General features: G+C 46.3%; 2 protein-coding genes across 5 annotated transcripts; one reads left to right on the forward strand and one right to left on the reverse strand.

Moving 5' to 3' along the window:
• Nucleotides 1–31,584: 31,584 nt before the first annotated feature.
• Nucleotides 31,585–62,288, reverse strand: G3BP2 (G3BP stress granule assembly factor 2). 3 transcript variants are annotated; one of them, XM_059826745.1, is made up of 12 exons: nucleotides 62,221–62,288; nucleotides 53,348–53,466; nucleotides 48,392–48,473; nucleotides 47,172–47,345; nucleotides 46,178–46,268; nucleotides 45,119–45,221; nucleotides 43,460–43,640; nucleotides 42,382–42,480; nucleotides 37,843–37,945; nucleotides 35,624–35,752; nucleotides 35,315–35,433; nucleotides 31,585–32,105 (listed from the first exon to the last, which is right to left on the reverse strand). In XM_059826745.1, exons 2-12 carry the CDS (start codon nucleotides 53,440–53,442, stop codon nucleotides 31,971–31,973), a joined length of 1,311 nt encoding a protein of 436 aa, XP_059682728.1. In that variant the 5' UTR covers nucleotides 53,443–53,466; nucleotides 62,221–62,288; the 3' UTR covers nucleotides 31,585–31,970. The 3 variants fall into 3 exon arrangements, with proteins under 3 accessions (XP_059682728.1, XP_059682726.1, XP_059682727.1); XM_059826743.1 differs by lacking the exon at nucleotides 31,585–32,105 and adding an exon at nucleotides 34,222–34,546; XM_059826744.1 differs by lacking the exons at nucleotides 31,585–32,105; nucleotides 42,382–42,480 and adding an exon at nucleotides 34,222–34,546.
• A 3,406-nt stretch (nucleotides 62,289–65,694) lies between these two features.
• On the forward strand, nucleotides 65,695–102,631 carry USO1 (USO1 vesicle transport factor). Of its 2 annotated transcripts, XM_059826764.1 has the most exons (26): nucleotides 65,695–65,760; nucleotides 66,397–66,483; nucleotides 66,604–66,668; nucleotides 72,952–73,031; nucleotides 75,292–75,303; nucleotides 78,887–78,987; nucleotides 80,998–81,100; nucleotides 81,256–81,311; nucleotides 81,957–82,077; nucleotides 83,854–84,032; nucleotides 84,815–84,955; nucleotides 85,783–85,871; nucleotides 86,623–86,777; nucleotides 87,029–87,240; nucleotides 88,093–88,113; nucleotides 92,254–92,364; nucleotides 93,033–93,151; nucleotides 93,539–93,720; nucleotides 94,701–94,822; nucleotides 95,844–95,982; nucleotides 96,840–97,003; nucleotides 97,604–97,693; nucleotides 98,481–98,567; nucleotides 100,200–100,298; nucleotides 100,761–100,976; nucleotides 102,180–102,631. In XM_059826764.1, the coding sequence occupies exons 1-26, from the start codon at nucleotides 65,695–65,697 to the stop codon at nucleotides 102,255–102,257; spliced, it is 2,895 nt and encodes a 964-aa protein (XP_059682747.1). In that variant the 3' UTR covers nucleotides 102,258–102,631. The 2 variants fall into 2 exon arrangements, with proteins under 2 accessions (XP_059682747.1, XP_059682748.1); XM_059826765.1 differs by lacking the exons at nucleotides 75,292–75,303; nucleotides 88,093–88,113.
• Nucleotides 102,632–142,749: the final 40,118 nt, after the last annotated feature.

The raw sequence follows: 142,749 nt of genomic DNA on the forward strand, positions 1-142,749 counted from the left end.
TGCAGCACACCTATAACTGGTCGCCCCAGTTTCTCTCATTCCAGAAGCTCTTGGTTCTTAGCACAAAAATACTTTCTTTCATCCCTTCATACCAGCTTGTCGGATGTCCCATGTGCTATTTTATACAGGTTACAAAGTCTTTGACAGGGTGCTTGGGCTAAAGCACAGGCAGCTGTAGCCAAAATTAAAAAATTCCTCCCCAGAGCTGGGGCTCCATCCCATAGGTAGCCACTGCTCTTGATCCATACAGTCAGTCAGAGCAGCAGACTCACTTTGTAACTATAACATAATCTTCCCTTCTAAGGTCTCGATATGCTTTCTGGACAGGACATAGCTAAACAAAGTAATCTGCACAACCTGAGATGGCAGAGCTGGTGTCAGTCTCCCGGTTGCACAGATTAGCATGTTATGGTGTGTAAACTTTAGTATTCTAAAAGCAAAGTCACCCAGTTAAGAACAATGCCTTAAGCAAGGGTGAAAGACGTTTAATGCTTTCTGAACGCAAAGTCTCTCTGTGCACCTGCACCCAAGAGACACAACCACCTGCTAGTCCCAACGAGTCCTCTTCATAACAATACATTTCCCTTATTGAATCAAATATCTGGAAAAATGGCTTGGCAGTGAAATTATAAAATCTACTGGAGGCTACTGAAAAATTTTATTTTCATTCTTTGAAACCACTTTGATACTCAACCGTGCAGAGAATTCAGTGTTTGAGAGGGTTATTTTTTTGGGTGACAGAGGGGAAGCTGCAATTCTTTTCGCACACTGAGCACATTGACACTAGAGGTGCAAAAAGCAAGAGCCATTTCCAGACAGGGAAGGGAAAGGAGGGGGCAGAGCAAAGCGTGGAAACGGACCACGTAGGCAAAACAGGAAGCTCCGGCCGAAGAGGAAATGCTTCAGTGCTGTCTTAAAAACATTTTTCTATGAAACTCCAGGCAGCTGGAGAGAGGTAAAAGAAAACCAGCTTTCTGCTGATTCAGCGACCTAAAGCTCACCTTCTGCAGCATACAGGCTGTTGCGCCTTTCCCCGAAGAGAGGGCTGCTGTACAAGCAGCTGGAGCGAGGAACCAGCCTCCTGACAACAAGCTCTGAGCACATGCGCTTTCATTTCATGTGCGCAGTCTGCATGTGTCATTTCAGGTGGTTTCCAGATGGGGCACGGTCATAATCCTTCAGTGGCATATGCTCTTCCACGTATTTGGAGGCAGCTTGTCCAATGATGAGATCGGCTACATCATGCAGCATCACTTCCAGTCTCTGTCTGGCTGTCAGGATACTACACAAGGGGATGCTGTACAGCAGCATCCTCGAAAGCCTCAGCTGACACTTCACTAGCAGATTGGTTTCCCCAGGACACTCAGAAAGAGTCTTCTGGCGTAAAGGTGCTAAGATAAAAGGGATTAGTTGGATCACAATGAACCAGGGTGGAGGTTCCCATTTAGAAATAAAGTAACGGTCATTTGCCTTACCTTATTTTAGTGCATGTTTAAGTAGAGAGGAAGCAGACTCCTTTTTAAGGGTTGGGGACTGAAAGTGTGAGCAATAAGGAAAGGTTAGAAGTGGCAAGTGTCTAGAGATACGAGCAATCCTTGTACATCAGGTTGTGATGTCATTTGAGATAAGTCATAGATATCACTAACGCCTTGGCATGGTTGCAGCCACACAGCTCCTTCCTTCTGTGAATTAAAATCATTACAGACATTTAGCCTTTCAGACACAGCTTTTCTCCAAGCATTCATGGGTACTTCCCATGAACGAACGACAGGATGAGAATCAATGAGCACTGTTCTTCCTAACTCAGACATCTTGAGACATAATTGAAACTTCATGGGCCTCAGTTGCAACTGTCCATTTAGTTTGTTAAATGCCAGGGGATCTCTTGTGCAAAAGCAAGTCAGCTTCTTAAAGCCAATTTAGATAATCCCATGATCCCTGGAACAACAAACAGGCAGAATTTCCAAGTACAAAGATGGCCCTGTAGTCAGCATCTCTGAAATTGAAAGGCTCTTTGTTTCATGCAGTCAGCATCATCTCCAAGTTTTCTCAGAAGCTAATGTAAAGAGGACCTCACTCCACCCTCCATTTTGTAGAGGGTAAACCTTTTTCACCTAATGTGCAGGGCTCCTCTAACACAGAGGGTAGTTGTCGTAAGACACACACAAACCCAAACCCAAACCCACACGCACGTACGCATGCACGGCCTACCCAGCCTGCTTTTGTTGCTGTGGGGGTTCAGCAAAGTCCGTTACCCATTTTGCTGAGTAGTCTTTTTTTTTTCCTACTAATGGTGAAAGGCAGTTTTCAGTTCGCCATCAATGGTGATCTCAAACTGATGGGCCAGCGAAACATTGCATAAATGACAAAAGAGTTTGCTTTCCTTGGCAGCACGCCCAATTCTGTCATATTAATGGTCTGCCAACAGCTATTGTCCTTGACAAGTGACTCTACACCAGCAGAACAGGATCCACTGCAAAAAATTCTACGCATGTGCTACATTGCTAGCATCTTCTGAGCCTTTAGGAAGGCTAAAATGTCTGCCAATGCTGGAAAATTCACTTACCCTAGAAAAGAGAGCTATTTTACAACACTCCGGGGCAGTGATTTGGCATTGGAAGAAAGAAACACTGTCCAGGAGAAATTAGCCACAAAATGGCACAAAATGCAACCAAGAAGAGACGTAGGTGGACTCCACAGAGCCAAGCAAGACACAATAAATTGGTGGACAAGGCTGTGTTCCACTTGTGCTCCCTGCATTTTTTTGTTCGCTTGTTTCCACGTAAAAATCGGTTTTGGAGAAGAGGAAGCAATATATACAGATCCAGGGACTTGTCTCCTCCTTTAGAGCAATTAAGCACGCAGCCAAGTGACTGCATGCACGTCTTTACTTGTGTCTCTGTCTTGGAAGAGAACACAGAGATAATGAGGCAAGGGTATTCACGCTGTGCAAGGTTGGGCACTCCAGTTAGCAGACCAGTTAGTACCCAGCTGGCTTCTTTAGAGGCTGGCTTAGGGCAGGAGGTAAAAAGCACTTTGGGGACCACTAAAACACTGTGTTTTGCTAACACTGAAATATCCTGTCCAGGTTCTACATTGTTAATACCCTCTCATTTGTGATGAAACAAAGTGCAGAAGCGTTCCCAAATAGGAGATCGAAACATTTTCTTTCAGTGAAGAGCAAAAACTTCTTCCTCCCATCGCAGAAACCCTCACGCAGAAAGTTTTCATTCCATATAGCTGCGTTTTCCAATGAATAAAATGTTTTGTTGCAAAGTTGTCAGTCCGCCTGAGCAAAGCAGGGCACTATCAAACTGCTTAAATACTGACAGTAGGAATTTTCCTTTTAAAAAAAGGAAACAAAAGAACATTATATGAGTCATGAAGAACTTCCCCCATGTAAAAACAGAGCTGAAGGGGGATTTCTGGGAGCCAGGGAGACCAGAAAGTACAGAACTGTCATGTTGATCCATCCACTGGCGCCGGTACAGGTCACTTAACCTTCGGATAAGTATTAGCTTCTCTAGAGGGACTGCATCTCGACAAGACCTTGAGGAAGTCTGAAAGGACTGTTTTTCACCAAATAACAGAATTACCTGAGTGTGCCCAAGTTGTGGTTAAAGGAGACGACTTTGCACAGCGAGAGCCACCTTGGTTACGGCTGCTGCTTGTCAAGCTGCTGTAAACTGCTGAACCAAAAAGAGAACTGCCCCGAGCCGGCTCAGTGCCCCAGTGCACAACACCCCACTCTGCCTCGGGGAGGCCCTGCGGGAGGTTTCTTGAGCTCCCTGGAAGGTTTTCCTGTGCTCAAGGAGACATTCATGTTCCCTACTAGTAAGTCAGAATGTGTTAAACTTGAGCTCATGATGTGTGTTATAGGCAGATGAACCTAGGAGTTAAAAAGACACCCATCCATGCTATGACAGATGCTTCTGAGGGGAGAGATCTCATAGCGTGAAAAGTCAACTGGTTTAAATCTTCATTCATTCACCTTTCAGCTAGACAAACTTTCTGGCGCTTTGTCTCATCTACAGAGGAAATCTCACCCCCCATCACTTCTGCTCTGCTTTTAAGATAGCAGAGGAAAGGACACATGTTCCTTTCAAAGCACCTGTAAATCTTGGAACAGAACGTTGTGCATCTGTTTTATTTAATTGTTGATGTTGTTATCCCATTCTTGCTTTGGGATATTAGGCAAACCTTTCTCTGATGAAAGAGCAAAAACACCCTTTGCATATCTGAAGCAAGAAGATAAAAGAGAAGCTCCGTAAATGGTTTTGCTCTGTTTTTGTGACGGAATCTGTGCGCCAGAAGAGGACGTACATGAACGAGATCTGAGTTTTATGGAAACACGTTGCACTTGCAGACTTTAAACAGAAATCCATAGTCGCTGTGCTCTGACACTTGCAGCTTTTGCTAGCCTTTACATAGACCTTTTCTCTTTTCATGCTTACACAAGGTTGTGCTTCCTCTCGCACCCCAGGGAGTGTGAGTTTTGAATAGAGTCACTTATTTTCAGAAATCGAGAAAGTGTTACCATTTTTGTAGCTGAGAGTCACCTATGCATGAACAAAGCTTTAAAGACACAATTTTCAAAGGTGGCTGGGGATTTGACTACTCAATTAAACCAAGAGACATTGAATGTCCCAATCCTCTGAGATGCTTTGGAAAAATCTCTCGGTAAACGTAGCAGCTTAATGAAGATCTAAAGATACATAAAGGCATTTTAATCCTTTTTTCTGAAAAATCAAGGGTTACTTCTACACACTGGAAATTTGACAGGCATTAAAGAACATCAGTAATTCCCAGAGAGGCAAATCTTATTCCATTCTTCTGGACTACAATGCAGTTAGTAGCCCTGATGTTTCTCTTCTGAAGTATGTCTAAATTATACGCCTAGGGCAGCGTACCTGCTCCATTTTGGGGCTGCCTTTCCACAGGCAACATAGAGAATGGCACATCAGCAGCCTGCAGCAGACTGGATCACGGTAACTGCAGATACAGGAGGTATTCATACAGGTCAGGTGGCTTGGTTCAAGCTCACACCTCTGTATTTCCATTCCTATAAGTAAGCAGAAGACAACAACTGCCAGGAAAGCTGTGGGAGCGCTGAGGGCACCAGCTGGCCCTAGTTGCCCCGACCAGCTACACCTGCTGCCTCACCACACACCCTCTGCCCATTGGCCCAGCAGCCTTATTTAGGCTCGGGCTCAAGGAGGTGTTTCTTTTTTGTGCTATGCTGTTTCTTTGTTTTGTTTTTTTAGTCTGTGTCTTGCTGCTTTGAATGTATTTCAGGCTTGTCTTGTTGTTGGGGGGTGGTCTCTTAAAGTTTAGGTTGTGGCTGGCTGTGGTTGCCTTCATTAGACCTGTTGTGCCTGCTTTAAGCAGTGTGAGACTGTGCCCATGTTGCTGAGGGCACAGCCCTGCCTGCTGACGATGGGCCAGAGATCCTGCCTTGCTTTCTTTGAAGTAACTTGCTTTTGCTGCTCCTTCGTATAGGCATGCTAAGCTTCAACCTGTGTGTAACAATAAAAGAGCTTCAATAAAATGTCTGAGAACCAGATACCTGCTTGCTATGAAGTGTATGGTACCACTGTACTTAAAAACATATCCTAAGCCTAAGTGCAGCTGTAAGTGAGGATTTGATTGCTCTGTAAATTCTGATCACTTCTTGTTGGCTGGTATATCCGACAGGAGTTTATAATCACTTTAGAGAGCTTTGCTATTCCATTACTGTTAATATGTTGAAAGCTTTTTAATTTACAGTGTTGTTTGGTGCAATAACTTTTTTTTCCAGTTAATCCCTTGGTTTATTTCATTTTAGAGCTGTATACGTGAGCTTGGTGAGTCATCTGGTTGAGAAACGTGGTGAGAATTGGAGAAATGAGATGTGCTGATGGGTTGTTCTTGATATGCTATATTTTCCTTAGCAGGAGGTATAAAAAACAGATGGCTTACTGAAAGAAAATTTGTGAAAGATGACTGGTATCATCTATGTAAAGGATGTCTATGATACTTAAAAGAAATTATTTGCACAAATTCTGAAGCTCACACAATAGTTAAGGATTGTAAAACATATCAGACTGGTAACTCCTTGATGTTTTTCTAGGCAGAACCTGTGAAGTGGTTTGGCTTAAGTGATAACTCAATCCAGATGTTGGCCTACAAGGAGCAAAAGTATTTACTAGGCAGAATAATTCTCTGGTTTTCTTGGTGATAAATTCAACAGGTCCCTATCTTGTGAGAAAGGAATGCACTACTCTGAACAGTAGCAACTTTGCAGGAAGCTCTACATCTTATCAAATGGCTTGCTTAAACAAGTTGCTGACACCCACCCAATAATGACATCAAGCTTTGTTTTTGCCAAGTACTCATGGTGTGGGAAAGGGGGAATTGGGACTCATTTTACCTTGTAGACTAAGTTTCCTGCAGTCTGGTGTAATCACTAAACAGGATGCAAGTTGGGGTGATTTACTATGAAAGGTCATGCAGGCTGTCAGCAGTCAAGTGCTTAAGGTGGGGGGGGAGCTTTGGGATTTATCTACTTGGAGAGTATCAAATCTAATTGTTAAGGAAAACTCCTTTCTCAGGGAAGTTTGCTAGCTAGCATGATTTTGCACCTGTAAGCTCCCTACAGAAGTTTGCTTTTGCTCTAGGTCATTCCCTGGGTGCACTTGGCTGATGTTTACACAGTTGTCAAATGCTGTACCACTTACTAAGGCAAATCAGGAATGGAACTGGGAGCTGTATCCTGTTGCTCTGATAATTCAAGTAACTCCTTCCTTGACATTGATTTGCAACTGGTTGGAGGTGGAGTATGCTGTAGAAAGTGTGTTGCTGGAAAAACACTGCTAAACCTGTTAATGAACATGTTGGGGGGGATAGCAGATAAAAAAGCAGAAGTTGAAGATGTTTAAAGTAGTTGGAAACTTGCTGTAGAGTCTTTGTTAAGTGATCTCTTGTTTTCTGTGCACCTTACTGCAAAGCTCCCCTTCCTGGCTCTTTTCTGAGCATAATTATGTTGTCTTAGGTTCTGCAAGTTGAAGTTAGTTGACAATACTGATAGCCAAAGCTGTTGCCGCATCAGGGAGTGCATGTAGGGAGAAATTCAGATCATGCTCAACTGAAGTCATATTTCTGTTCAAGTAGAACCCTTAAGTTGGAGCAGGAAAATGCAGACAGAGAGTGTTAACTTCTCTTCCCCACCTGATGTCTAGAGACTTTAGCCAAATTGTAGTCAGTTGTTTCTTGTAATCTGTTCCCTGCATGGAAGGAGTTCTGTCAAGGTGGAAGCCAGATGCATGAAGAGAAACCTGTCACTGATTTTTCAAGTGGTTTATTTTGTTTAATTAAATCTTGTGCTGAGTTAAATATAGCAGCACTTGGTACAAGGGAAGGTAATTGTTTTACAAAGCTTTTCTATAGGGAACTTAATGGAGACGGCTTTTGTTAAGAAACACCTGCAATGATTCCGTGATTTAATTCAAGGACCCCTATGCTGAGCGAGGCACATCCTAAAACAGGAGGGTGTGGATTAAGCCTTGCACCTTCAAGAATGGTTATGAACATGTCTTGTCTCTAATGCAATTTTCTGGGACGAAAACAGTTAAGTATTTCAAAATGGCTACAGCAACCAGCAAGTCTTTCCATGTTCCTGCTGAGAATACTTTCTTGAATGTGAGGGGCTTCCAGGCTGTTTGCCTGCAGGTGGGCCTGCCCACATCAGCACTGCCTGGTACTCCCATGTGTCTGAAAGTAGATGAGACATATGGCTGGGTAGTGCCTTGCTGTACTTCCCTACTATGTTCAAGAGGTGCTTACAGGAGCTGGCAGCAGTACTCTGTGGACGTGGCAGGGGTGTGCTTTGCAGCGGTCTCTGTGCAATGCTGGGCTGAGTAACCCGGCTCTGCTGCCAAACCGTGGAAACCAGGGAAAACTGTACTACTGAAGTGGAGCTGGGGAGATGTCTGGCTGCCCTCAGGGCCAGGCAGGCTTCACGAGAGCTCTGCAGCTGGTGTAGCTACTGAGTGAGGGTACAGAACAGCCCAGAGTGACTTGCTGCACACTGGCAACTCAGCAGCATAGTCAGTGCTGGCAAAGCATGTTACTGGGTACAGACTTGTGCGGAGCAATGCAATGCCTTCTACAGGTCACCATGGACTAGCTGGAGAGGCAGAAAAGCACTCCCTGGCTTCCTGACCAAGTTACCTGGGGCAACAAACTGTTCTTCCAAATAAGGGTTAAGGAAATGGCAAAGGCAGAGGTGAGCTGGACTGCTGTGGGTTTGGTTCCTCCTGTTACAGAAATTAGTTTAGTAGTCGACCTAGTTCTCATTTTAAAATTAAGTTTTGCTTGAGATCACAGAAGTTCCTTCAGCAGTCTTTTGTCGAGATAATGGCAAGATTACCTTCTCCTGCCCTGGTTTCTAACTAACTGCTTTGTTTTTATGACAGTTCAGGAGTCACAACAGTGCTGATCCCTTTACTTATCTGCAGTGTGACATGCATGAGCTCTGTAACTGGCTTGCTATGATCAAGGATGAGCACATGTTCTTGGTAGCAGCTCTCTTAGGAGAGAAACTGGACCCTGGATCTAGGAGTATTGTGGAGCTTGCTGTTTCTCCCAGTTTGATGTATTGTCTTATGTTCCATTTCCAGCATGTTTCTTCTAGTGAGGTGACACCACCTGCTGCCGGCCTGCAAAGCTGCCTCTTTCTCTCCCTGGCCGCTACAGCCACCTGCCACGAGTCCATGATGGTAGTGCACTAAAGCTCAGGCAGGGAGATTCAGACATGGCATCATAGATGTAGTTTTCTCTTCAGCGTGTTCCCACATCTTCGTGGCAAGGTTGCATTCAGGGTATAGACTTAAATAGATGTGCAGGATGCCTTCATGAAATCCTGACTGGATTTGGCAACTGGGAGATGACAAAGCAAGTACTCATCGTGTCTGCTCCTGCTCTAGTATATTGTAGAAGGTCGTAAGAACCTCAGCAAACAGGAGATGATGCTGTCTCCAAACTTTCCTGTAGAGATATAAAATAATGCCAAGGCAGGGAGACAGTGCGAAGGTGTGGAAGCCTTCCTGACTTCTCATTACAGCTGTGGTAGTGGGAAAAAGACGGGCTTGACTTTTCCCACCCCAGTAACAGGTATTTCCCCTCTGTGATAGCCTGTTAGATTTAAGGGGTTTCTAGAGCAGGCTATTGAAAACCAGCTCCTTTACAGCCTTCATCCTTAACTGCCCAAGATAATGATCAGATTAGCAGCAACTGAAATGACAGAGACATAAGATCAGGAACAGATGTTCGTGTGTTAAAAACAAACAGACAACAAAGAGGCTCCCAGAAAGGATTATCATTTCTGGAGAATTTCTGTGAGCAGAAATACCTGAGCTGAAGTGGAAGTGACCATGCAGAAACTGCAGCCATGAGAAGACTGGTCTTGCAACTTGGCCCACATTTGAGAAACAAAAAAACACGGGCATCATCAGTTAATTGCTGAGAAGCTGCTCTGTGTTGCAGGGGCAGAATTGTGGTCTGTTTTTACTTAATCTTTACTCCATATTCTTTGATTTATGCTGGCCAGAGTAACACATTGCCGTGTGCTTGCCAGTTCGTTGTCCCTTCTACCTTCAGTTTCAAAACTGCAGCCAAAATCTCTTTGCAAGGGTCACCATCTCTTTTTGCTATGCTAATAGAAATTGGGACAATCCTGAAACTTGTCTTCACACCTTCTAACTGCTTCCTCCAGGACTGATGAAATGTGTGACTGGTGCTTACCAGCACGAAGGTGATATCAAACAGAATGTCATACTCAAATTTCAGTGGATTTACTGGAAAAGAATCCAGGGTTTAGGCAGTTAGCTGACAAAACACTGCTAGAAAGTTGGGATTGGAGGAAGTTTTGCTGTTTCCACTGCTCCAAAGTTACATGACATTTCCTTAATGCTGCACAGCTGCTGAAGGGCTGTTGGTACTTTCAAACATGCTTTTACTTTGCAGGCAGGCACAGTCTTTGTATTTGGCAGAGTCGGCCTCTGACAATTTTTAAGCACAGTTTACCTAGAGCACACCATGTGGCAAGACCACTATCAGGAACTGCCTGAAGAAACATGCTAAAATAAGCATCTGTTTGTTCTGATGCTTAATGAGAAAGCAGTTAGGGTGTTGCAATTTTACACTTATTAAACATTTAAGAGCTTTGCAAAGTAAATGACAGTAAACAGGAGAAATGTAATATATTGTGTTCATCTAGAGTTTCCTTTCAGTTACCTCCTCTACGGGTTGTCAGCTGTGGGGCCATGTAGACCTCAGAAGTGTGAGACTGCCCGAGACAAAAAACAAGCTGAACCACAAGATAGTAACGCTTGTGGGGAAATTCTGTCTGGTAGAGGAAAAACAGCTGTTTGTCTGCAAATCAGTCTCTGCTATTGTTAGCCTGTGTTCAGCCGTTTCTCGGTTTTTGGACCTAAATGCTGATGTGTGGAGATAGAGGTTTTGGGTTCTCCTTTAAAAATCAACTGGTAAGTTCTTGGTTTTGGGAGGTGGGGGTTGAGTAGAAGATGATTATGATTATTTCAGTGGAATTCACAACTCAACAATGAAAAATGGTGCTCTAAAGAAATAAAACTGGTCAGACTCTCCTATTGGAAGTTGTCTTTTTTTTTGCCTGTTTTTCTAAAGGACTACTTGTTTTAGAAAGCTTGCCGGAGTTAATTGCTTGTTAGAAATGGAAGGTTGGTGGCCTCTGTTACAATTTGACTGGCAGTGGTTTAAACAGACCCTATCAAAACAAAGCGGTGCTTTAATTGTATCTGATGCTTTTAAGTTTAAATGAAGGCTTTGTTTCCCAAGTTCATTAAGATATCCAACTGCGGTTTCTTTTCTAAGGAATTCAGGTCCAGGGATATTTTAGATTACCTTGAAAAGGTCCTCATTTAAACTACAGATACGAAAACAAGTATGTGCAGAAGGGTTTGCCCTAGGTCACCTGAATTTAGCTTCTGTATTGTAGCAGAGCCAACTTCCTTAAGAAACCTGAGGTTACGATGCAGAGTTCCACTGGAGAATATAGGTAGGTAACATAAAAGCTGTGTATAGGTATAGATAACTATATATGTAGACTTTCCGAGTAAACCCTGGTGGGACAGTACAGCAGATGGACTAAATGCAATGATGCCAAACTCTTGAAGGGGGAAGGGGACTTGGAAGATCTCAAAGGGTACTTCATCAGTCTCTGAAGTGGGTCTGCAGCATCTGTGCATACTTGACGTTCCTCAAGAACTGAATCACTCTGTCACTGATTACACCAGTCAGTGAGCCAAGACTAGAAACCTGCACCATCCTGCACAGTTAACATCTAATGCGAACACGAAAAGGAGCGAGGCGTAAGACACAGCAAAGAATTGCCATGGTCACCTGTCAAAAGTTGTTTTGGAGTGACTAACTGTGAGAGCTCCCTGCCCTTGCTGTTTCTTGAATGCTTTACATTAGCACCACTTGAGAGAATGCAGGGAGTGAGTTAGCTGTAACCATGACAGTCAGCAATAGCCCTTGAGTCCTTCTGAAGGGAAGAGTTTTATCCAGCGAAGGTTTGTAATTACAGGCATCTTTTGGACAGAGAGCATGTTTTGAGCAGGATGTTCCACGAGCCGTGGTGGTGCAAAGCACAAATGCAGTCATCTAGCAAGGGGTTTGCTCAGTATCTGGTGGGTATGCGGTATTTACGTTGACACTGTTGTGTTAGAACTGTGCTGTGATCCAGGCTGTGTTTGAGAGAACAGGGGAAAACAACATTGGCTGCAGGATTTAAGATCAGGCATCCTGTCTTTTCTCAGTGAAGGTGGAGAAGAGACTTACTTAGTTCTGTGGGGACATAATGATTCTGAATTCAGGACTACTCAGCTAGGGCAAACTGTGCTTTAGAGCAATTGTTTCAGTTTGCAGTCTGATTAAAGGCTTCCTTAAACAAATTGATGCGGTGTAGTCCATATTCAAAAGTAATGTTAGAAATTTGAAGGACTTAATACAAAGGGTTTTGAAATCTTCAAAAGCTAAGACAGTGACGGCAGAACAGTGTTACTGCCTTGATCAGCTCATCTCTAAATTCAACATGTTGCAAGATGGTCTTCAGAAATAATCATTTCAATAAAAATCTCCCAAAGCAGGCTCAATCAAGTTGCGCTCTTCATTCCAGGTTGAGGTTTGCTCAGAAATAGAACTGTGGTGAGTGTACTCTCATCTGTAAACTTGCTTCTCATCAGCATTGTAGAGAATCTTTCAAAGGGAAAAGAAGGAACAAGAACGTTGTCGCTGCTTTGTACCCTCTGTTCCCCTGATCCAAAGTTAGATCTGGTCTACCACAAACCAGCCTCCAAATTCTCTCTCTTCGGAAGGCTAGCAGAAGAATCCCCTGTATGGAGATTTCTATAGCTGTGCATGGTTACTGCTTTTTTTGGTAGTTGAATTTCAAGCTTTGCATTTTTTTCATCCTGGTATGAGTCATTATAAAATGCAGAATTCAATTTGGGGTTCAATGAGATCTAAACTATTGTGAAGAACAAGATTAACAGATTTATATTTTTTTGTATCATGAGGATAATTTTCCCATTCCATGACTGTGAACATAGGGTAAATACTGGTATAAAAGATACAATTTTACATGTGAGGCAAATATTTTAATTAATTCCAGTAGAGCAAGTAGAAACTGTGGTTTTGGTACTAATACAGCACTTGTTGAGGAATGGGAATGGCTATGAATGCCCCGCTCCACACGTTTCTGTGGGAAAGCCTTCAGGCTCCCTCGTACCTCTCCAGATCTGGACTTAAGAGAAGTCCTGCCAACAAAGCTAAGGGAAGCGATTGCAGCATCTTGTGGGAACTGGCAATGCGGTCCCACAAAGCTGCCTCACAATTAGATGTTGAGAAGGTCCTAAGATGCATCCCACTGATGACCCATCTTAGCGTCAAGTCCCCAAATCCAAATTTCGTTTTTCATATGCGAATAGCATCACTGCATTGTTTTGCTAAGGGAAGGTGCAGTGTAAGGACAGCTTTCCTCTCAGGTGTTTAAAAATGTTAATTTGCGCTACTCAGTTTTTAGACTTGCAAAAGTACATGAGTACATGCAAGTACATAGGTAGCGTTACCCGCGGAGTAAAAGTACTGCCGCATTTATTTTGAGAAAGCAATAATGTGAGTTTATAGTTCATTTTTTCTAGCATTTATTTGACTGTCTTATAGCAATAAGAAAAAAAATCCTCTGGTTCTATACTCTTGCTATATTCTGAAGCTGCTCAAATGTAAAATTTTTTCACGTAAGGCCTGTTTCCAAAGATAAGTCTTTGTATCTCACGGCAGAGGTTCTTCCTGCCCAGGCACTGTTTCATTTAAACTGTACTTGTGTGTCTTCCTTTGCGAGGTATTCGTACACTTTTAGGCTCTCACCTCTTCCGCCACGCAGTGTGGATAACAGAAGTGCTTAAAATGAGTAAAACAGCCCCTAAAAAAACAGGTGTTTCTTTTACAGGTAGAAGCAGTACCTTTAGCCAGCATTTCACACACACAAACACGAAGAAGATTAATGAGCATGGAGGCTGGGTACAAGCATGTAAGGCTGGATGTCCCCGGCTCCCCTGACTTCAAATTTCTGCCTGGTTATAGGAAAGGTTTTTTTTATTTTTGTGGGAACTGAGGCAAAAACAAATCACCAAAACAACCTCAATGAACACAGCAAAGTTAACCATTTCCCAAACCACTTTACGCACCCTTGGGCCTTTCTGATTGAAGTATGGTGACGTAGTGGTTCTTATAATGGGCTTTTGTAAGAAAATACTTGTATTATCACATGCATGAGCAGGGGTGGTGCAAAACTATCTCCCTGGGGGCCAGGAGGTATTTGATTTTTACATGCTTTGGATTTTTTTTTTAAATCCTCATCCTGTTGTAAATATGGGAAAATGTCATTCACTTCTCTTTTTTAAGGTTTGTCTCAGACTACTATTTTCTGTTTTAGACTGAAGAAAAACTATTTTGGTTTGGTCCTGACGTAGAGGGAAAAGATCACTGTAGAAGATTGGCATTGTGAAAACTGAAATAAACCTTCTTGAGTCTTATTTTACCTAAAAGACGACTCTGTGTGTAGCCGGCGTACAAAATTTCAAAGAACTAAAAGAGCCCGATTGATGGTAACGGAGAATGGTTTCATCCTAGCTGTAACGTAACTGATCTCCCCACAGGTCGGTGATCTGCAGGGCGGAGTGAATGGTTATCTGAAAGCAAGCACGGTTGGGTGCAGGGCGTAAACAGGAAAAGCAATTTGATAGAGCAGTGGTTAGTGAATACAGTTTGGGGACATGTGGCTCTAACGCTGATTACCAAGGTTATAAGAAAAAAGTTTCTACACCGTGGAGTCAAGTTCAAACACTTCTTATATAGAGAGGGATGTAGAGTGAGACGCTTTGCTAGACAGGTGATTATCAATGGAAAGATTTGTGGCAAAAAGGGTGTGAGCCGATACGGGTAGCACCAGGATCAACTACAGAAACAAGTGTGGCATCTCCTTTTGGCTGTATCTGAGTTTTGGGCAGCCTGTGCTGGTTGTCACAGGCTGGATGTGTTGAAGTAATAGTGAGCAGCTATAGGTCCAGACGGCCTCGGTGGGAACCACAGCGGCTCTTCGCTCTCCGAGCACCCCATCCTGCCAGTATCCATTTGTGCCTGACAGGGATGCCAGGGAGAAGGGCTGGCGGAGGGGTGGCGTGAGCAGAAAGGTGCATCTGCGTGCCCTGCCCGCGCTGCGAGTGTCTCCTGCAGCACCCCCGTCCCCGGCAGGGCCGTGGGGACGCTGGTGCCAGGGCTCTGTTGGAGCGCTGGGCACTGAGCCCTTAGCTTTTTCCACGAGGTCTGTCCTCCTTGCTGCTTTTCTGGATGATCAAATGCCACTGTTGCTGCTGGTTATAGGTACAGATTTAAAGAGAAGAAAAGTCAGCATTTATCTGGAGTCAGATTCGAAGGTGCTTGAAAGCTAAAGCCACAAGTTTCCGTGTCTGTGTTTGGCACGTCAAGAGCACGGCTTGGCAGAGAGTCACGCTATAGTATTACTGCATAAGCACCACTTCTGCTCGCCCTCCACGGCGTGTTTAACAAAAGCTAACGTACTCCTTTTAGGAACACGCTGATAGGTGCTCCCGAGGAAGCTGATACATATAAGTTACTGCCTCAGGTCAAAAATACTATGCAGAGTAATTACCTCAACAAAAGGTATCAGTAAGAAATACATCCTTAGAAATAATAATTGTGATGCCAAGATTTCATTATTTTAAATATTCTCTGTCTTTCCCTCCGGAGTTCTCCTAGGTATGTAGGCCAGCCAGGACGCTGCACTGAGTGTGTTTAACGGTAGCATAAGGGTAATTGAAAGTCACTGTTCCCTCCTACATTATTCAGTATAGCAACATACCGAAATTGAGCTTGTAACATATATAGTGACAGCATAATTTTTATATCACATTAACAAGCTTTGACACTAATGCTAATTATTCGTTAGCGGAAACATGAGAAGTAGGCTGGTTTGATATGCATCTAGCACTGAAAGGCTTCTAGGATATGCAGCGAGACTTTTATTACTGTTTCACAGATTTGGATATCTAAATGCTCCCAGAGGAGGTGCAGGCAGCAGCACAGCCTTTCCCTTCTTTGTCTAAACTGTGGTCCTGGTACCGAGACCATTTCTTTGCATAAAGGCAGAGACATTTAATTTTAACGCCAGTTTTATTCGAGGTCTCCCTCTGCAGACATTGCAAAGGTTGTGAAGAATTTGGAGGGGGGGAGGTTGTTGCTATCTGATGAGGGACAACCTGACCTTAACCAACAAAACTTAACATCACAGAGATGAGTGGCAAGAAAACTTGTTTTCATGCCAGGAAAGCCCAACCAGGAATGGGCGAATTTGCACAGTTCGGGGGAAGAGGAGGTGAGAGTGCCCAGAAAGGAGGACTTGCGGCCCCCGGGGCCGGTTCCCCGGCCCGTTATTTCACCCGGGGCCGAGCCTTTCACGGGAGCCGGCGCTTTGCCGGGCGCGGTGCTTGCTCGGGCGATTCCCGCAGGATTTCAGGGCGGCGCGGCCGCCGGTGCGGGTGGGAAGGGGAAGGCAGTTGGGGCAGGTGGACGCTAGAGGGGGTACCGAGCCTGTCTGTCTGTCCGCCTGTCTGTCCGGGAGCTGCAGCCCGAGCAGACAAGCGGTCCCTCTGTCCCTCCTGCCCTGGGCCCCCCGTTTCTTCTGTGCCTGCAGCACCCCCTTCCCCGTAGAGCTCAGGTGTTTGCCCAGCGGACCTGAGGAGTAGCCCAGCGGGTGTAGGCAGAAGGAAGGGAGCATCTCTCTGTCCCATACGCTGGGAAAGGACTGCACTTCTCTCCGGGGCTTTGCTGTAAAGCAATGTTAGTGAGCGATCGGGACCAAAACCGGACACTTACTGACAGCTATACTTGGGGAAAAGAAGAGAAATCCATATGTATCATCTCATTTTCTCCTGCTAGCATTCAGACAATTGAAAGAGAAAACCAGAGAGATGCCCAGGGGTGGGGAAGCAAATCCCAGACAAGGGCATGAGCTCGGTCTGTCAGGAACGTCGACTTCGTTGCTCAATTTAACAACCCAGCAAATACGTGTTCTCCCATTTCTGTGCTCCTGTCCACTCCGCTCCTCTGCATGGATTTGGTCCCGGGGGAACTGGAAGAAGCAATGAAAGACGCTCCTGGAAAGCACATTCCCAGGAGTTTTTCGCACCGCCGCTGCCCTGCTGGGGCACTGTACAGCCACTGGCAGAGCACCTGCCTGCTTCTAGCTTTGGTGCTGCACAGCCACTTCATTCAAAGAGCCCTTTGCTGGTCCCGCAGAAGTGCAGCGGGGACAGGTAGAAAGCAGAGCAAATGGCGAGAACTTGAACTTGCCCTTCAGGCGAGCGTAACTTTGGCCCCAACGAGACTTTGGTCTGCGTGCCAAATGAGGAGATCAGCATTGCTTCTTTTTCTCGTCCCCTCTGCTCTGCAGGGCAATGAAATGTGTTGATGCGGAAGTACTTGAGATCATTCCTGCTTCAGCTCCAAATGCTTCCCAGGGCTGTGAAGCTGAGATAGCAAGTTTTCAGAAATACTCAAATGGCAAAGAGAAGTCTCAAGGAGCTCAAAGCACATCTACCACAAACCCAATTAGCCCGGGTCCGCTAGTGCTAAACGTGCAGCATTTGAGTTCCTTGAGCCGGTCAAATATCCCTTCCCCAGCCCTCTGTTCCTCGTCCTGCCCCAGCACCAGCGTGGGTGCAGCTGTGGGGTGACGCCTCTGGGGAAATAGAGTCCGCACAGAGCTAGATCGGCAAAGGGGAACAAGCTGGGTCCTTTGTAAGACAAGTCAGCTCCCTGATCCAGTTCTCTGGGAGGACACACAAATGCTTTTGTTGCTCATGCTGGCTAGGAACAAGCGAGGAGGCAGGGAGAAAGAGAAAGCAGGCTTGGCTGTCTCGGCGAGTGCTGACTTACAGCATTTGCTGCACAGCAGCTGAAGTTCTCTTGCTCACACACCGGCACCAGTATGTTTCCAACCTCACGGTCGAGATAAGAGGCAGTGAGGCTGTGGGGCAAATGCAGAGAGAGAAAGGCAGCCCAGCTTGTGGTGCTTGGCCCTCACTTTCTTCAGCTGCTTTCCCCTTGAAAGCATGGCTGTGGGAACAACAGCTGACCGGCTGCACCATTGACAGAAGTACTCGGCAGTGTGGGGGTAAAGGAGCCTGATAAGTGAGATCCCCAGGCATCTGTACGGACCCGTGCTGCAGGGTGTCTTTGGGCTGCTTGTGGGTTACACAACAGCAAATTTCTGCTCCTGCCCGCCGAGCTCTTGCACGCAAGGGGAAAGTGTTTTACCAGGAGGACAGTCAGTCACTGGAATGGGTTGTCTAGGGAGGTTGTGGCGTCCCCATCCTTGGAAGTTTTCAAAACCTGACCACACACATTCCTGAGCGACCCAGTCTGATCCCATAGTGACCCTGGTCTGAGCAGGAGGTTGGACTAGAGACCTCCCACTGCCTCTTCGGACCTGAATTATCCTACGATCCTGTGGCAGTTCTGGCTTCTTATGGTACCTGAGACCTGTTTGTTACATGGTCTGCAGAAAACCTCCTCTGGACAGCAGGCAGTGCCTGAATGACCGTGCATTGGCATCAGAGATCCCCAAAGCTGCCATGTGCCCCAGATGTCCCTGATCCTCAGCGTGTGCCTTGGCCCTGAAATGCTGCCGGGGTCTGTCCGCGCCATGCAGCTCCACGGGGCTGCGAGAGACGGGTGTCAGCTGCCAGGCCCTGGCAGCTCCCTCCCAGCCTGGAGTTTCTGATGCTCAGGGAGCTTTCCTCAGCCTCTGAAGCAGTGCTAGCTTTCTGCTAGCACCTTTTTCTTTCCCTGGTGTTTCCGACAGGCCCTTGTTTTGTGAACTTCCCACAGTGGAAGTTCATCCACTGAGATCCATGAGAGAAATGGGAAACAGAGCGAACAATTTAGAGCTGTTCCTCTGCTTTGGGCTCTCACACAACATTGCAGATGAGTTAGATGGTGGCTTGTGGTAATGGGTGTCAGGGAAAGCTTCAAGCTTGGCAGTAGCAGGGCCAGAGATTTTAGGGGCCTCCTGTCTCACAGGAAATCTCTGTGACTGGGTGCAAGACAGTACCTTGGCAAGACAATAAAATCACCCCGGTTTCAGGTCACCGTGTCCAATTTCATATCCAAGTTTTTTCACATCAACAGCAGCTTCGTGTCATCAAGTTCATAATGTCCCTAAGCACCACATCCACCAGCCCGAGCTTCTCCACAGCTGCAGCTGTCAGCAGAAGGGCAGATTTTGACTTTGTATTGCCCAGTGGCGAGCGATGAGGCGGCTGATGTGTCAGCCGGTGACAAGGCACAGCCCTCATTACCCTAATTGGGCCGGTGGCAGGGATGTGGCAGGTTCTTGCTACCGTGGCCCTGCTTCCAGCTGGGGTCTGGGGCTGAGCCGGGGAGACACATCCAGATCTCACAGCTACACAGAATAACAAAAGCCCTGTACGTACAGCTGGACATTAAAGTAGTTGCACCCTCCAGGACTAACTGGCTGCCCCACTAATCATGTGCCTGAGTTTCCTCTCTTTTTTGAAGAGCCAGAATTGTGAGATGGTCTCTCCTGTTCCAGGTTTCTCTCCGGACTGTGGAGATGCAAAAGCATCCCCCCAGCACAGGCCACACTGACTTCATTTCTGCAGCGCTGGATGGGATGCTGTCCGTCAGACCCATGTGCACTCAGGCAGCTGGCGAGTGGCTGGTGACCGTCCTGGAGCAATGCAGGGGGACAAGTAGTCACGCAGGTAAGACAGACACTTTTTCCCTTTGGCTCTGAGCCTCCCATCTCAGCTGTTGCAGTGCACCGCGGGCAGTTGGTGTGGGCTAAAGAAGTGCACGTGCTGCGGACAGCCAAGGGCTTTGTCCGATCCGAGTGCAGGCGGCCACGTTCCGGACTTCTTCTCAGCCTGGTGCCGCTAACAGTCCCAGGGTAAACCCAGCTCGTTTCCATGACTGAGGCAGTTACAGCTGAGACAGCCAAACTTCCCAGTTCCTCCCCGTTTCTCGGGTGGGTGCTCAGCCCTTCTTGCCCCTGGGCCCTAAGGGCGACAGCACCACCTTCTGCAACAAGAAGCAGGGGGGGCTGCAATGAGTTGTTGGCACCCCAAATCCTTTCTAAGGAGGAATATGATGTTGGCGCCGGGGGTTTCGTCCTCCTCGCTCCTGGTGCTGCTGAGTTTTTTTATGCATTTTCTAACACAATCTCCTTATTTGCTCCGTCTTTGTTGGTCCCCGGTTCCATGAACTTCCCGAGTTTTACTCTATATTTGGTGCATGTTACGACATTATATACCTGCTCTTGGTTCTCCTTGTCTTCCCTGAGCCTGGCTGTTCCCAGCGATCCTGTGTCCCCTGGGCTGCATGGCTGTCACCCACAGTGAAAAGAGAGACCAACCGGTGCCTGTGTCACTGTCTGGGGTCCAGCCCTGCCAGGAGAAGCTGAGTGCTCCCATGGGACAGTGACCCCGTCGTTTGGCTGTCCCGATCCCAGACAGAGTTCTGAGCTTTGAAGGCTCAGGGGAAGGTCCTCACTTGTGGGAGGAGGGTGGGCGTGGGGGAAAGGAGGAGGCTGGAGGAAAAAGAAGTGTCCCCAGAGAGCTGGGTTTGTCTGGAAGGGAGGGCGAGTACCTTGCGTGGGGCATCAGACTGGTGCAGCTGAGGGAGTGGGAAAGGCGGGTGTGCTCTCTGTGTGCACAAGAGAGTCACTGCAAACTGCTGGGTGACGTTTAGGGCTGCATCTTGAGAAATTGTCAGGGGACCTGACATTGCTCATCATCTGCACGGTCATGTCTGGGCTCTGTAGGAGGACAGGGAAAGGAAGAACAGAACAGCTCTTTTTGTCTTTTTCAGTCAAGTGCCAGAAATCCTCAGCGCTATTTATGTCCAGTTGCTGATCGTGCAGCACGACGCTCCTCTGACACTTCCTCGTGGGCACGGTAGCTGTGCTCGTCCTCGCTCACCCTGTGGCCATCATCAATAGCCTCCTGCAGATGTGGCTGCTCCTGGCCCTGCTCTCTGGTGGGTGAGGCAGAGCTGGCGAAGATGCTGGTCCTTCTTCTCTGGGGACAGAAAGTCTGAGCCCAGCTCCTGACAGCCCCTTTGGGGCAGGGAGAGCGCTTGGCTGTGTCGAGAGCATCGCAGGTACCAGGGCCCACGGGCTGACCCGTGAACTTCTGCTCCCTTGCAGTGACATGATGGAGCCATGGAGGATCCTGGGAAGGAAACGCTTCATCCTAAAGGTTTTAACAGAAAACTTAAAGAACTCAGGCAAGGACAGACCTGGGACCAACTCCGCTGTTCTGAGGCCACTCTGCAGCTGCTCAGTGCATTTCTGGCATATAGAATTCTGCAGCTCCTTGTCTCTCCTTCTGACCAACTCTTCATCCTGAGGGAGTCTCGGGCACATTGCGAATGCCCGTGAAGCCCCTGGGGTGCGGTGTCAGCCCTGCGCAGTGCTGGCGGTGGGGAAGCTGAGGCTGTTTCTGGCTCCCAGCCTGTGGGACTGTTGCGGAAGGCCGAATGGCAGATAGCAAAAGCCCCACAGGCAGGTGTGGGCTGGTGGGAAAAGGCCTTGGTTTCACTGGCAGTTTCTATTGAATGTCTCCACAGATCACCCGTGCTGCCTTGGAAATAGCATCCGTGCAGCGGAGCCTGGAGGCTGTCACTCTTTGAGTGGCTTTCCGTCCTCCTGAAGCCTGTCAGTGCCACGCTGGGAAGGGAGATGCCTTTTTCCCCACTCAGGGAAGGCTATTCCTCAAGGGACACGTGAGCGACGGGCATCCCTGCAGGTGGGGCAAGTGGGATGGGCACTTGGGCTGGGCTTCACTGCCCAGGACAAGGTTCATGTTTGCTCATGGCACTGAGGCAGCACTTCAGCCTCCTCATCTCCTGGGGGACAGATTGCTCCGGTTGGTTTTATTTCCTTTTTTTTCCACGGAGAAGCTTTGATCTTCGGGGAGGAAGGTGTTGCCCAGCTGGGGTCTTGCCTTCCACGCCTCCTCGCTGCAGTGCCCTGCCTTCCCCTCCCTCCTGGTGCCCACTGTGCCGGGCTGTCCTGCCTGTGAGGCTGGGGGAACCGGTGCAGCCCGGGGCGCTGGGAAGGGGGCATTTCCCTGGGGCCAAAACCTGACTTGTTTGCTTGGTCTGTGCCTGCCCGGGGAGATGTGATTTTTCCTCTAGCCTTTGTTGATTTTGGTTTAGGTTTGTCTGATTGTATTGCTTGTTCTGTTAGTGCTTGCTTGATGATTGCTTTGGTTTCTGTTGGAGTTTCTGCAGTGCAGGTCTCTAGGGGATCCCCATTTCAGGACTTAAGGGGCTGAGGACCGTCCCTGTGTCCCCAGACGTGCCGTGGTCAAGCTCCCTCACTCCTGGGCTGTGATGGGGAGCCTTTGCCTGGGTAATTCGTGGCCTCACATGGTGTGAGTGCCAGCCCTGCTCATGCGTGGCGCAGGTGTGGACACCTGCAGTGGTGGTCTGACCACCGTGTGGTGGTTCCTGCCCCGGCAGCCTATGTCCAGCTCAGGGGGACACCTTGGCTTTCTCCAAGGCTTGTGCCCTGCTGATGCTCCACTCCGCAGGGAGGAGAGAAGCCCAGTGATGATGTCCCTCACCGCTCTTATCACAGTGTTACCGGGAAGAGCCTGTAGCTCTGCAGCCCTTGAGCTTCTGGCACTGAGGCTGGGTTTGGTGGTGTGGCCAGTGAGCGTGGGGCTTGAAGACAAGTGGGAAGGGCAGTTTTTCTCGTAGCTCTGCAGAGGTCAGGGCTGGGATGTGTCATTTCAGAGGGACCTGGCTTCTCCCTGGGTGAGATTAAGCACGAGGGAGTGAACACCCCCCAAGCAGCTGTGCTTTCTCAGCTCTGCCCAAGATGCACCGTCCTCTAAATACTTAATTAGCGACTTGTTGCGCTTTGTTTTTTTTCCCCCAGGGTTTTCACTGGGACGTTGGTGGAGGTGCTGTGCACACACATCGGCGGGCAGCGGCTGTGGCTCCTGAGGCCGCAGGAGCCGGGGCTGCCCCGGGGACCCCCAGGCTCCCCGCAGGGCGCTGTCTCCGGGACAGGTAAGCGCCCGAGGAGGCGTCTCCCGGCCCGGGGGGGCGGCTGCGGCCCGGGGGGGCGGCGGGACCCTTCCCTTTGGGCGGGGAGGGTCTCCCGAGCTGCCGAACGGGGTCTGCATGGGCGCAGGTGGATCGCCGGGGCCCTGGGCTGGCTGTGCCCAGCCGCTTTTGGGGTCCCCGGGAGGAGAGCGGCGGGAGCGCAGCCCCCACCTTTCCCGGCAGCAGGACCCGGCGGCGGGGGGGGGGCTTCCAGGCGGCGGGGCTGGGCCGGTACCGGGGCGGGGTCAGGGCTGGGCCGGTACCGGGGCGGGGCGGGGTCAGGGTGGTGCCGGTACCGGGGCGGGGTCAGGGCTGGGCCGGTACCGGGGCGGGGCGGGGTCAGGGCGGTGCCGGTACCGGGGCGGGGTCAGGGCTGGGCCGGTACCGGGGCGGGGCGGGGTCAGGGCGGTGCCGGTACCGGGGCGGGGTCAGGGCTGGGCCGGTACCGGGGCGGGGTCAGGGCGGTGCCGGTACCGGGGCGGGGTCAGGGCTGGGCCGGTACCGGGGCGGGGTCAGGGCGGTGCCGGTACCGGGGCGGGGCGGTGCCGGGGCGGGGGCGCCTGCGCGGCGCCATAAGAACAGCGGCGGCGGTGGCGGCCGCTCCTTTTTCCGTGCTCCGCTCCGCGCGGGGCCGGGAGGCGGCGGCGGCGGCGGGAGCTGCGTTGGAGCAGGTGAGGGGCCGCGGAACCGGGCGCGCTACCGGGCCGGGCCGTGGGAATCCTCGTCCCGGGGCCTCCGCGGGCGCGTCCGGGCTCTGCTCTCCCCGGGCCGGTGGGGACTGGAGCGGCCCCGCGGCAGCCGGGGAGTTCCGGGGGGAGCGGGGCAGCCCCGTCCCACCGCGGCCGCTCGCCGCTGGGGCCGGGCCGGGCAGCGGCGGCACCGGGGCTTCCTGCGGCTCCGGCCGAGTCCCGGTGCCCGCACGGGCGGGGAAGGGCGGCGGCTGCTGCCGCCGGGGCTCCAGCCGGAGGGGTCGGGGTCCCCTTCCCCGGGGCGCGGTGCAGCTTCCCCTGCGCGGCCGGGCTGCGCTGCCCGCGGGCCTTGGGGCTGCGCTGCCGGTGGCGGTGGTGGAATAAAGCCGAATAAAGCCATTCCCTACGTGTGCTGGTGCTGCCCCACAGAGACACGGGGCTGGACCCTCCCCGCGGGGAGGGTGCCCCCACCCCAGTTCCCAAGCACTCCCCAAAACCGCATTTGGGGCCCCCCGGGCTGTGAGTGGGCTACACTCCCCCCGGCCTTTCACATCACACATGGGGTCAGAAAACAGAATTTCTGTGCTAGATTTCAAGCCCCAAAACAGAGCTTAAATGCTGTGTTTTGGGGGCTTGGAAACATGCGGAGTGGGTTGGGTTTGGAGCTCAGAAAGGCACTGGTGGGCTTTTTCAGCAGTTGAAAAGGAAGACTAAGTCTTGCATTTTCATCTTCTGAAAACAGATTATAAGTAAGTGCTGTGTTTTTGGGCCTTGAAAACCAAGCTCTGGGGGCTGCTTTTAGGTCTCAAAAGCCAAGGCGGAACCCTCTGCTTCTGAAGCTCAGTAAAAGACTACTTATGTCCTGTGTTTTCAGAAAAAAAAATGCTAAGTCCTTCGTTTTTCAGGTTGAAAAACAGAGGGTAAGTGCTGTGTTTTTTGGGACTCAAAAGCAGAGGGTGAGCACTGCTTCTCTGAAGCTCAGAAAAAGACTAAGTCATGCGTTTTCAGTGCTTGAAAATGCAGGCTGTGTCCTGTGGTTCTGAGACTCAGGAAAAAAAACCCACCACGTTTAAGTGCTGTGTTTTTGGGACTTGGAAACAGAGGCTCAGTCAGCTGTTTTCAGCCCCCAAAACAGAGGCCAGTGGTGGGGGGAACTTTGGGCTGGTGGGAGGTGGGAGGGCGTTGGGCTGCGGGTGGGAGGGAGGGGGGTGGGCAGGTTGCGTGGACCCCCACCGGAGGTGGGGTCCGGTCGCGTTGGTCCCCGAAGCTCGGGAGGCCGGCATGCACCAGGCCGAATTAAACGTCTGAGATAGTTTCTGGCGCGAAAGGCACTTTTCACCCCATTTTTCAGTGTCCAACTGTTTATTCGAGACATGTACAACCACCAGAATAGTGATTAAGTCCATATTTGGACAATGTACAATGATGACAGGTCATATTCATATACAAGTTATGACAGTGATTGATTTACGACCTGGCCAAAAGCCCACATTGCTGCAATTAGCTGGAGCTTTAATTGGCTTGTAACAAGAAGCAGCATCACTTCCCCAGTTGGAACATCCGTCAGCCAGAGCTGTATGAAGCAGGCGCATCTCATAGCCAGAGCTGAAACGAACTGGAGCATCCATCAGCAGGAGCATCTCATAGCTGGAGCTTCTACAAGCTGGACCTGAAATTACCTGGGGCTTCAAATACCCGGAGCAGTAACACGCTGGAGAGCCCGTCAGCAGGAGCTGAAAGAAGCAGGAACACCTCTTAACCAAAGCATGCTAGAGCGTCGTTAGCTAGAGTTATAACAAGCCGTGGCGTCCATCAGCCAGGGCTGCACTCCCAGCACAGCTGAACAGGAGAGCGTCTGCTCTCCGTAACCTCTATTAGGGAGAGCTGAGCTTACCTGCAGCTGTACCAGGAAGGAGCACCTATAAGCAGGAACATCTTGTGGCTGGAGCTGTAACAAGCCAGGGTGTCCATCAGCTGGATCCATACTCTGAGGCAAACGCAGGCAGGGCTGTCCCTAACAAGGAGTTCTGAGCAGCAGGGAGCCCAGCCTCTTCCATTGGGGATTAAATCCATGCCAAGTGCCTCTCTCTGCTTGGAGGGTCTCTCCCAGTCCTGTTCCCAAGGGCAGAAGGGAGGTGTGGGTCCCCCCAGATCTCCTGGGGCGCGCAGGCACAGGCAACGCAGCATCAGTATCTCCTCTGTACCTGCAAAAGGGAAGCAAAACCAGCTGGTGAGAGCTCCTGGGGTGCACAGCTCAGCCCCCCATAACCTGCGGGAGAAGCCTGTCACCCTCTCGGCAAGGGCAACCCTTCCCTCCCACTTGCCCCTTGCTTTTGGTAGAGGCTGCCTGATACCACACACGGGTGATGGGGAGGGGAGGGAGAAACGACAATGGCAGAGCTCGGGCCTCAGCCCAAAAAACCACACTCCTGTCCAGAAAAGCAGGCGAGAATGCATACTTTGCTGAAACCCCTCTGCTCAGTGAGGAGCATTTCAGGCACAAAACGACACCGAGCAATGCTGGGGCCGAGGACGGGCTGTTCCCATCCAGCGCCCAGCCTGCCACAGGACTCGCCCCTCCCGGCCACCACCCTGACCCTGCCCAGGAGCGGGACTGGGGGAGCCACAGGCTGCGCTTCGCATCCTGCTAAACGCCATTGCCAAGCCCAGGGCTAAACATCAACTAAAGCTGAACCAACCAAAGTGCTTAACATCAAATACAGTTGAGCCAAGCGCAATGCTAAACATCAAATGAAGCTGAACCAAGCCAAGGGGGTTTCAGGAGGAGCCCAGAACAACTAGAAGCCCCGCGGGGGAACAGGACAGGGCTGTCCTCAGCCCAGTGAGAGCCACACCAGCACCAGTGCTTGCTGGGTGCAGGCTGGGTGGTTGCTGATGGCACGGGGAGAAGCAGCTCTGAGGCAGCTCCAGCACTGGAGCTCCCCTCAGCTCCCCCCACAGCAACCGGTGCCAGAACTGTGGGGCATGGCCCCGCCGCAGCCAGGGCCCCTGTCCGGGAGCACTGCTAGTGCAGCCCCGAACTGCCCCACAGCAGGGCACACAACGCAACCAGAAGCCACAAGCAAAAACATTTTCCTCCAAGCAACAGCCAGGGGCAATGGAGGTGCGAGGCACAGCCACAGCCCCGACCCCACTGCAGCCCCTGGAGTGGTGCCAAACTGTCCCGCAACAAGACCAGCACCAGAAGCCACAAGCATGGCACAGCTTCCTCAGCTCACGTGCGTTTGGGGTCTTCCTGAGCCTACCAGATGCCCCTGGAACACGGCACGGCCAACTGCCCGCCCGCTTCAGAGCACTCACCAGACATTTCCTCCCGTGTCAGCATCCCGCGGCGCTGCCGTGTCGGGGCCGCGTTCCTCGCTCAGGCTCATCCTCCCGTGTCAGCATCCCCCGGCGCTGCCGTGTCGGGGCCGCGTTCCTCGCCCTGGCCCAGGTTCAGCCCTTCTGCCGCTGGGCTGCTCCCCCTGCACGGAGAAAACCCTCCTGAGGCAGCGGCTGCAGTGTCGCAGCCGGGAGGACTCGGCTCGTTCGAGAAGGAGCTCCCAGCCCACACCACAGCCAAGCCAAGAAGCGCCATGCCTCTCGGCCTGCCCTGTGCCCGGGGGAGCCCGGTGCGAACCCCCCCCCCGAGTCACTGCGGGAGCGGGAGGCGCCCCGCTGGGACGTCCCGCTCTGCTCCCCCCGACATCCCCAAGCTCGGCTGCGCAGAGCCGGCAGCTGGGACTGCCGTGCTCCTCCCGCCTTAGCTCCCCGCGGGCAGCCAGACCCGTTAGTGAATACAAACGCTGCTTCTAAGAGGTTTAAGGACCGAAGCGGAACGCCGTCGGTCACCGCCCGCTCCCCTGCGCCGGCAGCGGGGGCCCGGTCCGCCCCCGAGGCCCCCGGGGGCTGCGGGTTCCCGGGCAAGCAAGAAAGCCCAGCGCTCCTCAGGGGCTCCCGGGGGCAGGCGGGGCCCGGGGCCAGAGCAGAGGCTTCGCCTCCTCTTCCTCCCCCTCCCTGGCTGCAGGCCGCTGCAGGCCCCCGCCGGCTCCCCTCGGCCCCCACCAGCCCCTTCCCCGCCTGACCGGCGCTTCCGCGGCTCTCCCGCTGCTCCCGCGGCGGCTCTGCCTCCATCGGCTGAGCCCGGGCGGCAGCTGCGCTGTGCGGAGCGGGGCCGAGCGCAGAGCACCTCCCCGCCGGGCGGCTCAGCGCCCGGATGCTCCTTCGGAGACGGTGACCGTCGGGAGGCCCCTCCGCCGGCTTCCGCCATCCCGCAGGCGCGGCTGCGGCGGGGGGAGCCGCCTCCTCACGGCACCGCGGGCTGGCGGCCCTCCGCCCGGGGCCGCTCACCGGCGGGGGCCCAGCGGAGAGGAGCCGGCGGGGAAGGGACGGTCGGGTACCGGCAGGCCCCGCCCCGGGCCGCCGCCGGGCCCCTTCCTCTGACGGGCGACGGCTGTTTACCCCCGGGCGGGAGCCGCCGGCCGAGATACCCCGGGCCCGGGGAGCGCTGGAACTCGCCGCTGGGCCCCGCTGCCGGAGGGCCCCGTCCCTCCCTCCCCCGCGGGTGCCCGTCGGCCTCTGGGCATGCGCGGTGTCGTCCGGCCGAGGGAAAAAGGCCTCGCTGTGCTCCTGCACGGCCACCGCTGCCGGCCCCGGCCCGGCGGTTCCCCGGCCCGGCGGTTCCCCGGCCTCACCGCCGTCAGCGCTGCCCCTACGGGTGCCGCCCCGCCCGCCCGAGGAACGGCCGCCGGATGCCCCCCGCGCACGGCCCCGCCCCGCCCCGCCCCGCCCCGCCCCGCCCCGCCGAGGCTCCCGCTGCCGCGCGCTGCGGGCGCCGCTTCGAGGGTAGCGCGCCCTGGCGGCCGCTGTGCACCGCCGCGGCACCGCAGCGCTCCCTGGCGGTTGATCTCGGCATTGGGACTGACGCGCGCACGCCTCCCCCCCCCCCCCCCCCCCGCCGCGACGGCGCCCCCTAGCGGAGGTAACACGGCGTAAGGCGCCCCTTGCGCGGCGGCGCCCCCTGCTGGCCCCGGGCGGCGCTGCAGTGTTCCGTACCCGCCGGCCGCGCCCTCGGCCCGCCCTCGCACGGCGCAGCGCCCCGGGCCCGGACCCCCGCTCCGCCCGCCGGTGGCTCAGGGTGCAGCTCCCGCCGCGCGTCTGAGGGCAGAGGTACGCCGGCCTGGGCCGAGGCCTCCGTTACCGGCCCGCGTTTTACTTATTTCTGCTGCCGCAGGAGCAACTCGCGGATCGAGCGCTGCCGCAGCACCGAGCGGCTGAGCCCGCCGTGCACACCGCCTCCCGCCTCCCCCCCGCTTCCCACCGCGCTCTCTTTCTTCCCCCAACGCAGAAAACTCCGCTTTTTGCTCCCTCTCTCGGGCCGTGCTCTGGAGCAGGGCTGTCCCCAGCAAGGAGTTCTGAGCTGGGAGCCCGGCCTCTTCCCTGGGGGATTCAGTCCGTGCCCAGTGCCTCCCTCTGACACGTCAGGGAAAAACCAACCGCTCCTTCCTTCTCCGGGAAACGGCAGCAGCTCGGCTGCACCTGCCGCGAGGGAAAAGCCGCACACCGCAGCCTGGTGCCGCCGTACCGCTCCCGCCCCGGCGCTGCTCCGGGACAGGCTCCGGCTGAGCTGTCGCGCTCTGCGCAGGGCCTTCCGAGACAGTCTCCTCTCCCTTCCCTTTGCGGAGGAACGGAGCTGAGCCAGAGAGGGCTCGTGGTGCTGATCATCCAAATCCTCACCTACCCCTCACCCCGCATGGACGCCCACACCCCCCTCACCTCCCTCGTGCGCGCTCCCGGCAGAGCACACCCGGGCGGTACCTGCTGCCGGCAGGTCACGGCGGCCACAACTGCTCCTCCACGTTTGGGTGCTTGGTCCATCAGGACCAACACGGTGACAACACGGGGCCCGGAGCAGCGTCTCAGAGGCGGCACTTCGGGACCCGCTGGCTGGGAGCGCTGCAGGGCCCAACAGGGCTGTTAAGGTCTCCACAGGGGCACGAAACCCACCAGGACTTGATGCCTTCTTTTACCGACGCTGGGTTTAATTCCCGTACCTTACCTCTCAGGGGACTCAAGGATGTCAAGGTTACGGAAAGGTCTGCAATTAAAAGTGCATTGAAATGAGGCAGCCTGAAGAGCGTCGTGTCAGCATCTACAAAAGCTGTTCTCAACTTTAATTCATACACATGCAGAAAAAACCCTCACACACACACACACACACACGCTTCTCAGCAGGAACAGCCAGTGCCGCAGAGACAGTGTCAGAAGCACCACTGCTGAGATGTCTCATTCCAGCTCAAGCCCAGGAGACACCAGTCAGAACACGAGTGAAAGGTACACTGATGTCCCAAGCTGTTTTTCTTCCCCTTGCAAGAAGCCAAACTTCAACCGCGGACACCAAGAGGAGCGTTCCCAAGGATTATCAGGCAGCCTGCTACCTTCTTCCATCGTGTCCAACAAATCCACTTTTCCAAGCTGTATTTCTCCACAAGAAACGCAACCCCCCAGCAATCGCTGTGACTGCAAAGGCCTTTCTAAAATCACGCCCACAAAAATTTATGATGGCACCTTAGCGCGGGCTGTGCCTGCACACGGTTACCGCCACGGGAACAGGGGAGGCCACCGCAGCACTGAGCGTGTGACACCCTCCAGCTGCCCCCTGGCATTTCCTCACGTTTTTATCTCCACTCAAAGCCCCCAGCTATCGCTATGGTATGCATACCGCCTGACTTGTACCCTGCTCCATTTCAACCACATAAAGAGAAAGAAAAATGCACAAGCTGATCACTACGCACAGCCATTCACTAAGCCTAAACGTCAGCTCAGGTGCTGACAAAACATTCTCTTGAACAATTTTCAGTATGCGAGACTTCACAGTACAAGTGAAACTCGGTCCTGGCCGACCTTGTTTGGTTTCAATATCGTCTCTGCCATCTCCTGCCCAGCCCCAGATAAACAGGAGTTTGCAGGCCTCCACAATTTACCGCATAAAGCAATATGAAGGTCTGAATGCTGCAGGCCCTCGGGAGACGGCATCAAGGGTATCAAAGGAATCGTCTCTCTCCTTCAGGGATCTTTGGCACCAGCAGATATCGTAGTGGTTGAGGCTGCTCCTCAGAGCAGTTTTTGGTGACTTGGGCTTAGGGCTCTTCCACAGGATCTCATTTTTTCATTCCAGTATTTCGACTCACACAGCTGTGCAACTTTTCAGACACTTCCCAACCGCCATTTAGCAGAAAATATTACAGCCAAGACATGCGCTCGGCAGAGGACTTCAAGACACAGCAGACAGCAGCTACCAGGAACGTCACCCAGAGCGAAACAGCTCCGCATAGATTCCTCAACTCGGACACAATTTATCTACAAGCAGTGTTTGGAATAATCCTTTTACCAACCTATTTGGGTAAAGGCTGGCGCTGGCAATGCCACCAAACACAGGATGGGAAAAAACGGGGATTATTTTGCCATACGACAATCAGTTCCACAGTATCAAGAGTACACGACATGGAAGTTGACAGCAGCAACTCCGCATTTGTTTTTTTTGAGGCAACTCAGCTCACCTTGCTCCCAGCACCATCACAGCATCCATTTGAGCTGTATCCCCAAAGCCGGACGCCGCAGCCCCCACAGCCCGGCGGGGCGCAGAGGAATCCCGCCTGGGACACGTCCGAGAGGCGCTCGCGTCCTCCCTGGACCCTGTGCACCCCGAGGTGAGAGGAGCCGCCGGATCGAGGGGACCGACCTGCACTGAGGGCTACGCCTTGCCAACCACCTGTGACATGAACCAACCATGTTCAACTTCCTCGCCTCTCAGCTCTGGCGCCGGAGCGACCCAAGGCGGGACCCCTCACAAGCTGCGAGGGGACCGGGCACGGTTTCTCAGAGACACTGGCAGGGTTTCCGACCCTTGCGTCTTCTTAAGCCAGCGCCCCAGGAAAGGAGTTTATACAGCCACGGCAAACCAGAGCTTATCGACTCTGCTCAAGTCAAACACTTCGACCGAAGTATGTGACACTGCGCCACTATGGCTTCCCACCGCCATCTGACAAGCCAGCAACAAGGTTCTGAAAAAAGCCTTTTCTGTATAGTGAGGGATGGAACAGCGCTCTACAGTGACCTGCATTCAAGAGAATTAGGGACATGGATAAATGCTGCAGACATCAGTAGTTTATTGGTATGTTTAGTCAAAACACATTCAGAATGGAAACTTAAAAGTAAAAATACTTTCCACCTGCAACAATTAAACTAGAATCTACTAGCATATAATGCTTGACACGTTACAGCAATAAAGATGGTAATCCACTGTCTTGTATACCTACTAAAGCCAAGATGGTCAGCCAAGCTTGTTGAAATAGAACCATAATGACAAAATACTCCCACCATCCACAAATCAGCAACTAACAGTAATGGTCAGTGAATCCCTTCCTTTGCTCCAAGAGGTACATTTACTATCGAGAGGGTCGAGAACACGTAAGAGTCCACAGTACAGCAGGTGAGCTATCACCATGTAAACTTCTCTGGATGACGTTCCAATGGTTGTTCACGTCACTTAAACAAGAAGCAAGCCAGAATGCAGAATGGCTCAGTAGCTCTTTTTAATACTCCGGTTTTTGTTGTCGAGATTATTCCCAGTGCCATTTGCCATACACATGAATTAGGTGGCAGCAAAACACCACAGCACTACAAAAGGAAAAAAAGAAAAAAGGCTACACAAAACACACTGGTGGCAAACTGCTAACTGATGACAGCAATTTGTCCAAAGGCTTCAAACCTAAGTAGTCTTGTTGTGTGGCGAGCAGTTCAAGTACTATAGATTTCCAGGTAACAGCTGAAAATGCAAGACCTTCAACGAAAAACTGAAATATGAAAATGGAAACTGGTCGAAATGTGCCCCGGAAAAAAAACTGTATGAAAATAGTGCAAGACTTACCATTCAACACAGAAGACCTCAAGTCTGGGAGAAAAACAGACAGATGCCACTTCATTTTGCCTAACGTATCAGAAAAATATGTGCAAAATCTTCCAACTCGCTCGAAAACAGCAAATGATTGCATAATCCAGAGACAGATTGTTATGATGCCCTATCTGCTTTTGCTTGAAATTGCAATTATTTTATTTGAGGTCTTCCATGCTTAGAAGCAGCTTTAAGTGGTCACACTTTCGCACAGACGCACACACAAACACCGCCCCCCCCCCCCCCTTTTACTCCTGACGCCTCAGAGCCGGGCACTTGCTGCACACCCCGGCATCGAGCCGAACTGTACTGTCTGCTGCAGCTGCAGTTTACGGGAATGCACTCCAGAACATCATCCAGAACCAGACCGCTCCACTGGAAAAACCCACCAGTCAAACTGAAGAAGAGGATGTCTCCTTTCCACCCTTCGGTCCGGAGCCACGTAAGTGTCAACTTCAGCTGAGAGTTATGTGCAAAATGAGTAAGAGTTTTTTAAAAAGCGCAACTGGAAAATGCAAATACTTAAAAGCTGCTGTTTTGTTCTCTGAAAATTGCAGTATCCTCGTTTGATAAGCTCACCCTCACAAAGGATGCTCAGTTCTACCGATTACGAGCTGGCCAAAAGCATTCACCGTTCTTGACTGACTTCTGAAATTCACATCCAAGAGAGATTTCAACTCCATTTTCTTTAACTTTGACAATGATTAAAGAGAAGAGACAACCTGGAGACTACTCGGATGCCTTCTTCCTCCCTTCCCCCCCTCTGCAAAAAAACAGGCGAACTTGTTAATTGAAGAGCAAGGTGGATGATAATTTTAGCAACGTTTACTGATTGAAAGATACTGCAATTTTTTTAATACAATTTTTCAATGATTTCCTTTAAATGCTTTGCAGCCGATTGGCTTTGCAGCACAGTAATTCATACACTATACTGTACAAAATCACCAGCAAGACTGGAATGATGTATTCATAGAAGGCACCATCATGCTTATTACATTACCAGAGAACTCAAATACAGTCAAGACAAATTTCACTGTACAATGCTTATCGAAGGGGAAAGGGGAAGGAGGAGTGTGGTGAGCAGCCATCCCTGTACTGAAGAGGGGCAGATAGAAAAATCTGACGAGAGCTATCAAACTTGTTGCGTACTCAGGGCTACGACTTTGAAACTCTGGGTTCTGTTTAGTTTACAGCTAAATGGATTCCTTCTGGAATAAACTTGTAGTCTTATTAAGGTTTGTGTGTGTACATATGTTGGTCACAGCAAGCAGATCAGATGCCCGCATCGTTTCACAAGCTATTCTGTCTGAGTAAGAGGATGAAGGCTTTTTTTCCCTCCGATGCCTCCTGCAGATGTCAATATAAATGAGTTCAGAGTACCCATTAGTGCATTTTGATGAGTGCGTAAACACGAGTTTGTTTGGAGCCGAGTGTTCTAAGAAGGAAAAAAAAAAGGCAAGCTTCTCCAATTGCACAAATTGCACTATTTGTGTTTCCAACAGTAATAGGCAGAAACAGTAACACTTACACAAAATGTGCAGCAGAGGGTTTTTGACTGAAAGGACCTGAATTCTATTGGGCATGTCCTTTAGTTCACTTGTGTTGCAGATAGTTAACCGGTCTTTTTTTTTTTGTTCTTTTTTTCTTTTTTTTTTTTTTTTTTCCCAGTCCTCAATTCTCCAAGTCTACATTTATAAATTAACAGTGTGACTCCTGTTGTGAAACTGGGGAAAGAACGTCCACCTCAATTTAAACTGGAAACCAAAGGATGCTTTCACATCAAAGAAATGATCAGAAGGGCTGTGTCACATTCCAAAGCCAAAAAAAATTAACAAGAATGCAAACACGATGGATAATGTACCACTGCCAAGACTGTCTGCCCACAGTGGAGATTTCAGCGACGCTGTCCAGTGAAACGGCCTTCCATTTGCCCGGTTCCTCGTCCAGAGCCAAGTTTCTGTGCCATGCCACCTCTCGGAGGGGGTCCTCTTCCGTCACGGTCTCGCATCATGCCACCACCCACTATTCCACGGGGACCCCCAGGGCCTCTATCATTGCGACGAATATCCCTACGATCATCGCCTCCACCTCGGGTCTCTCTTTCACGAGCGGCTCTTGTTTTTTTCTCTTCTACGTTCAAGCGCACCTCACCCCGGAACATAATAGGCTTACAGGGAAAAGTGTTCAAGGCACACGTTAGTCACCATTTCACAAAGTCCATTTATACAAGGCACATGAAAACACTGCATTTGCTGCATGCCTCAGCCTACCTTCACTTACATGCAAAAGACAAAAATTAACTCTTAACGGTTCCCTGCAGCACACAACCTTAGCCCTAGAGGTCTACAGTAAATGGAACAGCATTTTTAAATTCATTTGGCATGCAAGGAATTAAAATGCCTTTCTCAAGTAAGGGCAGGGTTGTCTTTAGCCTCTTCACGGCTGGCTTTAGCCTTTTCACTTCAGGGCTAAAGTTCCTGAAGAATTGCTCTGCCAGGTCTCACTCCCACATAATAGAAATGAAAACTGCTGCCTTCTCCTCTCCAATTCCTCAAGTCACAACCGCAAATAACCTCGCTCCTTTTTCTCAGCCTCAGGACGCAGAATTCAGAGATCCACGTGATGCCCTTCAAAAGGTTACGGACTCAACTTCCAGCTTAAAAGGATCTCTGACAGTAAGTGTTGAGCTCCATGAGGTGTCTATGTGCAGAGGTAATAAACCCAAATTCGGTATGACGTGGTTTGAGGAACGCTGGCACAGCTTTTGTAAGCTACAGAACACGCCTGACAGAATGAGTACGCCAAAACTCCTTTTTTCTTACAGCTGTCATTTAAATGCCAGAAACAGCAGCAATGCAAACTGGGATGGCCCACACTACTTGGAATTTAGGGCATTCAGTCCACCCTTTGAAGGCTACTCAATGCCAATACTTACTTTTGCAACTAAAATTCGCTGGACCGGCTCAGAATCGTCAAATACCACAAAACCAAAATTAGGCAGTTTTCCTCCCACTCCTTTAGTGTTTATGCGAAGTTCTACCACATTTCCAAAGCCTGGGAAAACACAAAGGAAAAGCCACGTTATCAAAAAACACAGTGCCAGCTCTACCACCCCTCCGCTTGTTCTGGACAACACCTGTAGCGTTACATCGTGTAAATGTTCCCCTGTGTGGCCTTAAGTGAACGTTACGTGACTTTTCAACAGTTTTTCTTCTTAGTCTCCACAGCTGAAATTGCTACTTACTCATGAAGAACTCTTTTAGTTCACTCTCATCAATATCGTGCGGCAAGTTCCCAACAAAGAGCTGGTGGCTGTCTGGATAGCGAATTATTCGACGATTATCCGACTCATTCTGTTCCATGTCTCCTCTCCCTATCGTCAACAGAAAGAAGGTAGAGCCACTGAGGTTAGAAGATGTGCGTAGATTCAGATGAACACGTCTACGAACAGCACCAAGCACGTTCACTCAAACAAAGACTGCACCTTCAGCTCTTGAGCTTATGTTTACCATGGGTGACAGAGTGGGGAGGACACTATCTTCCTCTTTACATAGTCCTGACAATTTTCTGATAATACCACAGAGTATTTGCTTTCTTTTCATCTGGTTTCCCTGGTTAGGTTAAATAAATCCATGTTAACTAACACATCTGGCATACTGGGCAAGTTTGTTTAAGAAATTCTTGCTGTATCTTCAATCGTTACACTGAAGAGGAGCTCACTACCTATACTTTTTAAAAGATTTGGATTTAAGTCACCTCTTCATCAATTCTTTATCACAATAACAGTATCCTTACTTTGGCACTTATATTAAAAACAATGTTTGCCAGTCACCTCTTCTGGCTTTTGTCTTCCACCATTTTGTCCCAAATACAAGTGACAGCTCCTCCTGTTCTCTCCAGCTCAACCAAAGCATTAGCGTGCTTAGCAGCATGCAAGATAAAATCTTCCCCGCTATCTCCCTACAAAATCATTACCTGCCGTGCAGCGTGACAGCAGCACACTGTTATCTCTTCTGTACCTAAAGTATTAGAGTGTAGGTATGTACCCCCTTCTCTCCTCAGCTTCCCCTACAAGCCTATTTACAGCAAGCTTGCTAGCTCGTTTGAAAAGTTTCCTTAGGCAGATAAAACAGCTCACTGACTTCCTTTGAAAATAAGACCGTAGGGCTGAAGCCCTACCATTTGGCCAGCTGAGATTTCAGCTTTTTCTCCCCTGCCTCTGCTACCCCCCAGTGTAAGATCAGAATTAAAAGGCTCGGGCTCTGTTACACGTTTTCTGTATGACTTGTATAACATCCAAGAGTAGCAGAAATGCAGATTTGCAACTTAATTTAGCCACAAGTTGCAGCTTTTGCTCCCTGCTGCAGATGACATGTTAAAAACCCAAGAAAAGTTAACCTGTAACAGATGTCATGGTTCTTTTTCAGTGCCTTAAATCCTTTCAGTTTCAGTGTTGTCCCCGAATGAAGATATATACTTGCACTGACCAAGCCAAAAGCACTTTTAAGCCCAAACTGTACCACAGTTTGGTATGCACTTACTGAAAACTTTCATTAGAACCAATTTTAGCACGAGCTGGTGGAGACACTTACAGTTGCTGAGACTTAACCACTTCTGCAGGCAGCACTCTGCCAGCTCCTGCCAGCTTTACACTACCACTTCAGGATAATAGCAAATACCATCCCTCCCCTTAGAATTTGAGACTTATTTTCACACTTAAGGAAGGCAATCAACTGATCAACATCCTGTAACTCTGGGCCTTTGACTAGATAGCTTCTACCCAGTGCTGTGCAGAGGTTTGCCAAGCGACCAGGCTGGACTGATGAATGCACCTCAGAAGGCTTTCACCTCCCAACACCACTTCCGACGACTGTCAAGTAACGTGCACGTTTTCTAGCCAGACCATCCTACAGATTTGGATACTCTGTATGAGTAAGAAAATGCAGGGAGCAGGCTGCTCAAAAACTAAGACAAATATGAGGCAGCCAAACCGAGAACGGTATTTTAGACATTTACAGAGGGTGGAAAAATATGTATAAAATTATTAATTGACTGAGGCTGACACGGTGGGAAGTTTTTCTTCCAAAACAAAAAGCAACAACAGGCATTTCAGAGCTCTAACTTCCAAGCTTCAGGAAAATTAGAGGACATGGGAAAAATACATCAGATTTCCATACCAGCTTTTCAGAACTGCATCAAGCCTCATGAAAGTACTCAAGCATATAAGCGAGTGGCCTATTAAAAAACATTTCAACAAAACAGAAGCTTGGAAGTAATGCCTGATCTTTGCAACAACTCATCGCTAGCTTGGACTCCAAATCATATTCCCCCATTTCTACTTGAAGGCAGTAGGAACAGACAGTTCATTAGCAGCCAAATACAATACAGGTACAGACGAGACCTGTCAAGGAGACACCTCTCACTGACTAGTCCCAAGCAGACACACAAGCTGATCCACATTACCTGGTCGAGGTCCTCGGGGTGGAAAACCCGGTCTTTCCCTGGGACGCTGTTCACGTACACGAGGAGGTTGAGACTGAGCTTCAGGTTTAGTTTCAACTCTTGGCTAAAACAGGAGAACATGCATTATTAAACATCGGCCCAGTAAAAAAAACCCCAAACCCCAAACTCACCAAAACAAAAAAACCCCACAACACAAGACATAGATACATGGCATGCACAAAATGAACTCCAGAAGATATAGATCCATGTCAGTGTGTTTGGGAATACATTTTTTTCACCTCTATAAATTCCTCTGTACCAATCCAGGACTGCAGTGTTCAGTTATCTCTGCTGAAAGGTGCAAAGCAAACATCTCTCAATCAGAGTGTCTCCCCAAAACAAGGTTAAGGTGAATTTTCCATGTTTGACCAGGCATTGAGACCCCAATGCTCTGTTATTCAAGAATCCCTCAACCTGACTAAAAACCCCACATAGGTGAAATAAAGCTTCCTCATGCCAAGCTCAAACTTCACGGATTAGGAGGTAGTCCGAGATGAACATGAAGAGATGGGCAAATCATATTTTCTGTCTGAGTTCCTTAGGGATTCTTTTCCTCAAGTGCAGAACAACTATAAGGAAACTACCAAAAAGAAAGAGGAGAACAAACCAAAAGCCCTCAGAAGTGTAATAAGTGTTTCTGATACAGTAAAGCCACCAGAAGCAGCAATTTCTACAGACTGTCTGCTGAGGATATTCTTCAACTTTCCTGATGTCAAGATCACGATGCTCAAAGTACACCCTTCATATTCTCAGGAACTAGAACACCTATTCCATTTTTTGCAAGCAAAAAATGCTTTTAAAAGATAATTTGAGAAAAAGAGACAGAACAATAAAAAATATTTCTATGCAGCCTGTTGGTTACTGAAGCAATTTCCAACATTTTTAAAATTCCATTTTCCGTACAACAATCCAGCAGCTGCTGCTGTGCTGGGTTCTTATCTTAGAAAAACAAAATTATCCTTAGGAGCATAAAGAACACTAGCCTCCAAGGAAGATTAAACACAAGGACAACAGCTATAGGCCCAGACTCCTGTGGAGAAGTAGTTTATGTTAAACATCTCCCTTATTTTCCTTTAAGGATTCAAGACAACTGACAGCTCCAGCCAGAGAGTACCTCACAGGGGTAAAAAGGCTGTATTTTACATGAAACATGTAGGTATTATGCACCAAATAAATGTTTCAGCCCTCCTATCACTCGTGCTCTACCCCGCTAGGCATTAGCTTGTCCACCCAACATTTCTAGGATTGTTTTCTCTGTTCCAAGAATAAGCTAGAAAAATCAGCCTTCTTGTTAAATCTCTTTTCATTATACCTCCTCATGGGTCACTGGAGCTCCCTTGCCATCTTTTACTCACACATCTTTACTGCACTATAAATTATACCTCAAAAGCATAACTCAGTACGTTCAGACCCGCATTTCTTAGACACTTATGGCTATCAGGCTTAAACACTCAGTCCTTCCATCAGCAAAGACTCGCTAAGTCACTGATGTCCTTCTATTTAATCCCACATAACAGTTATTTTTTACCCACTTGCTTTGCATTTTCTGAACTTCTAATCTATCACACAAATACTCTCTGTCTACCCAAATGACAAACAGCTAATCTCATTAGTTGCTTTCTAATCAGCAGCATCTCTTTTTACAGAGGAAGACCGCCTCGCTGCTCTCTGGCGCTGCCTGAAGAGGAAAGCACTTGCGCAAAATTACGCTCCCCCAAAACACTGCAATTATTAGCAGCATCACAAGATGCCTATTAAGGGCTGCCATTCACAGCCCAAGCAACAGTTAATTGCAACTCTCATTTCACAGAAAGCACACAAAGTGGATTGAAAGGCACAGAATAAGGATTTCAACAGACAACGACTAAAGGAGAGCTCAGCCCAGGAGCCACAAACCTCAGCCTAACGGAGCTTTGAGAACAATTAAGGAAAAGGTGACATTGTCTCTTTGCTTCAGGAGCTCACAAGGGGAGGGAAAGGGACCTCTTTCTGCTACGGCAACGCTACTGGCAATGACAGCAAAACCAGCCACAAGTCAGCCTTTACTCACCAAGTTTGGAACTGAATACCCCCCTGAAACAGAGGAGGATGGGACAGAAAGAGCAAGGGAAGAGGTGGCTCCAAAGACTGGTACAATTCCATTTTTGAAATCTTACAAGGCTTAAAAGTTTCTCTAGAGTGAGATGCCTGCCACAATCAAAAGACATGCATGCAAAGAACCAACTAGCCAAGCAAACAAACAAGAAACCACACTTCACTTGAAACAAAAGAAAAAAACCCACATCATCTCCCCAGAATTCCAGTAGCTAGGTTAGATGCATACCTCAAATAGCTACCACACTGCCTCTGAGGTAAATGCGGACCACACAACATGCTAAAGGCACTCATCAATCACTTCTTCCACAGAGGCGCTATAGATTATAGAATACTCTATCCAGAGTCCGAACAGATTTAAGGTGGTGAGAGAACGCAGTGTCTATGAACAGATCTTTCCCTGAACCCACCACTTCCAAGCCGAAAGACGAGAGTCAGGGAGCACCCTGCCTGCCTCCGCCCCCCCAGCACCCCTGCGACAGCTGATGTGTTAATGCAAATAGGAGGTCAGAATATTTGAAAACGCTACAAAGAGAAGGCCCGATTTATCAGTGTAGTTGATTTCAACCAGTGCAGGTTGATTTCTAATCGCCCACAAGAAGAAAAAAAGCAAGAAATGCTGTCCTGTTTAACTCCACAGCTGTAAATAAACAGGAACTGAAATGGTTTAGAGCCAAAACAGTACATGTGCAGTCCTTTGAGGGGTTCTGAGTTACTACTACAGAGGCTATATTTTCAACTTGATAAAAGATGGGGGGAAAACTGGAGTGATACAGACAAAAGAATGAGAAGGACAGTTAACAGCTGCTTTGTAACATCACTGATGCTGGCTAGAACAGCATCCCTAAGGAGCCACCCATCCACTAATGCAATCTACTGTCCTCGTTTATACGCACAGTATCTGGCATTAGTGGGTCCAAGAGAGCAGGAAAAAGCAGCTACTGATCTGTAACCCCTTGTAGAAATTGTTCAGGTGCCTTTTCTACCAGCTTTCTGTACACCATGTCTCAAAAGTGTGCAAGAAAAAGAGCTAAGAACTGACTAATGCTGCCTCCAGAAAAGCTGAGAGTTGACATTCTTGCCACACAGAGTGACTTAAACGTAAAGTCACAGAAAAAGTAATCTAAAAGGCAGAAAGCATGACAAGTTGCAGAGGCAACACAAAAGAGTTTAAGGGAACGCCTATAAGCCATATTCTGCTTTCTTGTACCCATAATTTTAAATTATTTTTGCAGTCATATTACAGAAATCCACCCTTTCTGCTGCAAATATACCAAAACCAATTTTGATTTCGCATAAGGAAAATCCATTCTGTACTAGGAAAACCACAGTTTTTATGGCTCAAATACCACCTAAATGCTCAAAGCCCTGTTGAAGCTGATGAAGACAGACAGGCTTCCCAACTCATTACATAGCCATTATCTGATTTCCATGACAGCCCTGTCAGACCTGAAGCAACGCCATACAAGGTGTTGGTTTTTTGCTGTTTTTTTTCTGTTTTCTTTTTTAACATGCATTTGGCTGAAGGGCAATCCTAGACAGGTTCCCCTCTGTCAGTAAAAAACGGAGAAGAAACCAGTGCAGAAACAAGAGCTGCAATAACCCAGCTGCTCTACTGAAAATTGCAGTCTTTTAAAAAGGTTGGACATGAGCTACCACAACACAGACTGCTTTGGTACACAGCGTCAGCAGAAGAGGTTAAAGCACACATTTTCTGTTTTGAGGATTTTTATATAGATGGAGGCAGCGGAACTGAGTGTCTCACACCAGCTTGGCATGTGCAAGACATGAGCTATCACCCGGTCAAACTTTCTTTCCTCTTTCCCCTCCTTACCCAGTCAACCTAGGAATGGGAAGATAGCATTGTCCTGGCAAGGAAATGTGAATCCTTCCATTCCTTACACAGTCATAAGTTGGTACAGGGTTCTGTGACAAGTTAATTATAAATGGATACTGAAATCCAGCATATTTCTGCAGATGTTAGCCTTACAAGGCAATATTGCACCTTCTCAGAAAGAGTGCTATCCGTTATTGCTGCTGGGGAACTTCTGCCAATGCAATACCCCTTTCAAACACACTTTAGAAAACTACCATTTTGTGGGGAGTTGGTTTTTCATTTTCTTTTCTTTTCCCTTGTAAACCAAACCATATCCCATTAAGATAGGTCGAAAAAATTTCAGTAGTGATTTCCTGTTTCCATACGAACAGATTTTAACGTCACCATCACCCAAAGTTACACCTGTTACGTGTACGCGCCTTCCCTTGCAACAAGAAGGTAAGTGCATTAACATTTAAGACACAATTAATTTGTGCAATTTAAGTCAAACAAATTGATCTGTTAATTTAAAAAACTGAAGCAGTTTGCAGAAGTAATGAGACAATCCAAGGTGTTCACAGATGGGTTACCTGTGAGACTGGTGCTTTAACATGGGGTGGAATTCCAGAGGAAGAAACAGTACCACTAGGAGGCAGGTTTTTACTGGTCACTGAAGCCCAAGAGAAAGCCTGCAGGAAATGCAACAAACCTAGGCTACTAATCATGGCAAACCACTGACATTCCTACAGGGAAACTTGTCTGCGGAAAATACACTTTCGGTTCATATCTGACTATTAAATAATTGTTGTGCAAGCATTACAACGAAGATACAGAAGGATTTGCAGTTCTAGCCCTCTGTGGACTCCAACGCCGTGGAGCAAGTGTGTACCATGCCCACTATGACTACCTGAGTGAGCCCAGTTCCCTCAGCATCCCCAGATCACTGCTTTCCATGATGTAACCAAACCTAGGACTGCAAACCCTGTAGTGTTAAGTGTCTTCTGCACGAAGAAAGAAAGTGGATGCCAGAAGTTAGAAATAAAAACGGAAAAGAGGAAAAGGACTGAAAAAAAAAAATAATATGGGAGACATGCTGGAGCTAGAAAATGACCTCTCTCCAGCTTTCTCTTGTTCCTCCCATCTCTTTCAAACTACCTAAGTGTAACCATACTGGATGACGCACAGTGTGCACAGTGGTTTTTAAGATTAGGCATCCTGCCTCTAAGAGAGACAGTCAATGCCCCCATACTGATTTTGAACCTATACTGCCAGCAATTTTTCAAGTGTCAATGCATTATGTTTTCTTTCAAGGAAGAGCAGTGGTTCCCATTGTATGAGGTTTTTGTTGGTGGTAGCTTGAGGTGTGTTCTTACTATATGTTAACTCCACATTTAAAAAGGTTGACACATGCATAAAACCACACACAAACACACTTTACAAGCAGAGCATTAAATTTATGATCGGTGACTTGAGAAGCACTTAAAAATAACATTCTTTCCTTTTTTAGTGAAACTTCACATTTTCAAGTTCAAGGTTCAAGTCTAGCTGTTCATACAGTATGACATGGAAAAGAGGTACCAGTTTGGCCACTCAAAAAGGCTAACTTCAAAGCCAAATCTTCTGGATTACCATCTGCACCTAGAAGCACAAGTATGACTTTTAACTAACCTTTGGTGGTTCTTGTGGTAGAGAAACAGGTTCTACAGGAGGTGGAGATGGAGACTTCTCTTCTAGCTCTTCAAGGGTCTTTTCTTCTGCTTCAGCTTTCAGCTCTTCGGTTTTCGTTTCAGATTCCAATTCAGGCTCAGGTTCATGAGACGATTCTTCTAGCGCCTCCTCTATCCCATTGCTACAATAATCAAATGCATTTTATGCAGCTTATCAATTGCTTTGTATTTTATGACTTTCTATAAGCTATGCTACGGTAACAGCCAGTATTAAAAAGATCATTCTGATTCCAGTTGCTACCATACGGTACCTACATATACAATACTGTGAGAAGTTAGGCTGTACCCCTTAGTTGCATACAAAGCCGTATTTTACTCCTGCTGAAGCATTCTCTGCAGAGAACCTGAAAATCACACAGTCATTTGAACCCTTTAAGTAATAGGTGCTAAAATCAAGAACTGCTGCTCCTAAAAGAATAGAAGCACAGTGAGAGACCAATGGAAGATTAAGCTATACAAAAAAATGAAGCCAAATTTGGAATGAAGCCCGCAGCTTATTTACAAAAATGCCCTAAAAGTTCCTTACTAAAGGAGTTGTGAGTCTTGTTTACAGAAAGTAACACACAACAACTTCTTCTCTACTCTGTGTGTTTGAAATGTAAGGGATCTGAAGTTCTTCACTTCTCTCTTCAGCCACCCAAAAGCTTAACCAAATTCCAAATACTTCTGCCTATGCAGCTCCTGCCACAGGTTAGCATATGCTATCTGATGAATGCTGCCTTTGCAAGTTCTTTCCAACTGGCACAGTAACCCAAAACCAAGACCCGACTTAATGTTTTTAGGCATCAAAAACTTCCTGCACTTTCTCGAGCAAGTCGCTGCCAGAATTCCAGCAGTCTCCCCTCTTCCATAAAGTTTCTCATGAAAAGCATTATGTGACCAGCATTTAGCGTAATCACTGATGCACTTAACAGACATCATCTAGTGATGGTGTAAATGCTTTTTTTAACAAGGAAACCAGGAAGTCAGTTCTGGCCCTTTAAAAGGCATTCCCATGTTTCAAAAAAAGCACAGGGTTTTTGTGTTGTTTGTTTCTTTGTGTTTGTGGAGTTTTTTTGTTTGTTTGTCTTTTTAATAAAATGTATTTTTCTTATAAAAACATAAAGAAACTTTTTTCTTTACTCTTGTTTAGATTTTAAGCACTCAGGACAGAGACCTATTCTTCCAAAACAGCTGTACAGCAACTTCTCAAACAGTAGACCTTTCTCTCAGTTTCAAGTGCTACCCAAATTTGAGGAGTAATATATCATTAACCACCCCTTTGTTAACCTATCTGTTCACATAAATTACATCATATCAACTCACTGTTGTAAGTTTATATAACAAAGACTCCCTTAAGCATGTACATAAACAAGGTTGCTACCTTTTCACCTCACATTTGAAACCAGAAGCGAAAATAACTAACGTAAGAACATCCCCTACTTCCTCTCTCCATTCAAGAAGCAATGTTTCAAAATAATATAACATTAACATAACCACAGATCCGTATCAAGTGTAGTTTCCTAAACTACCTGTTAAATCACATCCAGAATCCAAGGCCAAAGGGATTCTGTCGTCTTTATTAAAAAAGCAACTTCATACAATAAAATGGACTTCTTACGTTACAGGATGGTTTTCATAGTAAGTACTGCTTGCATTCTCTTGCACAGGTTCAGGTGATGGTTGTCTTTCCTCCTGCTCCTCTTCCACCTCTTCCTCAGACTCTGACACAAAAAGAAAAACTTCCTTAAACATCTCTATAAGCGTACACAAGCCACACTTAAAATAAAAGCATATTAAACTAGTAGTAATCAAAATAAAGCTTCATCACAAAATAAGGCAAAATTAGCTGCAAGAAAAGACAGAAGACACTTCCACTCGTTCAAGAGGCTTTGTTTCTTACTATTTTCACAAAAAGGAGAAACTTAGAGACATATTGCTGCTAGGAAGTTCTGGGAGGTGGGTTCGAGGGTCTTTTAAAGCAGCAGATGCTTTTCATATGGTGGCAGTAAAAGAAAAAGATTGCACTACTAGCTCATAAATTTCACTACCTAAAATGAAGAAGACCAACCTCAAATACAAGGGTGATTGCCTAAGATGCTTTTTTCCACAGAACCGAGATCAAAAACTTCCAGAAATTATCTGGGGAACACATGTACATACATTCTGGCTGTACTCTGATTTGCTTTGCATCACTGAACCGAGGGGAAAAAAACCACCCAGGTCAAGTTCAGCCCCTGAATAGAAGTTAATTACTGAATGCGATGATGATATGAGAGTGTCATATTTGAGAAGCCAATTAGATTTTTTTCTTCAAATCACTTTACCTAAAAATTTGACTGATCAGAGAAATCAAATCTACCTGATGAAACTAGTGGCAGCAAAAGTACCACTGCTCATTACTTCCATTCTCTGCCAAGCCTCACCCGCCCTGAGCCAGTTCAGCTCTTCAAGGAATAAGGTACTACTATATGACCTTCATTTTACAGAATGTTTTGGACCAGCAGATAGTTCCAGCAACATAACCTATACTCCCCGCCTCAGCCTCCTCCCAAATTACTGGGCTCCATGAGAATGTAATACAGTTCCCGTCTTTCCACCCCCTCTAGACACTTCTGAAAGCTCTGCATACACGCTGGAGGAACAAAAACAAGACATGTACATGTACAGTTCTTCTCACCTTCATCAAGCTCTCCTTCTGAATCCCCAAATACTTCATCTTCATATCTGAAGATATCATTATGGACATAGAACTTGTTTGGAACAGAACCCTGTAAAAGAGCAACATGCATTTTTTTGCATATATGGTACACTAGCAGTGAACAACAAGGATGGATTAGAGATATAAGCTTTGGGGTACACAACAACATTTTGGAATAGGACTATTTCATTAAAGCCATTTTCCAAGCGGTGGCACTTCTCTAAGCAAACAATTGAACGGTAACTTCCACCCAACTGAAAAAAGAAGCTTCAAGCAGAAAAAACCCCAATTTTGCTAAGCCATGGCAATCATAGGTTCTAACTAAAGAAAAATTCCCTCAGTTTCATCAAGGAATTTGGATTTTCCCTATTATGAAAACTTTACAATAAAAAAAACAGAATGAACTTTCACAGGGTGATTGTATGCTTCTGGCATTGCATAGGAAAACAACGAAGAAATTCAACAAGACTCTAAAACATTAATTATCAGCCACACAATAGTTTGTGATGAAGTGGGGGGAAAGAAGTAGAAAGAACACAAGACACCCTTTACCCTTACACAGCTCTGCTCTTGCTAAGAGCTCAATTTGAGCAGCAACTTGCGTAGCATCAACCCATACTCACATTTCCCAGCAGACTTGAAGAAAGTACAGAACTACACTAGAGAGTTGATCTACAGAGCTCAACATTGGTTTTTTTAATTTATTTGTGCCAATGGCAGCTCCCAAATGCAAGCTCCAATTTGCTTTGGATTACTGATCCAAGACTTGAAGTCTAAGAACATAAACCAGCCTAGGACAGGTCCAGTACACTCATTTCTCTGCACTCAGACATTGTGACAAATTTAATGATAGCCTCCGGGCCAAGCTCTAAAACACAGATCGTATCTTTTGCCCCAGAATGACAAATTGTAGCTACAGGTCAGGTTTCCATCATCGTCATTTGAAGTTAAACACAATCTTACATATACTTACTTCTGGAGCAAGCACAAAAGTCTGCATGAACTTCCTCATCGGCTGCCCGTTGTTTGACAGCTCTCCCATTACTTGCACAACCACCCCATCACTTAGAGTAGCATGAGCATCCACATGGCGAATCTTGGTGTGGCATTCGCTGAACTGCAATGACATCACTTTCTTGTGTATCTCCTAGAAATAAAGAGTTACATTTAGCTACACTGAGTTTTGTACCTTTAGAGCTTTAAACTTTTTAAATACCCGAGTCTAAATTAACACAAAAAAGCACCCCACTGAAGCTGAAAAGGTAAATACAGGAACCAAGAAGTGTCTTCCGCTGAGAACAGTCTACCTGAGCTCATCTAACTTTTATTCTGAATTTTTCCACCAGGATTCAAGCACTTCTCAGACCAGTCAAATAGTGTACAACTTGCTATCCAGTTTTTCCAGCTGTATTACAACATATGACGTATTTTAAGGCTTCCTTTTTTTTAAAGGGCCTGTGAGAAGGACAGTATTTACCTTGTGTTTAAGAAAAGCCAAAACACCACCCCCCCCAAACAACAAACCCAACCCATTACACGTCTCCGAAGTACCCAAACGTCACAGGAGTGGGCAACATCTGCACTGCCAAGATTTTTGTGCTGCCAAATCAGGTTCTGCTAGCGGAAGAGGAAACGAAACCTGCCCTGGGCTAAAAGCTACATTGCTCAAAGATGTGGCTACCACATGAACAGATGCCCCTAGATGACAGACATTATTCTCATAAAGAGCTACAACCAAAGCGAAAACTTGTGTTTCCTGGACTTACTTTACTTCTTCAAAAGTTACTTCCACTTTAAGAAAGCTCCACTCACAGAAGAATTTGGTAACATACAGAATTCCATGTAACTTGGAAAGACCAAAGTCCCCTTCCCAAGGAACCACTTCTAACTGAAATCAGACACATCGATAGGGCAAGTCTAACAGGTCCTCTTGACTTTGTTTCCCATCCTAAATATATTTTCTGCAGTCCAGATGCAAAGCTGATGTGTCAAACACAACTCACAGTAAAAGCAGCAACAATCAAATAAAAAAATTCAAGCCAACAAATTTCTATCTGCCTTTGAACAGGAGGCAGTAACACAATACCTTATTTACCAGGTAAGAAAATCTAAGTAATTGGTAAAGAAAAAGACTGATTTACACAGTAAGTTCTGAACAGTAATGAAGACTACAGGACTGATTTTGATACGCACAGCTTGACCATACACTGCTTCTTGCGGTTTCCCACTGGCATCCAGTCCTCCATGGACGTAAGAAGAATTCCTGCCATAAAACCTGCAAGTGAAAAGATGTAAAGGTCACAGCTGTGAAAAAATAGAACCAAATCCAACAAGTATTTTAGTCAAAAGTTGTAGAGCTCAATGCATCAGGAATTTCAGCACAAAAAAATATATTTTCCACTTCCAAGGCTCCAAGAATACCGCAACAAACAAGCTTAATATTCAGTATTCCAGTTTGCCAAAGTTATGTAGCAAGCTCCTAAATCAACGTCAACCTTTCACTTGCTGCCTTTAAGCAAGGTGGACATTTTGGCTTGAAGGTTCCCCAACATCAAAATCATCTGCCTGTGTTAAAGCTGTGCTACCCAGACAACGCGTTAGCCTAGGAAGGATCAACCCGCTTGCCTCTTTTCTGAACCCCCCTACTCTTCAAAGCTTCGGGCAGCAGCAGTGAGGGATTCTGCCTTGGATTCAGACTGTACAGACGACTCGCCTGAGCAGCCAACCCACCTCCCCATCTATCCTGCCTCTCCGCTGTGCGAGGCTGTTATTTCACACTTCAGCTTTCTCGGAAGCAATGGCCAAAGAGCTCATTAAAAATGTCCAAAGTATCAGAAAAGACCAGATTGCTCTTAGGCACCACAGCTGAACACAAAGCCTCCAGAAGAAATGCTGCCTTAAATCAAGTGTAAAAAACCAGCAAACGAAAGAAGGCCAAACAAAACTGCATCTTACTGCTGCCACACCAAGGGATAAATTCAGTACTAGATGTAGCCCAAAAGCAGCATTCTCTCTATGCTTCTTACAGTTAGGCAGTGAACGGTATTTCGTCTGCATTAATTGCATCATTGTGTACAATAATTGAATCACCACTTATAGCAGCCTCCACTGTATAAATTTTGACACAAACCTAAAATTCCATATTTATGCTACCCAACAAGTAGCAAACCCTAAGACCCTCTCTTGACCCAGCTTCTGGATTGGACTTCAAAAGCTCATATTTTTTATATGTAATGTAAGTACACTTGCTTCCAATATTTTTCTTATATTTCAGAGATCTTTTTGCACCTTCATTCCACTTCCAAATTTTGAGCCTAGAACAGTTTAAGTTTTGGTTTGAATTTTTACTGGCAGCTTAATATTTCCTGTACATTTAAATGAATAGATCAGACAAAAACATCGTATCACACCTTTTTTTATTTAGAAGCCCACTTCGCTTCGGGAATGATTGCCGTGAGGTCTGAATGCTAACACTTGCCCTACTTCTACAAGACGCCATTATTATCCACCCCTACACTGTATATATGAAATAAAATTTTCATTAAGTACTTCTATAAACTCACTGTCACACAGATTAGCAAGGATACAGAACATTTCTCTCTAGTTAAACGAGCCAATGCAGAGGGTCAGTGTCAAGATACAGAATTAAACACTAGAACCTCTACATTTACCATTTCTTGGCTTATCCTACGAAACCTAGAAACTCTTTTCCCGTTCTACTTTACTGAAAATACCAACCCAAGATTTTAACTCCCAAGACTATGTCCACAAAAAAGTTCGGGAAATATTAGGTTGTTTTCTTTGGTACCCACTGCATAACCATGTTTTTGAGCATGGTCCAGTGCTTCCTAACAGCAAGGGAAAATGGAAGTTCAGCTGAAGCAATGTACAAGCAGCAAGAAAACATCCTTTCACTCTCTAAATTCCAAAGCCCTCTGACAGTCAGTTTATCTTACTAAGTATTTTCACAGGGGGACCGAGAGTTTTAACTCGCTTTTAAGGAACTATTCAAACTCTTTGGTAGGCAGAAAACCTAACAAGTGGGAACTGCAGATCAGGAAAGGAGTAAACGTTAAGTCCCCAGTTATATGGAATTACAGATTTTCAGTTAAGGGGCCAGTAAAGCCATATAAATTCACCTAAAGCGCAACAGGCATGCAAACTACAGTGAGTAACACCCGTTTACCCATAACCCCTGGATAAGCTTTGGATGATGACTAGCGACAGGATACCCGGTGCTCTTCCCAAGCTTTTAGTAGGATAAACCAATAACGTTAACACTTGCTGTCCAAACTCCCTTACTGCTGCAAAAAGGAGCACATCAAGCACCAGGAAGCCATGAAAACCAAAATCTTTCTGTGGCAGTGAGCAAGTTGTTGTTCAGACTAACAGCAAGAGAAAGAGGGAAGGATAAGAGGCTCTCTCATAAGAATATCACTCATAAATGAGGTAGGGCCAAAGAACAGAAAGGCAACCGTCCTCCATATCTGAGCCTGACTAGAAAAAAGTAGCCACCTCCACAGCCCAAAAAAAGGGAAAACAGTGGCAGAGACTAAAACTGCCTAGAAGGCATTTCACACAAGCAGCTCAAGAATCAGCTATGATTCACTCAAACCAGATCAAAACCTCTAGGACACTTTTGCGCAGAGGTATTTAAGAGATATTTCACAGTGCTATTGTTAGTGACGCTTGTGCCAACTTTCAAGGGAACAGAGAATATTCGTGAGCACAGAGTATCACCTGCACCAGGGGAGCTTGCCTCGCGAGTGTCTATCCAGCTCCCCCGACCTCAGCAGGGCCATTTCAGGAGACAGTTAACCAACCAGTCATCAACAGCCAGTCCACTTTAAAAAGGAAGAAAAATTCTGTAACGTTTTCGGACTAGAGCCGTTGATAAAAACACAAGTCCCTCAAGAAGGTATACTCTATGCACAATTCCCCATTCCCAGTCAACGTACCAGGCATACAGCATAATTTGGAAAGCTGCATTTCAGAGTTGTTTGACTAAAGCTTGAGATGTACCGGGGGGGAGTAGTATCTAGTACCTGGTATAAAGCACAAAAGTTGTCTTCAACAGGCTAAATGTCTCTGCGGACACCATTTTTCCTCACATATACACTTCTGCCAATTTCTTATCACCCCAATCTAGAAACAGCAGGCTACATCCCAAATGTACCAGGAACACCAGCTCCGTAATGCTCCCATAGCATATGTTAATATTGATGCAATGGAAGTAATGTTGCCATACTAAGGGAAAGCAGGAGGGAAGGTAAACCTGGAACAGCTGGCTGCTCTTCTTTGTCTGAAGCAGTTAGGGAGGAAAAACATATCGACAGTATTTTGCTTCTTAAATCAAAACACACACCACCCCCCCTCCAAATCGTGCCAAGATTACAGTTACTATCATTACAGGTAAACGCTCTTACGAGCAAAATCAAAGGCTATTTTCAACACCAAGTTTGAGGCATGGGTGATTTATCCCAACATATAATTTAACTGCCATAGAAAAGAAATGTTACAAAAGGAAAAGGCAATCTCCCTGCAGAACCAATATAATTCTCCCTCTGCCTTTGGTATTAAACTGGGAAGCATGGCCTAACCATCCCTTATAAACTCTTCTCTATCTCTTTGTTTATGCAAACAGTTTCTGGGTTTCAGAGCAAAATGACAGCACACTTCACAAGAAACTTGTCTTACTAACTTGGGCTTTTCTATCATTCAAAAATGACCTGACCCTGCTGTTCTGATATCAGCATTTCCATTGCATCATTTGCTCACAACATAATCGTTGCCTTGAAAAACTGGTATAATCACACCCTTTCTAAGTCTCTTAAAAGAATTTCAGCTGCCCGACCTTTACAGGCAATGGACAGTATGGATATCGACAAGATGCTAAGTGCTGACAGACCAGCCCAAGAGGTGCCTCTGACGCTAACTCCAAGGCAAGAGGTCCTTTCCCAGGCCACCTGGGGAAAACAGCCAGGCAAGACACGTACCTAAGGAACGCAGTTCTTAGAAAGAGAGCTGTCAGTTTGTATATTGGGTATCGATGTGTGATGTGGACATACTTGTCCAGTTGTTGATATGATCTGACTCCTTTGTTGAAGTTTTGGGGGCGAGGAAAAATTCTGCAATTGCTAAAAATCCTGCTTTCAACTTCTGTTAGATTACTAAACATAGATTAGGAAAGCCTGGAATACACTGCTCAGACACCTTAAAAATAGATTTAAACACAGAAAACAACATGGTTCCGCAGCGGTTCAGTGATTTAAGTAAAAATGATACCATTCATTTTCCCTACCTCAAAGCTATAGACGGAAAGAGGCATTATTCACAAGGCTGAATTCTTAAGTAAGCCATCTGAGAGCTCTGACTTGTGCTCAAACGGTCCAATTTTTCACCATCAACCTTATGTCAAGTTCTGAGACAAGACCGAGCCAAGCAGTGATTGCTTTTTTTCTTTTTATACACTGGCAAAGCTATTTTCACCTCTATTTATTACAAGTCCATGCTGCTCTAAGTCCAAATGTGGAAATGCAAAATCTTAAGCGACAAGCTGTACGTAGCCAAACAAAACCAGAAAAAGAAGGAAGAAAAAATAGAAGGGGGAAAAAAAAAAAAAGACGGAAGCAGCACATTCAGAGTACCACTTAAATAGTGGACACAGGTAAAAAAAAAAACCTACTGCATTTTCCACCTACGTTGTCCAGGCCATGACATTTATACTTAAATCTCCAGTCATAATCTGGATAAAAACTTCTCAGAGGCAATGCAAAATATGGTATCCTGAAATAATTAGTGTGGTTGTCTTAGTTACTAAATGCAAGTGCTTCCTCTGCCGTTTTCTTTCCTTTTCTGTCTTTTTAGAAAATCATTTCTGGAATATGTCCACATTACCATTTTATCAGCTGAGAAGCAGCTCACTTGTCCACACGGAAAATACCTTGATAACATGCCATACATCCATATGATCAGACTTGGTTCTAGAGCCCAAGGAGTTTTCAGTGAGATGAAGTAGTTTTCCAAGAGCCCAAAAGTTAGCCAGGTCCATTTCCTCCCATACTCAGAAATTAACGTTTATCTGATTTATAATAAACAGTACACACTTTTGTTCAAAAACATTAGTCACTTTGTGTGTGAAAGTGTTACCTGTGCAAGAAGTCAGGAGCTTTATTTAGCAGAGTGTAGTACTGTCTCACGAACTCCCGCCCTACGAGCAGGGGACTTGGCTTCTCCATCACCATTTCTTTGGTACACAGTGTCAAATGCTGTAATTAAAAATATTCATGTTAGTTTGAAGACAGCCCTATGTATCCCAACTTCCCCGTAAAAGGATGAGCATAATGATATTAGAATTGAAACAATTATGTGAACAGGAACTTAATTCACACAGAACTACTCCCCCAATTCAGGACACACACCCCCCACCTCCTCTGAGTAAATAAAAGGATTTCAGTCAATTCATGTGTTACTTTGACAAAGAGGGAGCAGTGGAAACCAAGTCCCTTACAGAACAGGTTCTTTAAAAACAAAAAAAACCTCAAACCCTCCAAACCCCCAAACAAATAAACAGAACCCCTGTTAAAAATGTCTAGCACTGTTTATTTAACCCTTGGGCAATCAATTGACGAACAATTAAAAATCCAGGTTCAACAGCACTGCAAACCAAACAGGAATACACTTTCTTAAGTCAGCCGGTAACACTCCTTTCTCTCAAAGCACATCTGCTTCAAAAGGCTACTGTCACATCTCTAAAGCGAAGATGGTAGCACCAATATTCTGAAGTAATTATGTGGGCTGTATTTGCATTTTCTGAGGATTGGGAAGGGAAACCTTTATGCCTCAGAGATGACCAAAGCCTTAGGTACTACCTGTCCAAGCTAAATGCATTTCACATTTGTCATAGAACAATTTAGGTTGGAAAGGACTTCTGGGGATCACCTCACCTGGTTCAACCCCGGCGCAAAGCGAGACCAGTTTCTAATGTGTTGCTCAATAAAACAAGTTCTGAATAAGGTGATTTGCTACCATGTAAACAGAACTTCCATTTGCAATTTGTCCCTGTTGGCTGTCATTTTAACGAGGAGAAGTTGGTGCAACTTGGAGGACTATGGATCCGCACCCTCCCATCAGGTAGCTGAAGGTAGCAGTAACATATCATCCCCCCTCTCCGGTTCTCTCTTCTTCAGGCTGAACAAGCCCAGCCCTCTCACAGTCTCCTCTTTCCGGGTGCTCCCGTTCTCTAACAAAGCTGGTGATGCTACACCAGACCCATTCCAGCATGCTGGTTTCTTTCCTGTACTGAGGAGTTAAAACTGGGAGAAATAGTCTGGGTTGGGGTGTCACAACAGTCCAAATGGAAGGGAAGAATCACTTCCGCTCACTACACTCCTGCTTACACAGCCCAGAACACAACTGCCCTTCGTCATTGCAAAGGTACACTGCTCACTCAAGTTCAACTTTTCTGCCAGGACACGAAGGTCCATTTGTGCAAAGCTGCTGTGTCCAGTCATTTCCCAGACTTTACTTTTGCATGTAGTTTTTCCATGCACATGCAGAATTTGGTATTTTGCCTTTATTGAACTTTGTGATGTTCCTGTCAGATATCTCTCCAGCCTATCCCTCCAGAAACTCGATGTAGATCACTTTAGCCCATCATCCAGGTCGTGAGAAAGGTGTTAAATGGCATTAAAAAGCATCGGCCCCAGTATTGCCCCCACAGAAATTTCACAAGCAGCCAGCTACCAGTTGGACTTTGTACCACTCACCACAACCTTTTGATGCTGGCTGTCCAGACAGTTACCCACCCACCTTATAGGCTATCTGTCCACTTTGGCTCCAAGGATATTACAGAAAACCAAGGCCTTACTGAAATCAAGGTAAACCACATCTGTTGCACTTTCCCCAGCCACTGAGCCATTCGCGTCATCGCAGAAGGCAAGCTAGTTGGTCAGTTATAACTTGGCCTTGGTAAATCCATGCTGGCTGTTGCAAACACCTTCTTGTCCTTCATGGATCTGAACACAATTGCCAGGAGGACTTGCTTTACAAGCCTTCCCGGGGATCAAGGAGAAGCTGGCCAACCTATAATTCTCCCAATTCCCCCTGCCTCAATGGTTGTCAGTTTTACTTGCTATGCTGCTACCCATACATACTGTCTCGCAGACCATCCATGTTATAAAATGATCTTCAGCACTCTGGAAGTCTTTTTGATGGCTTGCCAGCACCCGACATGTTGCTTCTTCCAGCTCATGTCAGGAAGGCTGAACTCACTCATGAATACCAGTGTCTCCAATCATGAGATTCCCTCCAGTTCTCTAATGAAAGCTTAATCTACTTTCTCTCTCAAAAATCAAATGCATAGGCAAGGCAGCAGGCAAAGCTCGAAACACAAGTTTTGAACTTGGAGCTAATAAATCAGAAAACTTACTTTAGGATTATCCAAATTTTTTACTATAACCTTCCAAGACACTGAAACACAGTATTAGTCGTAAATCATGGGAAGCCCCAGGGAAAGTCATTTTGATAATCAGACCCAAACCCAAATGTCAAGAATACTAAGGGACATCAAAGGCTTGAGGCCTGTGCCTGATCAAAGTGAGAACCTCCAAAGAAACAAAATCTGAGCAACCTGGGGATCTTCCTAACATCACTCATACTACAGCAGTGGCACGCATGTGGGAATTTTACTTAGAAACCAACCTCAAAAGAACAAGGACCTCAGTTTCTACTGGTGAGACTATTCTTTTTTTTGCTCCCCTGCCCCACAAGCAGATGATGAATACAAAATTGGTGATACGATCTTCACCACAAGCACCTGTGAGAATACACAAGGATGGCGCGTCATCACAACTTTTTTTTTTTAAAGAAGCTATTAAAAAGTAGATCATAGCCAGCACACATTCTTATGAATATAGCAATAAGGAAAGTACATATGTTAACAAATTGCTGGCATACCACAAGGAACACTGAAAATGCCTCTGGGTACAAAACATAATAATCTGTGACAAGTCATTACACTACATCAGATCTGTATCACATTAGATCTTTTCTTCATTGGAAGCTGTGCTATTTCAGGAAAGGCCGCTGAAACCTTTCAGAAAACCTGAGAAAGGCAAGTACGCAATGATCATACACAGCCAATTCTTCCTTAACAACTTGAAACAGAAGTTGGTTTACAGGCTCAGAGAGATGAGTACCGTCCACCTCTGCCCATATTTCAAGTGACAGCACTATTGGTTTACACCACAGAATCACAGTATTTTACAGGATGTCTCAGTACAATTCTTCACCTGTCTCAGTATTATTTCCTTTCATTATCTCTTCAGAGATCTCAATAGGGGTAGCAGAGGCTTAATGAACTGTTCAGGTCTCCAAGTCATTAAAAGGCAGTAAAATAAAAATGCAGGTACTCCTTGCTATCAACATGGGTGCCATGAAACCAGGTTTTAAAAAGATTAAAATCTCCATGTGTCCCAATTAGTATAACACCTCCTTAAAGTCAAGGACTCGAGTCTTAGCAGGCCCAAGGGGTTTGGAGGTAAAGACACCAGTGGAATTTAAGCAAAAACCCAAGGCATTGGCATTAACAATTTAAATAGTCCAAACTTACAAAGAACAGTATCTCCATGTTTTACCAGGCATTAATGGAAGCCCGCATAGATACACATACTCTATAAAAGCTATTTTTCCAGTTTTCATTGGTATGTACTCAAGAGTCAAGGAATAACAGCTAAGAAAGAAGAATCTGAGCCCTCCTCTTACTTGAATAAAATGAGCCACATTCTTAGATCAGCCTGAGCAGCCAGCGGGAAAGTGTCTTAATGAGAACTTATTGCTCGAGGCACTCACGTACATACTAGCCGAAACAAAATACTGAAACTGAGATGGCAAATACCAGAAATCAAATAAATTTATCTGCTAGTGTCTTTACAGTGCAGCTGTACTGTTAAAGAAGTCCCCTCCATCACGCACACTGATAAAAGCCATGAGCTACACAGACAGGGTAATACAAACACCCATGCAACTGTTGCTCGTCCACAGGTAATCCTGACGGCATCAAGCTGACATAACGATTAATCGAGAAGATTTAATTTCCACCCTATTCAGTGCTTCCGATTCCTGTGCTACCAGGAAGGCACGCTGGATTTGCAGTGCATTCGTGAACCAAGGAGAACGGCAGCCACGCGATGTATTTCGTAACAGACTTGCAAGCCAGAGGACCCAACGAAACATGGAATCCCTTTCTTCTCCAGACAAGGCTCAGAGGTAAGGGACCCAGAGGCACCCACCCGAGGGACCGGACTCCAAAACTGAAGGAACATGCACACGCACCAGTGCAATACCTCTTGCATCTTCAATTTACAGGATTCAAGTTCGTAACAACAACAACTTAAGCCTACAGGCGGGCCTGGATAAGCTTGTCACTGTTACCTCAACCAAGTTCCTATCTTGAATTATTTCCATGTTCACTTCTTTCAAGAAAACAAAAACAATGGGAGAGTTAGCACAGAAAGGAATTATTTGTTATTTGCATGTAAAGATAAGCAAATGAACAAAAGCAGAAACAATATTTTCCTCTGAGGAGCAACACCAAGTACAACTGCAGGGTAGTGCTGAAATAAATAGTTAACATTCATTTACCTTTGTGACAACATCCCAGCTACATGCTGTTAGATTCCAGTACAAGACTATTACAGACTTTTCCTCAGCTCTGCAAAAAACAACTTTCGATGGCCTGGGATAACAAATGCCAGCCATGACAAATAAAGCAAGAAGTTAGCCTTTGCCACGAGATGAAACTGTTAAGGGCTAAAAGGATGAGATACAGTGCACGTTAGGACAATTGTGCTGAAGTACTCGGGAACCAACTACTACAATAATTTCTCAAGTCCACACTGAATGAATAGCGTGCAAATTCATTCAGCTTGTAATCATCTTTATACATAAAACTTTATTTATTAAACTGTGTTTGTGACTTCAACTAAACAAAAAAACCACACAACCAAACTATCACCCATCAGTTTGCACAGGAGGGCAGCAGCAATTTGTTTCTGAAGGAGTACTGAAGGCCACTAAGTGTTGAGTAGTCAACATGTTCACTGGCATGCATCATACTCGATAAGCAGCTCTTGCATTAGAGAAGCCTTTTCTTCCTAAAATATATGTAAGCTTTCTCATTATTATTTCCCTTATCCTGTAGAAAAGAGAAGTGTGACTAGTCATCTGTGGCATTAAGTTACCTGAGGCGATGACTGAGCTACAGAACGGTGGTGTACATGCTCAAATTTAGGTATCCAGAGAATGAACTTTGGCACAAAGTCTTTGGTTGCACAAAAAGAGGTAGTTCAAAGCCTCCTCCATCCTGTTTCAAGACAGACCGACACCAGTGATACTGTCTGGATGCTTCACCAATTCTACTTAAAAAAAAAAAAAAAAAAAAAAGCTGAACCAAGTTCTGAAAGGAGCTCAAGAAAGTGTCATCTGAACTTGAAGGTAACCTCCATCAAGACAAACTTTTACGCTTTGGGAGGGAGATGCAGGCCTCACCATTTGTTTTACTAAAAAACTATAAGCAAGTAAAATATTTTGTTTTACTGACAAGCAAATTTCCTCCTCTGAACAATTTATCCATAGAACAATTGGTCCATGACTGAAGGCACACACATCGAGCTATAGTTTTACATATATCGGCAACAGCGTGGTTTGTTCTTAAATCCACAAGTCTGCAACTCGTGTCCAAGTCATTTACCAGATGTGAATATACCACTTAAACTAAAAATCGGGCAAAACGCTTTCGCAAATCAGAAAGATGTTCCCCACACCGCAAGCACAGAAAGCAAAGACACGAGGGACACTGTGCCACTTACCACACCGCAGAAGCCAAGGGAAAACAGAAGGGAAGGGGAGAGCAGCTTTCACAATCTTGGACGGGTTTCTCCTAAATCCAGATTATCACTTTTAAACTGTGTTTCCTACTGCAGACAAGCAAATAATGCCTTAAAGAGTGTGCCTGCTACCGCGATCCATAAGCGTGACTCTTGAGATCCGACTACTGCAATACCTTGTGTGAACAGCCACACCTTGAATAAAGATAAAAAACCAAATGGCAACTGAGAGCCCAGCTGGCACAAGCCAGGGCAAAGGCTGGTGGGTACTCCATGGTAAAGTAAAATGCGCATCAACTAAAATGAAGAAATACTGAAAGAGCACTTGAAAGTCAGAAACACCCCAGTTCAGTACTGAAACCACCTTCTCTGTTTCATGCTCTGTGAGGTAAGCACTTGGATCATCATCCATCTGCAGTAAGGGCCAGCAAACCTGTATAATCCACCAGAATCCCTTTACTTTCTGATCTCCTTTATCTAATCCGCTACAACCTGAATTGGCTGAGCCCCAAGGTACAGCATGCAGTTCTTTCAAATCAAGCTGTCCTGCGGGGTTGGTTGGTTTTTTGTTGTTTGTGGGTTTGTTGGTGGTTTTTTTTTTTTGGGGGGGGGGGGGGGTGTTGCTGGTTTTGTTTTTTTTTTTCAGAGGAGCTTAATAGCACCCTGTATTTTAGGCACATGACTACTATAGGGGACCATCTTCCAGGCAGTTAAGCTGCACCATCTAAGAAAGCTAACACCCACCCAAATAGCAGTAATAATAGCAACCGCAGCCAATGGCACCACCTCTTCTGAGGAAGCCACTGCATCCCTCTCTCTCTCCCTGTCATCATCCAATGCCAGGTTCAGTGCCTTTCTTCTGGTATCTCATCAGATATACCTATTAGTCTGACATATTAATCTTTTCACACGCTCCTTGAGTTGCAACGCAGTTCTTCATTTGTCAAATACTCTCAAAAGAAATGACATCCAATGTCACAACTGCTATAGTAAGAAGGAAGACTCAAATTCAACACTGTGCGTTAAGATGCTGTGTTTCCTCAGCATATTTTCAGCACTATAAAATATTATTTAACTGTGACAGTAGATGTGTAATTTGAAACCTTAGTTCCATAAAGGAAAGCATTTTATTCATAAGGACACTGGTGGATAAGTAGACTGGATGGTCAGCTCATTCTGTTTTCTCTTCAGTTTATGCTAGCTTTCACAGCAAAGATATTATTCTGCTAATGAAAAAATAGAGATCATAATTCCACACAGTGAGCCCACATCTGCCCATTAGAACATTACGAGAACATTTCAAACGGTAAATGAAGATTACTTCTCTTACACCCAAGCCACCAGAGTCCACAACAAGAAAGAATCCTTAAGAATGAAAAGGCTTTCCTAGGGCAGGTATGGCCCTGTAGGCATACTTACAATCACAATGAACACGGAATGCCTCGTTAATGTTAAATTAACTCCAGAAGCTAAAGGTATAGGGTTTGTCAGTAACAACAGGTTTGTCACTAACACCCCCTTCGGGGCTCAGAATGCAAGTTGACAAGCCCCATACCCACTCGCGGTGCTATGATAACACAGCTATACTGCTTTCAGGAACTTGGGTATACGTAGCAGTGCTTCCTCCATATTACTTCCCATGAAGTCTGCCACACAGCACGGAGTAGGACGGCACAGCCTACGTCGCAGAGTAACCATTTCTTGTAAGTTGGTCACTGATCTTTATTCCGCTACTACTCCCTAATTAAAAGTGTCCGTAAGAGAAATGAAAAAAAACCCTGAAATATCTGAGACAGCAGAGAGTGCTTTTTACAAAAAATAAATGCTTACTAAGAGAGGATGTCTTTCCCCTCACCCTCCTCCATCCCATTACAGATCAAAGAATACTGTGCTGGCTTTAAACATACAGGTTGCCTATAAGTAGTCTACCTGCACAAGAGCTGAGCAAGGAAGAAAATAACTTACCCTTCTCAACAGATCAAAAACACCTTGGGTACCTTCACACTTCTTTCTGTAGCAAAGCAGAACACTTGCACACTGAGCTTGAGATGCCTAGAACATATAGAGGGTTCGGGAATTGCCAAACCCACATGGAAGGCCGCAATAACAAAACCTACAAGACTGACTGTATCTTTCTGGTTGAAATCAAACAGTAATCTCTCATTCTCTCGTTCTTTCATTCTCTACTGTGTTAGTTCTTTCATGTAGTGGTGCTTGGCATGAAGCTCAAGATCCAACTCACCAAGGGAGTTAAAAGCTTTGCCGTGGGAATGCTCCTGTGCACCCACACTGGAACTGCAGTGACCTCTACTTTAGCCCTCCGAGGTTAAGGGGAGCAAAAGCCTGAGAGCACACTGAGCTCAGCTCAGAATACAAATGAGAGAAGCTCAGGGAAGATCTACTCAAGGTATCCAGATCTGCAGAATAAAAGGTGCTCGCAACAACTTCGCCCATATTACACGTGAAAGCGCAGAAGCTCAGGTTGTGAGTGGGGAAAGAGGAAGTGGAGAAAGGCGAGGTCTGCAGGGCTGGGAGAGATCTCGCAGCCAACGGTGCCATCGCAGTACCAGTTCGGAAGAGTGAAGGAGGGCTCACCCGCCGAGGATGGGAAGGTTGCTTCCGCAGTACAGAGGAGGCTGAGGAAGCGGCATCCTGCACACGCCGAAGTCCGGACACCTCTAGAGGCCCCTGGCAAGCGACGCATGAGGCAAGCCGGGGAACGGCGAGCGCCGGGCGAGCGCCGCAGCAAGCGCCAAGCAACGCAGGGCTCGGGGCGTCACGCCGGCCAGCGGCGGGCGAGGGGGCGCTTTCCCCCCGGCCTTCCCCCGCCGCCCGGGGCGAGGCGGAAGAGGGGCGGCCGGCGGGCGACAGGCCGCCAAGGTGACGGCGAACAAAAGCGCCCCCCCGCCGCGGCCCGGCCCCGCCGCCCCCGCGCCCCCCCGGGCAAGGAGCCGGGCTGGGCGCCAGCAGCCGGGCCCGGCCGCGCCGAGGCGGGGCGGGCGGCGAAGGGCAAAGCCGGGCCCCGGGGCGCTGCCGCCCGGCGCGCGCCGCTCCCCTCAGCCCCGCGCGCGCCGCGACCGTTAAGCGGCCGCCCCCCACCGCGGCGGGGCCTACCCCCGATCCCCCATCGCTCACCTCGGGAAAAAGGCTCGGTGCGCGGAGCGGGGGCACCTCCTCCCCAGGACCTGCTCGGTGTCGGGCGCGGCGAGCGTGTCCCTCGGCGTCTGCCGCAGCGGGGGCAGGACGGGGCGACCGGGGCGCGGCGGCGGCGGCAGCGATGTCACGGCCGGGCGGGGGAGGGGAGGGGCGGCCAGGGCTCCCGTGCGCGCGTGCCTGTGCGTGCGTGCGTGCGTGCGTTCGCGCCTGCGCGGAGGGAGGGCGCGGGCGGGGCCGCGAGGGGCGGGGCCGCGAGGGGAGGGGGCGCGCGGCCGCGCCTGCGCCGCCCGTATCGTCTGCGCTCTGTTCGCGCGGGGCGGAGCTTCCTCCGGGAGCCAATCCCCGCCGCCCTTCGGCGGTGACGTATATAGGAGCGCCAGCTCCGCGCCGAGTGTTGGTGGGGCGGCGCGCGCGGAGGTTAACGGCGTCAGGCGGTCCCCGCCGCGCGGGGCCGGAGGAAGGGAGCGCGGCCCCGGCCCCGGCCCCGGGCTGCCGGCGGCCCCGCCGCTCACGGGGGGGTGCCTGGTTTAACCCACCTCGTTCTGCGTTCAGCACCGCGAGGGTCGCGTTGGCGTGGCCAGTTCCCACCGCGCTGTCCCGCGGGGCCGAGCCGGTGGGGGTGTCGGTCGCGGTGGGCTCCGCTGGCGTTCCCCGGGGGGTTTGCCTCCGTGTGCCGCTCTGGGTCGGCTTCTTCTGAACGGGGGCACCGCTCGCTGCTGATGGAGGCCGCTGGCAACCTGGAAGGCAAGGGGTGTCATCGGCGTTGGCGCACGGCGGGTGTCTCCGTGGGGAGCTCTCCTCCCGTTCCGAACTGTAAAGTTGAGAGCTCCCATTGAGTTTTTCAGGTATGCTGAGGCACAAGATGATCAATGGTTGTGGGTCAAGTACCACGTAACTACTTCCCAGTGTGACAAAAGGTGGACCTTGGAGTGTGTTGTGCCTCCAGACTCCTCGGTTGAGAGGGCTCTGGCTTCTGCTGACCTGTAAAAAAGTCTGTGGAGGTGTGGATGCCTTGAGCAGTCGGGGCACATCAAATGTCTTTCTCAGAAACAGATCACTCTCTTTCCTTGAGGCTGTATATATAAGGATGGAAAACTTTCAAATAAAGAACTCTGTTTTGTGGGAGAACATGGGTTTGGGTTGTTTTTTTCTTGCTGAGGGCCAGAATCTCGTTATGCCCAACTGGAGCATTTCTGATGTGTCTGGCATTTCTGGTGTGTCTGCTGCTGGCCTGGGGAGGGGGGATCCTTTCTTAACCTTTATGGTACCAGAGCCCTTTTACTTAGGAGAAGGACTTTGTTTTTTTTTTTCCTTGAAGAAAACCCTTTTTCTCTGCTACTGGGCAATGAAGTGTAAGAGAGCACCCCAGGAATTTGCGGACTAGGACAGTTATGAGCGAGCTGGCTGCAGCTCGGTTATGGTGAGTCGCGTCAGGGATGCAAAGCCCCTCCAGGGCAGCCTCTCCCCCCAGGCACAGCCTGCCCCACTGCCTTGCAGGGAGGACGGAGCGAAGCCAGCCTTAGGTGTGTGCAGTGACTGTGGGCTGGGTTTGTCCTGCTGTGGCTCATGAAACTGCTGACATGGCAGTGTTTGCTGTAAAGCACTTGGTTATTTGGTGAGTAAACCTCGCTGAAGGTTTCCTTGTTGCCCAGCAAAGTAGAAATCCTCCGCTCCCTGTGCCAGGTGGTGCAGGGAAAAAACAGGAGCAGTGGAAAAGGGAAACAATGGCCATCCATGAGGTTTCGGTAGGTTGCTGGTGGCACAGCAGAGCGCTTGGCAGGCTGAGTTTCAGAGTAAGTTTGTTTTTTCTCGCCTGTTATGGAAGATGATGCTGAGAAAAAGGCAGTTGCTTAGAAAAGGTGTTTCCCTGACAGAGGGAGAACGCAGGGCAGGTGGGAGATGAATTGCAGGTGGGTGGGTGTCAAGTACTGCAGAAATGAGATGCAATTTCTCTGTATCTTTTTATTAGGCTGAGGGGTTTGCCACAGGCAAAAGTCGATGTAGCTTGTCAAGGACTGGAGGTGCTCAGGGCTTCATTTTTGATCTTACAAGAAATATGGTTATAAACAAACAAACAAAACTACTTGACAAAAGCCTATTTTGCAGTGACTTGTGTGGTATCTCAGCTTTTTAGACAAATGCGTTGATTTTTGGTGTCTGTATTTAGATGGGGGAGGAAGCTATTAGTTTTAGAATATGGAAAGAGTAAATGTTTAGCTTCAAATTTCAGTTTAAAAAGCTGATTTCATTCTTTAGTTGATGGGGAAAATAAAATCCCTCAAGCTCTTACATTGCGGTGTGAGAGGGGTTTTCTCCCTGGAGTGGAATGAACTAGTTTTAGTCCCGAGCAAGATGATCAGTTCCTTTCTGTGTTAATTTGCTGTTGTTGCTATAAAATTTGCTGTAACTTGATACGCAGAAAACCCAAAATACTGCCAAACCAAAAATCCTGTTGGTGACCATCAGGAGGACCTGGGCTGGGGATGCAGTGCCTGAAGTGTTGGGAGTGCGGGCTTTTGGCTGTTGTTCCTCAACGAGGATAGAGGAAGTGCTGCAGCAGCATCCAGCGAGGGGAAATTCGGTGTCTGAAAGAAACTCAACTACTTAGTGGTCTTAGGCTTGAACCATCGTTGGTGTCTGGCTAAGCTGCTGTTTCTCGCCGAGTTAATTCCGTTCCAGAAATGTAATAGAGGAATTTTCTCCTTCTAGTTAGGAGGTTGTATCACGCTTCCCCTGTCCTTTATAAGCAAAGGCAATTTCTGGGTTCCAAGCCTTGGGGTTGTTCTGGACACGCCGATGCTGGGGTGTAGTTTTCGGGGGGGTTAACGCCTCTGCTGAGCTGTTGGTCGTTCTGAGCAAAGCGGTAACCAGGCCTTCCGCGGACTGACAGGGGATCCAGGCCTGTTTCTCACGGGATTATTTCGTTTCCCTGGTGAAAAGCGCAGGCGGGAAGGGGGGTGGCAGACCCGGGCGGCGGAAAGCGCTGCCGGTTGGGACGAAGGGGGGAGCGGCGGCTGAGCTCCCTTCTGCTGTTCCGCCGCGCGGGAGAAGCGCGGTGCGGGCAGGAGGACTGCTCGGCTCCCTGCCTGCTGGGGGGACGGACCGCAGCAGCCGCCCCGCGGGGGTGAGGGGGTGCCGCTGCGGCGGGGCGGCGAGAGGCAAAGCGGGCCGCAGCAGGGCCGCCTCCTGGCGCGCGCCGTGGGTGCGGTGCGGGGGTCACCCGCGGCGGGGCGGGCCGCGCTCCGCCTCCCGCCACCGGCCGTGGGCGGGGCCCTGGGGGGGCGGGGCTGCCGCTCGGCCCCGCCCCTCGCCCGCCCGGCGGCCACGTCGGCGCCACGTCGCGGCGCAGGCGCGGCGGCTGCTTCCGTCGCGGGGGCGGCGGCGGGTCCGGGAGCGGCGGCGGGGGCCGGGGGCGCGGGGCGAGCTCCGCTGGCCGCGCCGCGCCGAGGCGCCATGAACTTCTTGCGGGGCGTCATGGGCGGCCCCAGCGCCGGGCCGCAGCCCTCCGGCGCCGAGACGGTGAGCGCGGGCGGGCCGCAGCTCGGCGGGGCCTGGCCGCTGCCGGTGGCCGTAGGGCTGGGGCGGGGAGCGGGGCTGCGCTGGGAGCCGGCGGCCGCGGGGCGCCGCCCGGGCCCCTGCCGGCGGGTCGTTGTGGGCCGGGCGGGCCGAGGCGGTGGGCTGCCGGGGCCGCTCCCCGCGGGGGGGCCGCGCTGGGGCGTCCTCCCGGTGGCGGCCCTGAGGGTCCCCGCGCCGGGCGGTGACAGCTCGCCCCGCGCCTTCGGGAGGCCCGCCGGGCTGGCCTGGGGCCTTGCGGGGCCGGCGCAGGGGCGGGGAGCGTCCTTCCCTCTCGGGCCTGGGCCCGGCCCGCGGCCGGCCGGGACAGCTCCGTGCGAGGGCACGGCCTGGGACCCGGGCAGGGCTCCTGCGCCGCTCCCGAGGGGCCCGGGTTGTGCTGACAGGTTCAGGTTTGCTCAGGTAGTCGGGACGCACAGCGCCTTATTCTGCTCCGGGAAGGGAAGTTACCATCTGACTGCGGGGAATTAACAGCTCTCCCATGCACTTACCGAACCTAGGCTGTATTTTTGGAGCGTTTTGGAATCTGTTACGTAGTCGTGGCACGTCGTCTTTTATCTCACGTGTCTTGCACCTTTCCAGATTCAGAAGCTGTGTGACCGAGTAGCTTCTTCCACGTTATTGGATGACCGGAGGGATGCTGTGCGTGCCCTTAAATCATTATCCAAGGTAAGTACTGCGCTTCTTGAAGAGCCGCCTGGGTTTTTAATAGTTTTGTGATGTATTGCTTAAAAAGCTTTGTTTGGACTTTGGGCTGGACCATTAACTGTTCAATTTTTCTCCAAACAGAAATACCGATTGGAGGTAGGCATACAGGCTATGGAACATCTCATCCACGTTCTTCAGACAGATCGGTAAGCATGTTGCTGACTTCTGGCAGCCACCTCCAGCTGATAACCCGACCCTTCTCTGCTGCTGAAATGGACAAATACAGACTTGGTTCTGTGTATCAGAAAAGATAGGAGGGGAGCTGGGTTTCTAACAACTCTTCTGTCATGGTGGCTTTTTACGATGACAAGCTTAGTCAGAGCATATTCAGGGGTGAAAAGAATAGCATTCCAGGAACTTGGATAAGGGACAGAAAGACCAGTTCTAGAGTAAAGATGGTACCAAAGCGCATCTTAATGCTTCTCGGTGGTCAGCTTCCACTACTGTGGAAAGGTAAATCCAAAATTACAACGTTAATTAAATACAGTATTTGAAATAACCCAAATCAACCTGTTATTGGGCAAAAGGTGAACTAGACAGAATTAGGAGGAAATGAATGAAGTCAGCAAATGTGTGGTTTTCACATGTGTGTCATCAAATGAATTGGTAGAATAATTCTGTTGCGGGGAGTAATGCAGGCATTTATGTTGAAGGGTTCAAGTAAATAGGAGAGCTGGACTCCATGGCTGCTGTTAAGATAGATGACACGAGTCTGAATACTTTATGTGGACTAGAATGTAACATTAGGCAATCCAGCATTTAAAATACCTTTGCTATCCATCTCTTTCTGCAACTGATTGCATTGCTGTACTTGATAGTACCTGCGTGTTGTAACTTGGAACCTGTTTGCAGTGCTCTGATTTAAGCTTTAAATACTGCATGTTCTTGGTGCTTAGGTAGGCAAGTGTATTGTGACAGTCTTTCAGTCTGGATTTGAACATAAAGCTGGTAAATATATATCAAAAAAACAGTCATAAGGGCATATGTGGACTACTTGGATGTGCAAGTAGTACATGGGGAGCATCTTCTAATGTCAAGACAAAGGAGAATTAGGAAAGCAGCCATTCAGTGTCTAGAAGGAGGCATTATTTCCATTCCATTGGCTGGGTAGTTAAAAATGAATGTCTGGCCTGTGTGCAACTTGTATCGTGCAAACAGTAAAAGGGAAGGTTATAGGAGTACTTGTCACTGACATGAAGGGGAAGCCTTTCAAAAAATTAGGTCAAGGAGCCTGCTTTCATCCACTTATCTGCTCTTGAGGCCAGATTTGAACTTTGAGAAGGGAGGCGGGGCTCTACTGATCTCCTTTCCTTTGAGATGCTAACCCGAACCCTTCCGGGCAGGAACGTGAGAGCTTTTCTGTGCTTTGCTGGCCTCAGTTGTCCCTTTGGAATTTGTGTGTGCTGTGTGCTCTGTGTAGATGCTTTGTGTGATTCAGGCTGCAGTTCAAAAACCAGTAAATACATCTTTCTGGTTTTTGGGTTTTCAGCTGAAAAATGTCTGCCACCAAATGTTGATAGACTGACTTCCTACTGCATGTTTTATGGTGGACCAGCACATCAGCCAGCCTACATGTTGTATGCTGTGGTTCATTTCAGAGAGGTCTAGTTGTAGTCCCTGTGCCTGATGAGTTTGGGTATGTGTTACAGCTGGTGTGAGTGCAGCATTTGGTGTCAGTGACTGCAGAGGTGAGGCTTCGGGGACTCTTTCAGTTATAGGAGTACAAATCAAAGCCAGCGCATCTGAATAACTGGTTGATAAATGAGTCGCAGGCTCAGCTGTCCCTGATGCCCAGGGTGACTGGCATATTGAACTGAGAGGGTGGTGGTCTGACAGAGGACAGTGCTGTTGTGCTGTCATCGCTGTTTCAGTGTGTGCCCATAGGTGAGATCTTCGGACCTGTCCAGTGTTCACCTGAGGCGCCCTGAAGCTTTCTGCAGAAGTGGAAAACGCTCATTTCCTCCTCCTCTATTTTTTTGCGTTGCAGCTGCTTAAGATTATTTTTAAGAAGAAGCAATGCAACTTCAGAGAAAACAGAAGTCCATGACTGACTCAAGTTGTCTTCTCACATGTCACTGTATTCTTGTGAGTGACTTGCATACGTTGGTCCTTCACATTGATGGTGTTGCTGTGAAGTTTAAGATTACAGAAGGTCTAATTTGATCCGAAATATGGAAGGACCAGGAAAACAGTATGCTGAAGTCAAAATAGTGAATTCTGTTTTCCTGTAGCTTAGCTTTAGGGAAGTATGCTTTTTCAGTGATTATTAGGTTGACCCAAAGATGGGTGACTGAGCTCCTGAGGTGAAGCTTTTTGGCTGTGAAGCTGCTGATGGTTGTTATCTTACTGAGTGGAGATGTTACACACCTATCTGCCTGTTGACTTGGACGTACGCCTGTAGTTGCTGTGTTTTGTGTGCATCAGAATGTGAATGTAATCCATGGGATTCCCCTCTGTGTTCTCAGTTGAGTAGAAGCAGGGCTTGGTGGGGCTGTATCAGGTGAGGCTTAATCTGCTTTCCAGCCTTTTTTGCAGGGATGGGGTGTTTGGGTGGAAAGAATTATGGGGGAGGAGCCAGCAGCAGGCACGGGTCTCAGAATTTGCAGAGCCGGAGTGCCTGTGCGGAATGGATAGCTGGTGTAGAGAGTACTGTAACGTGAGAACAGTGACAAGTGCAAACAGGCTTTCCTATTATGTATTTACCAAAAATGAATGGAATAGTTCAAGATGCACAACTGTTTGATCTTCAGCAGCATTTGTCTTGCTGGAATATGTAATAGCAATATGATAAATCGGAGCAACTTGGCTGGTAAGAGATGATTATTTCCTAATGCAAATAAGCTCATTGTGAAATCAGCATCCACTTGCTAAGTCATCTGGTTTTAAGACCTTCTCAGCCAAGTATGATAGCACAGCTCCTAGCTTTTCTGAGAATTACGTTAACTATTATTTATGTAGCCCTTGAGTAAAAAAGTAGCTATCTCTCATCTCTGGTGTATCTCCTGATTTTGGTGAATCAATTGTTCCTACTCTTGGAATTTGAAGTGGTAAGCACAAGTATGATAATAGCTCTGTAGTAGGACTTCGTTCTTTCCTTCCATTTGCAGCCTCGTTGCTGTGCTAATCATTTACTTCCCTTGTAGTGAATCGTACTTTGCTTCAGCTCTTTGCGTAGTAAGGCATGCTGATATTTTCTTCATTTTGAAGTTGTTACTATGAGGCGAGAGGTGCTTGTAGCTTCATCTCCTAACTTCAGTAGGGAGAAGGCCTGGTTTGCATGGCTGTGCTGAAATGGTGAGCGCTTCTTGTGTCCTGTTCTCGTTTCTGTCCTCAGATCTTACACTGTTGCTTGGAATTATTTACAGCCTTTATCCTGGAACAGAAAAACCACCACTTCTGTCTCTTAAATGAACATGTCATTCCGCTTGTTATACAGTTTACTTGCCTTAAGCTCTATCTCCTGCCTGAGTACTTAAAACTTGTTCTGTAGAAAACTGACTTCTTTCACTAGTTTTTCAGCTATGCGCATCAGCCATGCTGGAGCCTGATGGCACTCCTGAGTCAGCCTTTAAATGTTCCAGACTCTATACACACCAGTGTTTTTAGGCCACATGTCTATTTTGTAATATCAAACTGTAGTAGGAACTGTGCTCTACTAGAGGACTTTTTCCTGACTTGCTGTTTAGATGTTGCCACGTCCCACCAGGGATTATTTTGAAAAAAAATTGGCATTGACTGTAGAACAGGCCAGTATCAGTTAGCTGTTGGGGTGGGAGAAGGCACCAGAGTGAGAAGTCAACTTGATCTTCATCTGCTTTGGTTCTACTTATATAACAAGGTTTTTAAATTTCAGCATGACAATTTTGATAGTTTGAAACCTAATATGAACCTAAGAGAAAAAATTCTTTTTTTTTTTTCCTTAAGGCATAAACCTCAGTTATTTATGTGCTATTAGTTCCAAATTTTTGATTTGTAGTATGCTTCTCATTAAAACTTCTGTAAGAGGTAATATAAATGTCATTACCACTTTGATAGCTTTTCCATGACTTGTGTTTTTAGGGGTAACAAAATGCCCTCCTTTCTAGGCATGCTGTGATTGATGACATGATAGAAACACTCTGCTTTTCCATGCTTTTCTTGACAGTATAGATGATGCTTGTCTCTATACTGAGAGTGAAATGCTGTAATTTTGGAAGAATAGGTAAAAGCATTTTTGAGGCACCCTACCTGGGCAGGAGGGCATGTGGCTGCCTTCACTTCCATATAATTCTTCTCTGCTATTGTTTGTGAACTCGCAGAGGGCTGCACTGATGTCTTGGTCGAGTGCCACATAAAAGCACAACTAGGAGACGGAAGATGCCTAAGGTGGCTTATGCTGGATTGCTGCACTGCATAAAGGCTGCGTCTTTTATGGATGCGTGAGAGGCTGGAAGTCTTTCTTGACTGATTTTCACTACAGAGCAAAAGCTGCACAGCTTCACTCTGAACAGAATCATTGTACGTGGTGAACAGCAGATGGTAGCAAGGCAGTGAACAGCAAAGATAGGATGCTGCTGTCCTCATTTTGTGATGTGTTCCTCTTTGGACAAGAGAAACAAAGCCTGCTTTTACCACATTTACATAAAATTTGTTTATTGTTTTGTATCTGCTGTGGTTTCCCTAATAAGGGAAAAGGAAAAGCAAGGCTGCAGTTTGGTGTGGTGGTTTTTTTTTTAATAAATCTCCAGGAAATAATTTCTATGTGTTTTTCAGATGTGGAACTGTTTCACTTACGTGAAAAGGAAACCATAGGCTTTGTAGTATTGTGTTGAAGGACTGAACTTACAATAAAGGGAAAACATAAGCAGGCTGGAAATCTGAGCATACATACTGGCTGAGACTGTCTACATGGACTAAAAGCTTCCTTTACTTGCTTTGACTAACAGTTTGGTGGAGGAAGAGATAATTTTTTTCCCCTTTTGTTTCCACTACAGCCCAGCTTAAAAGCAAGTGGTATGAGTTGAGGGACACACTGAGGAAAAATACATGTGTCCTGGGAGGACATCATCAGGACAAGGATTCAATTCAAAACCCAACGTGAAAGAACAATCTACACTGACAGCTGATTATTTCTCGCTTTTGATTTAGCGTGAGTGTCATAGAAAGGGAGGTTAGGTGTCATTTTGACAGCTCGCTGAAGCCCTTGCTGTAGCGATACAAGAAATGCAGGTACGGATTGCTCCATTCTGTCTTCTCAAAGCTGGTGGATCACCTGGAGGCATCTCTAGTTTTCTTGGTTGCAACCACTGCTGTAGGTCTGTCATCTTTCATTAGTGGTCTAGCAGAGCTAGCTGGCCTCAAATAAGGCTTGGCTTTTAGGATTGCTGGTTAGGTTGTTTTTCAGGCCTCCACTCTGAACCAGCCTACTAGCTTCTTAAAATGCAAATTTATCTTTGGTCTGGAGGCCTGGCTTTGCCTTAGAGTTCAGTGAAAGCAAATACTGAAAAGTTTGAATGAGAGGTCTCGTTTCAACAGCATGCTCTTCTGATGCTTGGCCAAGACATGAAAATAGCTGAGGTGTGTCCTTTTGCATTCTGAGGTGCCTTCCTTTGTGATGTCAGGTTTTATTTTCCTTTGGTTTTCTTTGATGAGCTGTGCTTTCATACTTTTCTGGTTTATAAGCAACAACGCAAGCAGCAAAACCAGTTACATTCTGCCCTCCCCAAACTCCTGCGCTGTGTCTTCATTGTAGCGTAGGGTTTACAGATTGTTCGGTCTTCCTAACGCGGAAGAAATAGGTCTCTCTTAAAGCAGGGCTTATTAAGAGTCTTGGTGTAAGCAGGTGAACTAATGCTTTGGGGTTAGATTGGCTGCCCAGCAGCTTCCTGGGGATGCCTGGAGTTCAAAAACCCTTAATAACTGGGTGTCATCCAAGTTGGTGACGCGGAGGCTGGCCTGTTTGGGAGAATCCGCAGCTGTTGTCATTGCATTCGCGTGGAGCGCAAGCTTTTGCCCCCTGGTTCTTGCTGACGGGGTAGCGGGGAGGGTCTTTCCTGGGATGGTGCTGAAGCTTGTCTGCAGCTTCCTTGGGTGACTTTCTGGAAAGGGGTCCGAATCCCTCCCAGAGATTTCTCCTGGTATACTCGAGGAGCAGGTTGGAAGGAGTGACTCAGGTAATGGAAGACACACTTACAGGGAAGCTTCCTGTGGTCATCTTGTGTCACCAGACTTTCTGGATGTGGCCACCTGAGGGAATGGAACTGGGAGAAGGAGTTTGACTCCATTCAGGGACTGAACAGCTCATGGTCACATGGTACTACAAAATGTCTGTCAGCATCAGTCCTTCTTACTTGATCTAATGCTGCAAAGGGAACTGCCTGTGCAGAAAAACGATGATGTAACAGTAGTTGGAAATGAGTCATTAAAGAAAAGTGGTTCTTTCATTTGCAGTTCAGATTCTGAAATAATTGGCTATGCCTTGGACACTCTCTACAATGTAATATCGAATGACCTAGAAGAGGAGGAGCAAGGTAAGCGCTTGGTAGTACTAGTTGTATTAACTGTGGGGGTGCTTTCCTTAGTGGTTTTGTTCAAATTGTAAACTGTAATACTCTGTGCTTTACTAATGCTGAGATTTGCTTTGCTATTGTGTAGCTGTTAAGACAATGGTAATATTTTTTGTACACACTTTGCATTAAGGTAATACCGGATCTCTTGCTTATTAATTTTAAAAACTATGTTCTGTGAACAGCAGCCAGGTTGGAATGGGATAATTCATTGTTGTTTCTAGTTTGTAAATAAAGAATTGAGTCATTCTTTGCTATTGGGAAAGGACAGTTCTGGCTGTTAGTGTCAAATGGGACACTACTATTTGATGATTTAACAAGAATATTGAGAGAGAAGAATCTCAGGTTCCTATGGTAAAGTGGCTATATGTAAGTGTGAAACCCTTCTTTTCCAGCCCTCCTGTGGCATTTCAGAAAGAGACTCTGCCTGTCCTTACCAAGATAGGTAGATGTAGAAGCAGACATTATATAGCTAGGCTGTAAAATTTCCTGCCCCTACTGCCTTTATTTTATTTTTGAAGACCTTTCTTGATAGGCCATCAAAACTGGTCTCAAAGGCCAATGAAATGGTTGCAGCTCTTAAAAATAACCCCATATTTCACAGGAACATCAGTGCGCTGAAGAAAATGACAGTAGTAACCCAAATGAGGCTTGGGCAAGAAGAAAGTTCTTAAAACTAAATAGGTGAATAGGAGCTGCGAGTGCCCAGACTGAAGAAGAGCCAGGTGCTTCTGACAAGTAAAACAGCTGTGGATTAGAACCATTTCAGGCTCTTGAAGGGTGAATGGTGCGGAGGGCAGGACAGTCCAAGTTTCCCTGTTGTTAGCATCAAGGACATGTCTAGAGAATGGGGATGGGATCTGGTTGAGGGCCATGGGATCTGGCAAGTGCTAGCTTGGGAGGAGGCCTCAGTCAGAGAGCGATGTCTGTCAGATGCTGAGCCTGCGTGCACTTGCTCTCATCACCGTCACTGGGGAGAATGGAGACCAGGTACTAGTTACAGTCACACAGGTAACTGCCAAGTAAGTCACTCTGCCAGAAAGGTCACTAGCTGTTAAACCGAAGCAGGCTGTGTAGTAGAGCCAACTGTGGGATTCAGTTGGCCTTTCTGACATTTTCCTTGTGCCTTGTTGCAAGTGTTATTTGGAAAACCACTTCTGTTCGTATTTGCAAATCAGGTCTTGGCTTGATCACTGTTTAAACTAGTAATCTAAGCCAAATGGCTGTAGACTTGCTTTTCAAGGTTTTAAGAGGAAAACATCAACAACAAATAAAAAGGCTTGTAGGATATCCACTGTGCTTTTGGGTGAATGAACATGAAAATCCATCATACCAGCTTGTCCAAAAAAACCCAGACTTCTTGGGCAAGCATCACTGCAGTGTGAACAGAAGGCTACGTTTAAGATGACTGAATATCTGTGGGTTCATAACATCCTGGATTTGCCATGGACCTCAAGAGTCTTTCTAGTCTTTGACAGCGCTCGTGTATAATGTGTCAGTTTCCATGAAATGTAGTGGAGTGAGAATGCTCCTGTGAATGGGCAAAATGTGAGGTGATACTGTTTGAGTTGAAGGCTCTTGTCCGCAGTATTTACCACAAGATATTTCTTCAAAGGCTCCTTAAGTGATAAATAACCTTACGGAAAGTAGGTGAGGCTTCTCCAACGTGAATAAATTCCTGCTGGTATGTTGGCATTACATTGTGCAGTATGTCCTTTCATGGTGCCTTCGACAATGAACTGTCTTGTCTTACATAGCTGCAAGAGACTTGCAAGCTGAAATCCTTCTGTGGTACGTTATTATTAACCATCTCTCAAATTGTCGCTTTGCTTACTTGCCCTTCTTTTCCTTGTTCATCCAGTTGCCTGATGTTGATGAAAGAGGTTTTGAACAAGATCAGAGTTTTACAGTGCTGGTGAATCCATGTTCATGGTAGTGGCCTTGATTATGGACTTGACAAGAATGCCATTAGCAGTCTCTTATGAAGAGCAAAGAATTGACAAACTTGAGTTACGTATGTGTGATCACCAGTGTTGTAAGAGTACAGGGTTGTTTAGTTTGGCCACTTCCACAAGAACTACCTGAAGGAGTAATTGCTGCCGTAGAAGGCTAGGATGGCTGCTTTGAAAATCTAAGCTTATGCTGCTATTGGTTGTGCTGTGTGAAAAGCTATTCAACTTGTAAACCTTACTCTTGTTTCTTTTTCTTTTATCTGCATTGACAGATGATTCTGAAGGTAAAAGACCCTTTACTTATATAAATATGGCACTTTGTTTTAGGCCTAGTTGCTACTCACACCCATAACACTCGCTGCTGTTTAAAAAGGACACTGTCAAGATTTGCATTGGAGCTGAGCAAAAGCATTCTGCTCTATCCATTTTCTTTGGAGCTGAAGTGTCTTCCCAATTTTATTTCTCTTGTGATTTAGGCATGTTGTATGCCAGCAGATCTCCAGAGATTGTGATCATGATAAATTCTTGTTTAGGATGTTATAAAAGTGTGCAGCTTCAGAACTGGTAGGATTTTAGTGGGCAAAAGTTTGTGAACAGAGTTTCTGTTTTCAAGAAGCCCTGAAGTTCAACACAAATGCATGCACTGCACGTAAGCATCCTTCACAGTGTCTCTTTTAAGCAATGCATGTGAAAACACAGTGTGCACTTCTACCATCAGTTACTGCTAACACTTCCTATGTTCTCCTTTTTTAAACCGGTTTTATCAAAATGCACTTCATCTGTTTATTTTAAGATTAAATTCTAGTTTGCAGTGCTGCTTGTTAATGAATCACTAAGAGCTAATCTTAATAGATGGAAGTCATTCTCTTTTTTTGAGCCCTGTGAATGTGTAGATTTAAAGAGCCATTATGGGTAGAAGTCTGTTTGCAAGATCTGTGGTGTATCCACATAAGTAGAAGATGCAGTTTTGTGTTGCCTGTTTCTTTCTGTCCGGCTCCTCTCTTTTTTTTTTTTTTTTTTACTTTTAAATTTAGTAGAAGAAACACTGATAGGAAAAAGCAAAAGTGTGTGGCAGGGAAGACAACTGTAATTTGGACCTTTTATAGAAGAATACTAAACATCCTGAACTAGAGTCAAGCTTTTAGAATAAATAAAAACTACAGCAAACTTGTTAGAGGCTGCGTGAGTTGTGTATACTGTTCAGGTTTTGCCTTAGGTCCTGGAACTTGTGCAGGGACAAGAGTTGGGATTAGGAGGAGTCAATAGTTCAAACACTTGCTATTTGTAGCTGAGTTTGGGTAAAGGACAAGATGTTCAGTCACAGCTCATGGAAAATTCAAAGCGAAATTTTCTGACTTAAGCATCTATTTAGAAGAAAAAAAGTTTGTCTGTGGGTTTTCCTTGGTTTGCAGCAAGCTACAGCACGTGCAATCCATGTATGATTCTCAGCTGAGTTGCCTGAGTTACTCTACAGTAGCAAGTGCAGCAACTGAACTTCTGTGGAGTTGGCTTACCTGGGTTTTTTTGTGTTCTGTTTATTCATGTAAACCAGGAGTGACCCAGACTTGATAAGCCCCTCAGCTTCAGAGAGCTCACTATCGGACTTGTATTCTGCTAGATGCTACGTGCCTGGGCTAGTCCATCCTCCTGCTACAGTCCATCCTCCCTTTTGTCATTTTTTGTTAGTATTTCATAGTTTCTGCAGCTGAAAATTTACAGCAGACTGGTGCTGCTTCTCTCTCCCACTTGTAAGCTACGTACCGATAAGCCTGCTTCAAGGCAGAAATATAGTTATACTACATTAGAGAAATGATCAGCTACTCTCTGATATCTGAAAGGCCCAACAAAAACCTCTTTGCTGTATTGGAAATCCTTAAAAATCAGTTCTTACAAGCTGATACCTTGCAGTGGATCACCATGGCCAACAGTTTGAATTGGGTTGGTTGAATTAAAATTGTTTTCTTGGCACCAAATTTTTATGGTAGAATCCTTTGATTTCTGTGTTTTGCCACACCCCTTAAATGGTACAGAGTTTGAAGATTGTGTGTGGTCTTTAACCCTTTTTATAGCTGCTCAATTGTTAATGGTTCGTTAGTGACTCCTTGATAAAGCTGTAAATCCTGCAGTTTAAGCAGGAGGAATAATCCTTGTTTTGCCTTCACTTAATCAAATCAGACCTTTGGATTTGGTCAGAAATTTAGTGGCTTTACCACGTATTTTCTGTGCTTTATGCTTCAAGCTGTTCCTGTGGTTTCATCAGCTAGCATGGGACCGTGTCGCAGTGCTGAATGTACATCTGCGGGATTTGCAGGGCAACCTGATTTAGAAGCTGAGTGGCAGCGCCTTTGCTGCAGCTCGGCAGTGAAGCACTGGGCTGTCTGAACTGCCTCAAACGCAGAACGGAGCCTGGGCAGGTGGCAGCATGCCCTGCGGGACAGGAGGGGCTTGGAGGTCACGGAGAGAGAAGGCAGCAAAGCAGCAAGTTGTTTAGGGGATGTGTGGGGAGAGGAGGTTTTGTAGGGAGAAGGGTGCTTGGCTGGAGTTGGATATGAGTGGATGTGTCCTATGCATTGCTCCCCTAGCAGTTAATTTGCGTTCGTTGGCTTCCTGTGCTGTTGCGAGAAGCCTCGTGTAAACACAACTAAGCAAAGAACCACCCTATTTTTTAAACTCAGTGAGAGACTCGTTTCATATGGGGTGGCCACTGGTGTCAGGTACAATGGAATTCCTGCCCCTGTTGAGTGGGACTGGATTTGAACCAGTGCTAAGCAGCTGAAAAGCTGAGGTCTCAGCAACTCTACGGGACTTGAATGCAATGCCTTCTCCTCCTGTCCAAAATGAAAGTATAATAAAAAACTCCCTTTGAATTAGAATTGCTCTTCCTCAGTTTTTCAACTGAAATTCCTTGACTATGCCAACCAGTAGTAGCTACGTACAATTGTTTTGTGAAATAGCTTTGTAGATTGTCACTCAGCCTAGAGAAACAGCAGCAGTGCAGAGATGCGTTATGCGTTTTCTGTTGTTCTGTGGGATACTTTTCGCATTTTTTTTTGTGTGCAACAATGATGCATGTAATAATTGTGTAAGACGTAATTCATGTGCTACCCCAATTCTACACAACTGGAGAGTAAATAACAGAAGGGCACTTCATATCCCTTCTGAAATTAATTCAGATTCCAAGACTGAGAGGTTTTGATGCTCATCTGTTTCAAACTTACTCTCCTTGCCTGATGTTTAGGTCTTTTCTATTGCTAAACGAAAATAAATGACTGAGCTGTTTGAGCCATTTAGCTTTAAATGGTTTATATTCCCCACTGCTCGCTTCAAGGCTCTTGGTATGAAATGTTCTTTGCTTTTGCGCATTAGCGAATGGTCCACATGAGGAACTTCTCTACTGGATCAGTTCAGCTGCATGCGAACATAGGCACTTTGAGGCTTTCTGCTCCTCCTCTGCTGGGAGGGTTCTCTTTTCCTCTCTGAATTCTCTGCTCGCTTAAGAGTGTGCTTGGCTGTATCTGTAACAGGCAACTGTGGGGGTGAGAACTGTGAATCTGGTTGGTTATGATCAATGGAAATAGGATTTTTTTTGTTTGAATGCTGACATAAGTTTGTTTAGTAGATTCTTGTTTCCCTCCTGTTTTTAAAACAAAATACCTCTCAATAAAAGTTATGTTTAGAATAATGTAGGTTTCATCTTTTGTGCAAATCTTGAGTCAGTGTTTGTTTTGAAAATAATTCAATTAACGTTATAGCAGTGACTCGAAACCTTTTTGTCATCCTTGGCCCTATTTTAGTAAGAATAAAAATCACAACTACCTGAAGTTTTTACAATCGTGTGTTGCAATACATTATCTTTTACTATTGCAGAAGAAAACTTACCAAAACAAGTTGATGATTTGGGAAGTCAGTTCACAGAGATTTTCATTAAACAGCAAGAAAACATCACGCTCTTGTTGACTCTTGTGGAGGTGAGTAACAGTATCATACTTGGAATACTGAGAGATAGGTAGTGCTGTACAGGGAGCTTGTCTTAATGGCTAAAGCTGTGGTTTTGTCTTTCTAGTGAAGCCTATGTCAAATGTCAGGTATTCTTAGATGTAGTGAATGTGGGGTTGGGGGCGAGTGAAGACTATGACCTGGATGAACACCATTAGTGCAGCTTTTACAGCAGGGTAACATTGAAAAGGTTTTAGATATTTGATTAGAAACAGTAAAAATTACTGCTCCACAAACAGCAACTGTTGTCACTCGTGCAAGGATAATTTTTCAGATGATCGTTAAACGATAACGAGATAGTAATGTCTGTTGAGATGCAATACAAACAGAAGGGGTGACTGCTTTCCAGCAGCACGATATGGTTATTTTCCAATGGTTTTATCCTCAAGGACTGCCTCTTTATTCTCAGCTGTTAAAAATTTTGTTTCTAAACTAAGAATATGATTGTGCTTGAGAGAAAAAAAGCAACACGAATCTTTTTTTTTTCTTTTCCTAAATTCATAGTCAATGTTCAGTAAAAACATGATGTTCTATTTTTCCCATATGGAGCTTATTTCATGCTTTCAGCAGTATTAAACATTTGTCAGTATACCTGAGGCTTAATCCCTGAGTGCCGAATTTCGGCCTCAGTAGATGGAAATGCAAATCAGGAGCACAGTTTTGTGGACTATGGTTAGCAAGTTAGTAAAATTATCTTTCTGAAACTTTGCTTGCGACTAACAGTCTTATAAAACTACTCGGTGAATGTGAAAGATTGGCTTATAAATATACTCCTGAGATGCATAAATGCAATATGTATTTCGGGAAAACCCAGGATATACCTGATGGATGTATCTGTTACAAGTTAGACTAGGGCCTTACTCTGCAGCAGGGTTCTGTTGATTTTATTGATCCAAATCTGATATCTTCAAGTTCAAAACAGCAAGCATCTGTTCTAAAGGTAGGTGAAAACTATAGGTAGAGCTGCATGACTGTTGGAGCTAGCTTGGTGTGCAGCTGCACACGGAAGTGTTTTGATAATGTATAGAGCATTGTGCAGAGCTGGAAGCTTGCAAAGTGTTTTATAAGTTACCCGTTCTTTTTCTCTGCAGATGCCTTAGTTCAGCATCCTCTTTGCTAGCAGTAGCATGCCGTTCAGGGTTTGTCCTGTACAAGAGGCAGTTTCAGAAAAAGCTTTACAAACCACCTAGCCTGTTCTGTGAGAAGGTTAGAAAATTGATTAGCTACCACCTTCCTTCTGCAGCAAGTAGAGTGGAGATGTTTATCTTGGCCAGTGCCTGAGGTAGGTAGGGTGCTGAGGAAAGGACAACACACACTCAGTTTTCACTTGTAAGTAGGACAGGGTTAAAATAAGACTGCTTGTCTAAATTAGTGATCTACTGGCTTACTTCAAAGTGGTGCTTTAAAACTAGCAGGATTAGAAGGACAGAAAGCTCTGTGAGGTGACTCAGTTGAGATGTGGGTCTAGTCACCAGCTCTGGAGTTTGAGCTGACCTGGGGACCCCAAAGGTTTGTTGTGGTTGGTCAAGTCTGTCCATGGACTCTTTAGTTCTTGAGCTTTCTCTTGCTGACAAGACCCAGTTTTAACAGAGAAGCTGCTCTTACTGTTTGGGAATAGGAAGAAGATTCAAAAGGACTTGCTTTTCTTTCCCTCTTGGATTTCTGGGTAGTGTGGGCTGATCCCTGGAGGATCGGACTGACTGGTTTTTAGAAAGAGGAAATAGCTAGGAAAGCTATGCCAGAGGAGAGGGAGAAAAGGAAACTGCTGGGAGTTCATGTTGCTGATAATAAAACAGAAAGAACTATGGAATAGGATAGTGTTCTGACTTGCCGGCCATGTGCTGTAATAGGATGGATGAAAAAGAAATTGACAGGAGATGAAATTACTTATCCGTTTGGTGTCTACTGATAACTGGTGTCTAGAAGAGAAAGTTGAATACTGAGGAATTTATTACTTAATGTACTTCTCTCCATCTTTGCAGGAATTTGATTTCCATGTTCGTTGGCCTGGAGTGAAACTACTTACATCTCTTCTAAAGCAGCAAGGACCTCAAGTGCAGCAGATAATTCTTGTCAGCCCTATGGGTAAGTGGTTGAGTTTATTGCTGATAAACTTGAAGCTGGAAGCTCAGCAAACATCATGGCAGAGGGCTAGAGACTCTTGAGCAAGGTGTTTTAACGCCCTTCAGCATGAAAACGCTGCACCTTTTTAATGCTCTTTTTTAATGCGTTTCTTGCAGGTGTTTCCAGACTCATGGATTTACTAGCAGACTCTAGGGAGGTTATACGAAATGATGTAAGTACGGAACAAAGGCAGTTTATCCTCTTAATAAATAGTAACTGTCAACTGAATTGCTTAGTAGTTGTGTAGAATTTGGATAAAGTTAAACGAATGCACGTGAAGAAATCATTGTGGTTGCTAATTGGGAATATTTCATTACTCGGTTGAGTTGGGTGGCTTTTGGATGTCTCGCCACAATTCACGTAACAAAGGCAAACTGTTACTGTGTATTTAATGCAAACATTGACAGTTGTGTAGAGTTTTTGTAGCATGTTAGCTGATCTTTCTCTTGGCCTTCTGTCAGGTTCACTTTAATTCTTCCTCTTTACTCATCAGATGCCAAAATGCTCTAATTACTTACTACAGAAGACATGAGGTGCTTTACAAGTTCTCTCTTTATTCTGTATAGCCACTTAGCATCCTTTTTAACAGTACCGTGCTTCTATTTTGAAGTGCAGTGAGGCATACGGTAACTACTGTGTGGTGTCCATGGTGGGTTTTGTTATATGTGCCAAGTTACAGGGCACGTGGTTCTGTCCTGTGATTCTGGCCAAGGATCAGGCTGCTGATTTAGCACCCTTCTAAGAGCTGTGACTTTTGAAAAGCAATGTAGTTATAGTAAAACTTAAGTTTAATTTCTTCTCTCCCCCACCTGTCAAGGGAGTCTTGTTGTTACAGCAATTGACAAAAAGTAACGCAGCCATACAGAAGATTGTTGCCTTTGAAAATGCCTTTGAGAGACTTCTGGATATCATAACAGAAGAAGGAAACAGCGATGGAGGTACAGGAAAGTCTAAGACTTATTCATAGCCTTGTGCTTCTACACAGTCTATTAGGTGACAAAGTTTACAGGCTGACGTTAGTATGTAATTGGAGCTAGGTCAGTGGGTAGAAGGATCAAAACATACAGCCTGGTCATAGCAAAACAAGCAAAAACAGATTGAGCAAGTAGGCAGGGTTTCAGCATTTTTTGAAAACTAGTTTGAGGTATTTACTTAAAACATCAGTTAATTTCTCTGAGAGTGTGTGCCTGAGTGTGTGTGTTCCTGTTTGGCTTTGGTCTGTGAATGCATATAGATTGAATGGCGGTGTCAGGTATGTGTATGCTGCATTTGTCACTTACAGAGTTAAGCGTTTGCATTCCTCCTGCAAGATCCTTGGGTGCTTGGGATGGCTGGAAGTTAACAGCTCACTGAGTTTCTTCAGCCTCACTAATAACTTCAGTTTTCTGGTCAGCTCCTTGCCAAATCATTTACCTGTTGAAGTGGGGGGGAAGGATTAAAAAAATGAGCAAAAATGATGCAGCACTTAGGTGCTCTCTTTTTTTTTATTTATTAGCAATACGTTATGAGTTTACCACCAATTGTAGTTTGCTACAGGATCTATTTCAGTAACAAGACACGTTGCTGTTCCATGACCTTTCTGTGGGCTGCAGGAGCAGTTAATGCTTCTCTCCCAGCTGAATTATGCCAGGTATGTTGGCATGGAAGGATTAAGCAAACCTTTGATTCAAAACTGCTATTTTTAGTTAATAATTTTAGGAGACGTGGTATGTAAATTCCTAAGTGCTAAGAGTTCTCTGCTTCCCCCCTCCTACGTGTCCATTCCTCCTCTCCGCAGCCCTGCCGAGGGCTGGATTACCAGCTGTGGCTCTGCAGCAGGAGCGGGAAGGGGGGAATGAGACAGCTGGTCTCTGTTCTCCCACTCCCCAGTCTGGGCACTGCCTGTGTGTTTTCGGAAGTGCAAGGAGTAAGTCTTTATCATTTCTGTCAAGTCCAGATTTGGAGGCATCCTAGTAATATCAGAAGCAGGCTGCCTTTATTCGTGCTGTCTTCTGGACAGAGTTGTTGGAGGATTATCTCTTCATAGAGTACATAGTTTATTAGCATCTATAGTGCTTTTTCAGTACGGATAAAACTTGAGGGTAAAAAAGATAAGCTGTTGCAACTCCAAGGAGTTGAGTTTGAATTGGCTCATTGTAAGGGCTATTTCTAAGAATTGCTTCTCCACCAAAATAATCCAAAAAGCAGCTTTGAAATGAGTTGAAGATGTAGCCAGTGATTAAAGAGAATGAATGTGTAATCCAGTAAGAATTGGTGCATTTCAGTCATGATGCTGTTCAAGAGGTACTTCATTTTAGTGCTTACAATACAAAGAGACAGTAGTGTAGCCTGACTCTGAAGTAGGTATACTTCAAGACGTAAAGTGGTTGTGAGGCTTGGTTTGAAGTTCTTCCCGTTCCTACCCAATTAACTCCCACAAACTGTATATTCTTTGGAAATAACATTTTTGCTTCAAACTTGTGGAAGAAACACTATTATGGTTTCCTCGGAAATATGCTGGATCAACATCGATGTATTTAATTTATAGTGACCTTTGATTATTTTTTTTCTTGCATGAGGTTCACAGTTCTTGATCCAAATCTAATGCTTGTTAAGAATGAAGAGTTCAGAAGTTGTGCTCTGTTCCACCTAGAACATACTTAGTGCATGGAGAACCTAGTCAGTTTTCCATACGTCATCTTTTGATCAATCTTTTGGGTTTTTTGTCTCACCAGGAATAGTAGTGGAAGACTGTCTCCTCTTATTACAAAACTTGTTGAAGAATAATAATTCCAATCAGAATTTCTTCAAGGAAGGTTCATACATTCAGCGTATGAAGCCTTGGTTTGAAGTTGGAGATGACAACTGCGGGTGGTCTGCACAGAAAGTAACTAATCTTCACTTAATGCTGCAGGTAAAACACTTCATCTACCTCCTACGTACCGATGTCAATGCTTTTTCAGCTCTCTTGCAATGAAGAATAAGCGTAATGTAACAGCTGCAAAATCCATGTGTTGTCTTTAGCTCAGAAATAGCTACCAACATTCCTGCCGTGTACTGCTTTCAGCACAAATACTATTGCCAAATCGTGTATTTGTAACGGCTGGCATATCGCACAACATCATTTTGCCTAACTGAAGATGTAACAGTGATTTGGGTTAAATACATAATTAGGGGTATTCTATATAAAGAATCCTCCTGTATGAATTCATGTATGGCTGTGGTGTATTAACTGAGTTGCAGTAGCTGCCTTCACTATGGGTTCGTAATTATTGATTGTTGCGCATCTTCCCTTCTGCTCACCCCTCCAAAAAAATGAAATAAGGTTTTCCTGTTCTGTGGCACTTTGTGTGGAAGCTGAACATTAATGATGAAGGTAGCTTCTCCCTTTCTGAAACGTAGTTCTGACAAATGGTGAGCCAAATAATAGAATAGTTACAGCTTGATTTCTCATCGCTTAGTTGCAATGTTTGCAGTGGACTCAGATATTTGAAGGTTTGAGGGTTTCACTGAACTCAAAATCAAACTGCCATCCGTAGTAATGAGATGAACATGCTGTTTAATTGTTGCCTTGTATCTCCATTTTTAGGAGTAATTCTATTTCATGGCTAAACTTCAAATGGGTAAATTTGTTGTTTTGCATTTCGGAAGGTTTCGGGCTCTCTTGACATGGAAACGTTTTTTTTTTTTTCCTAGCTTGTGCGGGTACTCGTGTCTCCCACAAATCCTCCTGGTGCTACCAGCAGCTGTCAGAAGGCAATGTTTCACTGTGGGTTGTTACAGCAGCTCTGCACAATCCTGATGGCAACTGGCGTTCCTGCTGATATCCTGACAGAAGTAAGAGGGAGCAAACAGATGTAGGGATGGGGGCAACTAAATGGGTGAAAGCAGGAGTCTACAGGGACAACCGGCTGCTGCAGAGACAAGCTGAAGTTACAGTATTTGCTAAGAAACTATTTCAGATGCCAGAGATGTCAGCTTCCTGTGTGGGCAACATAAATGTAAGATAGTCTTTTACATTATATTCTGCAACTGGAAAGTATTCGGATTTGCTTATTTTTTCTGTTGGATTTCAGCGTATCCCAGAGTGGCTGAACTGATTCAAGTTTTTCTGTGTTATGGGGGTGGTTTTCTTATTGTTGTTTTTCTCTTCTGAGAGGGTCTAGAAGTGTTCTGACTCATCAGGTTTCCAATGATGAGGTATTTCTAGCTTCTAGAAAGCCCTGTCAGCAGTGTAGGATGAAGTGTTTTTTCCCCAGATAAAATGACACGCTTGGATTGAGTGTAAATTGGTTCCTTCGGTCCAGCGTCCATTCCAATTTTTTATCTCTTAAAAGGTTTTACCTTTCAACTTTTTTAAAATGTCCAGTGTAACTGGCTGTCATAGCAAAACTGATCTGACATAGAAAATGAAGTTGCAGGTAACTGGGTACCATGGCCTGAGCTTTCTGTCCCTTAACCTTTGCTCAGCATGCTTCACAACTGTTAGTTGTTTGGATTTAATTTGAAATGGTTTTATTGAACAAATCTCTATGCTGAGACTTGGTATGTGTTTTTCTGATATTGAGCTGTCAGGGTAATCTTGAATAATTTTGAGTGATCTAGGTAGTAGATTATGCTCACATCTAACGATCCATTTAATTTTTTCTCTGCCTTTTCTGTAGACCATTAATACTGTATCAGAGGTCATTCGAGGATGCCAGATGAATCAAGACTACTTTGCCTCTGTAAATGCACCTTCTAATCCACCAAGGTAGAGGAAGAAAAGTGTTTAACGGTGTTAGGTAATGATGTATTGGTATGGGCAATGGCAGTCTAACCCAAAGGACTGTTTAAATTCAGAGTTTAGAATTACGATACAGAGCAACAGCTTCAAGTTCAAGTTGGGTGTTTTAGATATAGCATGAAGGTGTCAGGTGTGTTTCCACAGAGATGAGGCATAGAACTGGTTTTATTTCTTAGGTGCTACCTGAAAAGTGAGTGAGCAATAGTTGAGAAATTCCTAGATCGGGATGAGCTGCCACTGTCAGCCAGAGGACAGTCTACAAAAGGATTTAGAGGCTAGGAAAATAGGCAGGTAATTGATATTTACTCAGTCTGGGGAACAGCAAGAGTTAGCTTAATGAGATCTTAATCTCAACATTTGAATATGAGGGTGAGGGTAGAGGAAGAGCATTCTGTATTACAAGTTGCTAGTGGCCTTACGAGGCATCTTCTACAGTATTATTGACGCTAGCAGGGAGCAGCAGGGGACTCAATGGAAAATGAAAATATTGTGCAGGAACTCTAGCTGGTTGCAGTCATGTGTAATGAATCTACTGTTTTGTGTTTTAACTAACTGGAAAGCTTTGGTATTAAAGATTTTACTAAAACGTTTGAAATGGTAATCGATGGAGTAGGCAAGTCTCTTTCCGTACCTGGAGAATATACTCCAAATTGCGTATCTGCAGTTGTCTTCATTCACGACTTCGTCATACCCGTTTTTCTCTTTCCTTTCCAAACAGGCCTGCAATTGTAGTACTTCTGATGTCCATGGTAAATGAAAGGCAGCCTTTTGTGCTACGTTGTGCTGTTCTCTATTGTTTCCAGTGCTTTTTGTACAAAAACCAAAAAGGACAAGGAGAAATCGTGTCAACGCTTCTGCCATCTACTATTGACGGTATGCAAAGCTAACGTCTCTGCAGCGAGTTGTGAACCAGCACGAATGTTTAAAGCATCAACTGATGTCTTCTTCGAAACTATTTATCTGCCATTAAGTGTCTGATCCAAGCAAGACGATTTGGGTTATGATTTCTCTAAAACTTTAAGAGTTTCATTCTTCTGGGTTTTAACTGTACGTTGATGTCTTAAATATTTTGCGGTTTTGTGGCTTGTTTTAATCTCATTTGGACCTCTTGGCCATTTTGGTAGCTACAGGTAACTCTGTCTCAGCTGGTCAGCTGCTCTGCGGGGGCCTTTTTTCCACGGACTCTCTCTCAAACTGGTGTGCCGCTGTGGCCCTGGCCCACGCGTTACAGGAAAACGCCACTCTGAAAGAACAGCTCCTGAGAGTTCAGCTAGCGACGAGCATCGGCAATCCCCCGGTGTCGCTGCTGCAGCAGTGCACCAACATCCTCTCGCAGGTACGGCACCGACTGCCCCCCGCTTCGGGTTAAAACTCCGGGTATCCAGTAAGAATGCTGCTCTTGTGCAGGCGCATCGCGGGATGACACGAGTGCTAGCTTAATGAAGAGGAGGATTCTCTCTCCTGCTGACAGTTTTTAAGCTTTGCTTAAAGCACTCTCCCTTCAGGGGGAGGAGAAAAGCAGCAAATCTTGCTTTTTCATCAGTGAGTGCTGCTTGGTGTTGCCTACTGTCAGTAGGTCCTAAAGCATCTAGAACTTAAACCTGGTTTAAAAGACAAGGTGAACTGGCAGGATCCCCTGTCGTGTTTTGTTGCTGAAGAGGTGCCTGGCTAGTATTTAACCTGTAACTGCTAACCTGAAACACCTTGAAAATACCAGGCTCTCATGTATTGATAGTTGATGGTTTTGCTATTCAAAGCTAAGCGCTTTTTTGAACTTGTTCAACATGTTAGCACCTGGCTTTGCAAATGACAAGTGGGTGAACTTCACCTCCTAGCCCACACTTCCTTGTGACATTTGCTTCTGTTGGGCATACTTTTTCCCCGAATGGGTGTAATAATAAGGAGCTAGTTAACTCTGGCAGCAATTACACTTTCCTGCAATTGAGAATAATGGCAGGATGCTGGAATTTTGAATTCGTTCATGTGACTTTTTTCATCTGCTTTACCTGAAAATAGACAGTACTCCTTTTTATCCTTTTCCTGGCATTTTTGTCTAAGGTAAATTTGAGTCGGTAAAACTGCCTGTGGCTCTTGAGTCTGAAATGATACAAGGGACTCAAAGTTGGGGGGGTGTATCTGAAATGTGTTCCACTTTAAGGTTCTGAAGTACTATGTGTGTAACTTGCAGGGTGATAAGATCGACAGACGGGTATGTATTTTTTGGCACAGCTTGGGCATTTTCTTGCCAAAAGCAGGCCTTTTCCTCTTGTCTTGGGTTTTGCTGGGTAGGTTTTCTTTAACTGCTTTTTGATGTGTTTCCACTTACAGCTTTGTGTTGCAGTTGGGTTTGGGTTTTTTCCTAGCATAACAAGCTCTTTCTGTGTCTCCAGGGGATTCTCTGGGGGTGCTCCACAAAACTGTGGGATAAAGATCCTGGGTAGCATGGGTGCTTTCTTTCCAGTGGGACAAACTCATTCACCATCTGATCACCTAACAGATGCGCTTTTTTGTCAGAAAAATTACAACTGTTAGAAATGCTGTTTTCTCAGACTGGCCTGTAGCAAACAGCTGGTACAATGCGAAGTGGGAACATGCTGCTGATTTCTTGACTGCTAAAAGAAAAACTGTGTTTAACCTGCTTTCTGGCCACGTTGTATGTTCTACTTACCAGAACTTTTAACCTTGGAGCTACTAGTTGTGAATAGCAGGGATCTCATTACTCGCTAGTGACCCCTCAAGTGAGTTGTTTGACTTTGAGGCTGTGTTACTTGAAGCTGCTGAGTTGGTTATCAGCAGCAGAAAAAACAATTGTTAAGTATCGCTGCTGTGGAATTGTCTGCTTTACTTACCACATTTATCACAGTTGTCCTGAGAGGTGGGGTTGTATTGTTACCAGTCCTGAATTGTAGAACAGCAGGCATGGAGAGCTGTCATCTATCACAGTAGGAGTTAGCATGGTATGTCTAGAAAATAGCTGTGTGTGATTTCTTTTTTGTGGGTCTTTTTTTTTAGAGAGGGTGTTTTGGACTGTGTGGAAATCCTTAGGCAGAATATGTTAATTTGCCCTCAGAATAGCATGCAGTGCTTGAGAATAAATGTGGTTTGCGACTGCTTCCAGCAGATGACGTGTGCTGTAAATGCCGGGTCGCACAAGCAAAAGTAACTTTGCGTTTCTGACAAGATAAGAAACATTTCCACCAGTGCTCTCTTAAGAAGCACAAGGTGTGCTCATGTGCTGTAGGGCACAACTGCCAGTTACAGTGGGTACTCCCAATGCGTGTGAACTGGCTAATAGTGTTGGGACTGTAAAAGCCAGTATATGTAAACACAAGTGAGGGGAGAAGGGTTCCTAGTGTCGCTTGCTTGTTCTGTTTGAAGCAAGTATTTCTTTTTCTTCAGTTAGAGGAGAATTGACTTGATCTTTTGACAAACAGTAATTGATGTGATGGATGCCTTTGCGCAGATAAATGGTGTCATAGCCATTTTGTCCGTAATTATTCAGTCTGAACTTTTAAATCCCTTGGACTGGTTCTGGTTGCTCCGAGTAACTTTTTTTTATCCCAGGAGGGTGAAAGGAGTGTTGTATGGGTGGTTACTGTGGGATTAAATGCAGACTGTCAGCAATTCAACTGGTTAAGTGTAGCAAAGTCTGGCATTTGTAGAAATAGGAGCTTGGTGGAGTTGGTCAAGCCAAATGGCCTGTACTCAGGCTTGCTAGAGACTTGAAGGGTGAGCATAGGGAGGGGCATAGCTCTCCCTCTAGAGCAGAAGGACTGGGGAAAAGGTATTCCTGGCAGTTTTGAAGTAGTCTGAGGTGTGAGGAGCGATGAGTGGGGAAAACATGGCAGTTACCCTGTGTGTTGCATTACCATACTTGCAGGTGGAGGTGCGCTGTAGGTGTGGAGGGTAGCCACTCCATCCATCCGGTGGATGCAAGGACACTCAGTCCTTCAGCACAGCTGCGTTAGGGTCACGTTTCTCCAAAGGGGTTTCTGGGGCAAGTTAAGTTACACGGTTGGCAGTGTCATGAGGCTGTTACTGCATCTAATTTGGAAGTAATTCGGGCAGAATTGGTGCTTTTACAGTCCTCTCGTGCTAAAGCAGCATACAGCCTATGTGATTTGCAGGGTCCCTTTAAACCTAAGTGACCCTGTAGTTCTGTGAGATGGCAATGAGGAAGCAAATTGCCTGTCCAGAGGCTTCAGTATGGCAAGAAGGGCCTGTGTGGTCAGCAGGTTCTTCAGCTAAGCTGTTTGACAAGACAATACTATTGCAGTTCACTACACCAGTGTGGTGTGGCAGATTGTTTTCTCTATGAGCTTGTAATACCTACGATTTGTCACCTTGTGTCTTAATCCATGCTTTACCTGAAGACTGAGTGTGAACACAGTTCTTAGCCTTACCGAGTGGGTAATAGTAAGTGGTGAGACAGCTCTTTGGGCTTCTTGCCTTTGTGGGTAAATCCGCTATATCCTAGTGAATCTCTTAAACATGTCTTGTCATTAGACTGTCTTGGAAATAAATGTCACCTCATGAGCAGAGTTATGTAAGTGTTGTGTTGCATGCAAGTTGTTAACTAATCACCAAGTGCAAGGTGGGTAGGGGAAATGCACAGTGGTGATGGGGAAAGCTAAATGAGCCAGTCCAGAGGAAAGGAGAGGGCAAGAGGAGCACAGAGTTTGGTGGGGACTGGGCAACTCACAGTGAGGTCTAGGTCGGTGGAAACGAGTGGCATTGAGCAAGGAAGATAATCTGTGTGTTAAAACAACAGCATGACAGGGTCACAATGAAGCTGCAGACAAACCTATGGCAAAGACTAAACAATGATTGCTAGTAGGGCATGTAGTACTCACTGTGAAACAGAACAGGCAGGTGCTGTGCAGTTGGTGCTGATGGCTGTGTTCTCTGCTGTTCCGACATTGCTCACTTGGATCTCTGGAAGTAATGATGACGATAATGATGAAAAAGGGCCAGACACTCCCTTTCCTATGTGTGCAGCACTAAGGATGGCTGCCCCAGTCTCGATACCTGTGTTCTCCTCCTTTAAGGAGATCATTTCATCTCAGTGATGGTGATAGACTGCAGCAAACCACAGCACCTCAGAAGGAAGTCCTTGAAGGCAGTCTCTCCAGAGATTGGTATTTTCTTCCAGAGCTGTTAGACTCAATTCCTGTCTGTTTTGTGGTCCACAGTGGCAGTTGGGTAGCTGGGAGCCTGCTGCAGAAGAGCTTCTTGCCAGACTGCTGCTCACTGGCTGTTTCGATGGGCAAACTGGCTTATTCGAAGTCCTTGGTGGTTTGTTTTTTTTTTTTAATGCTCAGCTAAAGTTAAAAACAACATTGCCTTCAGCTCTAAAGCATAGGGGTTATCTGTGGCAAGGATGGAAGTTCAAGGTCTCAAGCGTGGATAACTCTCAAGCACAGACTCCTCCTTTGTTGTTGATGAATACTTCCCTCTCTTGCCACTGTCTTGATTCCTGTGACCGCTTGTTCCAGTGTTTTTTCTTGCCCCCTTTTGAAGATATCCCAGCAGTTCTATGTGCCTCATCTTGCCTTCGGGACTTGACGTTAGCTTCCAGTTACTTTAGCCAATTTATTAGGTGCTTGTGTGAAGTTTAGTTTACTACGCAAGGAGCACTTTTCTTGGTTGCCTTTTGAACGTTGACGATTGGAAGAGGTGTATGCCTGTCCTAACGCTGCTGTGCCCACGATATCTGCAGCAGAGACAAGGGGGACAGAATTGAAAAGACAATCAATTTGCAGATGAAAACTAAATTTTCCCTAATTAACAAAAACAAATACAGCAGTTAGCATTCCTCTTGCTGGCTTAATGTGCATATTGTCTGAGCCAAAAGCCACTCCAGTATTATCTTTCTTTACTTAGAAAATAATATTAGGAACACATAGCAATTTTTAGTCAGCAGGGGAGGTTCTAGTGATGCATCTCTTCTACAGGGAATCCCTACCTGACTTAATTTACACCTTGTTCCTTCTTTACAGGGGTTGTGTGTATGTTCCTTCATGTTACCATAGTATTAATTATAATTGTGGAACTAATTGGTTATGATTTTTTATCTGTGCTAATTTGCATTGAGCCATATTTCACACTTGTGTTGCTTGTTGTTTTGCTCTGAAAACAGTTAAATATGAATGGTTTAATACTTGTTTCATCAAAGCACTAAAGCTGTGTTCACTATAACTAACGAATAGGTATTTTGAAAGACATGACTTGTCATTTTTACAATGATGAGGTGAAAGTGGGTGAGTTCTGACTCAGTACAGCTTTTTTTTTTTGGTCTTTTAGTCCTCTACTGTGGAAAGGTAACAATGGGGTTCTTAATTCTTTTCAGGGCAGCAAAGTACAGACCAGGGTTGGACTACTGATGTTGCTTTGCACTTGGCTAAGCAACTGCTCGATTGCTGTTACCCACTTCCTTCACAATCCAGCCAATATACCTTTTGTATCCTTGACCTGCTTGCAGAGTAGAACTGCTTGCTTAGAAATTACTTGGATTATTCATGTTCAAGTTAAATGTTTATCTAGATCAGTTTTCAGGGATGCTGCATGCCATAAAAGAAAATGCACTGGGCCAAGAGACATAACCAGCCTTTTGTTGACAGTGCTCTGTGTGTGCTGCCCTGTCTATAAGATGCACATGGAAATTCAAGTACAGCAGAAAGCTACATCATTCTGCCAGCAAAGTGTATTTTTTATTGTGACAAGCCCATTGATATTTTTAGTGTGACTTACGCTTATACCCAAGAGGTAGGAAGAATGCTTCCTACTGCTGTTGACACTTATTTCTGTGCCTGCTTTTCAGGAAAAAACCTGACTAATGTACATCAGGCTAAACTGTCACCTTATCTAAAGTGAAAGTCTGTTTTGGAACAACTAAATTTCTTTGGTTAAGCAGACAGTTACTGAGAAATTTCAGGGAAACCACTGATTACCCAAGTCCTTCAACACAGGAGCTAGCTTTGTGAGGGTTTCATCAGCTATTTTGCCTACTTATAATCAAGCTTGGTTTTACATGTGAAAATAATTTTAACTGGGAATCTATACAGAGAGAAGTATGGTACATGTATTGTGCTTATGAAATATCTCAAATATCCTTAACAAGAGCTCTAGCTCACAGGGCAGATAGCTGAAAACCTTGGAGAAGAGGAACAGCTCGTCCAAGGCCTGTGTGCGCTTTTGCTTGGCATTTCCATCTACTACAATGACAATTCACTTGAAAATTATAGGAAGTAAGTATGATGTAGAGGTTTGTAGGGAAAGGTTCTGTGAATGGCAGATGGTGGTTTAAGAGGCTTTTAACTGAGGTGGTGCAGTCGAGAATATTTGGTTGAATGTTTTCATGCATGTTCCTTATGGGATGCAAAATAACTCACCCACCTCTAGCTAGGCTAAGCAGATAGTTGTTTTGCATAGGTCCTTGTAACCTGTGTATTACTGGGCTGAGGACAGATGTCAGTGGCAACTGAAAAACTGCATCTTGAATGCGAAGCATCTAGTGCGGTTAAGACTTGAGACAGATAATCATAGAGTTGTAACTGCAAAATCCACCTTGAGGGAAGGATGGGTTCATTTCTTTTCAAGTGGTGCACTGTGATTGATTTGTCTTTACCTTTTAGAGAGAAGCTGAAACAGCTGATCGAGAAGAGGATTGGCAGGGAGAACTTCATTGAGAAGCTTGGCTTCATTAGCAAACATGAACTTTATTCCAGAGCTGCTCAGAAACCACAGCCTAGTTTTTCTAGCCCAGACCACATGATGTTTGATCATGAATTTACCAAGCTTGTAAAGGAATTGGAAGGTGAGATGTTATGCTCATTTCTGTAGTTTTCGTGATGAATTGATGAGTGAGCTACCAAATGTGCTGAATGTAACCCTCTTAAAAGTAGCGTGATGATACTAAAATGGAGTATTCTGAAAAACGTGTTACAGTAATAGCTCTAAGTAATCATATACCCAAGCTCACAGTTTTAGTATTTGTAAGTATTTAGTAAAAATACTCCCAGTACAAGCCCATAATCAGGGCTTGTACTAACTGGATAACTTCATATTCTTAGGTGAAATGATTCTTAATACATGCTGTGAGTTACCACACTGTGGCCAAGAAGCATATTTACCTGTGAGACTAAAGTATTAAGCACATATGATGGTCTTAGAAGCTTGATTTGTGGAAGTATGCAATCTAGATGATTGCTGTTTCTAACTGATTGATAAAGAAAAAGTATGAATGCTGTATCTCCTGGCTTGTTAGAATATGATAGGGACTTTATTTAGTGTTTTCTGTCTTTCACAAAAGAGACAGGTTGTCATCATCCTTCACATCTAACGAATGTCCTGTTTATTAATATTGCCCAACTTAAATCAGTCTAGAGAAGGAAAACACCTTGAAGCAGCAACAGTAAAGATTGTTTTGCCCAATCACGTTGCATCTGCATGTCGCCCTTGTAGTCCTAAGTCTTTCACTTATTTGCACAACCACTTGTGCAACAGTTGTAGTGGAGCCATAATGCAAGTAAAACACATCTCTCCTGATGGGAAGGACTCAAAGCACCCATTTGCTTTTCTGAAACTGTGTAAAGCAGTAAGTGTGCAAACCTTGCTATAAAAAAATTGCCATTTCTATTTTCTTAAACCTGTTTGTGACAATTGCTTTTTTTAAAGTGCAGGTTGAGTTTCTAATGCAATGAACTGAGTTAAACTGGGCGAGGCCATGAGATTGTTTTGAGGACAAAAAAAAGATATGTGGACTGGGCTTTGGTTGACAGAAACTGTTTTTGACAGGTGTCATAAGTAAAGCTATTTACAAGTCTAGTGAGGAAGATAAAAAGGAGGAGGAGGTCAAGAAGACATTGGAACAGCATGACAACATTGTGACTCACTACAAAAAAGTCATTAGAGAGCAGGTAAGAGGGAGTTACACTGTACATGTGCCTCCAGAAGTTGTTTGTTCTGGCTTTCAGGGGCACCGCAGTGCAGTCTGGTACCTGATGTTCCAAAAACAAGTAACAAGGAATGCAGCAATGCAGAAACACTTCTAAAAACACTTAAGTCAAATTCTCGTTCAACTGAAATGTCGCTGTTTAGAATACTGATTAAGTTTAATTCTTTTCCTGGGGTGCATAGACTCTTTCCTGTGTTTAAGTGTTTCTTTTCAAATGAGTAACTGGAGAACTCGCGGCCCTTCGCAAAGAGATGTAATTCTTAGTTCTGTGCTCTCACTTTTGACAAGATGACAGATCAAATGTGGCTGATTGAAGAAATGAAGTTTGTTAGTGAAGTCTGGCTATACCTGCTGTGGTTGGACTCTCAAAAATTTTTTTATCCAATGGTTGTTCACTTGCTTTGTTGCCACAGCTTAGATTGAGAAGTAGAGGAGCAAAGCTAATTAACTTAAATAGCTAACAGGGAACAGAAGCAGGTGGTTTCAGTTCAGGCATCTGGAATGGACACAGAATATAGTGGTACATGTGGAATTAAGGGGGAGTTCTGAACTGCCAGTGAGGCTTTATTGAACCTGTGATGACTGCAATTACCACAACTTCTTTAGAGACTCTTCAAGTGGACCAAGTGCATGCAGGCTTCAGTGTGATTGAGAAAACTTAGAATCATCAGATTTCATATATTTCCTTTTTCTTTCTCCTGCTGTCCCTGCTGTGGGGATGCTGGAGGTCTCTTCCAAAAGATTTGGAAGGCATTGGTCTGGTGTGACAGGTTGCTTATGTTTTTCCCAGGCTTTTTTCCTAGCAATAGGTATCTAGCTTTGCATGAGGCTTTTCCGCTCATCTGTAACAGGTAGCACTGACAGCGTCACTAACCAGTAGCGTGTAATGGTGGAGTGAAGGTTTTACTGTTTTTATTTGCCTTCCTGACAGTATTGTATTCAAAAGTGTTATTACTTTAAGTGCATTATTTTTCCTTTTGCAGGACCAGGAGCTGGAAGAATTAAAACAACGAATTAACACTTTAACATCTCAAAATGAACAGCTCCAAGTAACAGTTACGCAGCAAGTGTCGCAGATCCAACAGCATAAGGACCAATATAATCTCCTTAAAGTACAGCTAGGTAGGCTTCAGAAAGAATAATAAAAAAAAATCTTGCTAGTGCAAACATCTTGTGGGATTTATGGCAGGCTACAGAACAGCTCCAGCAGACAACCTTCTAACCAGCATGCTTCTACCAGGCAAAGCCCTTCCTTGCCACCCTAGCTCCTTCCCTGCGGGTGTGCCTGAGGAGGGGTAAGAGCTGAAGCTTGCTGTAGGAACTGTTGGCTGCCAGGGAGCTGCTGGTAGAGGCTTTCTGCACCTTTGTTTCTTAAGTTAGTCCAAACCAGTCGTTGCCTGTTTAGACTTAGAACATGAACAGATGGGCCACGGTGTGTGCTGAAGTTTGGGTCTGTGAATGAAAGCTTGAATTAGGGAAGAATTGTGCTATGGCACATGCGCAAGATGAGGCCTATTATTGTGACTAGAGAGATTGCTAACTGAATGCTTAAATCAGGACAGTAGATTCAAGTTATTCCACGGTCAAGATGCCTGGTAAGCATCCTAGCCGTATGACATGATTTCAAAAAGTAATTCTGCCTCCAGGATTATTTATGATTAAAAAAACGTAAGGGAACAATTGTCTTTTCATAGACAAATCATTCTATAGAGTACGTACTTTGGATGAACTGAATGACTGAAGCAGTATGCAGGTGCTACCACAAATAGATCCTTGAAGGAATGGCAAATTAGAGCTCTTCATTCAGCTTTTGATAGAGAATTCTTAAATACTATGCTTTGGTTCTTGAGTAAGAATGGCTTGTACTGCCCTGTGGGGTGGGAGGAGGATGAGCAATAAGTATTTTAATTGGTGTGTTTGAAGCTAACTTCAAAATTATGTTGGTGTTTGTGACCTTCATTATAAACTCTGTCCTTTAGGAAAGGACACTCAGCATCATAATTCCCACAGTGATACGTTGCAGATGAATGGCATTCAGATGGAAGAAGTGAGCAAATTGAAAGAGGAGTTGGAAGAATGGAAAAACAAGCATGAACTGCTGCAAGGGCAGTTAAGGGAAAAGGATTCTGTGATTGAAAAACTGGTAAGTGCTAACTGTTTCAGCAGAACTTGATGCAGCTTCCAATTCTTGGTTTCAAATGTAATTTGTCTTAAGCTGTGTAAGTCCTCATTAGTATGGCAGTCAAGCGATCATAACTGATTGCATGCTGATAATAGGAAGTATGGTGGGAGATGGCTTGAGCAGAGCCTTTTTTGCTTCACAGTGTTCTCAAGAGTAATTTATGCAGCTGACCTGTTGTACTGTAGAATCAGTGTGTTTTTAGCATAGTTTTGGGTGAGGAAAAAATGGTAGGCGTCTCCTAGGAGCTTAGTGGGGGTAATGCTTAAGACATGTTTATGGTGGCCTGCGTTTTGGTAGCCTGCTTGTCAAAATGCAGGATGACGCGTGCTTCTTTTATTTTGTGCATATCTTCTGCATTTGAATTGGTGAAAGACGCTTTTGCATCCACCTTAGAGGAGACCATCCAGCTGCTCTCGCGTAATCGGAGAGCTTTGACATGCATTTGTTAGCCTGTTTGCACCTTCTCTGCTGGGAACTTTGATCGTGCAAGACTGTGTTCTGACAATATGACTATATTTAGTCTGACTAGTTCTATGGCTGATTTTCCTGTTGCTGTTACAGAAGTCCTCACAGTTGGAGATGGGAACAACAGAGCAGTCTTCACAGACCGGCAAATCTGGTGGCTTGGAGCACAATAATGAACTACAGAAGGTGAACTTGTGGTATTTTAGCAAAGTTGCCGTCAACAGTGGTAGCTCAGGTTGGGAAGGGAGCTTTGTCAAACTTCAGGGAGGAGCACTGATTCCTGACCATGTTGATGTTTTTGATGGTGTACCTTTATGTGATGATGGTATTAAACTTGGAGCATCAAGATTATGCATCCAAAAATCAATTAGTTGCCTTCTGCTGTCTCAAACTTGCTCAGCAAAACACTTGAACTGATTCTGCAGACTTGCAAAATCTATTTATCCATTGCAAAACATATATTTTAATGTTCATATGAACGCTTCCAGGTATTAGACGTACAGCATAGAGTTAAGTGTTTAAATATCTGCAGATTCAGTAATTAAAGGTAGCTGTTGCTCAAAAAATACCTAGCAGAGTTTCTCTGATTAGAGAACTAATAATGCCTGGATTGATAAGTCATAACGAGTTTCTCCACCAAGAATGGTAATGCACAGAGGATGCTAATGGGAGTGCTAGTGGTGTGAAATACCTTTATAAACACGTCTGAGGCTTGGACAGGTGCCTTGGTTGGGCATTCCACAGAAAAGAGTTCGTAAGAGGAGGGCGGAAAACAGTGCATGTTGCTGACTAGTTTTGTCTTTGAGAGAAACGGTTGCTGTGCTCTGGTTGAGAGAGTTGCAGCTTTCCTCTCATGTATGCTAGTATGAAGCGGTTAGTCTGGTAGCATTTAACTTAAGAAAAAATTAATGTCAGTAACTACCTTGCTTTAGCAAATTAACTTAAAAGTATGTTTTGTCTTTGTTTCCCAAAGGAGTTAGAAATGCTCAGGAGTCAGATACAACTACAGTCTGCAGAAATCTCTAAGCTTCAAATTGAGAATCAAAAGCTACAAGTAATGGTACCGGTGGATAAGTTCCTTATTTTCTCTTTGGGACTAAATCTTCAAGACTTAGCTTTCCTGCTTATGCTGTCTGTAGCTATTGTCCTGAACCAAGCTTGTTTTAAGAATACACATCAGCAAGCGATTCCAACAGTGTTTTAAATGAAGTAACGTGTTACCTAGACAAATCCTTCATGAGGAAAGAGAGGACTTCCCGTCAAGTCAGTGCTCCATGAGGCCATTGGTCCTTGGTATTTTTAAACAAAAGAATGCCAACTATTCAGTGTTTTAAGCTTATACCCTAGTCAAAGGAAATAGTCTCTTGTGAGGCACAAATGCATGATATCACGTACATTTGAGGGATCATGATTCTTACAGACAGTTGAGGATACTAATTTGAAAGTTGATGTACAGCTGAATGGCAAATGGTAGGTGCATCTGTCTGTGCAGACCTCCAAATGCTTCAGAGCTTTTTTTAGCTGTGTATTGAAAAGATTGGCCAATAAAGCCTTACAGAATAGCTAAGTAAGTGTGATTGTGTCCTCAACGCTAGCTAATGGCATTAGAAAGTGAACGTTGAGCTAGAGAACTTAAACAACGAGTTGCATGAAAATGTTACAGAAGTTTCCACAGCAGAGCTAACAGATAAAGCTGCAGGAGCATGGGCCACATGAACAGTTGAAACGATGTCACTATGTGATGTCTGGTGCTTAAGCAGAATGAGGGTAGCTCCTGCGCGCCCTGCTTGACAAATCTGCTATAATGAAAACAGGGTGGCTGGTCTGTGGTAGCTCGACTCGCTTTAGCTTTTGCTTCTGGCTGGTTTGTTCTGACTTGTGCACCAAATTCTAATTTTGGTATTGCAAGAAAGAGGACTTGTGCAGGGAAAATATCAAGTGTTTAATTTAATCTACAGATCATCTGAGAGAGGAAGGCTCTTAACATTTCCACTCTCAAAAGTCTCAGCTGCTCTGATATAAGATGCCATTGCACATGTGTTAGCCATGTGTGCTCATGAGGCAGAGGCACATTGAAGTGCTCCGTGCTGCCACCAGTTGCCAGACCATCTCATTGCCACCCTCCAGACTGCCTGCCTTTCCGAGAGCTTTGGTTTAAACGCGGTATAACTGGAGAAGCAATTGTCTTGAATTCATGCCATGTTGCAGTTTTTGCTGAAAGACAGCTGCCACATTTTGGAAGTAATAACTCTGGGTAGGGCTGGCCGAGACTAAAGTATTGTTATTTTTAGTAGTCACATACAAAGATTTGGATATTTAGCCGAATAATAATAATTAAAAAAAAATCTTTGGCACTTAAGAAGCATCTGAGTGAAGGCTGGTGGCCTGTAATGGACAGGGTCTGCCTAGAAAGACCTAACAGTCTCTTTTGAGTGCAACTTTTATGAAATAAGGGTTGCATCTTGTGTTCTCCTTTTTGTGTGCACGTGCATCTGTGTTTACTGAGACCCCAGGAAGCACAGATCTGTTTTCTGATGCCTTGCAGCGCAGGCTGTGTATAACTAACACACCTTGGCTATGCTGGAAGAAAAAAATATGCTTTTCAATTCTACAGCTGACTGTGTAAGGTCTTAGCTTGCTGTCTTTGTATGCGAGGCATTCAGTGCTCTGATACTGAATTTTTTGTCCACAGAATACAACTGCAGATCCTGTGTTAGGAGACAGCGGTGCAATAGCAGCAAACAACTCCGAATTGGAGGGACGACTTGAGCAAGAAATAAAAGAATTGAAGGTTTGTAATGGGTGAACACCAAACCAAGTCACTTAATACTCAGCCTTCAGTTAGGAGGACTTCTACAGCAGGCAAGGCTGTGGGTGCAAGTGGTTTGTTTCCTCAGCATCTTAAGTGTTTTAAGCTACGTAGGGGAAGCTGGATGTGTCTCCTTCGTTTTTCACTTGGGAAACATAGGCCTTGTCTGCCTTTAAAGAGTTGGTAGGCAGGGTCTAGGAAATACCTTTACTCTGACATGAACAATCCAGTTTGGCTGGGAGGAAGGTAGCCACTGTTAAGACTTCTACCTGCCTTACTCCTGGTTGGTAATAAGGGGAGTTTGGGTACGGAAGTGTGTGGGTGCAAGGCCACGGGGCACTTGGTGGGGTTGGAGCTGTTACAGGTAGAGTATGGAATGCATTTGTAGGAAACAAGGTCCTACGCTTATGGTGTAACTTGGTGTGGTATTTTCCCTGTTGCCAGAGTGAAGTCAAAGCCCTTTCTGAGGAAAAAGAATCACTAAAACAGCACCTGGATTCATCCAGTAGTACGGTTGCCATCTTGCAAGATGAGAAAAGTAAACTTCAGCAGGAAGTTGCAGAATCAAAGAAAGAACAGGATGATCTTCTGGTGCTTTTGGCTGACCAGGATCAGAAACTATCTGCACTGAAGATCAAATTGAAGGATCTTGGTGTACCGGTAAGCAAAACAATGGGTCAAGAGAGTTCTCAGGTCCGAGGCAGGTCTGAGCAGTCTGGGCATGGCAATACTTCATGCAGTAAGACTGGTGAGGCATCTTTCTATAGAGGGCTGGTGAATCTACCAGAGCTGCTTTCTGAACTCAGGTTGGCAGTCACCAATAAAAGATGACGACTGCCTCTTGAAAGAAGTGTTCAGCTTAGGGATGTTGAGAGGTACCTGCCAAACTCCTGTGAGGAAAAGTACTTGTGTATGTCTCTGGAATGATACCTGACCATGTGCCTGGCCTTGCTGCGGCTTATCCTGGCTGCCAACTAGAAAGCAGATGATGGCGGTGTTATAATCCTAAGGGATTGTTCCGCAGATAATACAAGTGCCAACTAGAAAGCTTTAGTTGTCTTAAGCAGCACTGCAGACTGTCAGGGCAGTTTCTGGGACCCTCTTCCGGGCAGTTTCTTTCAAGAATCCTTGTGACTTGCAGCTGGACGTGTGACTGTAAGGTGGACCTAACTAGCTGTTGTGCTGCAGTTCTTGTGGCTGAACACCAGGCTGCAGCCTGGGTTTCCTATCAGGAGACAACCATTCTGCTGTTTATGCAGTCCTTCTTAAAGGGAGCATTACATTTCGGTAGTTAACAGTCATCTGGTTTAGCTTCAGCTGCAGGAATAGGGTTTTAAAGAGCCGCTGGTGGGCAAAGGCATTATGTGTTTTGAAAAGTATTTGTACGAAGTGTAGATCCTGTAAATGTAGCCAAGGAATCTTTAAGTGTGTTTACTTTTAAATTACTTAAGTAGGGAGAAAGTACCCTCCAAGACATTAGTACCTTCACCCATGGCATGACAAAGCAGTGGATAGACATGTTTTCTTCCTCAGCCTGTTTGGTGAAGAATGAGGGTTTGAGTTCACGCAGCTGTAAGGGAAACTGAGGCGTGTATGAAGTTGCTTATTCGAATGTACAGGGCAGAACTGATGGTGCTGAAGAGAGGCTGTTGTTCCCAGTAGTCAGCCATCCTTAGCAGAGAAGTTAAAAACTGTGTGATATTACAAGATGATGGTGTCTTTATTAAGCACCAATTGATACAGCATCATAATTTCAGGTTACCTTTAAGCTTACTTTCACTCTCTCAGCATTTGTCTTGCCTTGAAACAGTTGGATCAGAGTAAGGGATGTTACTGTTCACAACAGATCTTTCTTAATTTCAGGTTGAAGATGAAGATGATATTGAATCTGGAGATCAAGGGGATGAAGAAGAGGATGGGGATGAAGAGGAGCAAGACTAGAATGCTTTTGTGTGTTACCATGAAAACTAGATTGTGTTGTTATTGGGGGAAAAAATCTATTGTTGGTATACAAAGCAAACCATCTGCTTATGAGAAGCAGACAGGAAAATGGCAACTGTGGGACTAGTTATAAGTTACCAAGGTGTTTGAAAACCCTTCATACTAGATAAAACAAACAAAAATCACTTTTTAAGTTCTACATGAGTATCCCAAATTGTACTTGTTTAGAAGTTGCTTTAGACAGTGTTTAAAGCATGGGGATGACAATGTTGCTGCCTCAGTTCATTGTCATTGACGGAAGTTCTGTGCATTTGTCAACGGTTTTAACCTTCTGGAACTCTTAATATAATTAAATACAGAAGTATTTGGTTTAACATCTGTCAAATGCAATCATTGCCCCTGCGTTCAGCATGGAGCTTGAGTGTAGTTCGTGGCTTCCTTTGAAGAGCAGTGGCAAGGTGGAAGGGTTGGGGTGGCTGCAGTGCCCGGTGGCCACTCTGCCGGCCTCGTGGGCTGGTTCTCTAGGTGCGAATGGACCTGCACAGCGTTGAGTGCCTTGACACCTGATATGGCTGCATTCGGAACCTCCCGGGGGGAACCGCAACGCTACGCTAATAACGTGCAAGAGGTTTCACCGAAACCTGCGCAAGAAAGGTAGCGTTTTTAAGAAGAAAAAGTTTTCTCTATGGAAAAACAGACCAATACACTCTTTCTAACGGTCTAATGTGCTACCGAGTCAGCATAAAAATAAGTAAAAATCTTGTTGACTACTTCAGTAAGGAAATGAAAACTACTATGATTTATATAACTTATTGGCTCTTGATGAGTGAATAAAAGATAAAATTTTAAAAGAAAGAACTGAATACAGTAAATGCATCAATTTCATTTTTTGGTAATAAAAATAGCTATGTCCACTTAGTACCCATTCATATAATTCTCTTGTCCTGTTTTAATAAAATGTATTTTAATACACATGTACAATTGTCTAAAACCAGCCTAGGGTGGCAGATGACAGTAATAATATACCATGTACTGGGGCTCTCATCACATAAATACATAGGGGTGCTGGTTCAGTTTTTGCATTTTTCAACAATATAGACTTCAGTAGCTGCTTAACTTCCTTAGAGCTTTTTTTAAAAATAAAACCATTCCTTAATCAAATGATAATTTGAGGAAGACCAGGAAAGAAAGACTCTTTCCAAGATTTGTTAGGAATTGGGGGGAAAAAACCAAGGATGAGAAGCAATGGCAGAAGAGGAGCTGAAATACTGTGTGACTGTGGGGGGCTTACTTCCATACAAGGCCTGGTTCTTATATTCAGTGTGACTTGCTTTCTGCTAAACATGGCACATCAACAGGGAGCTGTGGGCAAGCAGCTCACAGGTGGTGGCTGTCCACCTTCTCTCTCTATGCAAAATCCAAGAGTGAGGGCAGCAGCATGCAGGCCTCAGAAAGCTTTCCCAGATGGCCTGGCCGTGTTGACTTACACACCAAGAGTTGCAGAGAGATTTATTGATAAGAGTACTTTGATACTGAGGCAGTACTTTGTCTTTCTTGTTTTTTGTGGTTTTTTTAAACGCAGGAGGTGCACAAACTACAGTAAGTAGAAAAGCCAGCATGGAAGGCCTGAAGTGCTCTTGCTGCTTGTTCAGTGATGTGAACAAAATCTAAAAGAATTGGCAATCAGCTTTGCTGCTTGCAAACCCTCATCACAAATGCATTGTATGGATTCAGCCCAATTTAGTGGCTTACACAAGTCTCTCTTCTTCTATGACTATACTCTCTTCTTGATGTGAAACAGAAGAAAGAAGATACCTCGTGGCCACTGTTGAAATGAGGGTGGTGCAACAGCGACATTGACAGCTAACAGGTCTTGATTTTTTTTTTTTAATGCAGAGTTGGGAAGTGAAGGCTATTTGCTTTGCCAAGGGTATTCCGGAGCTCTTGTGTCAAACTGGATTGAGTGATATATGGCTTTTAAATTAGCAGGTGGAATAATGATAAAAAGTAATGTAGCTTAATGCCCAAGATTTCTGTGTTGTGACTTAGTGCAAAGTGGGTGAAATGGTGTGCTGCCATCCTTACGCACAGATACTACAGTCACAAGATGGGATTATTAGAAATAGCTGAAGAATTTAAGTACCCAGCTCCCACTGTGTGCATGGATATAGGCTGATATTTCTTATCCCTTGAAAACTCTGTTTGTGACTAGGGTTCTCCTTCAGGCACGATGCAATGGGAATCTTTAAGCATGGTGCCTGTAATCTGTTAAAGAAAAAAATGAATTTAAATCTGGACTATATAGTATTGGTTTTATATAATGATCTAGATAATTTTAGTTGTCAGGTCCTCTAACACTCACATTAGATTAGACTTTCCTAATTTGAGTTTTGTCATCACGATGTCTTCTGCAAGCTTTAAACTAAACTGCTTCTGAGTCTTAGAAGCCATGTGTGCCTTTCAGTTTCTCCTTTCAGTGCATTTAAGCATTAGATAGTTCCGGTCTCATTTAATGCTGTATTCGCTTGCTACCATGTGCTGTCCCTCCTGAGCAGATGCAAGGCCCATTAACTATCCTGCTGGAATTTATTCCAGTGTGGTTGAAACACACAATTACATTAGCTGGTAATCAGACTGGGCAATGAGCTGTCCTGCTAGTAGTTTCCATGTCTCTTACATAAATGGCGTTTGTAAGAATTGCAGTGAGATTTTTTACTCCAACACACAGCCTAATTTGGGGGTTCCTAGAGGTCAGTGAGAGGTGCTTTGATGTAACCAGGGCTCCAGTCAAGCTTGCTAGGCATGTAACTGTACCCATGTGCCATTATGAATGCCACTTAAATAGAAGTGTGGAAAGGAAGGGCATGCTCACTTTTTAAGGAGTTTAAAGTTGCAGTGAGTGATTCAGGCACCAGTGTTAGCACCTAAAGAAATGGGAGCTCCTTCCTGCATGTCTCAGGGAAGTCAATTTTAAAAATGCCTTTTTTTTATGAACCCTCGTAGAGGTGACAGCTTCAGTATCCAGGTGTCCTGTGAGCATTGGCATTGCCATTTGCTGCTGTCAGCAGTCCCAGCCCCAGGGAGTTGGTGACAGTTTGTCCTACCCTACTTAGACAAGACAGACCTACTTATTTATATCTGCTTGAACCTCTTCCCCCATCACTGTCAGCTGTCCTGTGAAGCACTGCTTTGGATCTTTCAGTAGAGAGCGAAGGTGGCAATGGAGAAAGAGTGGTGTCAGGAAGCCTCGTGGCTTTGTCATTTATGGAAAGCCTGGAAAGCTCATGTGGCCTGTAGAGCTGGAGCAGCAGGGAAATCTGCTCTTCCCTCCCCATGTCCTGCTAGGTGATCTGTGACCTTCCAGGCTCTTTGTCTATTCTACGCACCTTTTGCATTGCCCCAGATGCTTTTACTTTATTGTCTTCTGGGTGCCTTTCTGCGAGGTCTCTAAGAATGCTGTGGGCAGAAATTAACAGGTATTTATTTAAGTTGTTCTTCAGTATGCGATTGTACCCTAGGAGGCAAGCATGCCTCTCTAGAGTAGAGGGAAGGGGAATAGAGAAAGGGAGACAGGGGAAAATAAACGAACCTTTTCCTTACATTGATGAGACGGAATCACCTGGAAAATAAGCATGAACACAGACTCAGTATGTGAAAGCACAAGGCATGTGATTGATGGTCTGGCCTGATCTTGATCAGGAGCTGTTAATCTGGCAACCTTACCTGGACATCAGTGCCACTCCCAAAAGATGGTATGCTGCAACATTTTTTTGTTGCCATTCTCTGCAAGGTTATGCTTGGGAAGTTCTTCCTTTTGGATGCAACTTCAAAATGTTTGAAATTGCAAAAAATGAAGGAAGAGATAACTAGGTGGGGTAGGAAGTTCAGGAGACAGACAAACTGGTTACAAACAGGTTTTAAAGAAGCCTGTTCAAACCGCTTTCCCAATTAGAAAACCTGTTTTGTTGATTATTTTATTGCACCATCCTAGTGGTGTATCTTCCTGCTGGTAGTAGACGTGTCTGGATTATAACTGTATTATTGTCAAATGGGTGGTCTTTGCCCAGAAGGTATTCACTTGACTCTGCATTCTTGGCTGTGTCATGAAAATTAGATTTATGCTTAATTCTTCGGAATCTTTTCTTGTCCCATCATGATTGGGACATCACGAATGCAAGGTGTTCTTCCTCACTCTGCACAGTGTTTGGAGCCTTTCCACATAGTCTCTTTGTCAAAGCAAGCAACTGAAGATAGTGAGGAGGTAAATACATCATAGCTTGCTATTGATACAGACATACAGGCCAAGAGGTGCTGAGCTGCGGAGAGTACCAGGAGTGAAGAGCAGAAGCAAGTAACTCTGGTGATTGTATGCTACACCATGACCCCCCCGGAGTCCAGAGCTGGTGCTTATGCGCCATGCCCAGACCAGGCAGTGTGGATCCCTTCATCCACACGCTTTCAGTGCAAGGGTTTTCAGGAAGGGTCCAGCGCTGCCTGGTCTGAACATGGGAAGTCTTCGAAGAGGGCTGCTACACCATTTTCTGGATCAGTTGTTTGCGAAGTACGGACTTGAGGGAAACAAAAGCAGCCTTACCTGTATTACGCAGCCTCTGCCTGCTGCTGGTCTTCTGCAAGCTCAAAAGTTGCCAAACCCTCTTCATTTGTGTGAAGCTCTTTCTAGAAAATAAAATCAAAATGAAGTGTTCAGCAGTGCATACAGCCTTTAGGGATCTTTTTTTTTTATAAACACTTTACTAGGAAGAATATCTCCTTTTCTTAAAATTATAGGAATAAGGGAAAGTTTGAATAGGGAGAGAGTGGAGACTGATGGAGAGGGGAGATCAAATCCCCAGCCTCTGCGGCGCTTGGGTAAGGCGCGTGTGGGTGTCCATGAAACACGACTGCTCACTAAAGCCTTTCTGCCAGCTGTCAGCGTGGTCAGTGTTCGGTGGTGTGGGCAGGACTTTAATGCTGGCAAACCTGACACCTCTCGGGATGGGTCAGGTGCACCCATACCACCTGCAGTGTTGTTCTCCCTTCCATCAAGAGGATTTTTAACCACTCTGCACTCCCGCAGCCACCTTGCTCGCTGAACCAATCCATCCCAAGAGCAAAGTTTGCCATTGTCCCACAGGGTCGTTCTTCCCTCAGCCCCCAAGAGACACTGGAGGAGAACCAGGACCTTTTCTCCTGTTCCTCCTGAGCGCCCAAGTGTTTGCCAAACAGCATCTCCACCTTAAATAGCTGACTGGGTTACCCCAGCCTGGTGCATTCAGGAGCAGAAGGACAGCAGTTGCAAAAGGACAACTGCCATCAAACAAGAGCAAAGTCCCTGTGGTTGGCTGAGTTGAGCACTTTTTTTCTGTAGGACAACTGTGTTGCAAAAAGAGAAGTGAGACACCTTTTTTATTTGCTCACTAACCCTTTCAATTGCTATTTAAGGTGGGATGCTGTCATACTACTTATTTCTTTCTGTTACACCATTTGGCACGTTTTTAAATCACACCTCCTACTGCATGGCACTGTTGTGTGCATGCATGTGTGGTCTGTATGAAACAGTCTCATCAGTGACCCTTTGCAGAAATGGGTGTTGGGAAGTGACATCCACAGCTCGAGTGCCCACCAGGCGAGATGTAGCTCACCTAGCGTGCTGATCTGACTAAACTGATTTTTGAAAAACCACAAGCCCTCTCTGTGGAGGCAAGTGATGAATCTGTGTCACTAGATATGTAGGTGTGGCACTTACAAACTGCTCTCTGCTAATTTTATAGCCCTGTTGTGAAGGCTGCACATTTTTCTGTACATATCCGACTCCTTTGCTCCATGAAGCAGGCGCAGAACATGACATTCATTTGAAAGGACATTTCAGAAACAAGAAATGGGTCTGGACAAAGCTGTGATCACTTCCTACGACTTATATAAGAAACCAATAACCTTATGACACTGTTCTTGATGAAGGACATCCTACTGGGGGTAAACTGTGATGCAACGGACTCGCATCCTGAGGCCAATGTGAAGGTCAGGCCAGCGCTGAAAATACCATTAGTGCATAGTGTTGCACCTTGAAGCTGAAAATTTCACTGCTGGGCAAAGAGGGGACAGCCAGCGGTCATTAACGGTCGCTCACAGGCAGCACGTGTTTCACTAGAAGCAGTATAATAAATCACAGGGCAGACAGCCTGCTTGATTGGAGGGAGATACCAGTGCCAGTCAAGAAGAGCTGTTGCTCTTCAGGCTGGTGCATTTACACATGGGAAGATCCTTGAGAAAGCATGTGTTCTGGGGTTAGTGTTACAGAGGGGCCTCAGACTGAGCCCTGTGAGACCAAGTGACAGGTGAGCTCGGCACCAAGGAAAATGAATTAGCCCCCATTGTCAGTGAGACCTGAGGCGCAGGACAGCTGAGACTCCCCCCAGTCATGTCAGCAGACACAGCCGTTGCAGCCAGATCAGTATCTCCTTACTGACCCAGGGTGTTGAGGCTATGTGACAGAGCGGGTGAGAGAGGTGCTTCCCAGCTCGCAGGGAACACACCGAGCACACAGGTCGCAAAATCAGGCCCACGCTACAGTAATGAACCATTTCTGACGCTTCTGTTGCTGCGTCTCCATTTAGGCAAGGGGAGAACAGCCTGACTTCTATGCAAGTCCCTGGCTGTGCCTGGAAGCGTCACCAAGAAAATCAGCTGGGCAGGACAGACATGTGCCTGGCTCTGCACTCTCTGCCCCTAAGACAGCCAGCACGGGAGGACTACACCTCACATCAGAGAGCGAGAAGGTTCCCATCTAAATTTCAACACCAATGAGGGGTTCCCGGAGCTTCCCTGACAGCTGCTGAGTTGTCCGGTGCAGCCAGGGCTCTTGGCAGGCAGAGATTTCTAAACACCCTGTCTTACACTGAGGAGCCACATGGTGAGCTCGAGGAATGCAAGTTCTGCATCTGCAACAGGAAACCAGTTTGCTCTTCAGCTTCTTGGCTCTCTGGGCCACACTGGGCCAGAGACAGAGCTGGTGCCAACTTGCTGAAGCGCACAAGTCTAAGGGGAGGCTTTGCCGGTACTCGCATGACTCTAAACCACCCAACCACCTGCTCCTCCCCCTGCAGACAGATTTGTTGCCTGTATCTTAACATATTTCCAGGGATGTTACCTGAGAGACCTTTCTTATTCATTCTGTACCTGACTTAGCCCAAGTTTTAGCCTGTCCTGTCTATTCATACCTCCTCTTTCAGAATAAAGCGTGGAGTGGAACAAAGGGTCTTCATAGCTGTTATTTGCACCTTAAGACATGAAATAGGTGCAAAATTGTCGGATCTCTGCCGCCTCAGTGGAGGAAGGGCCAGGTTGCTGCATGCTCACATCTCTAACTCTACAGGCTCCCTCTGTGGTGTGCACTTACACCAGTAAATCCACCATGGATTTCACTGGGCAAATAGCTTAGCTCCCAGATACACATATGGTTCAAAGGCAAAAGAGAAATGGGGCTTCCCCACTAATTAGGGGAGTCCTGAGACATGTACTGGTTTAAGCTATCGGTACAAGCCTTCCTGCACCTCATTTGGTGACAGATTCTTGCTGCTGAACACACGCAATGAGATTCAGCCTAAACCGAGACCAAAGTACAGCCAAATGGTGTCTTCATGTCATCTCCCACAACACAAGCAAGTTGGGTAATGACAGCACAAAGTCACAAGCTGTGGCTCCACCTGCCCCCCCGGGGACCCCTGACTCTCATCTGCATGCTTTCAGCCCCAAAAACGATGATATAAGGGACAGCGGGTTTGCTGCAGGCTGCATTCTTCTCCCAGCGGCTCGGGAGGGTGTGCGTGTGGCTGGGAGGGAGAAAGCTGCCGAGGCAATTACTTAGATCTCGTTTATCCTTAGGCATGTCTCTGGACCCAGCTGGGCCTACCACAGTGATCCAGGGGAATGCTTTGCTGCCAGAGGTCCTGACGCTCGCCGAGCTGCATGTGGCCACCAGAGGTCACGGTGTCCCCACGCACGGCTCGGAAAGGCAGCCCGAGCGCTGCAGCTGCGGGTGACACGAGTGGAAGGGTTGCCAGGCTAACTAGGTGGTTGCTTTTGCTTTTAAACAGAGCGGCAGGGCAAACAGCTGTAATGTAACTTACTCTCCTAAGCTACCTAAGTCTAGTAATTCTCCAACGAAAATAGTTTTTAGCAGGTGGCACAGTTTGAGGACGTAAGTTTATCTGAAACAAGAGCTCGTAAAGGAACTTGGGTTTGGACTTCAGCTGCAGAGAGCGCGTTGCCCTCCTGAGGCAGAGCAGCCAGCGGGGCTGTGCTGTGCCGCACGCACAGCAGCACGGGCTGGGCTTCCCGCAGCCAGGGCTGGGATCTGTGGGAAAGCGGCACGGGCTGGGCTTCCCGCAGCCAGGGCTGGGATCTGTGGGAAGAGCTGTGCCGGCTCTGGGGATGCACATGGAGAGCCTGCACCCGCAGGATGGCATGGCCAGTGCGGGCTCCGTGCTCCAGCGCATCCTCTTTGCATGCCCACAGTGGTTCCCTGTTAGTGTGCTCCCACCTGGTAGCCTCTGAAATCCTGGGGTTTCTGTTGTGTACGTGGTCAGCAGCAAACAAGGCTCTTCTGCTGAATTTGCTGGTAAAGACGGATGTGCCTGGCAGTTTCAAGGTGGTCAGTCCCCTTGTCCCTACTCCTCAGGTGGAATGGAAAGAAACCTGTTCATGCTCCAGCTGTCAGGCTGAAGCCAGCGCTGTGTCAACTTTGGTTCAAACCTTCCAAACTCCCATTCAGTGTTGTGGTGACACACGTGGAAACCCGAAGGCCTGCCCTTCCACTCTTTGATGGAGAAGCAACAGAGTCTAAGAAGGAGAGTGCTGGACGAAGTTAAAAGACCTGTTTTGCCAGTGATCCGCTGTGCGACCTCTGCAGATGAGCGGCTTGATTTGCCTCAAGCTCCACGCAACTTCCTTTCCTGGGCTTTTGCGAATTTCAGGGATGCACTTTGTGCTCTGTGTGCATATGGAGCCAACACCTCTGGCTGTGGGGCTCCTGGGAAATGCAGGTGAGAAGGCAGGCGCAGCTAGCTCCCAGGCTGAGGACAAGCTTGGGCCTTGTGCTGCCCTCCCATCCTCTCCCCTCCACTCTCCCTGGCTCCTTTTTGTTAAATTGCTGCTCCTGAGTTCACTGCAAGGTGACTGGAGGGCTGTTTGTTTACTTATGTCTCAGTAAATCAAGGAGTTGTTAGTAAAAAATCACTCCGGTTGAATGAAAGGCTTTATCTGACTGGAAATATCAGCATGCTTGACATCACACAGGGTGTGAGTGGCAGGCAAAGGTGTTTGAGATACCCTGTTAAAGGTTTCTAAGCTGTTTTAAAGCACAAAATGGAAAAAAAATCTGGGAATAAAACCAGTGCTAACTATTCCACATTCTTCAGTGCAAAATGGGTCAATGTCTCTCTCTGCTCACACAAACACCAGGAAGCGGAACGGACTGAAAGGCTTAAATGCAGGAAGTCATCTATCTGTTGGGAGGGTTGTTTTTTGGTTTCTTTTTGGGGGAGCTGTTTTCCCAAACATCTCTTGGTGGGAAAAACATTTTCCCAGGTGGCTAGAGAAGACAGCATCTGTTAGGATGCCTGGTGAATGAGGAAAGGGCTTCTCTGGCCTGTCACGGCCACGAATGAATACAGGAATATGGGAGGCTGCCAAGGGTCTGATTTACTGGAGCTGTTTGTGGCAGGAGGCAGTTGGTTTTGGTCCAGAGCTGCAAGCAAAGACAGCAGGTATGGGACCACAAGGTGAGAGCAGCAAGATGCTCTCCATGCCGGTTAGTTCTCCCCTGCTCCCTCCAGCGTAGCCGCCCCAGAGGGTGCACAGCGAATGCGCACAAGGGCTGGGGCTGTGACTGATGCAGCAGAGGTGAGGACAGAGCAGGCTCTAACAGAGCACTTGTCAGGGTAACTGCTCCTTTCTCAGTAGAAAAGGACGAGGTTGTGTCAGCCCGCCCAGATGTACAGGCACATGCCAAAGGTAGAGTAGAAACATGCCAGGCTCACTCATCACGCCAGGAAATCCGCTTGGATAAGAACAAACTTTCTCTATTATTCTTTTTTAAATCTCTGAGACACCTACACTCGACTTTTTGTCAAAAGCTGTCTGGAGCTGATTTTATCTTGTACGCTATGCACATCAATGGGAAGGAAGGAAGGAAGGGGGTGATGGTTGGGCAACTGATAGAAGGCTTCCACTCTGAGCAACCTCAGCGGCAGGTAGCCGATTACTCACTCCTCTTCCTGGCAGGGCCCAGTCTAGCTGCTTTTCAAAGTCTTTCTAAACACGTGTAGCTGCAGGCCACAGGACCGGCTGCCGTGCCAGAAGTAATGGGGCTTGGACTGGGGTCTGAGGGGCTTGAATTGCTGAGAGCTTTCCTACCTTCTGGGCAGCCCGAGCAGGTCTGCCTTTCTCCTGCAGCTGCTATGGACCGAGAGTAACTGCTGCTTCTGTCCCCCATTTTCTGCTCTGTTGTGTGAGAAGGACAAGTACCTTTCACCTAGACGCTAGAAGCTTTCAGCAGGGAGATTATACCTTCATTCCTATTTTCAACACATTATTCTTAATCCAAGTCCAGACCTAGAGGCATCTTTTCTCTGGGATTTCCAGCCCATGTGGCTGCCTATTTCCCACACGTGTGAGTGCACGTCCAAAGGGGAACGGGGTAAACAAGGCCCCTCAGGACTGTCATTCCCAGCTCTTGGCAGATCATGCTTTGCCCTGGTCACCTGTGTGTTGTGTTGGCGGCATTTCTACCACTGTAGCTGGATACAGTATAGACATCTGTTTGTTTGACTTGCTTTGAAAATAAAGCCGGGATGCTCAAGAGTGACATATCACTGATGCTCTCGTGTGCTACCCCTCAGCCTGACCCTGCTGTGCTGTGTGCTGCTGAAGCCAGCATATGTCACCTACGGCCACGTGCCACCACTGCGCTGTTGCGGCGGGGAGGTCCCACTGCCGCAGGTTGTCCTGCCTGCGCTGGCCGATGGAGTGGGCTCAAAGACATGGCTGTGCCACTGCGCACATGGCCTTGCTTCACGTCTCTGTGCAGCCTCGAGGACTCTGCATTACTGTTCCCTGCATGACCGATGCTACCGAGCAATCCTGCCAGCAATGCTATGTTTTTCTGGCTATGGCTGTGTCGGTGGCCTTGAAGGGCTATCCCAATGACAAGAAGTGTCACAGCTTGCACTTGTTTATTGTGTGCTTTGCAAGTCCACAGAAGCAGCTGGACTTACGGCAGCTATGTCAGACACCTGACAACTTTGAAAAGATGCCCTTTATCCAAAGCTATGCTCTAGATGTGCATTCTTAGGCTGGTTGCATCATCTGTACAAATCACTCACTTGGCCATCTAAAGATGAATGCTCCTCCTATGCACACAGAAAGCGTGCGAGTGTCTAAGCTGGGCGCAGAGCTGTGGGTGAAGTGCTCTGACGTGATTACTGTGGAACTTGAGACAATTTCCTGGTGAAGTATTATATACGCTTGAGTCACGTCTGCCCTTTGCTCTGGAAACCTCCTGCTTCGGCCTCAGCAGACAGCAGAAAAGACCAAGTGAGAAATTCCCCCCATTTCTGCTTTTACCCTTGAAATGTAGCTTTTACAATGGGACTGGCTACACAGTATTTTTCTTCAGCCTTCGACTCCTGCTTGAATGTTCCTGGTGACGCTCCCAGCTCCTCATCACAGGTTTGTGCCGACTTCTGACTGAGCAGATAACGTGACTGTTATTCTTTCTTCCCTGTTGCTTCGTGGTATGCAACACGACATTAGGCAAAACAGTTGCTTCCAGGTACCTGCTGTTTCAGGAATGACCTATCTACAAATACCTATTACTTGCAGATTTGCTGCTGTATTTCCCTGAAGAATCCCCCATATGAAGTGTCAGGGCAATGGGACTGAGGATGTAGCACATCTTTCCATCGCTGAAAAGGTGACAGGACTGACAGCAGCTGTAAGTCAATGTGAGACCAGGAACTGTACAGAGGATCCCTTCTTTCTGCCAGAGTCACTCCTTACATCCAGTTCTCTCTGCCAGCAGAGGAAAGCAGTACGCCTTTCCTTGGAGGATGCTGGCAAATACGCACTTCTGCCTGCCTGTTGTGCCCAGCGTTCAGCAACGTGCATGAGCTGACTGAAGCTCTGGGGGCCTGCCTCAGCTCTCTGCTCACATATGGTGCCCGTGACCCATACCTGCCAGAGGCTGTGGTGCTCCCTGGAAGGAAGGAGCAAGCTCGGAGGGAAGAGCGCTCTTGCAGTGTGAAGCCCATGCTCGGTTTCTCCCTGCATCTCTGTCTGTGGTCTGCCAGGCAGACTTCCAGGCGTGTGTGTATGTCTTGCATAGGCCCCAAAGAAACACCCGAGTCCTAGAGTCCTCAGGAAAGAAACAGAGGGAGGGAAATTCCCATTTCAAATGATCCCTCTCCTAAAAGTGTCAAACCATGCATGTGCTATGTGTATGCTTTCCGCAGCAGCCCCTTATGTTCAGTTCCCTCAGACACAGATGAGCGCAGAGCAACTCAGTTTCAACCCTTTGACTCCCCGTTCTTAGTCCAAAGAACAAGAGAGAGGAAGAGAGAGAGGGCTGCTGGTGTGATGGGAAAGCCACCCTAATGGGGAGAGAAATGGGGACCACCTTGCAGTTGTGCCTAAAGACAATGTCATTCATGTGGCCTGTGCATGGCCCCTTGCTGCCCAGCCCCTCTAATACCTCAGCCGGACAAGAGGAGAACAGGAGAGGTCCTGCCTGCTCAGGGTTTTCTGGATCAAAGCAGAAGACAAATTAGGGAGGAAAGGAGCTGGCCCCATGCAAGCTGGGTTCTTGTAACACCTCAGAAGACAGTCAGCATGTCGGAGCAATGGGCAGCAGCCAGTGCCTGAGTGTGCCTGGCAGAAGACCAAGCGGGCAAAGACAACCTCTGTCTACTGAGTAAACGGCGAGCAATCATCTCCTGTGAGATCTTGGCAGCAGGAGGTATTCTGTAAAATCACAGCTTCCGCTGTGGTGTTTGTTTTGTGTGGAGCTGGGTTTTGTCCCATTGCCATTGGCAGGGGGGAGCTGCTCGGTTTGGGTGAACAAAGGCACTCAGGAACCCCGGGCTGCTCGGACAGATCCCAGCCCTCCTGCTGCCTTTTCATGAGCTGAGCACGTACAGCCACCCAGACACCCTTCACACGCCACGCAGACCTCAGCGCTGAGAGCTGGTCTTTGGCTCAACTGTGCTCCCGTTGCCACAGCCCTGAAGGGTGAAGGATTTCTTTAGAAACTTCCAGCCACTGCAGAATAAAGACTTGCAGGTAATGTGGCGTCATACTAACATCCTGCACACCCCGTGCTGACAGAATAGTATGAAGAGTACAAGAAGCAGTTTTGCCTTCCTCTATCATGGCTTTTGTTTTCCTCAAAGCACTAAGACTCCCGGGAGCTGCAGACCTGACAGCTCTAAAGACCATGATGGCATACAGGGCAACGGCAGCTCTGGTGTGCTTCTGGTCTATGGGGATTTCTGGCTTCATGCTAAGTAGTTTTGCTGTGGGCCGTGCTCTGCTGCGGGGAGGGCTGTTAGCAACAAAATGCCAGAACTTTAAAGTCGTCCCTGGTATCAGTGAGGAAACTTGAATGAGCATATATTTTCCCAAACCTGACTTAACAGTTTTCCAAAAACCAGCAAAAGCAATTACATATATATAAATTACAACATATACATGTACGTGTGTGTGTGTATATATACACTCACTTGCCTATCCTGCTGCAAAGCCATAGGTTAGCCAAAGAGAGCCTGCTCTAGATTTAGCAAAAGCAAATCCGACGAGGCAGCTTTGACTTACGGATCTAGGATGCTGTCAGCTAATGCTTTCCAGTTCCTCTCTGAGCTATTAGAAAATTCATCACAAGAGGGGCCTTGTAGAAGCATTTTGTTATCATTATCACATGAAATTTTGAATGGGGCACAGGAAAAGGTAGTGCTTAAAAAGCTCCTTGCTTGAATTCATGCCAACTGCATATTTACGATACAGGACTGAAATATGGCCTGGAGATGGATTTATGGCATGTGATGGAAACACTGCACCTCAGAGATGGACTTTGCATGAGTGTGGATAGACACATCCATGACTGTACCTTTAAACTGCCTAGGACTCCAATTAAAATCTATTGCCATGGCTGCAGGTCAAATGAAATACCTCCAAGTGTCTCAAAGATCATTCCATGCTAACATCTTAGCTAGCATCAGCGGGCTGGGGTCACCTCCCTGATATTTCAGAAACTCCGTACTGATGGGGGGCTGCTCTTCAGTATCTATCTGGAAAGAGAGATGCTGCAGTGCTGGGGTTAACTGCACCCAGGATGTCCCCAGGGGACCAGTATGTCCGGGCCACAGCAAAACCCACAGCTTCTGATGAGAAGTTCCCACTGACCTGAGAAGCCTGTGGCTTAATATTTGTCAAACCTGTAAAGATCTTTACTGTGGTGTGAAACTTGAAAAGAAATTATGGCAAGAATATTTTTAAATACTACCACTGGATGCATTAATACTATTTTCAGCTGGTGTATTGTTTAGACACTCAAAGAACTACACCTTCAGGAAATACAGATTATAGCTTGGATTTGGCAAATACGTTTGGCTGAGTCAAGGACTAGGAGGGGGTGACATTTTTCATTTTTGTTTCATTTTGTTTTCATATAATTTCATTTCCTTTTAAGGAAACCCTTTGGATTTTTTCCTTTTTAAATGTGTTTGTGGTGAAAATAGCTAGGATTAGATGCTGAAAAAAGGAAATGTTTTGGTCAACACCAAACAAAGTTTTTATGAGTCTTCCTTTCACTTTGTTGAAAACATGCTTTCAGGTTGATGCAAAAGACAGTATTTGCTTTGGTTTTTTTTTTTTGTTCCTCCTTAACAAAAATACCCCTCTCAATCTAGCTTTTAAAATATAACTACTCACAGCAGATATATTTTAAATATATCTATTCACAGCCTGTGAGGTTATGAAGCAGAAATTGAAAAATAAAAGCAGCACTTCCAAGCTGATGCAGCTCTACCAGACTACAAGGTGCAAATGCTGCTCGACCGAAAGTGGACCAAGACAAGTGCCCGTTCTGCTCAGTGAAGCAGATGGCTGCATCTGAAAACCAGCGAGTCCCTGTGGCGTGCTTGGTCCAAAGAGAAGGCTGTTGTGGCTGGTCTTGTTGATCCTGTATGATTTGGAGTTGGGTAGAAAAAGGGTTAAGCCAGCTCCCTATTAATTCCGAATACACACTGACTACATGTACTCATAAATCCTGGCAGCTCACTGGTGTTTAGGAAAAGGGAAGTTTTTGACTTCTTCACTGTGCTCAGGAAAAGCTTTCCCAGTGCGCCACTGATCCAGCCTCATTTGAGGCAGCTTGATGGGTAGACTGGGAAGATTTAATGAGTTTTACTTTGTATTTGGGAGGGTGCAGAGTGCTTTTTAGAGTCCCTGGAAAGCATGCAAGGCTTTGCATAGCCTGTTGACAAATGAACAAAGATAACTTGGAAGCTATGCTCCTGTGTTGCTCCCTTTCCTTCTACCTATTTGGTTTCTGTTTCTACACTATCAATGTAATTTTTGGCGAAACAAAACTGAGCAAACCCTCTGGCTCAGGGCAGACAGAAGAAGGCAGCACAGACTCAGCTGCCAGGATGACCTCTCCCAGTTGCAGAAGTCAGGACTCACACCCCCAGTCGTAAAATTAAAAATGAGTAAAACATCCAGCAGGTGTTAATGGAAGGCACGAACCACCCGGCAAACCGCAAGCCTTGGAAGAGGTACAAACTAAACGCAGACAGGAAATCCCCCACCCAGCCAGGACCTGGAAGTTGCCTACACCTGAAGGAGAAGTAACTGGGGATGGTTTACTTTAGGTTGATTATTTGCAAATGACTGAATGTGAGTGACGTTCATTCCCTTAGTTCTACAGTGGCGTTATCAAATGAGTGAAAAATCAGCCCTTGCTATCTCCCTTGACCAGTTTCCTCTAACTGGTATATTCTCTGCTCTCTGAAGACCTGATCCTGATCTCCTTGAGTCAATGGCACTTCATCATGATGCAGGTGTCAAAGGAGCACTTCTGCCAGCCAGTATCTCTCTATACAGCTGGGTCACAGCCTCAGGGCACTGAGGGCTGAATGAGGGCTGAGGAAAGGGAATTATGTCCATGAGCTACAAGGAAGGCTAAATTTCTTGGTAGAACCGGGCTGCGATGTTTCAAGGGTTGCTGCTTATATAAAATGTCTTTGCTCCCATCTTTACTATTCCCTCACAGAGATCCAAAAGCTGACAAAGATTACAGGGCAACAGATAGAGGTGCCTATTTTACAGATAAGGCAAAACAGTTGTAAACATGGCCAATACTCCCAAGGAGGAAGGTGGCTGCGACAACAGTCCAACACTTTTCTTTCTGGCATCCCATGTCACCTGGCCTAAATCTTTGCTAGAGTACATATCTTTTCTGAAATCCACCCACTCTTACTAGCAGTCGATTTTTCATTTCCCTATTCACACACCTCCCCTGCCCCAGCATGCCCTTGTTAGTTCAGACTGGCTCCAGCTAACTCTATATGTATTTATCTTGCGGAAACAATCAATCAATCACTTACGTTTTCTGATTTATGGACGTTCTCCCGTCTGGCACCTGGCTCCATTACAGTTTGTTGTATTACGTGACCTCCCTGTCCTCCTGGAGACTCTGCTATGGCTCCCAGCTCCGTGCGTCAGTGCCAACAGCCACGGGTTAGGGCCTGCAACAGAACGGGGAAGGACTGTGACTCTACAATGGCCAGTTACTCCTTTCGCTTTCCAGGTATGCTTTTGTTGGGAAATGGGAGCTCATTTCAACTGTCTGCTGGCAAAGGTGGACTGGGCTGTGTGAATTTCAGAGTTCTCTGGCTAGTGCTACAGATGGGACATAAAACTGATCAGAGAGACACCGAGTGTACACATTTTTAACTGTCATTTTTTCAGCACAGAAACCACTCACTATGAATAAAAGGAGAAGAATAACTCAGGGTCTCTGGAGACAGAGGCTGCAGTGGGCACGAGCTATGTTCCTACAAGAGGTATGAGCTTGGTCTTGTTATCTAATTCTTAGTGTACCAAGGGAGCATATTTACACTGCAAAGTGTTCTTCGTGTATCAGTGGGTCTATGCAAGGCAATTAGTAAGTATTTTTAAAGCTTTCCAAATAAGCTTCAAAGCAGGAGCACTTCCTGTCGGTAGGGAAGGGCTGGCTATGAGTGGGAGCTCTGAATGCCACCTGCTAATCACATTCCTCCTGCGGTGAGGGCTCTCCTCACAGGTGGGCTTCTCCTGCCTTTGTTTCCTAGCAGAATAGCCTCACGAATCATGAGAAAGCTCTCAAAAAAGAATATATTGAAAAAAGAGGCTACAGCAGCAGGCCTCAAAGCAGAGGCTGGAGGAGTTATGCAACTCCCAAGAGCGGTGCCATGAGTTTCACGTAATGGGCTGCTGTTTATCACCTCTCTCCCAGCTATCAGTACTCGTTTCAGAAGCAGGACTACTCACATCTGATGAGGCCAGCACATCAGGTGCGCATCTGGCCAGATACAGGCTAAATAGGCAAAGCAGAAACAAGTGGGAAAGGACTCTTGCTCTGCCACCCCACTGGCTGTCTGGCCCCCAGGAGGGGAGTGTACTGCCAGCCCCCCACCACTGTCTGGACACTATCTCAGTGCCTCAGAACCTCCTCGCAGCTCAAATGCTGACACTGGAGGGAGATGCCACACTTCACGCATCCCTTTCCACACACAAGATGGAAAATGTGACCTGTGGCTTCCCATGGGACACCTGTTTTCTGTGAATGCTGGCAGGGTGAGCCAGGAAAACCTTTGGTGTGAATCCTGGGCCGAGCTTTCTTTTGCATCACATGCCTTTATTTTCCCAAACGATTTAAAATCCAGTGAATTAAAATTGAGAATCAAACATAAAGGAATTTCACCTTTTTAGGTGAGATGCCTTGTGTCAGTTATAAGATCCAATTTGCCTTCTTTCTGGGACTACGGTTATTTAAAATGCTCCTTTCTTCTCCCAGTGAAATTGACCCCTGGCTCAGGACACCACTGTGTTTCTCTGCTGCCTCCTGTCACCACCCCCAGAAACTTGGGTCCCTGATGGGCTTTGGGAAATTATCAAGGCATGGAGCAGAGGCAGAAAGCTTGGCTCTTTGGTAGCCTGAGAAAGCTGTGATGCTTCTCAAGGCAGACCAGCAATTAGATGAAATGAAGGGCAGTCATTACATGAGGATGCGCATGGGTTACCTGGCCTGCCTTACCCGTACCCACAGTATTCCCATAGTCAAGTGACAGATCGCAGGGCACATCTTAGTTTAACTGTAGACCCAGTATAATTACAGAAACATGTATCTTTTGCAAACATAATTGACCCTTTGGGACTGACACACCATGAAGGTGAAATTAAGAAAAGCAACAACGCATTGCAAATATTTGGGCAATTTCCTCTTGGCACATAATTGCTTGTTTTGTGACCTAAAAAGCAGTATTCCTTACAGTCCTTCACAAGGGTACCGGTTACTTAAACTATTTTTAGATGCTTTGATCCTTGCTGCCATCGAGGTGGTGATACATGGATCAACCAAATGTGACATAATTCTCGATGCTGCCACCTTGAGCTATGCCTCACGTAACCTATCAACTCCTCGTAGTTTCTGTGGGCACACTTTATCGGCTCCATCTATTGCAGACTTCGAAGAGGTCCCTCCCTAGCACAGAGGATGCTTGAGAAACGGAGGATACCAGGCATGCTACGTTGTGTCATCGGCCCTTGATGAGGGGGTGAGGGAAGTCCATCTTGGCAGTATTTTTCCACTCGCTTTCCTCCCAGGGAGCTGGTGACCGGGCTGTTACAACATGTATGAGCTTTAGCGAGGCTGATCCTTGCAGAGCCAGAGGTCAGATTTGGCTTGGAATACCTCAGCCGTTTGGTGATGCTAATGCAAAAAGTGAGTTATTTTCAAGTATGAGAGGTCTCAGATGTTCCTTCCTTCCAGAAAGCACCTGCAGTTGAATTGCAATGGACCTAGAGAATACATATTCAATTATTTGTGTTAATAGTCACCGGAGATGTCTGAAAAACATGAGGGTTAAATTCTGTGGAGCCTCTTTTCATTCAGCAGTGACTTTCTAGCATTTCCCATGGTCAGATAGGAGCAAAACTCCAGAGCTGGCAATTTCCCACAGAATGGGAATCCTAAAGAAAGTGAACTTTTTGTTTTGACAATGCAATTGCTTTGTTGCCATAACATTAGTGTGTTTCATTTTGACAATGTGAAAATATTTGTCTGTAAAAAGGTAGTGATGATATATTGCATTTAAGAAGATCTGAGAGAGTATTAAACATAACTGTGAAAAGCAAATTGTAACACAAAGAAATTCATGAGAATTGTAGTCTTTGGAGGTAGGATGAGGGAAGGGGAGCAGTCCCTATGAAAAGGAATCCTTAAGAGAAGAAAGAGGAAGAATACCCCGCACAAGAGAGTGGCTGGGAAGCCAAGAGGCTGGCTGACGAGCAGATGCACCCATGCTGGTCACCACTGGTGCACACATGCACCATGACATGAAAGATGAGCATGCTCCTGCATTGAGGCTCAATACCAGACTGCAGCCTATGTCTCGACTTCCTGCCCCAGGGAAACATTTTGTCTTCAGGAAGTGTTTGTGCGTCTCAAGGGGTAAAGACTGGAATAGAAAATGTAATTTTTTTCTTTTCTATCCAGCAGACAAGCTAGAGCTGGCTTCCCGGGAGCACGGGCTTGACTCCTGCACGTGGCAACAGATCTGGTGAGAGACAAGGGAGTGGTGGGACTGGAGAACCGCTCTGCCAGAAGGGCTGTCTCAGGAGGGAGCAGACAGGGCCTGTAAAAGATCCCTCTTGTCTTGTTGCAATGGGAGCAGGAAAACAGGCAGAATGGGACTGAGGATGCCCTAAGAAAGCTGAAGATCTATAGAAGGAAGCGGGAGAGGAGCAGGAAGCAGTGAAGGGCCAGTGCTGTGTCGAGCCCTTCCCTCAGGACCTCACTCCCGAGATTTTCTACAGGAATAGTTTTGATTTCTAGTGGGCAGAGCTGCCTTGGGTGGTGTGGGAGTGAAGTGGGACTCAGGTTTCAAGCAGCTGGAGCAGTGACTGGCATTGCTGAATTGATATCCCTGTGGATTTGCTTGTGAAGACTGCCGACAACTACCCTTAGGTTCCCTTGGCTTCTTCACTGGGGTGGATGGTCTGCAACACCAGAATGATTTAGGGAGCCCTTACTGTAAAGCCATGGATGGAAGGGGAGGAACTTGCATCCAGCTGTAGATCACAGGTACACCAGGCTACATTGCTCAGGTTCGAGGATGTCAAAGATGTATCGAGGCCTGGGACAAGCTGCAGGCTTTCTGGACGGTGACTTACTGTAACGAGCTAGTCAGATTTTAATCCAAGGCAAAAGAAACACAGACAAGGCTCTTCTTCTTAGAGATTGTCTCGCTGCTGCAACAGTGAGGATTAACCTGGAACTTTCAGCATGGATCTTCTGCTTAGGAAATCCTGGCCTTTCAAAGTCCGTATTCCCATTTCAGCCTCTTCTACGAGCCTCTTCTATAGTTTGATTATAAAAAGCTTACAGTTACATATACAGGGGAATTCCCCCTCCTCCCGCCTAAGAAATTATGTGACGTATAAGCAGAAAAGCCTCCAAACAGAGCATCTGAAACAAACTGCACTAAAAGTGGCCTGTTTCTGCAAAATTACACTTCCCATAAATATTTTCTCGTCTCATTTCCTGTGTGCTACTTGTTATGTTGTTTAAGTCAAATCACCATGTAGCAACTGCTAACATACATAATGTGACTGTAACTGCCGTAAGAGCGAGTGAAACTGCATGGACGAGTAAGTGGAAACGGAAACCACTGATAGGACAAAGCGCAAACTGATAAAACCAATAAAAAGCCCTCTCCTTTCCTGACTGGCAACGGACTACTTTGGTAAACTGGCCTTTAACATGGGTGACAGAGACCTGCTTGAAGAAAGTTTTTTTTGAAAGACCAGAGGGCACAGCCTTTGGGCTAACGTGGCAGAGTCTAAGGCACATCTGCTCATGACTCAGTGCCTCTGATGTCATTCCTGCTGTTGGCACGAAAAGAGAGAAAGAGCAGCGAGTTCAGATAGGACCAAGGCAATTTCTAACTTAAAATAGGTGGGATGTCGCACGCCAAACTCTAGGAAGGCAGCAGCGTCTGGTCTCCCTGACCACCTCCTCATTAAAACTCCTCCTCCCTCCCCACATAAAACAACTGCGGCCAAATCCTCTTTTCCACCCAGGGTACAAGTGGCCGTGGTGCTCTGCACAGTCTCTCTGCGAGGCTTCATCACACTTGCAGAAGGTGAAAGGCCTTTGCACCGAGACAAGGAGGTATCCAGCCCGAGACGGAGAGGCATGTTTTGGTGGAAGTATTTTGACATTCAAGTGGTTACTAAAGGAAGTCCCTATGTGTGAGTGGCATGTCCACAGCCTTCGTCTCTTCCCTGCTGCACCCGGAGATATTTGCTTCTCGCTCTGGTCCTGCCTCTGGAATGAGCAACACTATCTTTATTTCAGGTGGCCTTTAGGGACACGCGAGCCTGTGTCTCAGCACCAGCCCTGTAGACTCTCCACAGATGCGAACCTGCCCCTCAGCAGTCCATGCTGCTGTGCTTGTGCGGATGACTTCTCCTAATGCTGGCTGTTTCCAAGGGCTGTGTCAGTACCCATTTTGCACCAGCCATATCTCAAGATAAAAACTGACAGTGCTGGCTCCTCTATGAAGATGCTTTGGAGTCCACAACTGTTTTTAATCAAGACTAAACTGCAGCCCCTGGAGAAGTGGTTGCATGCCAGTTCAAGGGAGACAGCATTTCTGAATTGCCTCCTTTCTCTATTGTCCCCAAGAGGTTAGAGGCTTCTTCCGTTGTCAGCCTTACTCCCAGAGATTTCCCTTCTCCCTTTTTCATGAAGCAGCAATTTCTTCCCTGCATTGGCTTATCCTCTGCAGCCTGCAGGCAGCATCAAAGAAAACAACGGCAAGTTGTGGCCTGTCCCGTAGGAATGCCATCGGCAGGCAGAGGGAGCAGCGGGAGGCACGCAGGACTGACCTCGCTGGCGGAGGCAGGCTGTGAGGTAGGGAGCTGCAGAAGATAAAATGCACCTGTTTTATTGAAGGTGTGTTTACATCGAGGATCAGATCCTGTCTTACTCTGCTAAAACCGTAAAGTGGAGTGGCTTTTCTGGAACAGCTCCTGAATGGGCTTGTCCAAACAGCAGCAGGGGAACATCAAAAGGTGCAGTGATCATCCGCAGATAAGCACCCGAACTGTCTGATCCTGAGCTACCCCCGGGCATAGCTTAGTAGTTTGTCTGCCCATGATGAGCTCTCTCTACAGCTCTCCCTGATACCAGAGCCTCTTTCCACCGTGACTGCTTCATACACGTGGTAAAGGGCTAACTGACTGCTGGTCAAGAAGGTTTGATATCCAAAGAATAGTTACTTGTCGGATAACCCTCAGCGTGAAGCCCTTTGAAAAGAGAAAGGAATGGGAACGCAGGCTTGGGTCAGTGCTAGAGCAAGCAAGTCCCCGCTGCAGTGACCCAGCCACAGTGGGAAGTGTGTTTGCATGAACCGTCTTTCAGTAATTATAGCAACAGATGAGTGAAGATCAAAGTGTGTTTGTGAATGATGTGGCGAAGTAAATCTATGTAAATCTGAGCTTTTTTATCTCTGAATCTGTCTTTAATGCTGACTTCTGTCCGGCTTTAACCTGCCCTGGGAAAACATCTCTGCTTCCACTCCTGCTGCACTGGTCTGAACAGACCCCCAAGAGCCGCCTGGCCTCCTCCACGCTCACCTCCTTGCCTCGTGCACAGTAGGGCTGCTGCTGGCTCGCGCAGCAGCCGTGGGGACAGCGGCCGCTTGTCTTTGGGGCCTGATCCCCAGAGTTTTTCTCAATGCGGAAGGGCACGTTTGCTGTCACAGTGAGTCAACAGAGCCAGGTGCCCAGGTGCTTTGTGCCGACATGCCGAGGTGCTGCTGGGGGTTGCTACTTCCAGGGTCTGCCCCTCCCATTATCAGCACCCCAGCAAGCAGCTGCTCCTCCGCTGGCCGCAGCCCAAGTACTCCAGAGACGGTTTCTGATCCAACCTCTCCCAGCCTTGCCCAGCCATAAGGCTAGACTCCAAAGAGGGTTTGACAGGAAGGCCCCTTGACACAGAGTGACACAGGTGACAGCCGGTGGCTGACCAGCACACGGAGAGGGTACCATTTGCCCAGCCCTCTGAATATATCCCATGATCACCCTTCATCTAGGTTGAATCTGTTTCATCTTCTTTCTGTCACGTACCCTCCTATCAGCTTCTATCGTGTTTATCCTGTATTTTCTAATTAGCTAATTACGTTGCCCATGATGCTAAGCTCCAGTCATTACCCACACCAGGTGTTCTCTTTGTGCCATCGATCTGTAAGCGCTCCATTGGGATGTCTCCTCTCTGCACAACCTACTCTGGACAGCACCACACATGTCTGGGGAGATCTTTCCAAGCCCTTGGATGCACTGCAACTCTCCTGCTCATTAGTCTAGCTCCCAGCAGTTTCCCAGCCTTGCTTTCGGTTCCCTTACATTTGCACTACTGCAATAAAATACGTTTTTTTTTCTTTTCTTCTTTGTCCTTATAACATGGCTTTTGCCTACAACCCTCTGCACACGAGGAGCAGGAGAATTCTTGGTATTAGCTTAAAACACAACACAGGATAAAATCCTTCCAGAGGAGTAACTTGCTGGGTGAGGGTGCTAACGAGAAGCTCAGCTGTCCTTGCCTGTGTCCCCTCAGAGGCCGACCACCAGGGGCTTGGTCCCAAATGTCACTTGCCTGAGCTGCCCTGCAGGGAACAGGAGTAAATGTTTTCTAGGGCCGCGGTGAGGAGGGATTGTGATGATCAGTGGTTCGATTTGCTTTGTCACTTATGTCACGGGTATTCACCCACCTCACCTCATGCTGCAGCGTGTAGTGGATGGTTCGTTCTCCAACAGACATTAGGGGAAACGAGGCAGGGAGAGGTTTTCTAAATGTGAGAAGCAAAGAGAGAGGGAAGTTATTCCACACACTGGTCTCTCGTGTGGTTGCATGCTGGCTCCAGACATCTTTCCTGCACAGTTCCTGGCTAAAGCTGTTTGAGTCACAAGCAGCAGAGTGCGGAGAGAAGGCCAGAGTGGCTAGGGGTCAGGTGGAGAGAACGAAACTTGACTTAGAAAGCGTTCCCCAGATGTCCCTGAGACAGTCTTGATCTCTCTTGGTGATCTCTGTTGCTTTCATTTGCTGTTTTAATTCCAAAGGCGTCTCCATAGCCAGTGCCTTCTGCACAGTTACCACATGGCAAGGATGACCACATTGGGTAAAGTTTAGAGTTGCCACCTGGGACTAGCAACCAATCCCATCTATACACAGGACTTCCCAAATCACATCAGTCATCTAGATTTTTCATTGCTTATGCTGAGATGCTGTGTTGCTCCTACATGCTTATTTCTCAATAGAGTAGAGGTTTAATTATTAGGTTGCAAAGCTCCCAAGGGTCTTAAGAAAATTGAACTGGAAGAGCGAAGCATCATGATGTACTGGGACTCCTTAAACCATGATAGGTTGCTATCTGGCGATTTGCTGTAATCCAGGGGAAGTCTGTCCCCAAAACCAGCTGCCCAACATGCATGTGTTTTGGTTGCTACCATCAAAGTCTGCAAGATGAACAGGCAATTCATTATTATGTAGGGTAGCGCTTTGAATGTTATCATTTGAGCTTCTTAAAAGCTTATTCTTTCAGTCCCTAGGATCACATCTTCCTGATGAGGAACAATTAGAGTATCCTGTGGTGAAACACTGGATTATTATTAATGAAACTTGCACTGCCCTGGAGTTTTAATTGACTCAAGTGTTTAAACACATGCCTGACTTAAAACATGTGGGCACTCTCATTCCTGCCACAGGAGTTACCAATGCTTTTCACGCAATGCCAAGAAATGTTAATTATTAAAAACATGTTTGATCATTTATTAACCTCAGTTTCTCTCATGTCCTACTCAAAATCCCTCAACAGAAAGGACTGAGCACTTAATGTGCCTTGAAACTAAGCAGGGCTTTAACTATATCTTTCTTTTCCTTAAGTCTTGCAGGAAGAAGTGTCTGGATTTTGTCAGTGCAATAGCTCTCCATAGATTTTTGTTTGCCTCTGAGCCCCACTCAGTTGGGATCTGTAATATCTGGAACCATGTTTGTCAAAATTTTCAAGACAGGAGCCAAGTGTTGACATTTGCACACTGAACTTAAATATCAGGATGCTTTGACGGTGGCCCTTGGTGGTAACATGCTTTTGTCAAGCTGTATATAAGCTTACAGCTGAGATGAAATGCTTGAACAGCCGAAAACAGGACAACAGGGTGTACCTCGGCCATGACTGCCACCTGGCTCAGATTATAAATACAACATCGCTGAGGTTTTTGCCCATATGCAGAAGGCAAAGGGAGGTTTGCTAATTATTTAAAGGAAGTCGGGATTTGACATCAATGTGTCCGTTCTCTCATCCCACCCTTCCAATTCTCCCTTCCACTGCAAGCTATCGGATGGAGACAGTGAGGTTTCAGGAACATGCCCTGTCTTTGCGACCTGTGCGTACGACCGGGATACAGCTGCATCTCAATTCCTGCATGGAGACTCCCAACCACTCCCACAGTACTGTTTGAATTTCCTGGGCCATGTGCTGGAGCAGATGCAAGGTGCTTGCACAAAAAGGAGCAGAGATGGCTGGATTTGGTGCTCTGGGCCTTCCTCTCGCTGTACCTCATCCTCATGGGAGAAGGGCCAAGGGGAGCAAAGGCACTGGTTGCTGCCAATGGCTATCAACGAGGAGCACTTCGTGAAAGTCACATCTGTTGCCGTGCTAAATGTCATGATCCAGGAATGCAGCTACTGCTCAGGCAGTTGCCAGCTGGCCAAAGCAACTGCAGGTATGTATCTTCTTATTTGTTTATATATGTAAATCAAGTACAAAGTCTCAAACGATTAAGTCATGCAATGCAAGGCATGTGACAGAGTGGTTAAGAAATAGCGAAGGGCAGATCAGGGTGACAGGAGGAAAGCATTTCAAAGTGGCAGCTGTGAGCTAAATCATGTTGGAATTGGGTAACCTGGATTTAGGGGAGAGGTTGGAAAGGAAGGGCGTAGCACTGTGAGAGGAGCTCTTTCTTTTTTTTCTCTGGAAAGGGCCCTGATACTCAGGCTTGGGCCCTGATTTTTGTTTTACGTCCACTACTGCAGGGCTGATGTGTGCCCACTGACCTCACTGGAGAGGGGCCTGACTGACACCCAGAGAAGCCACAAGTTACTGGGGTCAGCTGCAGGTTTTGGGACATCTCCCGGCACAAGCAGTGGCCTCCCCCTCTTCCTCTCCTCTCTTCCCCTCTCTCTCCTCCTCTCCTCTCCTCTCCTCTCCTCTCCTCTCCTCTCCTCTCCTCTCCTCTCCTCTCCTCTCCTCTCCTCTCCTCTCCTCTCCTCTCCTCTCCTCTCCTCTCCTCTCCTCTCCTCTCCTCTCCTCTCCTCTCCTCTCCTCTCCTCTCCTCTCCTCTCCTCCCCTCTCCTCCCCTCTCCTCCCCTCTCCTCCCCTCTCCTCTCCTCTCTCCCCCTCTTGTCTCAGGGCACAGGCCATGGTGGCCTGCGGCAAGCTCGCATACTTGGCAGCTAAGGTCAGCTCCCTGAGAGATGTGCCAGCTCACAGTCAAGGTGACAGTACGCTCCTCAGTCCTCCCAGTCTCCCTCTTCTCCTTCGAATGGGCAGTGGTGGCACGTGGGTCTCTGCCTTGCTCCTCGCTGTACTAGCAACTGGATGAATTGGCCTTCTAGGCGCACATCCTTTTTCCCACAGGAGCATTGTTAATGGCTTTTGGCCGTAAGTGCCACTGTTCATAGGTGCCAGAGAAGTTATTCAGCTGTTTGGTAGACAGGCATTGCCCCAGGAGTTTACTCAAGGCTTCTTTGTGGCACACGAGAAAAGGCAGAGAGGTGAACGAAATGGGTTTGTCTGCTGGACTCATGTTGGATCACATGGGAAGTCTTAAGCTGAGTGGAAAATGCCCACTTTAATAGCAACTGGATTTGAACCCATAATTACCACAACCATCACGTCTGATTTGCAGTTGTGTGCACAAATGACTTGCCCATGGCACTGACTGTGCTTCACACTCAATGCTCCTGGGTCCTGGTCTTTTAAAAAAACACAAAAGACTGTCTTTAGCAAAACTGGTCTGATCCTCATGAGATGAATAGGAATTTCTGTACTGACTTCAGGAGAGCTAGTCTGTACCCTTACACACAAACCAGCCTAGTGGCAGACATCAAATGATGTTGTTCCCTAGCAGTCTACTGATGTTATCACCGTTTGAGTAGTTAGAAAGAGCAAGATCCTACAATGACAAACCACAATGTTTGTTGTGGTACATAAAGACAAGTAAAAAAAACAAACCAAAAACCTTCCCAAATAAGTAAAAAAGTGCATTTCACGTCCCTTTTGTTTTTCATGGACCAAGCACCTTACAGACAATTTGCTTGTGATCTGCCAGACAAAGGGGATTAGGGTCCATCATGGAAGACAGACATAAAACAGCTAGAAAATCAAGCCTAGAGAGGAGAACTGCACCATTAAAAATGCATCATTACTTTATACATAAAACTCTAAATCAGTACCACATTACTAAGCTTTGAGGCATACAATTCCAGGCAACAATGAAAAGCTTATTTTAAATTAATTTATATTGTTACTTCTGAGTTTCTTTTTGATGGATGCTTTCATCCAGACAATAATGCTGTTGATAGCACTGCCATATGGAAAGCACTGGAACAGCCAGTAATTGTTTCACCTCCACTGACTGTTGGCTTTCTAGAAATGAAGTATTTGCATTTTTGCTATGAGTATTTTTCTTTTAGGTATAAGGCTAATACAAAGCCAGCACGAAGAACTAGGTTTGAGTCTCTGATAAGCAAGAGTGCCAAATTTCACAGGCTGTTGTGGCCTGTTTTTTTTTTTTTTCAGAATGGATTTCCAAACTATTAAGCTCAGATTCATCAAATCCTGTGAGTTTCTGAGTCCATAATAAATCAGCAAAGTGGATGTGGAACTTGTGTTAAAGACCAAACCTGTGCCTAAAACCAGTCGAACGGAGAGTAAGAAGGGTGCAGACACTCAGCAGGGATGCACACTGACATTCTGCCATGGCCTTTCAGTAAGGGAAGCTGAGGCAGGAAAACTAAGTGGGTTTAAACTGGAGCGTGATAAATGAATTAACAGGATTATATACTGTGTTTTTTTGCCATGCCAGTGGCTGGACTTGATGCACCAGGATTTACTTTCCAGTCCTGTATTCCTACACAAAGCCTAAAATACTTATTAAGTCATCTAAATGAAAGTGCTCCCTGACCTCACTGGATGTTGCACAGATGGGGCACAGAGCGAAAAAAATCAGACTGTATTTAAAGTTTACCCATTATACACTTACACTAACACCACAGTTTACACACACAGCATTGATGAATGTAAATGTTGACCTAAATTTTGAGGTTTGATTGAAGGTATTTAATCCAATGAGCCATATGAGTTTGGCCATTTCCTTGCTAGACACCCTTGGCAGTTCTCCCCTAGAAGAGTAGCCACTCCAGATATAGAAAGACGCAAAGAGGGTTGAGCAATACGCCCTATAGACTTCTATGCCCTGTCACCACAAGGCCGTATGATTTCATTCAATTACTGAGCCCTAATATGCGTGTGGCACTTTGGACTGATTGTCTGTTGGCTTTTGCAGAGTTGTTAGACAGAGGGGGAAAGTATTTTTTCCATCTGTGCTGTTTGTTTGTTATTCCGCTGTGATCTCCCCCAACTCCTTAGTGTCAAAACACCTGGCAGCGCTGTCATGTCGGTACTGCTTGTTTGTCCTGTTACCCCGAGTGCCGTGGAGGGTGGGAATTTGGCTGGCCCTGGGGAAGTGAGCCACATCAAACACCAGCGCTCGAGTCACATGTGGATTGTGCCGCCTGTTTACTCCCTGCTGGGATTCAGGTAGGCTGGGGGTTTGGGCTTAGCTTGCTGGGGGAAGATGATCCTCCAAGAAGATGTCGCTGCACTGATGATAAATGATGGGAAGGATCTCCATAAATGATACGAGGTTAACATGGGGAGCACGGTGATTCAGGACTAACACCACCAGTGTAGATGACACCCCAGCCCCACTGGTACTGGCCACACATGAGTTTGTAGAAGTCAGCTTTAAGCTTGAGGCAAGAAACATCATGTATCCATACAGAAGTGAAGTCCTACATCCACATTTGCATCACGAGGTCTGACTGCCCTCTTTTCATGATCATCAGAAGGCCCACGAACTCAACCAGGTCAGCTGCAGCCCCTGCCTACTGTACGGCCTCGCATAAAGCAACTTCACCAGCACCTGCAAATCCAGTTCAGTCCCTGGAAAAACGTGAGCAGAGCAGTGGTACAGACCATACTTCAGGGTGGAGACTCTTCTCCCAAAACCGGCTGCAATTGTTTGTTGTGTAATGGTGCCAACGAAGTTTTGCAACTCCCTCGCACACTGGGAGGATTCACTTGATCACAAGAGTAATTTCACTTTCTGGCATCTATCATCCATCAGAAATTCCAGGCCAGAGCTTTAAAAAGCAACTAGTGACTTAGGATCTCATGACTGCTGAACATATAGATTGAGGTATCTTGGCAGGCATGCACAATCCTCCTCCCCAGACCTCCCCCTCATAACAGGTATCAAAATTGTGGGTTGCTCCAAAAGCCCTAGGCTGTGATGTGGAACTCACACTTGCCCAAGATGAGTTACAAAAGCTCCTTCTGAACCGAAACGTCAACTCTAAGTCCCCAGATGAACATCCCTGCTCAGGATTTCAGGGAGCACACACATCCTTCCCTCAGCTATGGGACTGCATACAAGATTTAGGTGCAGCAGTGCCACAGGCACAAGGGGCACAGCTTAGGAACACCGAAGGCCAGCTGCCAGCATCTTACACCTAAAGGTCTTTAGTTAAGCTATAAAAAAAGCATCCTAACTTCCCTGAACCCATCTTGAACTCTGCTCTACACCAATCCCTAGCAAAATGGTACCTGCATCTATTCCACCCAGGCATACAATCAAATGGTGACTCACTGTCACATATACTTATTAATGCATTTGTTGCCCAGATAACTCTCCATTAAGCTAATGAGTCATTCTTCTACGCCCAACAAATGCATAGCTAGGATGCTGTTGCTTTCTGCTATTCATAAATTAGGAGGAGAAGGAGAACAGACAGAGCCTTGATCCAGAAAATGTATCATCTCCTCTAGAGAAGCTCTTCAAAGGACGCACAGCTGGATTTGTGACCTCTCCATAGAGTCCCATTTAGCACATTTAGTGAAAGTAGGGGTATGCTTTTCCTACTCACCTTATTTTGAATCTTGCCTGTTGTTTAAAGGCAACTGGACCCCGGGTAGAGGAGGGAGGAGACTGCTGGTGAGATATGTAAGGCTGCCACGTTTAACAGGATTGACTAAAATGTATTTGTTAAACAGTTGTCCAGGACACTTGCAGCTCAGACATTGTCCCTGCTCTTTGCTTGTGAATTGAGTGAATGAGATCCCCAGTCACACGGGCCACTCACCCGGAGTTCAGCTCACTTTGGGTTACTGCTGGCTCCGTGCATTGCTTGCACTACCTTGATGCCAGTGCAGTATCTAAATATCTGGCAGGATCCAACAACAAAGAGAAAGGTAGTGTTCACACAAGTCTACTGATCCCAGGGAGTCGGTTTCCTAAGACATGCTGTCTCTTATATTTCTGTGACCGTCACAAGGGTCAGAGCCTCAAAAGCATCCCCTCCTGGTCTGCGTGATTAAGTAGTTCAAAGCTGAGCTCGATGTGGGTTGTCTGATATTTCTAGTGTCAAGCTCCATTTTCCAAATTCAAGGAATTGGGTTTTCTGTGTGTGTTACAGGGAACAAACAAGGCCCCGGGGACTACTGCAGACAAGCACTGAAGACCTAATGTTGCCTGGTGAAGTGCCTCATACCAGTGTAATTCTAGAGCCGGAGGATTTTGGTCAGGGCTTTGCAGGCCTTGGATGCCCAGGACTCGTTGGTCATGTTTGCAGCTGCTTCTCTGAGATGAGCAGACAACTTTATTCCAGTTCTTGCTAGTTTGGCAATAATTTGAGTGATCCTTAACACCCCAGAAAATGGGGATTTCTGAATGAGGCATGAATCTCTGTTTTTTTCCTTAAAACAGGTTTTGTTCCCTCAGGGCTGTGGACAAAAAAATTGAAAACATGATTTCAGTGCATCCAACGAGCTGAGAAATCAGTTGGCAAATAAGAAAGTGTCTGTAATACATATTTTTGTGAGAATAATACAGTTTCTATGCAGTATCAAGGTTATGAGGCCCAGTCATTTATTTTTTACATGCTTGATGTGGTCTATAACACACAGCTGTAGTTGAATACTCTTTTGACTACTTTCAACTGTGCTTTGCGGCTGAGGAAATGAGCTGCCTGAGCCTTGTAAATAAAACAGTGGCTCGGTGTCAGAGAGAAAGGTGATGGGAAAAGTTCTACTGACTTTATCTCTGGTTCGTGTTGCCGACACAGGTCAGGAGTGTTAAACCAGACCGTAGTTTCACACTGACCTTTCATCCTGCCAGACCAGTGGGTGCCCTCAGACAGTGAGCTGACAACTGCTTAAGTCAACAGCCAACCGGTTCAACTTCTTAAGGCTTATCAAATTATTCGCATGAACCTTGTGATCAGAGCAAAAATGAAGGAACGATGGGCTTGAGCTTTAGAAAGGCTTTTTTCCTACAGTTTTCTTACCTTCACTCCTCTGTCTGTCCCTGCTCTGCCTGTTTAAAGGACTTGCTCCCCAGGGACTAATGATCCCAGGTTTCCTCTGGATTGGTGTCTGGAGCTGGAGCCTTTGTCCGGGCTCTTTGGGGTGAGCTTGCACTGCCAGCTTCTACTTAGTGGAGGCACTGGGGGGGGTTTGTTCTTTCTCCAGTGAGTGGTATTCACGACACAGACATGAACACCATATCCTTGAGATCCCTGACGTGTGTCTGAATTTGGCCTGTTGTTAGAGGGGGACTAAGAGTGACACACGCTGCAAAATAGCTAAGACTCATTTCTTTAGGAAAATAAGCTAAAGATACTGTGCTGTGATGCATCATTGTGACTGGCCTTCTGTGGCTTCACTGAGTAACGTGAGGTTTCTGTACCACTTTGGCACATGAGCTTTAGGCAGCTTTCTCTCCGAAGAGGGGAGGACGGTGTGTAAGGGTGGTCTTCATGATCATGTCCTTTGCCAGCAGCAGCCAGAGTGCAGGGCAGTGTAGGTCAGGATAGAGCTGTGCCGCCGGCCGGCTGTCCATCCCTTGTGCCCTTCACAACTGCTTTCTCCTCGCGCTGACTCACTGCACAATAATCCATGCAGAGAAACAAAGGGCATTTCCAGCCCACTGTTCCCTCTCTGGTCAGTTCAGGTTTGAATCTGGGGAGACTGCTCTTGCAGGGAGAGAAGTGTGCAAACCAGTCTATATGCACATGTAGTGAAGCAGCTCCCACGGTTCCTCTCTGTCGCTGAAAATCCGGACTCCTCACTGGACTGCTGTAGCCTTTGCAAATATGCTTTGTTTCTTTTTCTAAACAACTGGGCACATTTTAAAAATGTTGAGCTCTTCTTGCTAGAAGCTTTTGCGAGTTCCCAGAACTTGCAGAGGATCTCAGGCCTATCAATCATCTCTGCCAAGAAAAAAACTTCTCACATCTGTTCAAAAGGGGAAGGATGTAATATTGACAAATACTGAGTAAGAAATGTACTCTCCTCATTTCAGAGGCAGTTATTGGAATGTGCTTGGTATTCAGATGATAACTTATGTCTGTAGCAACTTGCTGAGTGATGTCTTGAATCATGCTTTGATAAGGTGACGCGTTTGAAGTTTCTGAAGGCAGTACCTTGCTATCATTCCCTTTTCAGTGCTGTCACTCAGAGCTCTTCAGCCTTGCCTCGGTCAGCAGGCAGTCAGACTAGGTTGCCATTCAACTAAACCTAAAACCCGTCTGGGCTTACCCGATTATTGATTAAAAAAAGGCATTGGAAAAAACAACGAAAACAATCTTTTCCTGACCAAGTTCACTTAATACAAACAGCAACAGTATGTTTTCCCCCAGTGAATGTAAGCTGAAGAGCAAGACCCTTCCAGCCACCCATACAGCCTAGCTTTGTGCAGGCTACGTCATGTGATTTTTGGGGTGTTGGCTTCTTTTGTTTCGAGGCTATATCTCCTACATAAATGGGGTTTAATTGCTCCCTCCATCAAGCCTGACAGAAGAGTGCTAACACACCCACTGGCTGTAAGCAGGCCTGTGACTGTCTGCACATCAAAGTCGATCCCACCTCACGGCAGCAGCCATGAGCACATTCCAGGGTAACGAGAGCCCTGCGAAAGGTATGGAGAACCCTGTAGCCTCACAGTGCTCCCCACCCACTGCTGACTTCCATTAATTAATTAACTCTGCAGCTTTGTTCCCTTATCATAATCCTCCCAGCAACAGCACAATAAATTGTACTTGCAACAGATGCTTAAATGAGATGATCCCAGGTCTTTGCAACTTGAAACAAGGGTGGGAAACTCATAGCTTTGCGGTGATCTCCAATTCATTCATTATACAATCGGATCTTAATTGCTTTAAGAATATGATTCTAGTAAATCTGGCCTCTAGTACCACTCATGTTAAAGACTTCAATTGCTAAATCTCCACCGCTATACACAGTCAGTGTACCACTTGTGGTCTTTTTTACCTCAGTGGGCTCTAAAGAACTGAATTATCTGTAGAAACTAATGCTGTGTTCACCCACCCCATATTTACCCACTGAGGGGACAGGTACCAAACTTCAGTTAGCTGTTTTGAGATAGTGAAGGAGAAGGCATTTCTATAGGGAAATTAATTTCAAATGAGGTACCTAAAATAATCCAGACAAATCATCCACTGGAGATGTTTCTTTCTACTGGCTATAAAGGAGGATAGGCATGAGATGTTTAACTTATCGACTACTGAAGTTGACTGCAATAAAGCCCACCTTACATGCGCAGAGACCCAAGAATGAGAATAAACAGAAGGTTGCTTCAGCGTAAGATTTGATGTGAGAAGTGCAAGGGAACTGATGCCTCATCCTAACACTGGGGAAGAAGTCTCCAAGTGGGGAGATCAGTATCGTTTGCCTGACTGGTATAAAGTTCTGTGAGTGTGCATGGGACAGAAACAGAAATCTGCAAATTTCAGCAGCCGTGAAATTAATGATCTGCACGACCAGACCAGGCAGCATGCAGCTCTGAGGAGGCACTTTCCAAGCAGAATGAATTCCTTACAGAGTTCAAAACTTATTTGGGAGAGTTTGAGGCACAGGAATTACTCGATGTCTGTGTACGTGTCTGTGTACTGACAGGGATCAATGAGAGTTCCTGGGGACCAAATGCTTTTAATTTCAAGATTTTGAGGGGGGCGGTGGTGGAAAGCTCTTCTTTTCTGATCCTTTCAAATTGTCAAGCGTCACTTTAGTCAGAACATCAGCATTTAAGGCTTCGGAGTGTTTACCTGATTTACCCTGCGGTTGGCTTTCCCAATATTTCATCTGGGGCATAACTCTCAGCAGCAGCTTTTAATAGCTCCCATGGGAGCCTCACGTTATGAACAGGTAACACAGAGTAACATCCTTGGGGTGGTTTTGAAGATGATTCTTCCGTAAAAAGCAAGACTGAATCAAGCAAACTCATACCAAAGTTCTCCTACCCAAACGAAATGTGTCTAAATAGAAACATAGTGCACGAGATTGATGCTGCTTATGAAAAATTCAGAACCAAGAGTCCTGCTGAATCCTGCACTGACTGAGATCCCTCCCTACAGCTCTGTGCCATGGTCTGCCTGCCTGCCTGCTTAGAAACCTCAAAGGCACGCTCAGGTGTCACTAGAGGCACCTCTGGTGACTCAGTAGGTGGCAGCCTTCACCTTGGCTTTGCAAGGAGCTGTCACCCTGTGGAAGGTTTTGGGGAATCCCTGAGCACTGGGGACAAAGGCACCCCTCTCCTGGCACAAAGTGCAGAGCCTGGACAAAGCCAGCTGTGAGACTTCACCCCGGGGTGGGAAGAGCCCTGGGACAAAGTGCGAGAATGACTGACCTCCTGGCCAACAAGTGGCCTTGGGGGTTGGCTGAGATTTACAGCCCGGGAGGTGCTGCCAGCATCTAAGAGTCCAGTCCGCTCCAAAGGATCTTTATGTGCAACCAGTGCAATTAAAAAGACAAACTGAGTGGGTTTGGCACTTTGGAAGGGGTTTGGATCAGCAGAATCACTGCTCATTCATACAGTAAGCAGGAAGAGGGAGCAGAATAGTTTTGCCCTAGTTTTTTGGGGGGAAATTTGCTACAGGGAAGAAAATGGAGCCCATGAGAGCTGTGTTTTGGGAAAGCGACAGTTTGAGGAGTAAACAGAACCTAGCAGACCATTATGGGCGATGTAACTCACACCCATGAAGAGGGGAACGCTTTCACCATGCAAGTCAACGTTCATTCCTCAAGGAAGGTGGAATGAGAAAGGGGGGGGTGCGGGCTGGCCATAGAGGAGGCGAGTCTGGCTCTTGCTGGTGAATGAAAATGCTGCTTCAGCCTGCCTCCTCCTGGAGCCAGGATCAGAGACCAGCCCCGAGGGATCTGTCTGGTGTGTCTTGCAAGGGCAACATCCTCCACCTATGTGGGACAGTGCTGAGCGACAGGGGCAGAAGCCTCTTTACGTCGTTCAGCCGCAGCTAGAATGGCCTAGCTAAGCCCAGCCTCAGCCTTCACATCCTTTCAAACCCAAGGTGTTCCTAAGCATTGTAGTTTTGATTTGAACTATGATACTGGACCCCTTTCCCAAAGCTCTTTAAGTTTCAGGCACTGTCAAGCTGAATTTTTTTGAACTGTTCACCTGAAAATGAGAGGAGGAACCATTACTAATGTGAGAAACCATGCTGGTTTCCTCAGTGGATACCGGCAACGCCTACCTTACTACTCAGCATTATGCCTGCCTACCCTTCTCTCTACCCCTGAACAAGCTTGGACGAAATAGCAAGCATATTTTCTCCTCTTACCGAGAGGCAGATTTGTACTCACGCTCCTGTCATTCTCTCACAATACCTTACGTAAATCACCATTGTTTTTGGAGAGACGCCAAAACAGTTTGAAGGCATGTGTACAGGACCTACCAGATCAGGGTTTCCCCACGTTTCTGACTCTATAATCCCCTTATTCAGAGCTAAACCAATAGGCTTACACCTCCTGCACAGAAAACCTTTTCCAACTCCATCCACTGCCTTTAAAAACAAACAAGGAAACCCACAAACTCATGCCCAGCTATTACCATGAAAGAGAAAACAAGAGACACAAAGCAAAAGAATTTGCCACATGCAGATCTATAAACGCTAAGTCCATGAGTGAGGAGACATTTGTTTTTGTTCCGCATAGTCAAACATGTTCTAATCTTTAAAACACCTTCACTCTAAAATTGCAGCTGATTGCTTAGTCACAGGGGATTTGCTGTTCATGCAAGGGCCTTTGCTGAGGCCCGGGAGTAGTGATACTGCTAGACTATAAATTTAGGCATGGATAATGTTTGGGGAAGAGAATTCTGTGAAAAGCCCCCCGTAAGGGGGTTGGCAGGACTTTCCTGGGACCACCGTATTGCCACCACAGATTGCAAAATTCAAAGCTGCAGTTCAGAATAGGCTCTGCAGGGTGAGCGTTAGGTATGGAAATCATTGGGTGTTCACCAAATGCATTGGTGACCAGCTTTGTAAGCAGTCCATTGACCACGAGGAAAAACACACTGCCCAGAAAAGACCAGAAGTTGAGACTTTTACTCTACCCACTTTGTTTGCAAAGAGGTTAAGTGGCCTGCCGAGTTCCACAGAAGAGGACTAATGACAGGGGTGATGTCAGATATAACAGTTCCCAAGCTTTCTCAGTCACCTCCTACCAGCTCTATTTGCTGGCCCTTGCACTTTCTGGCAGACTCTCCTGCTCCTTTATTATCAGACGCCCATCTGAAACAACCACAAAGACTGCGTGCTTCAAGCTCACATCCCCTCTGAGTCCCGCTGCCATTCTCCCGTATGAAGAGGGAGGGTCTCATTAGTGCCATTATTCCAAAGGGAGCCAGCTGTGGTGTGAGGATTACTAGGGGAGATTTGATAAAAGTGGGGACTTGCCTTCACTGTCATCTTTGATCTTCCACGGCCTCCTCCATCCACAATGACACTATCTTCATCCCTATGTCAGTTGTTTGCCCTGGGAGGAGAAGGTACAGTTAAAACGTGAATGTCAGAGCTAATTCCCCTAGTTTGTTTCCTTCTTCAGTGATTGCTGGCTCTGGAGAATCCCCAGAGCTGCTCTTGCACACTTTCTCACAACCCAAGTATTTCTTTGATCACCCACTACCTGAGGAAACACACCTTACAGCCCCAACGTGTTCGTCTGGGTGCAGCCATGTACGATTCAGATTGGCTATGTCGATGCTAGCACTGAGAGTGGTGTGGTAGGAGCAGATCTGCATTGAAGTGGCTCGTACAGAAGGCCCTTGCATGCCATTTACATGCAGTTGGATCCCTGGGCCAAACGCCCCACCATCTGTGTATCTCAAGGCTTTCTGAAGAGAAGCTGATTGAAAAAAGAGAACCGTTGCTTTTTCAGTGCCAGGCCCCACCCAAAAGCACTATGCCATCCTTTTGCCTGCCTCGTGGATAACACTAAGATATCGGTGCACACACCACCCACAAAAGGCCTCGCACACAAAGGTCTTATTTCTGCCTTTCCTCATGCTGCTTCTCTGTGACACCAGCGTGCCTGCCATCCAACTCCCGTCCGCACCAGTTTGGACAAAATGCATAGCCAGGCACCACGAGGAGGGCAGGCTTCATCCTGCAACATGGCCCACAAAATAGACTTTCCCCTATGGGGACTGAGCTAGGCACCAGTACAGAGCAGGGACTGAGCGGCAGTTTTCGAGGGAGCTAGCTCGGAGTTGCTTTCAGAGGCTGGTCAGCTCAGTGTGGTATATTGGCTGTCTGCATCTCTGAGCCCTGCCTGCAGCCGCACTACAGCACCTGGCCTCTGAACTGTGTGAAGAAATGCTAAATCATGCAGGAGCTTTTAAAAACTGTACCCAAGCAAGGTGGACGCAAAGTCCCACAGAGGCCTATGACAGAGGAACGGAGGACGACTCCCTCTGTTGTAGGTAACAGTGTTCATCCCAAGCACAGCACCCATGCAAAGTAACCAGCTTTACAACACCCTGTCAGGTATCTGACAGGCTAAGAAAACCACCTCCTTTAAATTGCCCTGTTATCCAAGGGCATGTGGGAATAAGATTTCCATTGTTAATTATTGGTAAGGTTGTTGGTGTCTGGAGCTGTGCAAGGATTTCATATGGAATGCAAACAGGGCGCTCCGATGGCCAAGCAGCTGCTGCATTTAAAGCTTGGCCATAGCCTTCCTCAGATAAGATAATGTAGCTTTACACCCTTCCTGTGCAGGCATAGGGGGTTTTTGTCATCCATACTGATAACCGTGCAAATGTTGGGCAAGTCCCATACTGGTTGGCGCAGCTGACCTGGTCACATAGTAAGGGTTGCTTGTTTGGTGTGCCAAGGTCAGGATGTGTTAGTATTTTGAGAAGTTTTGTCTGAGAAAAGGCCCCTGACTGTCACTGGTGCAGTGACAGTGTAGCAGAGCAGAGGAATTACCAGCCAGATAGATAATGTAGTCTGCTGCATAGCGTGGCCCCTTCTCTGAATCCCTTGGACCTGCAGGCTGAATTTCCCTGTAACCAGCTCCCACAGCTAACTACATTTTGTTTGCAGCATCTTACTTGGCAGAAAGAGTTGCTTTTATATCCCAGGAGCTCCGCAAAGAACACAGAGGCGTCCAGGCGAGCGCTGTCTTTCTGGACTGGAACATGGCAGTACAGCAGACGCACGTTTGTTGCGTACACGTTTTGCATATGCAGGGTCTCGCCTCCTCCACAAAGCTAGAGTGGGTCTAATTAGAGAGTAGAGCATCAGCAGCAAATCTGCAGAAGAAACAAGAGAAAAGTATGCCAGTGGCTTATCCAGAGATGGGCAGAATCCAAGAGAGGTTTACTTTCTGCTAAAGCCGTCTCTTTCCCCTGTAAGTTTGGGGTGCCTTTGTTTGGTGATTGTTTGGCAACCAGTCACAGGAAGCATTTTTTATGCTTCATCTGTGCCTCTGAGAAAAAAAAAAAAAATTCCTTCCCAAGTTATTTTCAGGCTGCATCCGAGACTGTAAAACTGGCATAGAAAAGCATCAGGCTCTAGCTGGGCATGAAGAAAGCAACTGTGTTAAAACCGAGCATCTGGACTTCAGGAGAACCCCTCTTCCCCTTTCTGCTCTCAGTGATTTCTTCTTTCCTCTGCCTATATGACACACACCATTGTAGTGGATTTATTTGCTGCTGCTCAGCTTGGGAAACAACACACCGAGCCTGTCTGTACTACATGAGAAGAGAGCCAGTCAGAGCAAGCAAAGACGACTTGGAAAGGGAGCCATCCGTGCACAGAGTGGCGGTTTGGTTTTTTTTTTGGTAATGGTTGGACTTGATGATCTTACAGGTCTTTTCCAACCTTAGTGATTCTGTGATTCTGTGATCTTGGTTTGTGCTTGACTCAGCTGGGCCAGAGGCACCTAAATCGCACAGGCAGCTAAATGACAAAGGACCTGGGCACCTTTTCTGTGTCCTTGCCAAGAAAGTAGACTTCCCTGCTACTAATGGGGCAATCATCGGTTGAATTTTTCTGATGTCTCCATTAGTGTGAACAACAGGGCTGGATCACAGATGTACAAACCCATGCACCTGACTTGTCATAAAAGTAGCTTGAAAACAAGATGGCAATAGACAAACATACTGACTGCTTTCCCGTCCTACAGCTAGACTTCAAACTGCATCCTGCTGGCCTGAAACCATAAAACGGTACGGTCTGAGACAAGCAAAACCCTGCCAGTTGCAGTCAACTCAGGGCATCAGTGGATTCAGCACAGTACGCAACCTTTTCATCAGAGTATCCCGTGGGGAATACGCATCCTGTTCTGTGATTTTACGGACATGTGGCAGCATGGTAGCAACCGTGATAATCCCCCTGTATCGACTACTCTCGACACTTTTGGTGACAGGAGTTGCAAAGGCACCCACAGCGGAGACAGGCCCTTCCCTCTGTGGTATCAAAACTGGTGGGGCTGCAAGCTTTGACAGACAGGGA

This window comes from Gavia stellata, chromosome 19, assembly GCF_030936135.1.
Source record: "Gavia stellata isolate bGavSte3 chromosome 19, bGavSte3.hap2, whole genome shotgun sequence".
NCBI lineage: Eukaryota > Metazoa > Chordata > Aves > Gaviiformes > Gaviidae > Gavia > Gavia stellata.

Coding starts and splice junctions, on each gene's coding strand:
- USO1 (XM_059826764.1), top strand. CDS start 65,695: ATGAACTTCTTGCGGGGCGTCATGGGCGGCCCCAGCGCCGGGCCGCAG. Junction 92,365..93,032: donor ATCCAGCCAATATACCTTTT/GTATCCTTGACC, acceptor CAAGAGCTCTAG/CTCACAGGGCAGATAGCTGA. Junction 100,299..100,760: donor AAGAAATAAAAGAATTGAAG/GTTTGTAATGGG, acceptor CCCTGTTGCCAG/AGTGAAGTCAAAGCCCTTTC.
- G3BP2 (XM_059826743.1), bottom strand. CDS start 53,442: ATGGTGATGGAGAAGCCAAGTCCCCTGCTCGTAGGGCGGGAGTTCGTG. Junction 46,269..47,171: donor CTTTTGTGCTTGCTCCAGAA/GTAAGTATATGT, acceptor GCTCTTTTACAG/GGTTCTGTTCCAAACAAGTT. Junction 43,641..45,118: donor TATGAAAACCATCCTGTAAC/GTAAGAAGTCCA, acceptor TGATTATTGTAG/CAATGGGATAGAGGAGGCGC.